The 144,179-nt window shown below is 38.3% G+C and overlaps 1 pseudogene; it reads left to right on the top strand.

Annotated features, from left to right (window-relative positions):
- The first annotated feature begins 105,626 nt into the window (after nt 1-105,626).
- LOC131821984 (small ribosomal subunit protein uS10-like) lies at nt 105,627-105,984 on the top strand (annotated as a pseudogene).
- Nucleotides 105,985-144,179: the final 38,195 nt, after the last annotated feature.

Below are 144,179 nucleotides of genomic sequence, written 5' to 3'. Positions count from 1 at the left end.
TGAAAAAGTCTGGGGGAACTTGCAAGCCAATTGCACCAGTGCAGTCTCATCTCTCTTTCTGAGGGGCCATTACCAGCTGATAGGAGACAGGAGGTCACCAAATAACAGTGTGAGGTGGTCGCTGTCATTTCCCCACTGATGTGCACAATCCCTTTGGCATGGATTACTGATCCTTGTATCTCCATTTCATATAAGGAAAGCAAGTAGTGTTGGAGTTATTAGCTTTTATGGTTCTCAGGAACTTCCCAACTATATTTTCCATGAGGCATTTGCTACAGTGATATCCTATTCTTGTGTAGTGGGCTTTCCACGAAAGCCAGTCTTTCTGGGGTGGTTGTGTTATATACATATTTTGACAGAAGCAAACTTGGAAAGGATCCACAAGAAGCCCAGAAAGATCCCTGACATTTCGGTGAAATGGATTTTGAGGACATCAACGATAAAGATAAATGAGAGGCAAGACAATGGAGGGACAGTGAAGTTAAGGTAGAATGGGAAACCAAATATGACAGTTGGTGTGTTTTGTGGCAAATTCTCTCACCACACACTCGCCAGCCTCTGTTATCATCCTTCAAACACTAATCAGGTTTGAATTGTAACAGAAAGCAGCACCTCCCTGTAATCTGTAGGAGCCAGAAGAAATCCAGGACATACTAAATCACTGTAGGAGCCCAAGGATCCTAGGAGGAAGGGGTAGTTCAAACACAGAATTTGCCTGAGGGGAGCATTGAGGTTCATGCTGGAATAGACCTGGCCTGACCTCAGAGGATCCTGGGCCAATGGAAAACTCAAATGTACCTGCTCTCTGGGGGAGGATGTAGAGCCATGGCCGTGTTTTAGAAAAACAAACAATCCTTAAGAATTACATACATTTTCAGGGCCTCAGAGGTGAAGTTGTGTCTCAGAGTGAAGGAAAGATATCTGAGCCAAGTACAGAAGGCTGTCAGGAGGATATAAGCATTCCTGGGAGCCAAAACATAGCAGCACAATGACTTCAAAAGAATAGTGAGTGATGATAATAAAATTCTCTCAGTTTTATCTTCTGTTACCTGCAAAAAAGTCTCTGCAATCTTGCCCCAACACCAGAGAATTGGCAGGGGGAGGGATTTCCTCAGGGCCAGTAGAAAAAGCCGAAACATTAGGACATGAGCATGGAAGTGGTGAGGCAATAAAGAGGGACAGAAAATACACCGTGGCTTTAAGGCTTCTGAGTAAAGCAGTGAGTACAAATGAGGGGGAAGATGGATGGTACGGTCTGGAGGCAGAACCGAGGTGCATGACGGGACTACAGGCCGGAAGTTATGAATCAAAGACAGTATAGTGGAAGTTTCATGTCAAACCTTACTACTTTGGTTCAAAATAAAAATTAGATATACCTTTGCTTACCCCTAAAGATAAAACAAATAAAGGCCATGGTTAAAAACTGAAGCAATGCAGAATGCTTACAGGAAAGAATTAACCCTGTTCCCTCTGAAACATGAAATCACCCCAAACTTAACTGCCTAGAGATGATCACTGTGAACATTTCAACAAACAGACCTTCCAACATCTCCACAGGCATGTATACAAAGCCATTCAACGGGACGCCTGGGTGGCTCAGTTGGTTAAGCAGCTGCCTTTGGCTCAGGTCATGATCCCAGCGTCCTGGGATTGAGTCCCACATCGGGCTCCTTGCTCGGCAGGGAGCCTGCTTCTCCCTCTGCCTCTGCCTGCCATTCTGTCTGCCTGTGCTCACTCTCTCTCCCTCTCTCTCTCTCTGATGAATAAATAAAATCTTAAAAAAAAAAACCAAAGCCATTCAACAAAAAGGATTACCTTATACATGCTTTTTTAATAACCTGAAGTTTTCTTCAATAATATTATGGATATTTTTTCTTGATCAGTAAATACTGGTCATTTTATTTTTATTTTTTTAAAGATTTGTATTTATTTATTTGACAGAGAGAGCAAGCGGGCGGAAAGGCAGAGGGAGAGTGAGAATCACTCTCCACTGAGTAGGGAGCCCGACCAGAGACTCAGTCCTAGGATCCTGGGATTATGATCTGAGTTGAAGGTAGACGCTTAATTGACTGAGCCACTCAGGTGCCCCAATAGTGATTATATTAAATAGATATTATTTCACTGTGAGAATGTACCATAATTGATTTAACATTAAATATTAAAGATATTAAAGAATATTTAGGATGTTTCTTGTTCCTTACATTAGAGAAAACTTCACCCTCCCACCATTCCCTATTAGAAACAAGGATCCATGAAACATCTTTTTACGCTCATCTTTGTGTACCTAATTCCTTCCTAGGACAAGTTCAGAAATGGGACTTCTGGGCCAAAGTGTATATACCTTAAATTTCTTTGTTACACTGTCAAACCATTCCCTAGCCCCACCAGAAAGGTTATACTAATTTATTCTCCTACCTTTATTTATTTGGGTCTGATGGGTTATTATATTATTTTTCGTTGGCATTCATTTTCTTTCTAATGAACTGATCATAGCTCCCTGTGTTTATTAATCATTCATCTGCACTATACTGATCGTGACAGTATAAAAGAGGGGCAGGACCAGCTCATGGGCCAAAACCAGCCAGTGGGCCAAATCTGGCCTACCACCCTTTACGGCCCGCAAGCCGAAAAGATTTTTACGTTTTTTAATGGTTGGTCAAAGTATTCACAGAAGAATAACATTTTATGACATTCAAAAATGATATGAAATTCAAATTTTATGTCCATAAGTCAAGTTTGATTGGAACATAGTCTCATGCATTCTTACACATCATGGGTCTGGACGCCTTCTCGTGATAACAGCAGAGTTGAATGGTTTCGACAGAGATGGGCCTAAAGAAAGGCCTTTAGAAATACTAGCTTTAAAGTATTTACTAACTCTGGTCCTCACAGGAAAGGCTTTGTGAACCTGTGGTACAGAGTAGTGATTAAAAGCACAGATTTCAAAAAATAAAAATAAAAATAATATAAATAAATAAATAAAGCACAGATTTCAGATCCAGCGTATCCTGGATTCGTATGTCCTCACCACCACCTGCTATTTATTTGACATTAGACAATTTACTTAGTTCTCTCTCTGCGCCTCTGTTTTTATTCATCTGTATCATGGAGAACATAATAATACTCAGCCTAAAATGTTTTGAGGATGAGGTGAATTTAGCACTAAGAATAGTGCCTACTCTGTTATATAAATAGTAGTTATTACTTATAGTCTTTCAGTACAAACTTATTTTCTATATTCTTGGCCTATCTTTCCTTTGTTGTCTATTAAATCAAAGAAGCCTTTGCATAGTAGAGATTTTAGCTTTTATCTATGATGTATTGTGATTTTCTTCCCCCAGATTGCTTATGATGGTGCAACCTTGAAGTTGACTCCGATTTACCCTGAGAAAGCATATATTCAATTTCCTACATTAATTCTAGTTGTAATTACATAAAATATTAGTAAATATTATGTAATTACATGAAATATTAGTAAAAAAATTGGTAAATGAAATCATCTCATCCTACTAACTTTTCTCAGTTATCCTCCTAAAATATTCAGAAGGAGTTGAGAATTCACAACCTCTTGGTGAACTGTGATCTTCTGTTCCCAGTTTTATTTCTTATGGCCACAAATGACAAATTGAATCCCTCTACCTTATGCAAAATCTCCAGACATCAAGGAAATAGCTATCCCTCTCACCTTTGCCCTCTTCACCTTCTTCTACCTGTATGTCCGTTCGTGTCTTCATTTTTATATGCCAAACCCATCGAAGGCCTTCCAGTGACTTTCCCGTGACCTCGATTAACCAATTCCATTTGCCATTACAGTTTTTCCTCTTACAACAATCCGATCTGTCATTATGCCTTTTGTTTTGTGCCTTATTCTGCAATGTGAAAACATCAGGTTTAACACAGTCTTGCGATTAACTTCTAATACCTCATCATATGTAATTCTCTATTAGGGCTTGGGGATTTCATAGCTCCAAATTCTAGAAGCCTGTCTCTTTTATTGATCCAAACCCTTTATATTTTAAATTGCTGGCTCCTGGGAATTATCCACACATCAGCATAGCATACATTATGTAAAATGGGATCCAGAAGCTTTGCATAGAATATTAAATAAGCACTTGTGGGACCTTTGGCCTTCATATTCGGCACTGGGGTAAAAAGCATACTTATCAGTGCCTCTAATAATCTGGGGCACAGGCACACCTTCTCACAGTCATAATGATGCTTTGGATTTTGGTGCACACACAGCTCAAAATTTAGAGCTGGAATGACATGGCATCTTCGTTTCCCATATCATCATATATATAAATAAATATATATAAATAAAACATACTGGAGCTGTGTTTATTTCCTTCCAGAATCTTCAAGCAGGCTAGCATGCATCTCCCAGTGGCCAACAAATCTAAGCCCTGACAGAGTACATTTCAGGCATAAAAATGTTATTTATCTTGACCAATCATAAATAATATTTACCTAAATATATTACTAATTTTCCCCTATCACCCAAATGGCATATGGAGTCACATTTGATTTTCATAAAGCTAGAATTTCAGGTGGAGCCGGTCCAACAGTAAACAAGTTTCTGAAAAATAAAGTGACTTGGAGTAATCGTTGGTACCCCCCCCGATTATGATAAAATAAATACTGAATGCCCAGGCAGAAATATATAATTAGATATGAGACATAAAGCAAGGTCACCTACACAGTAAGAAAATAGTCTAAACCCCAAGGAAAATGTTTTGCTTTCCTGGTTTGTAAAATTTGGACATGTTAGGCATTCAACCCTTCCTAAAGGCACATTATCATGAAGGCTCAACACAAAATAAAATAGGGGCTTTTCAAAATAAGAAATGCTGCCATATTGGGTACCTGGGTTGTTCATTCAGTTAAGCATCTGCCTTCGGCCCAGGTCACGATCCCAGGGTCCTGGGGTCGAGCCCCACATCAGGCTCCTTGCTCAGCGGGAAGTTTGCTTCGCCCTCTCCCCCTGCTTGTGCTCTCTCTCTCTCTCAAATAAATAAAATATTGAAAAAAAAACAATAAGAAATGCTGCCATTGAGTCAGTTTCATGGTTCTGTCTAAGATCAGTATGGTCCCCACACTCCATAGCCTTCTGTCTTTGGTGGTTTTCTGACATCTCTCTAAAACCAGACACCCATTTGGCATGCACTATCAGAAGTGCTTTTGCATATGTATATAAGGCTGTGCATATTTAATGGGTGCATGTCAAGGAGTCTAGGGATAGGTATACACCTGTGAAACTATCATCACCGTCAAGGCTCTAAACATACCCATCATTCCCAACATACCCAGGGGTTCTTCTTACGCCCTGTGTTATTTTTTTTCAGGAGAGCTTTTGATATTTTTCCTGTTTTACCATCAGATTAAGATAGTCTTGTGCCTGGTTCTAAAGCCTATATTTTTAAAAAGGCTTACGTTAGAGAACACTTCATGTACTCATAGTAAAAATGCACAACCACTTCCCAGGGCAGGATCTTCCTATTACCAACACGACCAGAGAGATAATAGGGAGGATTTATGACCTTCTATTATGACCTCGATCTGGATGGTTAGTCCTGAGAGGAGCTCTTTCTATCTCCTGTAAACTGTAAGCGCGTTGTTAAAAATTTGCATCCCTCCCATTTGTCAAGAATCATTAGATCAGACAAATACTCCCAGATTAAGTAGATCCTACTTATAGACTGGGAGAAAAATGAGAAACACCTTAAAGGGATAGGAGAGTGCAGTTTACGGAGAGCAGCTCAGCTTAATGAACATAGGAAAGTCTTGATGAACTATAATGTGACCCAATCTTAGGGAACAATGGGGGAGGCTTTGCTAAACCCAGCAAGTTTGTATCTAGACTTGTGCTATCTGATGGGGGCCATACCATTTCTGATTCCAAACAAAGCTGTTCTCTTTACAGTTATGGGAATGGGGTTCCAGAGCAAGCAGGGATCTTCTAGAAGATAAAAAAGCATCTTGTCTTGTGCCTATGAGTTGAAAGTTGTAAAGTTTGACATGTATGTGTAGATACACCTAAAAAAAGGTCTATACACTGACTTAAGCCAATTCCCCACACATTCATCCTCCATCTCAATAAAAGTACAAAATTTGTATCCTCCTCCTGAAGCAGGTGAAATGAATAATGTAAGAGCTGGCAGGGGGGAAAAATCTTAAAAAATATCTTGTGCAATGACGATTTGTAGGGGGGAAATGTCAACTCTTTCCTCTCAACTCTTTATACCTGTAAACCTAATTAAAGCATTAGTTTTTTTTTATTTTTTAATAAACATATAATATATTTTTATCCCTCGGGGTACAGGTTTGTGAATCGCCAGGTTTACACACTTCACAGCACTCACCATAGCACATACCCTCCCCAATGTCCATAACCCCACCCCCCTTCTCTCAGCCCCCCGCCCCCCAGCAGCCCTCAGTTTGAAAAACATTAGCTTTTAAAATTCAAAAGATTTTAGGGGTGCCTGGGTGGCTCAGTGGGTTAAGGCTCTGCCTTTGGCTCAGGTCATGATCTCAGGGTCCTGGGATCGAGTCCCGCATGGGGCTCTCTGCTCAGCAGGGAGCCTGTTTCCCTCTCTCTCTCTCTGCCTGCCTCTCTGCCTACTTGTGATCTCTCTCTCTGTCAAATAAATAAATAAAATCTTAAAAAAATAAAATTCAACAGTTTTTAAATTCAGTTTTTAAATTTGGCTTATACAAAACAGTATACAGTTGACCCTTGAACAACAAGAGTTTGAACTTTGCAGATCCACTTATACACATTTTTTAAAAATACAGAATAGTAAACGTATTTTCTCATCCTTATGATTTTCTTAATAACATTTTCCTTTGTCTAGCTTACTTTATCATAAGAAGACAGTATATCATACGTATAACATACAGAATATGTGTTCCTCAACCATTCATGTTATCGGTAAGGGTTCTGGTTAACAGTAGGCTATTAGATAAATTTGGGAGGAGCCAAATATTACACCAGGATGTTTGACTGTGTGGGAGTCATCTCCCCTAGCCCCTGCATTGTTCAGGGAGTCAACTAGCATTTTGTTTTTTACCTGAGGAGAAGTGTCAAAAAATACTTGCAGTAAAAGCCCTTATAAATTCAGGGGCACCTGGCTGCCTCAGTAGGTTGGGTGTCTGCCTCAGGCTCCAGGTGTGACCTCAGGGTCCTGGGATCTAGTCCCACATTAGGTTCCTCATTCCGTGGGAGTCTGCTTCTCCCTCTCACTCTCCTTCTGTGCTCTCCCTCTCTCTCTCTCAAATAAATAAATAAAATCTTTTTTAAAAAAGGCCCTTATAGGGACGCCTGGGTGGCTCAGTTGGTTAAGCGGCTGCCTTTGGCTCAGGTCATGATTCCAGCGTCCTGGGATTGAGTCCCACATCGGGCTCCTTGCTCGGCAGGGAGCCTGCTTCTCCCTCGGACTCTAGCCTGCCACTCTGTCTGCCTGTGCTTGCGCTCTCTCTCTCTCTAACAAATAAATAAAAAATCTTTAAAAAAAAAAAGGCCCTTACAAATTAAAAAAGAACTCCTCTGGTGATTACTTTCTGCCTTTTGCCAGTCCCTGTGTTCAGAGGAGAGTGGGTTAAAATTCTTACTCTTATTTTCTGGAAGAGATGGGCAATGTATCAACAGGAGAGGAAGGATGAGCATCTACATCCCTTTTTATTTCCCATCATGCTCATGGGGAAGAGAGCTCCGAGTGACTATTGGTTAAGTTCAAGACCACCCACACCTGATTACCCTTCAGAGTCACTTTGGAAGCTTGTATTATATGTGTTCCACAAACACACATTATGAGCCCCACCTCTACCTGCTGGATGAAACCACTGGGACCAGTTTAGTGAGTATATGGTTACCAGTTTCTTGAGCATTTTATGAAAAAAATCTCTGATATATATATTGAAGCATATATAGCATTCTATTACAAAGAGAAACAAGCTATGCATACTGTGTTGCACTTTGCTTTATCCACTTCCCATATTTTGAAAGTTTTGAAATTGTTCCAAATTATTACACAAAGAAACTGTGTGTGTGTGTGTGTGTGTATGTTTGTGTGTGTGTGTGTGTGTACATACATTACAGTTTCATGGATTTCCTCATTTGGATAAGTAACAATGTATTTTAACAGTCTCCTACTGCTGGAAATTGAGACTTTCTTTCCCACTTCTGTGATTACAAAATAATGCTAACATAATACAAATGCTACAGTGAATATTCTCATATTTATGATATTTGCATACATGCAAGTGTCTACATAGTATAAATTCCAGAAACAGAAATTTCTCCTCAAGAGATATGGGAATTTTTTAATTGTAACAAATATTGCCAAATACCTCTCTCCCCCCGACACACAAAAATGTGCCAACTCTCATTAGGGATATGCAGATTTTATAAAATCCCCGAAGTGATTCTAATTATCAGGCAGGATTGGAGACCAGTACAGAGTAGACTCTCAGCTAGTGTGATAAGTTTGGATTTGCAGACTGAATCCTTTGCCTGTTTTTCTACAAAGCCACTTCTATGAAGCTTCCCCTGTATCATCTAGCCTCATACCCCTTAAAATTTAAAGGTGCATATAAATCATCGGGAATATGGTAGATCTTGTTAAAAGGCAGAGAACTTGAGATTTAGTATTCTAACAAGCTCCTAGGTGAGGCTAAAGTTGTTGGTCCATGATCCACACTTTCAGTAGCCATGTCCTGAGGGACTCCCAGTCAGTAATGTGTAAATTAACACTCAGATTGTTTTGGTAAGTATAGTGGTACCAAACATTAGTCTCAGAGCCACCCAAAACTCTTTAAAGTAGAAAGGTCTCCCAGAAGCTTTGTTTAGGTGGGTTATCTTTTGATATTTACAATGTTTGGAATTCAAAATGGACTTTTAAATATCTATTTCATTTTAAATGATAATAATAAACCCATTATATGTGAACATAACTTATTTCATGAAAAATATTTCCAAAACAGAGAAAGTCAGCAAGAAGAGTGGCATTGTTTTATACTTTAAGAAATCTTTTTGATATCCAGTTTACTAGAACACGGCTAGATTCTTGTGTATGTTTCTGTGGGCACATCATACAGCTTCTGGAAAATTCCACAGTACACTTGTGAAAGATCAAGAGTGGAAAAGGAAAATATCTTAGTATGATAATGAAAATAGTATTGTTCTTTTCAGATCTAGTAGAGGATTCTTGGGAATCCTAATGGGTCCCTAGCGCACACTGTCAGAGCCACTAATTTAGTGCGCATTCCTGCTGTCACACCACAGACCACAAACTTAAGGATAGAGGCCTTTTCTTCTTCTTCTTTTATTTCCATAGAGCTATCTCAGATGAAGTGCTGAATCAAAGTTCTTGACCTGCTGATTATGAGGCTCTGATGGGGCCATATAGTCTCATTCTCTTTCCTTCACATGGGCAGTCGCGAACTGGAGCGTGGGGTTTATCAGTGGAGGGGGGAATGAGCCTTGTTTCACTCACCTCCTCTATAAAGGAGGGTTCACAGTCAAAGACATAAAGTTCACCTATGAAGAAAATAGATGCATCATGGTATTGTTACTGAGTACTTCTACATCAAGTCTTCTATTCGATACTAAAAATAAACCTTCTAATCGATACATTAGGTAGAATGGCTGTTTTTATCCTTATCTTACAGATAATGAAACTGGGACTCAAACCAATTTGCCCAAATTTTCACAGCTAGTAAGTGACTACTGTGTCAGGGTTGAGAAGATAGAATTCCATCTTGGATCATGAAGGAGTTGAAGGAAGAGTTTATGTATTTTATGGCATACTCTTTTTTGTGTCCTAGGATATGAATACCTTTCAGGATTGAGAATATTTACAATAAGATGTCTTTATGGTGATCAAACGTTTCCAGTTCTTTGGGGGGCATTCAATCACCTGCTACAGCTGTTTATTGCCTGATGCTTGACAATGAACACCATCCTTCAAATTGCTTTCTGCTATAGTGCTATTGCGTAAGTAGGTTTTCCAGGAAGTCTGTCTTGGTGTCATCATAATTTTCACTAGCATAGTGAATAATGACAGCTATCTTCTGTGATCAGACTGATGTGGCAATCTCTCAATAAGCCGGCTATGGTACCTTCCAAAGGAAAAGGCCAGGGTGGCAATTCAGGAGCTCAGCATCCCCAAAGAGGGCAAAGAAGATTTCTGTTTGGTAAGAAGAGGTAAGGGTAGGAAGGTCTAGAGTAACTGAAGACTCTAGAAGCATGATGTAGGGTGCTGACTGTCTCAATTCCCACTTAAGTTCCAAAAGCCTATAAATTGGAACCAGGATTCTATTGCATGATTCCTAGGTAGAGTTTGGCCTGCTTTGGCCACGTTGAATATTTTAAAAGCTACAGTAAAATATGCCAAGAGGCAGGGAGCGGAGGGCAGAATAAGATGCTCTAAATATGCGTCAAAGCTCACTCCAAGGGTCTGTCAGTTGCAAAGTCAAAATGAATACAGTTAATTGGCAAATACTGGTTCTACACAATTCAGATTTCACTTGTTCTGTGAAGAATCCAATTAGAAGATCTAATGGTTCATCTTAGACAAAGTATATAGACTCAGGCTGCGTGAGTGAGTGAGCGAGAAAAATTTAAACCTCGCCACTTGGTATCATTGAGAAATCATCCTTATTAAAAATCAGTAAGCACTCTTTCCAGTTTCAAACATACTATTTTCATTAGTTTAACCATAGTTAGGGATATAACCATCAAAAGAAATACTTGGGATGAGATCAGCAGGATATTTTTATTATATAAATCTCATCCGTTAAACATGGAGAATCATAAATGATACTGTAGTTTAAGAACCGATAATGAACTGCTGTGAGTTCGCTTGTGTTTTCTTTTACTGAGGATAAATCTGCCTTATTTGAGAGTTCACTTCGCAGCAGAATTGGTTCATACAAGGTTTTTGAACAGAGACACAGAAATTGTCCCATTTTTTTTTTTTTTGGTGATAGATATTCTCTGACTGATCTTTCTCTTAAGCTTCATATACTGAATGCTAGAAGTCTCCAATTACAAAATGGAATTTGTACTTTATCCATTATATTTTTTATTGGGGGGTGGGGGATTATGTAGTCTGTTGAGTGGCAAAACATAGATTCTTGGAAAATAATGTCTTCAGGTATGTGAAATAACTACCACTGGGGGATAATCTGCTTCATCATTTAGAATCCAGTGCATAAATAAAACTAAGAGCATTTTCTAGAGCTATTATGCAAAACAAAAAAAACTCCATAATTTGTGAACCAAGCAATAGACAAGTAAATCAATGTAGGATTTAGGTAGCCTGCCTAAAGCAGAAATCAGGGAAGAGGGAATAGAGACGATTCAACTTAACTATCATTAACAAACACAAAGAACTGCAAGAACTATGTTTTTATTTGATAGAATCTAATGAGATTCAAAGAAAATTGCCAGTTTACCTACAACACAGAAAACCAGACTTCAGAATCAAACGTCTAATATTGTCTCCGCTCTTGATTCTCACTCTTCAAAAAAACTAGGCTATCCTGCCAACAGTGCTCACCAAATATTTCTGTCACCATCAATTTTCTTGAGGTCATGGTCTTTTAGTAAGTCAGTATTTACTGAGTGCTGAGCATGAGCGGATAGATTACTACTATACAGCTCGGTATAGGTGGCTATAAAAAAGGGAAGGTTGGAGTCTTTGTCCTGATGCCTTTTATAATCAATGAGAACGACAAATGAATAGAAACAATCATGCCAGAAATACACAAATGCATGTATGATTGCCCAGAGGGAGAAACTAGCCTGCTTCTAAACAAGATAGACTCTGGGTTAATTTCCAATCAGCACCTGCTGAAATGCAAAGAAAGGTTGATTTGGGGCTCAATAGTACAAAATGCTAATTGACGTCACAATCTAAGCCACTGAATAAAGGGCTTTTATCTGCACCTGTGTAAGTCATGTTTGGTAGCAGTTTGCAAACAGGCCCCTTGTGAATGATCACATTCTCATTCCGGGTATGCCTCATTTTATTCCCCCTTCACTTTACTGCACTTTGCAGATACTGCATTTCTTTTTTTTTTTTTTTTTAAAGGTTTTTATTTATTTATTTGACACACAGATCACAGGTAGATAGAGAGGCCGGCAGAGAGAGACAGAGAGAGAGAGAGAGAGGAGGAAGCGGGTTCCCCCGCTGAGCAGAAAGCCCGATGCGGGGCTCTATCCCAGGATCTTGAGATCATGATCTGGGCCAAAGACAGAGGCTTTAACCCACTGAGCCACCCAGGTGCCCCGCAGATACTGCATTTCTCACACATCGAAGGTCCATGGCAGCCCCGCATGGGGCAAGTCTACTAGTGCCATTTTTCCAACAGCATTTGTTCACTTCATAGCTCTGTGTCACATTTTGGTAACTTCTCACCATACTTCAAACTTTATCATTATTATATTTGTTATGGTCATCAGTGGCCAGTGAGGACAACTTGGTGAAAGCTCAGATTAACATTTTTTAGCAATAAAGCATTTTTTATTTATTTTTTATTTTTTAAATTATTATTATTATTATTTTTAATGATCTTTGTGGACTTTACTGCAAATTTGTGGAGACCAAAGCAGGAATTATATCGCACAGTATATAGAATCTTGCAGAAAAATTTCTATCTGAAATTTCTCTTCTTCCTAGTTCCTTTTCTTTTCCTTTTTTTTTTCTTTTAAAGATTTTATTTATTTACTTGACAGAAAGAGACACAGTGAGAGCGAGAACACAAGCAGGGGGAGTCGGAGAGAGAGAAGCAGGCTTCCTGCTGAGCAGGGAGCTGGACATGGGGCTCTATCCCAGGACTCTGGGATCAGGACCTGAGTCCAAGGCAGATGTTTAACGACTGAGCCACCCAGGTGCCCCTCCCAGTTCCTTTTCTATAATATCACAAAGTATTTTTTAAATAAAAGATATACATTGTTTTTTAAACATAATGCTATGATACACTTAACAGGCTACAATATGGTATAAACATCACTTTGATAAGCACTGGGAAACCCAAAATTTATTTTTTGACTCACTTTAGGGCACTATTTGCTTTATTGCAGTAGTCTGGAGACAAACCTGTATGCCTGTATATAATTCAAGTACCTACTATGTAATAAGCAATAGTGTGCCCTTCCTCAGAGATGAGCAAACAAGGAAGTAGAGTGGAAGACATAAAATATTGGATAACCCTTATGGGACTCTAAATGATGTGAATATTATTTCTGTGTTTGAAAAGTTCTCAGAAAACCTACAGATCAATATCCCTCAGCACCATACAAAAAATTGGAGAGCATCGAACATGTCCAAGCTCTTTGCACATTGTTCCAGGATGTATGAAGATGAAAAATTCCCAATTCCTGGCTTTGAGGAACTCAATGATACGAAGAACTCTACTTAGAAGCCAAATGTCCTTAGTAGCATTAGCGAGGACCACCCAAGGTGCAATGGAGACCTTACAGGGAGAATCACAAGAGCACAACATCTCAAGCTCATGAGAGAAGCAGGATGGAAGACTGACTTGGAGATGAATTGGATTTTGGAGCAGAATTGGCAAACTATAGAGGCAGGCAAGCCAAGGGTGAATTCAGAGACTAACGATGAGTTTATTTTGGCTGCAAAGAAATGGGGATGGAAGAATCTAGTAAAGTACCTAGATAAACTGATGGAATTAGGACCATTACTGTGGTGTTGCACTTTTACCCCAGTGGCCCCTGCCTGAAATGTTCCCCTTTCTCCTGAACTCCCCACTCTACTCAAATTCCTCCTTTTCTTCAAAACACCAGCTTTATTTTTCAGTTCCTGAGGCTTCCTTTGACTACTCCAGCCCTTCTCTGATTAGTCATAGCATTTCATATGTATTATACAATTTAGTACTTAATGAACCACTGTCTTGCATTGTGCATAGTCACGCCTATTACACTGGCCATGAACACGCCAAGTCCCTTCTGGCCAGCTTTTACCACATCCAAGGTAAAATAAGCTTAATTGTTAAGGGCCAGGCCTACTTCTTCTAATTTGCTTCCTCTTATTAGAGACAGGGCATTCCTGATTGCTTCATTTTCCCTGGAACCAAAGCAGTATGGTCAAAGGGGATATTGGCTTAGGGCTTAACACCACCTTCAAAACTGAGTTATCCACATAGTATCTGTGCTTTTCCAGAATTTTCTGGAAGATGCTGCCCCCCCCTTTAAAAGATTTTATTTATTTATTTGAAATAGAAAGAGAGAGTGTGTGTGCAGAAGCCAGGGGGAGGGGCAGAGGGAGAGAGAGATGCAGGTTCCCTGCGGGGCAGGGAACCCAGTGTAGGGCTCCATCCAGGAACCCCGTAATCATGACCTGAACCAAAGGCAGATGTTTAACTGACTGAGCCACCCAGGCACCCCAAGATGCTGCTCTTAATGGACATCTCACCAGGTAGCCATACCAGATAACAAAAATAATGTCCTCACCATTACTGTGACTTTAATTTTAATAACAACCCCGGAGAGTCAGTGAGTGTTGGGCATGTGTCAAAAGCTATGCCAGGTGCTTCTGGAGTTTTTACTTCATCTAGTTGCTGCAACAACCCAGCGAAACAGGCGCCATTATTAACTTCATTCAGTGCTTTTTAATATGCACAATGTTTGACGACAGATTAAATAAAATATGGCAGGCATCTGATTTGCATACACAAAAACTATATATATAGCACTATAGCTGTCCCTGTGAGAATGGCAACTTCTTCAAAGTACCACGAGAGCTAACATTGTTCTTCAAATATTCTCCTTGCGAAGACTAAGCTCAGAACGGGGCCGCCCTTCAGGGAAAGCTTGCGGATCCATCAACCCCCACTAATGCTTTTGTTTGTTTGTTTTTGCTGCACACATCATCACAACTTCTTAAGATAAAACTCTAAAACTACATATGTATCTAGAGCGTGACATGGCTTGTACTAAGAGCTATAAAATGATTTCTTTGTGTAAAATAGAAACATGTATTCCCCCATTAACCTCTTGGCTATGAAGACTAAAAGGTTGCTAGCTATTTGGGAGAGATGCATCATATAAACTAAAGTTGGTATAAAATGCTGAACATCATAGTGCCCTAAGAACAACCAAGGAGCCATGGGACATGTCCATTCAGAGCAAATGACGGTATTATAGTTGACCCTTGAGTAACATGGGTTTGAACTGCATAGGTCCAATTATACGCTGATTTTTTCAATAAACACAGTATAGTATTGTAGATGTATTTTCTCTTCCTTGTGCTTTTCTTAATAACATTTTCTTTTTTCCTAGCTCACTTCATTGTAAGAAGACAGTATATAATACCTATGACATACAGAATATGTGTTAATTGACTGTTGATGTTATCAATAAGGCTTCTAGTCAATGGGAGGCTATTAGTAAAGTTTTTGGCAAGTCAAAAGTTAAAGGCAGGGGCGCCTGGGTGGCTCAGTGGGTTAAGCCGCTGCCTTCGGCTCAGGTCATGATCTCAGGGTCCTGGGATCGAGTCCCGCGTCGGGCTCTCTGCTCGGCAGGGAGCCTGCTTCCCCCCCCCCCTCTCTCTCTGCCTGCCTCTCCATCTACTTGTGATTTCTCTCTGTCAAATAAATAAATAAAATCTTTAAAAAAAAAAAAAAGTTAAAGGCAGATTTTCAGCCGTGTGTGTGGTGGGGTTGACTCCCCTAATTCTTGCATTGTTCAAAGGTCAACTGCATTTTCCTGTGGCTGCTGTAAGAAATTCCCAGAGATTTGGTAGCTTATTAAAAACAAAGAGGGGTGCATGTAGGTTAAGCATCTGCCTTCAGCTCAGGTCATGATCCCAGGGTCCTGGGAGCAAGCCCCATATTGGTGTACCTGCTCAGCGGGAAGTCTTTTTCCTCATGCTCTCTCTCTCCCTCTCTCAAACAAATAAATAAAAATATTTTTAAAAAGTATTTTAAAAACAAACAGAAATTAATTTCCTCATAGTTCCAAAGACCAGAAGTCCAAAGTCAATTGCACTGGGCTGAAATCAAGGCGAGGCAGTACCATATTCCCTCCTGAGGCTCTCAGGAAGAATCTTGCCTCCTCTAGCTTCTGGTGGCTGCTGGCATCCCTCAGTTTGTGGCCACATCACTCTACTCTCTGCCTCTGTGGTCACACTGTCTCCTTTTCTGTCACTTCCCTCTACTTCTCTCTTATAAGGACACATGTGACTTCATTTAGGGCTCACCCCCATAATCCAGGAAAATCTCTCCATCTCAAGATCCTTACTTTAATCACATTTGCAAAAACCCTATTTCTAGATCAAGTAACACAGGTTCTAGGTATTAGGGTCTCATATCTTTGGGGGTCATTTTTCAACCTTTCACAGTTAGAAAAAGAGTCAAATCGAGCAGCTTGTGGATTTAACCATGTTGATACTGATGACATGTTCCATTTGTTAGACATCTTACTATAAGATTAGTGAGATGCCTGCCTTCAGTTACTCTCTCCCTCCAGCCAAGCATTCTCCACATCACACCTTATGTAATCTTTCTGAAATACTTATTTCCATGGCTCCCCCCTGCCTAAAGGAAAATAACATACAGGCCTGTATAATGGTGTGTGGGTACAAACTCCTCCTTCACCTGGCGCCAACAGTTTCCTCTCTGGCTCATCTTTCCTCATTGCCCCTACATCTCAATCATACTGAACTGATCTTTGCTACCTAAGAAAGTCATGCTCATTCAAGCCTGGCTCTCCCTCTGCCTTTTATTTATTTTTTAAAATGATTTTATTTATTTTTAATATTTTATTTATTTGAGAGAGAGCAAGAGACAGCACGAGTCGGGGGAGTGGTGGATGGAGAGGGAGAGGCAGACTCCCCACTGAACAGGGAGCCTGATTCGGGGCTCGATCCCAGGACCCTGCTATCATGACCTGAGCCAGGCAGACGCTTAATGACTGAGCCACCCAGGCCCCCTTCCTTCTGTGTAAAGCACTTCCTCAGGGCAGAGCCTGATGTCATTTCTTCTGTGTTTCTATAGTACATTGTACAGACATTATCTTATAATTTATTGTATTTTATCACTAACATCTGTTTAATATATATCATCTTATGCTATTTTATAAACTACTTCAAGGGCAAAGGTACTGTGGTAGGCTGGAAAAGGCTCTTCCCCCCAAAGATGTCCACATCCTAATCTCCAGAACCTTTAAATATGTTGCCCGACCTGGCAAAAGGGACCTTGTAGATGTGCTTAAGGTGATGGGCCTTGAGATGGGGAGATGATCCTGGGTTAACCAAGCAAGAGCAATCTAATTACAAGCATCCTTACCAGAATGAGACAGGAGGGTCAGGTAAACAGAGAGAGATGTAAGGATAGAAGCAGAGGTCAGGTAGGGGACAAGATGCTATATGCTGCTAGCTTTGAAGATGAAGGAAGGGGCCATGAGCCAGGGAATATAGGTGGCCTCTAGAAGCTGGGAAAGGCAGGAAAACAGATTCTCCCCTAGAGCTTCCAGAAGGAACACACCCCTGCCAACACTTAGATTTTTTTTTTTTTTTTAGAACTTCTGACCTTCAGAACTGCAAGATAATAAATCTATATTGTTTGAAGTTACTAAGTTTGTAGTAATTTATTAAAGCAGCAATAGAAAATTTTGACAGAAAATCTGTCTCAATTTTATTCTGACTCCCAATCATTGTTCCTGGCACATAGTGGGTGGTCAGTTTGTTTGCTGAATCCATAAACAAAAATAGTAATTGTTACATTGGCGGGGGATTCTACAAAGATAGTCGGAATTGTAGATGCTGACACCACTGTATGGAAGAACATAATTTTACCCCCCTCCCCCCCCCAAAAAAAACCTCTCTAGCTCTTTACTCAGTGGTCTTCTAATTAGAATTCCAGAAGATTGTGGAAAATATTTCTGAAAAAGACCTGGTTGAAGTGTCACTGTTGTTTCTACCTTCCTGCATCCTCGTTCTACTACTCAAATACTCAGACCACAAAAACAGAAAAGACACCAGCCTTTTTAGATCTTACCTTTATTACTAGAAGTAAAAAGAAAAAGTAACACATGCAGGAGCAAGAGTATAAGATACTCCTATATATCCCTTTATGGTAATTTAGGGTGAAGAAAAGAATAGAAAGCAACACAAGGACCATTTCAAAAGCATCATCAGGACTTTTTCCCAGCATAAAAATCTCACAAGTGACTAAGTTCCTCTGGCCACCTCTCCCACCCAAGCAGCAGGCTGCAGAATAAGCTTCAAAGATCACATTCAATGATCCTCAGACAGAAAGCAGCAATTTTCATCTGTAACCTGGTACCATTCAAGAAATAAAGGAGCTCTGGTTTAGAATCCACAGCCTTGACCTAAACCTTGCCTTTTAGTGTCCATCTACCTCCAATAAAACACCACAGCTACACAAACTCATCTCACCAATAAGGACCAAAACTATGGCCACAAATCGAATTACAAAGATTATAGCTCCATTTGTCGAAAACTACGTTCTTGGAGGTGGATATAGCATAGGAAGTGAGAGCTTCATTTGAGGCTATCAGCTAAGGGTGTTCTACTGTAAAACTCTTATTAAAGAATTATTAAACATCAAAATGCCAGAAATATGAAATATACACCTGAGAGTCTTAGAGAAGAGGTCAAGTAAGGGATAATTGGTTTACATTCAGATGTTGCTGGGGAGGAACACACTAAGGCAGGCTACTGGTCTTAAAAGACAAGGACGAAAGGAACCCATTCCCTGCTGGGGGATGCATATTGGGACGAGGTCACAGGTGACCCTTTCCCAACTCTTCCTCTCTCCCAGTTCTCTGAAAGGACGCATTACAGAGCCAGTGGAGGAGGTAGGCCTCATGCGACTGCACGGACCGCCATTACCCAAAATGTACCTCTTCATCTGTTTGCTGAGATCTAGAATCCTTTTACGCGGAAAGACTCTATAGGTCACAAATGGAGCTAAATGCCTTACAATCTGAATGCCTGATTGAGGCAGCAAAGGAGTTACTATGTGGAATTAGCCACTCTCATCACCAAGGGTTAATTAAGTACCATCGCTGAAACCTTGGTCTGATAAGGGAGAGGGGGAGAAGAGAGGAGGAAGTCCATTGGGCAGAGAAAAGGAGGCAAGACAAGGAGGCTACAGATGCTGCAAAATTATAAGCTCCTCTATGTATATCTTCAAGGTGGGAGGGAGGAACAACAAAAAATGTTTTGACATGGCTTATTGTGAAGATAAATGTACACGGTTCTGCTCTGCATGGCGAAGAGACTGTTAGGAGTATTTTAGCACTAGTGCAGGGGAAAGGAAACGATATCCCTAAGGATTGCTCTAGCCTTGGAGCAGAAAGTCATACCTGAGAAATGTATCTAGTTCTGATGAAAGGAAAACCATCGTTTCAAATTTCCATTTGTTCCTTGGGTTGCTGAAGATAGAGGCCTGAGGTAAATGATTCTTGTATGAAAATGCTCATTATTGGGTCTTTTTGTTTATGCAAACATAGGTCTAGTCTGGGACAAAACTTGAGAGTTAAAATGGAAGAGGAATTTGAGGGTTTGGTGTGGCATCTATGAGGAAGAATGAGACAAAGATTGATTTTAGGAGAAAATCAGACCCAGGACAGAGGTTTCTTTTTTGTTCCCCCATTCACAACTGTCACACTTTACAAAGAGGATCTATTAAATGAAGGATCCCTTTTCTTTCATACATGGGTAGGTAGTCCGGGGGCCTGACACTCAGCATAGTCTCAAGGTTTCATTTCATCTAGCTAAATACACAAGCTTGAATTCCCCCCACTCTAATAGGGTTTGAAGTTCACTGTCTAATGAAAGTCAAGTAAACATGCTTTCTGAAGGCATTTGGGAAAGTCTCATTGCATCATCTTAAAAGTGAACAGACTTTGACCTAAAAACTGCATTTTGTAGCATATAATAACACAAGAATAGTAAAGTGTCTTCGTGGTGCTTGGAAAATAGAAAAAAATAAATTTTGAACAATATAAGATTGGATATGTTACACAGTAATATGTAAAATGTTAAAAATTTAAAAATATAAGCTAGTAATATTTAACTACATGGAGACATTTTAAAAATAAATTAAGTGGAGAAAACAAGATGCAATACCATGTATATGGTATGATCAAAAATGAATATACAAATATATAAAGAGAAATAGTCAACAATAAGAAAACTACATACAGAAATTCTATCAATGGGATGCCTGGGTGGCTCAGTTGGTTAAGAGTTGGCCTTGGGCTCAGGTCATGGTCCTGGGGTCCTGGAATCAGGCCCTGTGTCAGGCTCCCTGCTCAGCAGGGAGTCTGCTTCTCCCTCTCCCTCTGCCTGGCACTCTCTCTGCTTTTGCTCTCTCTCTCTCTGAAAAATAAAATCTTAAAAAAATATTCTATGAGTCTTCACACCTTTGAGTGGTAAGATTATGGGGGATGTTTTAAAAATTTTCCACTACCTGCATTTTGATATCCTTAGATTTTATAAAATTATCTGTTCTCTTAAAATCTCTTTTAAAAAACAATTCTATGCCAGATAATTGTATTCTTTAGTCTTTGTAAGCTGAGTCTTCCTAATCATTAATTTTTTTCAGAAGTAGAATATCCAACAAGTAGTAACAGGATTTTTAGGTGACCTGAGGGCTCTACAGAGACCAGCTCAATAAATAAATAAACTGAATACAGCAAAAAGCATAAAATATGGAGTCAAGATATAGTTGGGCTCCACTGCGATGAAGGATTGTTCTGAGGAAGGGATCTAGGATAATACAGGCGCCCACCAAGCAAAACTCATGCGAGGCTTTACTTAGACAATTACATGAAATGCATATGAAAATATAAAATGTTATATTGATATTATCAGTATTTTTCTTCAATCATTAGTTAAGGAGAACTGAATAAAATTCAATAAAATATCTGATGTCTAGTTTTGGAAGGTTTACTTAAGCATTATATAAAATCAACTGCTCATGATTGAAAATGTTTGCCCCAGAGCAGTATTTGCCGGAGAAAAAGGGTTAAAATCTTTACTATAAAAAAGACTTAAAAATCAATAAAATTTTAACACTTCAGAAGAGAAAGGGGCAGTTTTGCACAAGTGGTTTGTAAAAGAAATACAAATGGGGAATGACAAATGAAAAGTGATTACAAAATCATCAGGAATCCAAAAAAGGAATATTAAAAAATGAAGATTTGCTTACTAAATTGATAACATTTTAAATAAAAAGGTAAAAAAAAATTGGACATTATTAATAATGGCTGTTTTTTCTTTAGAATCTGTAGGTTTTACTCAAAGACCATTTCTTAATTTTGTAATGAGAAAATGTTTTCCTAAAAAAATCACATCAACATACAATTTGAACATAATGCAGTCATGCTCATACAACCTGAATATAATACAGTAATGCATATTTTATGTTAAAAATCCTAAAAATTTTCATATATTATACAATTTTTTCACAAATGCAATCATGCTGAAAATGATGAAACATACTTGAAGAAATCCCAAGGAACTGTATATATTAAAATCAAATATAGTATAAAGCAAGCTATAATAATTATCACTTTATCTTTTCACAAATAAGGATTATAAAAATATGTATTTGTATTATTAGTTGTACAAATAATATCTTTACTGATTGCACTTTCACATATTAATTTTCCTAAGAATAAAGTTCACTTGTAATTATTCACCGAGCCTCTTCTTGCTGTTACAGACGCCTGTCCAAGCCATTAAAATATAAATCAACCTTTCAGGGTGTTGATCTGAGAATGTATCCAGCCATATGCACTGCAAAATGCTTCTTTCCAGCTGAAATTATTTGAAAAATATTATTCTGAGACGTATTGATCATATCATTAAAGGTTTTCCAGGTTACCTAAGAATTAGCTAGTTCTTAAACATGTTGAACTGTTTCACAATATACAAATGAAAGCCGACATATCCTACACAGCATTCTTTTATTTTTTTTTTAAAGATTTTATTTATTTATTTGACAGAGAGAGAGATCACAAATAGGCAGAGAGACAGACAGAGAGAGAGATGAGGAGAAGCAGGCTCCCTGCTGAGCAGAGAGCCCTATGCGGGACTCGATCCCAGGACCCTGAGATCATGACCTGAGCCAAAGGCAGAGCCTTAACCCACTGAGCCACCCAGGCACCCCTAAAATCTTTTGAATTTTAAAAGCTATGAGTTGCCTATGAGTTGAAAGTTGTAAAGTTTGACATGTATGTGTAGATACACCTAAAAAAAGGTCTATACACTGACTTAAGCCAATTCCCCACACATTCATCCTCCATCTCAATAAAAGTACAAAATTTGTATCCTCCTCCTGAAGCAGGTGAAATGAATAATGTAAGAGCTGGCAGGGGGGAAAAATCTTAAAAAATATCTTGTGCAATGACGATTTGTAGGGGGGAAATGTCAACTCTTTCCTCTCAACTCTTTATACCTGTAAACCTAATTAAAGCATTAGTTTTTTTTTATTTTTTAATAAACATATAATATATTTTTATCCCTCGGGGTACAGGTTTGTGAATCGCCAGGTTTACACACTTCACAGCACTCACCATAGCACATACCCTCCCCAATGTCCATAACCCCACCCCCCTTCTCTCAGCCCCCCGCCCCCCAGCAGCCCTCAGTTTGAAAAACATTAGCTTTTAAAATTCAAAAGATTTTAGGGGTGCCTGGGTGGCTCAGTGGGTTAAGGCTCTGCCTTTGGCTCAGGTCATGATCTCAGGGTCCTGGGATCGAGTCCCGCATGGGGCTCTCTGCTCAGCAGGGAGCCTGTTTCCCTCTCTCTCTCTCTGCCTGCCTCTCTGCCTACTTGTGATCTCTCTCTCTGTCAAATAAATAAATAAAATCTTAAAAAAATAAAATTCAACAGTTTTTAAATTCAGTTTTTAAATTTGGCTTATACAAAACAGTATACAGTTGACCCTTGAACAACAAGAGTTTGAACTTTGCAGATCCACTTATACACATTTTTTAAAAATACAGAATAGTAAACGTATTTTCTCATCCTTATGATTTTCTTAATAACATTTTCCTTTGTCTAGCTTACTTTATCATAAGAAGACAGTATATCATACGTATAACATACAGAATATGTGTTCCTCAACCATTCATGTTATCGGTAAGGGTTCTGGTTAACAGTAGGCTATTAGATAAATTTGGGAGGAGCCAAATATTACACCAGGATGTTTGACTGTGTGGGAGTCATCTCCCCTAGCCCCTGCATTGTTCAGGGAGTCAACTAGCATTTTGTTTTTTACCTGAGGAGAAGTGTCAAAAAATACTTGCAGTAAAAGCCCTTATAAATTCAGGGGCACCTGGCTGCCTCAGTAGGTTGGGTGTCTGCCTCAGGCTCCAGGTGTGACCTCAGGGTCCTGGGATCTAGTCCCACATTAGGTTCCTCATTCCGTGGGAGTCTGCTTCTCCCTCTCACTCTCCTTCTGTGCTCTCCCTCTCTCTCTCTCAAATAAATAAATAAAATCTTTTTTAAAAAAGGCCCTTATAGGGACGCCTGGGTGGCTCAGTTGGTTAAGCGGCTGCCTTTGGCTCAGGTCATGATTCCAGCGTCCTGGGATTGAGTCCCACATCGGGCTCCTTGCTCGGCAGGGAGCCTGCTTCTCCCTCGGACTCTAGCCTGCCACTCTGTCTGCCTGTGCTTGCGCTCTCTCTCTCTCTAACAAATAAATAAAAAATCTTTAAAAAAAAAAAGGCCCTTACAAATTAAAAAAGAACTCCTCTGGTGATTACTTTCTGCCTTTTGCCAGTCCCTGTGTTCAGAGGAGAGTGGGTTAAAATTCTTACTCTTATTTTCTGGAAGAGATGGGCAATGTATCAACAGGAGAGGAAGGATGAGCATCTACATCCCTTTTTATTTCCCATCATGCTCATGGGGAAGAGAGCTCCGAGTGACTATTGGTTAAGTTCAAGACCACCCACACCTGATTACCCTTCAGAGTCACTTTGGAAGCTTGTATTATATGTGTTCCACAAACACACATTATGAGCCCCACCTCTACCTGCTGGATGAAACCACTGGGACCAGTTTAGTGAGTATATGGTTACCAGTTTCTTGAGCATTTTATGAAAAAAATCTCTGATATATATATTGAAGCATATATAGCATTCTATTACAAAGAGAAACAAGCTATGCATACTGTGTTGCACTTTGCTTTATCCACTTCCCATATTTTGAAAGTTTTGAAATTGTTCCAAATTATTACACAAAGAAACTGTGTGTGTGTGTGTGTGTGTATGTTTGTGTGTGTGTGTGTGTGTACATACATTACAGTTTCATGGATTTCCTCATTTGGATAAGTAACAATGTATTTTAACAGTCTCCTACTGCTGGAAATTGAGACTTTCTTTCCCACTTCTGTGATTACAAAATAATGCTAACATAATACAAATGCTACAGTGAATATTCTCATATTTATGATATTTGCATACATGCAAGTGTCTACATAGTATAAATTCCAGAAACAGAAATTTCTCCTCAAGAGATATGGGAATTTTTTAATTGTAACAAATATTGCCAAATACCTCTCTCCCCCCGACACACAAAAATGTGCCAACTCTCATTAGGGATATGCAGATTTTATAAAATCCCCGAAGTGATTCTAATTATCAGGCAGGATTGGAGACCAGTACAGAGTAGACTCTCAGCTAGTGTGATAAGTTTGGATTTGCAGACTGAATCCTTTGCCTGTTTTTCTACAAAGCCACTTCTATGAAGCTTCCCCTGTATCATCTAGCCTCATACCCCTTAAAATTTAAAGGTGCATATAAATCATCGGGAATATGGTAGATCTTGTTAAAAGGCAGAGAACTTGAGATTTAGTATTCTAACAAGCTCCTAGGTGAGGCTAAAGTTGTTGGTCCATGATCCACACTTTCAGTAGCCATGTCCTGAGGGACTCCCAGTCAGTAATGTGTAAATTAACACTCAGATTGTTTTGGTAAGTATAGTGGTACCAAACATTAGTCTCAGAGCCACCCAAAACTCTTTAAAGTAGAAAGGTCTCCCAGAAGCTTTGTTTAGGTGGGTTATCTTTTGATATTTACAATGTTTGGAATTCAAAATGGACTTTTAAATATCTATTTCATTTTAAATGATAATAATAAACCCATTATATGTGAACATAACTTATTTCATGAAAAATATTTCCAAAACAGAGAAAGTCAGCAAGAAGAGTGGCATTGTTTTATACTTTAAGAAATCTTTTTGATATCCAGTTTACTAGAACACGGCTAGATTCTTGTGTATGTTTCTGTGGGCACATCATACAGCTTCTGGAAAATTCCACAGTACACTTGTGAAAGATCAAGAGTGGAAAAGGAAAATATCTTAGTATGATAATGAAAATAGTATTGTTCTTTTCAGATCTAGTAGAGGATTCTTGGGAATCCTAATGGGTCCCTAGCGCACACTGTCAGAGCCACTAATTTAGTGCGCATTCCTGCTGTCACACCACAGACCACAAACTTAAGGATAGAGGCCTTTTCTTCTTCTTCTTTTATTTCCATAGAGCTATCTCAGATGAAGTGCTGAATCAAAGTTCTTGACCTGCTGATTATGAGGCTCTGATGGGGCCATATAGTCTCATTCTCTTTCCTTCACATGGGCAGTCGCGAACTGGAGCGTGGGGTTTATCAGTGGAGGGGGGAATGAGCCTTGTTTCACTCACCTCCTCTATAAAGGAGGGTTCACAGTCAAAGACATAAAGTTCACCTATGAAGAAAATAGATGCATCATGGTATTGTTACTGAGTACTTCTACATCAAGTCTTCTATTCGATACTAAAAATAAACCTTCTAATCGATACATTAGGTAGAATGGCTGTTTTTATCCTTATCTTACAGATAATGAAACTGGGACTCAAACCAATTTGCCCAAATTTTCACAGCTAGTAAGTGACTACTGTGTCAGGGTTGAGAAGATAGAATTCCATCTTGGATCATGAAGGAGTTGAAGGAAGAGTTTATGTATTTTATGGCATACTCTTTTTTGTGTCCTAGGATATGAATACCTTTCAGGATTGAGAATATTTACAATAAGATGTCTTTATGGTGATCAAACGTTTCCAGTTCTTTGGGGGGCATTCAATCACCTGCTACAGCTGTTTATTGCCTGATGCTTGACAATGAACACCATCCTTCAAATTGCTTTCTGCTATAGTGCTATTGCGTAAGTAGGTTTTCCAGGAAGTCTGTCTTGGTGTCATCATAATTTTCACTAGCATAGTGAATAATGACAGCTATCTTCTGTGATCAGACTGATGTGGCAATCTCTCAATAAGCCGGCTATGGTACCTTCCAAAGGAAAAGGCCAGGGTGGCAATTCAGGAGCTCAGCATCCCCAAAGAGGGCAAAGAAGATTTCTGTTTGGTAAGAAGAGGTAAGGGTAGGAAGGTCTAGAGTAACTGAAGACTCTAGAAGCATGATGTAGGGTGCTGACTGTCTCAATTCCCACTTAAGTTCCAAAAGCCTATAAATTGGAACCAGGATTCTATTGCATGATTCCTAGGTAGAGTTTGGCCTGCTTTGGCCACGTTGAATATTTTAAAAGCTACAGTAAAATATGCCAAGAGGCAGGGAGCGGAGGGCAGAATAAGATGCTCTAAATATGCGTCAAAGCTCACTCCAAGGGTCTGTCAGTTGCAAAGTCAAAATGAATACAGTTAATTGGCAAATACTGGTTCTACACAATTCAGATTTCACTTGTTCTGTGAAGAATCCAATTAGAAGATCTAATGGTTCATCTTAGACAAAGTATATAGACTCAGGCTGCGTGAGTGAGTGAGCGAGAAAAATTTAAACCTCGCCACTTGGTATCATTGAGAAATCATCCTTATTAAAAATCAGTAAGCACTCTTTCCAGTTTCAAACATACTATTTTCATTAGTTTAACCATAGTTAGGGATATAACCATCAAAAGAAATACTTGGGATGAGATCAGCAGGATATTTTTATTATATAAATCTCATCCGTTAAACATGGAGAATCATAAATGATACTGTAGTTTAAGAACCGATAATGAACTGCTGTGAGTTCGCTTGTGTTTTCTTTTACTGAGGATAAATCTGCCTTATTTGAGAGTTCACTTCGCAGCAGAATTGGTTCATACAAGGTTTTTGAACAGAGACACAGAAATTGTCCCATTTTTTTTTTTTTTGGTGATAGATATTCTCTGACTGATCTTTCTCTTAAGCTTCATATACTGAATGCTAGAAGTCTCCAATTACAAAATGGAATTTGTACTTTATCCATTATATTTTTTATTGGGGGGTGGGGGATTATGTAGTCTGTTGAGTGGCAAAACATAGATTCTTGGAAAATAATGTCTTCAGGTATGTGAAATAACTACCACTGGGGGATAATCTGCTTCATCATTTAGAATCCAGTGCATAAATAAAACTAAGAGCATTTTCTAGAGCTATTATGCAAAACAAAAAAAACTCCATAATTTGTGAACCAAGCAATAGACAAGTAAATCAATGTAGGATTTAGGTAGCCTGCCTAAAGCAGAAATCAGGGAAGAGGGAATAGAGACGATTCAACTTAACTATCATTAACAAACACAAAGAACTGCAAGAACTATGTTTTTATTTGATAGAATCTAATGAGATTCAAAGAAAATTGCCAGTTTACCTACAACACAGAAAACCAGACTTCAGAATCAAACGTCTAATATTGTCTCCGCTCTTGATTCTCACTCTTCAAAAAAACTAGGCTATCCTGCCAACAGTGCTCACCAAATATTTCTGTCACCATCAATTTTCTTGAGGTCATGGTCTTTTAGTAAGTCAGTATTTACTGAGTGCTGAGCATGAGCGGATAGATTACTACTATACAGCTCGGTATAGGTGGCTATAAAAAAGGGAAGGTTGGAGTCTTTGTCCTGATGCCTTTTATAATCAATGAGAACGACAAATGAATAGAAACAATCATGCCAGAAATACACAAATGCATGTATGATTGCCCAGAGGGAGAAACTAGCCTGCTTCTAAACAAGATAGACTCTGGGTTAATTTCCAATCAGCACCTGCTGAAATGCAAAGAAAGGTTGATTTGGGGCTCAATAGTACAAAATGCTAATTGACGTCACAATCTAAGCCACTGAATAAAGGGCTTTTATCTGCACCTGTGTAAGTCATGTTTGGTAGCAGTTTGCAAACAGGCCCCTTGTGAATGATCACATTCTCATTCCGGGTATGCCTCATTTTATTCCCCCTTCACTTTACTGCACTTTGCAGATACTGCATTTCTTTTTTTTTTTTTTTTAAAGGTTTTTATTTATTTATTTGACACACAGATCACAGGTAGATAGAGAGGCCGGCAGAGAGAGACAGAGAGAGAGAGAGAGAGGAGGAAGCGGGTTCCCCCGCTGAGCAGAAAGCCCGATGCGGGGCTCTATCCCAGGATCTTGAGATCATGATCTGGGCCAAAGACAGAGGCTTTAACCCACTGAGCCACCCAGGTGCCCCGCAGATACTGCATTTCTCACACATCGAAGGTCCATGGCAGCCCCGCATGGGGCAAGTCTACTAGTGCCATTTTTCCAACAGCATTTGTTCACTTCATAGCTCTGTGTCACATTTTGGTAACTTCTCACCATACTTCAAACTTTATCATTATTATATTTGTTATGGTCATCAGTGGCCAGTGAGGACAACTTGGTGAAAGCTCAGATTAACATTTTTTAGCAATAAAGCATTTTTTATTTATTTTTTATTTTTTAAATTATTATTATTATTATTTTTAATGATCTTTGTGGACTTTACTGCAAATTTGTGGAGACCAAAGCAGGAATTATATCGCACAGTATATAGAATCTTGCAGAAAAATTTCTATCTGAAATTTCTCTTCTTCCTAGTTCCTTTTCTTTTCCTTTTTTTTTTCTTTTAAAGATTTTATTTATTTACTTGACAGAAAGAGACACAGTGAGAGCGAGAACACAAGCAGGGGGAGTCGGAGAGAGAGAAGCAGGCTTCCTGCTGAGCAGGGAGCTGGACATGGGGCTCTATCCCAGGACTCTGGGATCAGGACCTGAGTCCAAGGCAGATGTTTAACGACTGAGCCACCCAGGTGCCCCTCCCAGTTCCTTTTCTATAATATCACAAAGTATTTTTTAAATAAAAGATATACATTGTTTTTTAAACATAATGCTATGATACACTTAACAGGCTACAATATGGTATAAACATCACTTTGATAAGCACTGGGAAACCCAAAATTTATTTTTTGACTCACTTTAGGGCACTATTTGCTTTATTGCAGTAGTCTGGAGACAAACCTGTATGCCTGTATATAATTCAAGTACCTACTATGTAATAAGCAATAGTGTGCCCTTCCTCAGAGATGAGCAAACAAGGAAGTAGAGTGGAAGACATAAAATATTGGATAACCCTTATGGGACTCTAAATGATGTGAATATTATTTCTGTGTTTGAAAAGTTCTCAGAAAACCTACAGATCAATATCCCTCAGCACCATACAAAAAATTGGAGAGCATCGAACATGTCCAAGCTCTTTGCACATTGTTCCAGGATGTATGAAGATGAAAAATTCCCAATTCCTGGCTTTGAGGAACTCAATGATACGAAGAACTCTACTTAGAAGCCAAATGTCCTTAGTAGCATTAGCGAGGACCACCCAAGGTGCAATGGAGACCTTACAGGGAGAATCACAAGAGCACAACATCTCAAGCTCATGAGAGAAGCAGGATGGAAGACTGACTTGGAGATGAATTGGATTTTGGAGCAGAATTGGCAAACTATAGAGGCAGGCAAGCCAAGGGTGAATTCAGAGACTAACGATGAGTTTATTTTGGCTGCAAAGAAATGGGGATGGAAGAATCTAGTAAAGTACCTAGATAAACTGATGGAATTAGGACCATTACTGTGGTGTTGCACTTTTACCCCAGTGGCCCCTGCCTGAAATGTTCCCCTTTCTCCTGAACTCCCCACTCTACTCAAATTCCTCCTTTTCTTCAAAACACCAGCTTTATTTTTCAGTTCCTGAGGCTTCCTTTGACTACTCCAGCCCTTCTCTGATTAGTCATAGCATTTCATATGTATTATACGATTTAGTACTTAATGAACCACTGTCTTGCATTGTGCATAGTCACGCCTATTACACTGGCCATGAACACGCCAAGTCCCTTCTGGCCAGCTTTTACCACATCCAAGGTAAAATAAGCTTAATTGTTAAGGGCCAGGCCTACTTCTTCTAATTTGCTTCCTCTTATTAGAGACAGGGCATTCCTGATTGCTTCATTTTCCCTGGAACCAAAGCAGTATGGTCAAAGGGGATATTGGCTTAGGGCTTAACACCACCTTCAAAACTGAGTTATCCACATAGTATCTGTGCTTTTCCAGAATTTTCTGGAAGATGCTGCCCCCCCCTTTAAAAGATTTTATTTATTTATTTGAAATAGAAAGAGAGAGTGTGTGTGCAGAAGCCAGGGGGAGGGGCAGAGGGAGAGAGAGATGCAGGTTCCCTGCGGGGCAGGGAACCCAGTGTAGGGCTCCATCCAGGAACCCCGTAATCATGACCTGAACCAAAGGCAGATGTTTAACTGACTGAGCCACCCAGGCACCCCAAGATGCTGCTCTTAATGGACATCTCACCAGGTAGCCATACCAGATAACAAAAATAATGTCCTCACCATTACTGTGACTTTAATTTTAATAACAACCCCGGAGAGTCAGTGAGTGTTGGGCATGTGTCAAAAGCTATGCCAGGTGCTTCTGGAGTTTTTACTTCATCTAGTTGCTGCAACAACCCAGCGAAACAGGCGCCATTATTAACTTCATTCAGTGCTTTTTAATATGCACAATGTTTGACGACAGATTAAATAAAATATGGCAGGCATCTGATTTGCATACACAAAAACTATATATATAGCACTATAGCTGTCCCTGTGAGAATGGCAACTTCTTCAAAGTACCACGAGAGCTAACATTGTTCTTCAAATATTCTCCTTGCGAAGACTAAGCTCAGAACGGGGCCGCCCTTCAGGGAAAGCTTGCGGATCCATCAACCCCCACTAATGCTTTTGTTTGTTTGTTTTTGCTGCACACATCATCACAACTTCTTAAGATAAAACTCTAAAACTACATATGTATCTAGAGCGTGACATGGCTTGTACTAAGAGCTATAAAATGATTTCTTTGTGTAAAATAGAAACATGTATTCCCCCATTAACCTCTTGGCTATGAAGACTAAAAGGTTGCTAGCTATTTGGGAGAGATGCATCATATAAACTAAAGTTGGTATAAAATGCTGAACATCATAGTGCCCTAAGAACAACCAAGGAGCCATGGGACATGTCCATTCAGAGCAAATGACGGTATTATAGTTGACCCTTGAGTAACATGGGTTTGAACTGCATAGGTCCAATTATACGCTGATTTTTTCAATAAACACAGTATAGTATTGTAGATGTATTTTCTCTTCCTTGTGCTTTTCTTAATAACATTTTCTTTTTTCCTAGCTCACTTCATTGTAAGAAGACAGTATATAATACCTATGACATACAGAATATGTGTTAATTGACTGTTGATGTTATCAATAAGGCTTCTAGTCAATGGGAGGCTATTAGTAAAGTTTTTGGCAAGTCAAAAGTTAAAGGCAGGGGCGCCTGGGTGGCTCAGTGGGTTAAGCCGCTGCCTTCGGCTCAGGTCATGATCTCAGGGTCCTGGGATCGAGTCCCGCGTCGGGCTCTCTGCTCGGCAGGGAGCCTGCTTCCCCCCCCCCCCTCTCTCTCTGCCTGCCTCTCCATCTACTTGTGATTTCTCTCTGTCAAATAAATAAATAAAATCTTTAAAAAAAAAAAAAAGTTAAAGGCAGATTTTCAGCCGTGTGTGTGGTGGGGTTGACTCCCCTAATTCTTGCATTGTTCAAAGGTCAACTGCATTTTCCTGTGGCTGCTGTAAGAAATTCCCAGAGATTTGGTAGCTTATTAAAAACAAAGAGGGGTGCATGTAGGTTAAGCATCTGCCTTCAGCTCAGGTCATGATCCCAGGGTCCTGGGAGCAAGCCCCATATTGGTGTACCTGCTCAGCGGGAAGTCTTTTTCCTCATGCTCTCTCTCTCCCTCTCTCAAACAAATAAATAAAAATATTTTTAAAAAGTATTTTAAAAACAAACAGAAATTAATTTCCTCATAGTTCCAAAGACCAGAAGTCCAAAGTCAATTGCACTGGGCTGAAATCAAGGCGAGGCAGTACCATATTCCCTCCTGAGGCTCTCAGGAAGAATCTTGCCTCCTCTAGCTTCTGGTGGCTGCTGGCATCCCTCAGTTTGTGGCCACATCACTCTACTCTCTGCCTCTGTGGTCACACTGTCTCCTTTTCTGTCACTTCCCTCTACTTCTCTCTTATAAGGACACATGTGACTTCATTTAGGGCTCACCCCCATAATCCAGGAAAATCTCTCCATCTCAAGATCCTTACTTTAATCACATTTGCAAAAACCCTATTTCTAGATCAAGTAACACAGGTTCTAGGTATTAGGGTCTCATATCTTTGGGGGTCATTTTTCAACCTTTCACAGTTAGAAAAAGAGTCAAATCGAGCAGCTTGTGGATTTAACCATGTTGATACTGATGACATGTTCCATTTGTTAGACATCTTACTATAAGATTAGTGAGATGCCTGCCTTCAGTTACTCTCTCCCTCCAGCCAAGCATTCTCCACATCACACCTTATGTAATCTTTCTGAAATACTTATTTCCATGGCTCCCCCCTGCCTAAAGGAAAATAACATACAGGCCTGTATAATGGTGTGTGGGTACAAACTCCTCCTTCACCTGGCGCCAACAGTTTCCTCTCTGGCTCATCTTTCCTCATTGCCCCTACATCTCAATCATACTGAACTGATCTTTGCTACCTAAGAAAGTCATGCTCATTCAAGCCTGGCTCTCCCTCTGCCTTTTATTTATTTTTTAAAATGATTTTATTTATTTTTAATATTTTATTTATTTGAGAGAGAGCAAGAGACAGCACGAGTCGGGGGAGTGGTGGATGGAGAGGGAGAGGCAGACTCCCCACTGAACAGGGAGCCTGATTCGGGGCTCGATCCCAGGACCCTGCTATCATGACCTGAGCCAGGCAGACGCTTAATGACTGAGCCACCCAGGCCCCCTTCCTTCTGTGTAAAGCACTTCCTCAGGGCAGAGCCTGATGTCATTTCTTCTGTGTTTCTATAGTACATTGTACAGACATTATCTTATAATTTATTGTATTTTATCACTAACATCTGTTTAATATATATCATCTTATGCTATTTTATAAACTACTTCAAGGGCAAAGGTACTGTGGTAGGCTGGAAAAGGCTCTTCCCCCCAAAGATGTCCACATCCTAATCTCCAGAACCTTTAAATATGTTGCCCGACCTGGCAAAAGGGACCTTGTAGATGTGCTTAAGGTGATGGGCCTTGAGATGGGGAGATGATCCTGGGTTAACCAAGCAAGAGCAATCTAATTACAAGCATCCTTACCAGAATGAGACAGGAGGGTCAGGTAAACAGAGAGAGATGTAAGGATAGAAGCAGAGGTCAGGTAGGGGACAAGATGCTATATGCTGCTAGCTTTGAAGATGAAGGAAGGGGCCATGAGCCAGGGAATATAGGTGGCCTCTAGAAGCTGGGAAAGGCAGGAAAACAGATTCTCCCCTAGAGCTTCCAGAAGGAACACACCCCTGCCAACACTTAGATTTTTTTTTTTTTTTTTAGAACTTCTGACCTTCAGAACTGCAAGATAATAAATCTATATTGTTTGAAGTTACTAAGTTTGTAGTAATTTATTAAAGCAGCAATAGAAAATTTTGACAGAAAATCTGTCTCAATTTTATTCTGACTCCCAATCATTGTTCCTGGCACATAGTGGGTGGTCAGTTTGTTTGCTGAATCCATAAACAAAAATAGTAATTGTTACATTGGCGGGGGATTCTACAAAGATAGTCGGAATTGTAGATGCTGACACCACTGTATGGAAGAACATAATTTTACCCCCCTCCCCCCCCCAAAAAAAAACCTCTCTAGCTCTTTACTCAGTGGTCTTCTAATTAGAATTCCAGAAGATTGTGGAAAATATTTCTGAAAAAGACCTGGTTGAAGTGTCACTGTTGTTTCTACCTTCCTGCATCCTCGTTCTACTACTCAAATACTCAGACCACAAAAACAGAAAAGACACCAGCCTTTTTAGATCTTACCTTTATTACTAGAAGTAAAAAGAAAAAGTAACACATGCAGGAGCAAGAGTATAAGATACTCCTATATATCCCTTTATGGTAATTTAGGGTGAAGAAAAGAATAGAAAGCAACACAAGGACCATTTCAAAAGCATCATCAGGACTTTTTCCCAGCATAAAAATCTCACAAGTGACTAAGTTCCTCTGGCCACCTCTCCCACCCAAGCAGCAGGCTGCAGAATAAGCTTCAAAGATCACATTCAATGATCCTCAGACAGAAAGCAGCAATTTTCATCTGTAACCTGGTACCATTCAAGAAATAAAGGAGCTCTGGTTTAGAATCCACAGCCTTGACCTAAACCTTGCCTTTTAGTGTCCATCTACCTCCAATAAAACACCACAGCTACACAAACTCATCTCACCAATAAGGACCAAAACTATGGCCACAAATCGAATTACAAAGATTATAGCTCCATTTGTCGAAAACTACGTTCTTGGAGGTGGATATAGCATAGGAAGTGAGAGCTTCATTTGAGGCTATCAGCTAAGGGTGTTCTACTGTAAAACTCTTATTAAAGAATTATTAAACATCAAAATGCCAGAAATATGAAATATACACCTGAGAGTCTTAGAGAAGAGGTCAAGTAAGGGATAATTGGTTTACATTCAGATGTTGCTGGGGAGGAACACACTAAGGCAGGCTACTGGTCTTAAAAGACAAGGACGAAAGGAACCCATTCCCTGCTGGGGGATGCATATTGGGACGAGGTCACAGGTGACCCTTTCCCAACTCTTCCTCTCTCCCAGTTCTCTGAAAGGACGCATTACAGAGCCAGTGGAGGAGGTAGGCCTCATGCGACTGCACGGACCGCCATTACCCAAAATGTACCTCTTCATCTGTTTGCTGAGATCTAGAATCCTTTTACGCGGAAAGACTCTATAGGTCACAAATGGAGCTAAATGCCTTACAATCTGAATGCCTGATTGAGGCAGCAAAGGAGTTACTATGTGGAATTAGCCACTCTCATCACCAAGGGTTAATTAAGTACCATCGCTGAAACCTTGGTCTGATAAGGGAGAGGGGGAGAAGAGAGGAGGAAGTCCATTGGGCAGAGAAAAGGAGGCAAGACAAGGAGGCTACAGATGCTGCAAAATTATAAGCTCCTCTATGTATATCTTCAAGGTGGGAGGGAGGAACAACAAAAAATGTTTTGACATGGCTTATTGTGAAGATAAATGTACACGGTTCTGCTCTGCATGGCGAAGAGACTGTTAGGAGTATTTTAGCACTAGTGCAGGGGAAAGGAAACGATATCCCTAAGGATTGCTCTAGCCTTGGAGCAGAAAGTCATACCTGAGAAATGTATCTAGTTCTGATGAAAGGAAAACCATCGTTTCAAATTTCCATTTGTTCCTTGGGTTGCTGAAGATAGAGGCCTGAGGTAAATGATTCTTGTATGAAAATGCTCATTATTGGGTCTTTTTGTTTATGCAAACATAGGTCTAGTCTGGGACAAAACTTGAGAGTTAAAATGGAAGAGGAATTTGAGGGTTTGGTGTGGCATCTATGAGGAAGAATGAGACAAAGATTGATTTTAGGAGAAAATCAGACCCAGGACAGAGGTTTCTTTTTTGTTCCCCCATTCACAACTGTCACACTTTACAAAGAGGATCTATTAAATGAAGGATCCCTTTTCTTTCATACATGGGTAGGTAGTCCGGGGGCCTGACACTCAGCATAGTCTCAAGGTTTCATTTCATCTAGCTAAATACACAAGCTTGAATTCCCCCCACTCTAATAGGGTTTGAAGTTCACTGTCTAATGAAAGTCAAGTAAACATGCTTTCTGAAGGCATTTGGGAAAGTCTCATTGCATCATCTTAAAAGTGAACAGACTTTGACCTAAAAACTGCATTTTGTAGCATATAATAACACAAGAATAGTAAAGTGTCTTCGTGGTGCTTGGAAAATAGAAAAAAATAAATTTTGAACAATATAAGATTGGATATGTTACACAGTAATATGTAAAATGTTAAAAATTTAAAAATATAAGCTAGTAATATTTAACTACATGGAGACATTTTAAAAATAAATTAAGTGGAGAAAACAAGATGCAATACCATGTATATGGTATGATCAAAAATGAATATACAAATATATAAAGAGAAATAGTCAACAATAAGAAAACTACATACAGAAATTCTATCAATGGGATGCCTGGGTGGCTCAGTTGGTTAAGAGTTGGCCTTGGGCTCAGGTCATGGTCCTGGGGTCCTGGAATCAGGCCCTGTGTCAGGCTCCCTGCTCAGCAGGGAGTCTGCTTCTCCCTCTCCCTCTGCCTGGCACTCTCTCTGCTTTTGCTCTCTCTCTCTCTGAAAAATAAAATCTTAAAAAAATATTCTATGAGTCTTCACACCTTTGAGTGGTAAGATTATGGGGGATGTTTTAAAAATTTTCCACTACCTGCATTTTGATATCCTTAGATTTTATAAAATTATCTGTTCTCTTAAAATCTCTTTTAAAAAACAATTCTATGCCAGATAATTGTATTCTTTAGTCTTTGTAAGCTGAGTCTTCCTAATCATTAATTTTTTTCAGAAGTAGAATATCCAACAAGTAGTAACAGGATTTTTAGGTGACCTGAGGGCTCTACAGAGACCAGCTCAATAAATAAATAAACTGAATACAGCAAAAAGCATAAAATATGGAGTCAAGATATAGTTGGGCTCCACTGCGATGAAGGATTGTTCTGAGGAAGGGATCTAGGATAATACAGGCGCCCACCAAGCAAAACTCATGCGAGGCTTTACTTAGACAATTACATGAAATGCATATGAAAATATAAAATGTTATATTGATATTATCAGTATTTTTCTTCAATCATTAGTTAAGGAGAACTGAATAAAATTCAATAAAATATCTGATGTCTAGTTTTGGAAGGTTTACTTAAGCATTATATAAAATCAACTGCTCATGATTGAAAATGTTTGCCCCAGAGCAGTATTTGCCGGAGAAAAAGGGTTAAAATCTTTACTATAAAAAAGACTTAAAAATCAATAAAATTTTAACACTTCAGAAGAGAAAGGGGCAGTTTTGCACAAGTGGTTTGTAAAAGAAATACAAATGGGGAATGACAAATGAAAAGTGATTACAAAATCATCAGGAATCCAAAAAAGGAATATTAAAAAATGAAGATTTGCTTACTAAATTGATAACATTTTAAATAAAAAGGTAAAAAAAAATTGGACATTATTAATAATGGCTGTTTTTTCTTTAGAATCTGTAGGTTTTACTCAAAGACCATTTCTTAATTTTGTAATGAGAAAATGTTTTCCTAAAAAAATCACATCAACATACAATTTGAACATAATGCAGTCATGCTCATACAACCTGAATATAATACAGTAATGCATATTTTATGTTAAAAATCCTAAAAATTTTCATATATTATACAATTTTTTCACAAATGCAATCATGCTGAAAATGATGAAACATACTTGAAGAAATCCCAAGGAACTGTATATATTAAAATCAAATATAGTATAAAGCAAGCTATAATAATTATCACTTTATCTTTTCACAAATAAGGATTATAAAAATATGTATTTGTATTATTAGTTGTACAAATAATATCTTTACTGATTGCACTTTCACATATTAATTTTCCTAAGAATAAAGTTCACTTGTAATTATTCACCGAGCCTCTTCTTGCTGTTACAGACGCCTGTCCAAGCCATTAAAATATAAATCAACCTTTCAGGGTGTTGATCTGAGAATGTATCCAGCCATATGCACTGCAAAATGCTTCTTTCCAGCTGAAATTATTTGAAAAATATTATTCTGAGACGTATTGATCATATCATTAAAGGTTTTCCAGGTTACCTAAGAATTAGCTAGTTCTTAAACATGTTGAACTGTTTCACAATATACAAATGAAAGCCGACATATCCTACACAGCATTCTTTTATTTTTTTTTTAAAGATTTTATTTATTTATTTGACAGAGAGAGAGATCACAAATAGGCAGAGAGACAGACAGAGAGAGAGATGAGGAGAAGCAGGCTCCCTGCTGAGCAGAGAGCCCTATGCGGGACTCGATCTTAGGCCCCTGGGATCATGATCTGAGCCGAAGGTAGAGGCTTAACCAACTGAGCCACCCAGACGCCCCACAGCATTCTTTTTAAATCAAATTTAATTTAATGTATTTATTTGAGAGAGAACAAGCATGAGCAGGGGCAACGGCAGGCAGAGGGAGAGGGAGACGCAGACTCTCTGCTGAGCAGGAAGCCAGATGCGGGGCTGGAGCGAGCTCCATCCCAGGACCCCGGCATCATGATCCGAATGGAAGGCAGACGCTTATATCCCACTGAGCCACCCAGGCGCCCCCCTACACAGCATTCTTAAAAGCCCCCTCAGAAGAAACTATCTCAAGACTGAGAGCTGGTACCCAGATCGGTTTCCTAATTTCTTTCCCATAGCGATAGTTATGATTTTCTAAAGATATCCAACTGGTGTCTATGATGGCTAGCTTGTTTCTCCAAACAGCGGACAGAGCAGTGGCAGGTGAGCTCTCTACACCCTGCCTCCTGCCAACGTACCTCTGCCCTCACGGAAGGCACAGCCCTCTCTGCCTGCCAGTCCTTGATCTCCCGGTTGAAACTGCCTACCAGGATCCCAATTAGTGCCAATACGGCTGCGGGTGGACGTGCGCACACAGGCTCACAGCAACAGAGTGGCGGAAAGAGCCAATGATTTGCTTTTAGGAGTACAGTCTAGATATACCGTACTGAAGCACACTTTTTATTCAAACTCCGGTTTTTAGTCAGTTTAAAACACCTCCTTCTAAATTAAAATGATTTCTTATCACAATAACATGAGATCCTACAGCCAAGAACACCCTGATTGTACCGTCAACATTGTCATCTAGTTGTTGCCAGCCTACCGGTACAATGAGTGGAGCCAGGCTTCTAACTAGGCACATGCATAAACCTCATCTATTCATGTATGTAGAGATAGAGTGCAAGGCGCAAATCAGGGATGCAAGAAATATTTGAATTATCTTACTTCGATCTTACAAACTCTCTGAGATATATATCATTGCATTTATCTGACAGCTGAGAAATAGGAGGCACAGAGGGATTAAGTAATCTGCCTGTGATCACATATTCAGTATGTGGCTGAATTCAGATTTCAAATCAGGGCCTCCATCAGAAAGGATGAATACCCAACTTTTGTAGCAACGTGGACGGGACTGGAAGAGATTATGCTGAGTGAAATAAGTCAAGCAAAGAGAGTCAGTTATCTTATGGTTTCACTTATTTGTGGAGCATAACAAATAGCATGGAGGACATGGGGTGTTAGAGAGGAGAAGGGAGTTGGGGGAAATTGGAAGGGGAGGTGAACCATGAGAGACTATGGACTCTGAAAAACAATCTGAGGGGTTTGAAGTGGCGGGGGGAGGTGGGAGGTTGGGGTACCAGGTGGTGGGTATTGGAGAGGGCACGGATTGCATGGAGCACTGGGTGTGGTGCAAAAGCAATGAATACTGTTATGCTGAAAATAAATTAATTAATTAAAAAAATCCTTCTAGGGGCGCCTGGGTGGCTCAGTGGGTTAAGCCTCTGCCTTCGGCTCAGGTCATGATCTTAGGGTCCTGGGATCGAGCCCCGCGTCAGGCTCTCTGTTCAGTGGTGAGCCTGCTTCCTCCTCTCTCTGCCTGCCTCTCTGCCTATTTGTGCTCTTTCGCTTTCTCTGTCAAATAAATGAATAAAATCTTAAAAAAAAAAAAAAAGGAATCGAATAGATGAGTTTGGGAGAGCATACAGCAAATCGGAATGCTTACCTATTGCCAGTATTAATGTAAAATGGGACAGATGCTCTGAAAAACAGTCTGTCAGTTCCTCAAATTGTTAAACAAGCAGTTACCATTTGACCCAGTGATTTCACTACCCCCCAAAATGAAGTTTCACTCAAGAGAAATGAAAACAATGTCTGCACGACTTATACATGAAGTGGAATTGCTCCAAATGTTTATCCCCTTTCATATCCACCTAGGGATGCAAAAAAAAAAAAGTCTATTCCCCAATGACTAGAGAACCAAAATATAGTATATCCATATAACAGAATACTAGTTTAGTCACCAAAAGGAATGAAGTACTGATTCATGCTACAAGATGGATTAAATCTAGAAAATATTATGGTAAGCGAAGGAAGCCAGACATAAAAAGGCAACATATAATAAGATTATATTTATAGGACATGTCCAGAAGAAGTAAATCTATGGAGACCAAAAGTAGATTAGAAGTTGTGCCTAGGGCTCGGGTTGTCCTAGTGGTGGGGGTGGGGAATGATGGGAATATTGGTGGATGAAGGCATAAGGGTACTGAGTTTCTTTTATGGGTGAGAAAAATGTTATAGAATTGACTATGGTGATGGTTGCACCTATCTGTGAATATGCCAGAACCATCCTTTTAAAATTGGTGAGTTATATGGTATGTGAATTTTATCTCAGTAAATCAGTTATTTTTTTAATAAAAAGTGTTAAAATAACGTGTATCTATGAGAACACCATGCACATACTTTGTGCATGTGTATGTACACGCGTTTTTGTGTGTATGTGTTTTGCTATGAAACAAACTTTCATTTCAAAAGTTTGCTGGGGCGCCTGGATGGCTCCGTCAGTTAAGTGGCTGCCTTCAGCTCAGGTCATGATCCCTTCAGCTCAGGTCCTGGGATGGAGCCCCACACTGGGCTCCCTGCTCAATGGGGAGTCTGTTTCTCCCTCTGTCCCTGCCGTTCCCTCTGCTTATGCTCTCTCTCTGTCAAATAAATAAAGTCTTAAAAAAAAAGTTTGCTAAAGCCATTGTATTTTTGTACATTTTAAAAAAATCTGAGGACAATAAAAAGACAACTATTTATGTGACAAGCCACCCAAAATGCATAGGTCAAAAAATTGCCCTCGAAAAGATTGATTGAGGGAAGAAATGAAAACACCATCTGCTATGGATACGGACCAATCATCATGCAGGCACTTTCCACATGGTGTTTCTCTTGATAAATGCTTGATATTGTAAAAACAAACAATGGAAAGAGAGGTGAAACTATATTCCTCTAATACCTTTCAAGTACCACATAAGATAGTGTCTTATAGTAAAGCACAGAATTTGTGATCAAATCCTAGTTTTAAAACTCAGTTCTTCCCTTAGTTAGCTGCAGAGACACAGGAAAGTTACTTGAGCCCCAGGACTCCCACCTATAAAATTAGGTACTACTTTTTTTTAAAGATTTTATTGATTTATTTTTCAGAGAGAGCACAAACAGAGGGAGCGGCAGGCAGAGGGAGAAACAGGCTCCATGCTGAGCAGAGAGCTGGATGCCGGACTCAATCCCAGGACCCCAGGATCATGACCTGAGCTGATGGTAGATGCTTAACTGACTGAGCCACCCAGGCTTCCCAGAATGCTAGTACTTTTGCTATTATCTTTACTATAAGAATTAAATGGGAGTGTGGTGGGGGATGATGGTGGTAGCTGGAATTTGATATCTCCTAATTTGATATCTCCTAATATCATTTTGCTTTTTTTTTGAAGATTTTATTTATTTATTTGATAGAGAAATCACAAGTAGACAGAGAGGCAGGCGTGGCGGGGGGGGGCGGGAAGCAGGCTCCCTGCTGAGCAGAGAGCCTGATATGGGGCCCAATTCCAGAACCCAGAGATCATGACCTGAGCCGAAGGCCACTGAACCATCCAGGCGCCCTGATGGCTTTTTGTTTGTAATGACTACCTCACCTGAGTATACTTTTTGTGCCCCCAGGCTTCTTGGGATTATAAATTAAAATAGGAATCAAATAAAAGAAGTGATTGTGTGATGAGTATCCCCCCAAAATTCATTAGTTCTTGCACTTCCATGTCATCTGTATTGCTCCACAAACTTTCTTTTCCTTTCTAAGTTACCTATTACAGGGTAGAGCTGGAAATAATGGAATATTTGCAGATATTTATTTATCCTGGCCAGTAGATTGTACTTTGGGTTATAAATATGCACAAGAGATTCTCCATATATGTCATCAAGGGACTGCCAGTTAAATCAACAATGAGATACCACTACTCACCTATAAGAGTGGCCAAATCTAGAACACAGACAACATCAAATGCTGGTGAGGATTTGGAGCAACAGGAACTTTCATTCATTGCTGGTGAGAATGAAAAATGGTATTGCAACATTGGAAGACAGTTTAATGGTTTCTTACAAAACTTTTCATATGATCCAGCCATCAGGCTCCTTGGTATTTACCCAAAGGAATAAAAATATGTTCATGCAAACTTGTATGCAGATGTTTATTGAAATGTGTTCATAATTGCTGAAACTTGGAAGAAACCAGCATATCGCTTAGTAGGTAAATGGATAAACGAACTATGGTACGTCCAGACAATGAAATACTATTCAGCAGTAAAAAGAAAGGAGCTATTAAGTTATGAGAAGACATGGAGGGAGCTTAAATGCATATTATTAAGTAAAATAAGCCCATTTGAAAAGACTATATACTATAGCATTCTAATTATATGACATTTTAGAAAAGGCATAACTCTAGAGACAGTAAAAAGATTAGTGATTGTCAGGGAAAAAGGGGAAAGAGATGGATAGGCAGAGCACAGAGGATTTTTAGGGCAGTGAAAATACAGTTGACCCTTGAGCAACAGGGGTTTGAATTATTTGGGTGCATTTATACAGATTTTTCTGTAAATATAGTGCAGTTCTACAAATGTATTTTATCTCTGTTATGATTTTCTTTTTTTCTTATAATTTTCTTAATATGTTCTTTTCTTTATCTTACTTTATTGTAAGAACACAGTATATAATACATGTGACATACAAAATATGTGGTAATCAACTATTTATGTTATCAGCAGGCTTCCATTCAACAGAGGGTCATTGGTAGTAAAGTCTGGGAGGAGTCAAATGTTCTACAGATTTTCAACTCTGTGTGGTGTCAGTGCCCCTAATCTCTGCCTTGTTCAAGGGCCAGTTGCATTCTGTGTGATATTATAAATATGGAAATATGGTCTCTATATTTGTCCAAACCCACGGAATATGAAACACCAAGAGTGAATCTTAAGGTTAACTACAGACTCTGGGTGATTACGTGTCAATATAGGTTCATCCTTGGCATAGTACCATTCTGGTGAGTGATGTTGATAATGGAGGAGGCAGGGGGCATATGAGAAATCTCCATAACTTCCTCTCAATTTTGCTGTAAACCGAAAGCTGCTCTAAAAGAGAATACTAAGGTCTAAAAGAAAAACATGTAATATGGCATCACTGAAACATTACTACTGCAAATGCTGAATAAACCAAACATTTTTCAAAAGAAAGAATAGGCAAAATTAGTTGATTTTGCAATATAATGTTTATTGTTTCCTACTTCTAAATGAAAAAAAAAATGAGAATTTGCTCAACTGCAAGTGGCTACAGTTCCCAGCCCTCCTAAGAATTATTATTATTATAATAAGATAACTGGTGTGGAAAGAAGTGAGGGTGGGCAAGAAGTGTATGTCAAGATGAAATAAATTACTAAAAATCATCCGAGAAATGAAGATAGTAGACCGATGTGTCATAGAAGTTTTCCTGAAAAAATGTAACACTTCATATTTAGTTATGAAAGTAAACATCTGCAAGAATCTTCTCAACAATCCACCAGAGCAGATGTCTGATCACAGGGTCAACCAAAGAGCAGTGACAGGGAGGTGCTGGAAGTGAGTATGACAGGTAAGGGGGAGGAGAGCCAAAAAAAAATTAAGGGATTTGTTCAAGGTTTCATAGCTACAGAATGGCAGAATTTGATTTCTAATCCTATGTCTTTTGTCATTCACTATTTTTTTTAGTTGCAAATTTGGGTTCTCCTATATATTGGAAGGACATATTCCTTTTCCTCAATCTATGTTATAACCTACATTGTCATCATTGGAATTACAAAATGTGCTACAGGGACTTTGTGGTCCCCCACTGTTGGCTTTCACACTTCCAAATATTCAAAACTACATCCATGAAATACAGGAAGCAAATACACGAAGTAAAAACTGAAAGAATGAGAGAAATAGACGTTTTCACAATAATAATTGGAGACTTTAATAACCCCATTTCCAATAATAGAACCAGACAGAAGATAGAGAAGAAAATAGAAGAATTAACACTATGAATTAACTAGACCTGAGAGACACCTATAGAACACTACATTTAACAAAAGGAGAATATACATTCTCCAGAATAGACCATTCTACTCTCTGCTTCTATGAGTTTGACTGTTTTAGATTCCACATGTGAGATCATACGATATTTGTCTTTCTCTGTCTGGCTTACTTCATTTAGGATGTCCTCTAGCTCTAACCATGTTGCACAAATGGCAGGACTTCTTTTTTTTAAGGCTGAATACACACACACCCACACAAATACACACACACACACACACACACGCACACCCCACATCTTTATCCATTCATCCATTGGTGGGCATTTATTTTGTTTCGGTATCTTGGCTATTGAGATAATGCTGCAATGAACATGGGATGGCAGATATCCCTTTGAGATAGCCGATTTCATTTTGCAGAAGTGGGACTGTTGGATCATATGGCAGTTCTATTCTCAATGTTTTGAGGTGTCTCCATACTGTTTTCCATATGGTTGTACCAATTTATATTCCCATCAACAGTATAGAAATATTCCCTTTTCTCCATATCCTCATCAGTACTTGATATCTTTTGTCTTTTTGATAATAGTCATCCTAACAGGTGTGAGATAAAATCTTTGTGGTTCTGATTAGCATTTCCCTAGTGATTAGCGATGCTGAGTACCTTTTCATATATCTGTTGGTCATTTGTGTATCTTTGGAAAAATGTATACCAAGGTTCTTTGTCCATTTTTAAATCAAGTTATTTATTTGCTTGCTATTGAGTAGTATGAATACTTTATACAGTTTGGATATGAATCCCTTATCAGATACATGGTTTACAAATGTTTTCTCCCATTATAGAGGTTGCCGTTCACTGTTGGTTGTTTCCTTTGCTGTGCAAAAGCTTTTTAATTTGATGCAGTCCCCATTGTTCATTTTTGCTTTTGTAGCCTGGGCTTCTGGTGTCCTATCCAAAGGAAAAAAAATCAATGCCCAGACAAATGCAAAGAAGTTTTTCCCCTATGTTTTCCTCAAATATTTTTCTAGTTTCAAGTTTTATGTTTAAGTCTTAAATTCCTTAAGAGTTGATTTTGTGTATGGTGTGAGATAGGATTGATAGGGTTCCAATTTCATTTTTTTTTTGTATGTGGATACCCAGTTTTCCCAACACAATTTATTAAAGAGATTATCATTTCTCTATTGTGTGCTCTTTATATTCTTGTTGAAGATCAGTTTACTGTATATATATGTGGATTTATTTCTGAGTTTTCTTCTATTTCATTGGTCTGTATGTCTGTTTTTATGACAGTACCATACTGTTTTGATTATGTAGCTTTTAATATATTTTGAAATCAGTAAATGTTATGCCTTCAGCCTTGTTTTTCTTTCTAGAGATTGCTTTGGCTATCTGTGTGTGTGTGTGTATGTGTGTGTGGGGGGGGGTTCCATATGATTTTTAGGGCTTTTTTTCTATTTCTGTAAACAATACCATTGGGATTTTGATAGGGATTGCATTGAATCTGTAGGTCACTTTGGGTAATATGGGCATTTTAACAATATTAATGTTACAGTGGTGTAGTCACTTTTGAAAATAGTTTGGCAGTTCCCTAAGTGGTTAGACCTAGAGTTACTATATTATCCAGTAATTCCATACATATGCATATACCCAAGAAAATTGAAAGCAAAGTCCCCCCAAATTGTAAAAAATGTTGATAGCAGCATTTTTATAATAGTTAAAAAAGCAAAAATAACCCAAATATTCATCAGTTAGTGAATATATTATGATACATCCGTACAATATCATATCTTCACCCATAAAAAGGAAAAAGTATTGATGTGTATTACAATATGGGTGAACCCTGAAAACATGTTAAGTGAAAGAAGCCCAACACAAAAAGATCACTTATTGTATGAATCTATCTATATGGAATTTCTAGGATAGACAAGTCCAAAAACTAGATTAATGATTCTAGAAGGCTGGTGGGGGAGCAGGGAATGGGAAATGGGTAGAGAGTCTCTGTTAATGGGTAAATGAGTCTCTTTTTGGAGTGATCCAATGTTCTGTAATTAGTGATCCAATGTTCTGGTAACAGTTGTACAACTCTGTGAATATACAGTAGAGTATTTAAAAAGAGTAGATTATAAAAATGATTTTGTAAAATCTTACATCAGTTGTCTAAAACCAAATTGTTACTGCTTTTTATGGTTTTTATGTTTTTAATAGATGAACACAGCAATGTGTACTTTAAAATGGGGACAAGAATCAGAGCCCTTGGCTGGCTCATGTGATACTTGATCTTGGGATTGTGAGAGTGAGCCCCACACTCAGCATAGAGTTTACTTTAAAAAATAATTTAATCATGTCAGTTTCCCCTTGGGGGAAAAAAAATAGTATTTGGGCCTTTTCACCCTACCAATCCTTAAAAATAATGGCATATCTTTCCTTGATAGATTCTGTCATGGTATAGAATCCTGGGAACATCTACTAGTAAAGGCTACTGAAGGACAAACAGGTAATAGACACAAAAATATGGTAATTTGACATGAATTAGCATTTCTCAAATTTATTCCTGAGAAATATTATTTTAAAATAATCCTAACAGAAAGATTCCATGGTCAAAAAGGTTTGGAAAGCACTGTTTATTCTGTTCCTTGAAGATACAGGATGCATATTAAAGGTCTGGGAAATAATGCAGTAAATTTTTAAACCCAGATTTTGATAAATATATTTGATCAATAAACTCTATTCCAGACTTTTCTGAATATCTTCCATTACTTCATTTGCACAGACTATACTTTGAGAAACACTGAGCAATTAATATTTTACAAATAACACAAGTTCTTTGATACCATGCAGACATAACCCTTAGACTATTTTTAAATTACTGATGTCTTTCCACAAGGATGGCTATGATAAACCTAGCTAGAATACTTGCCCCTGTAACTGTGAAAGTAGGAAGTAGGAGGCTGATGTGAGCTAGGGTCCAGGGTATCTCCAAAAAGGAGGAAATGCTGGATTTCATTAGGTCTCTTTATTTAAGGACTTATTCCCCAAAGAATTTTCCAGGAGAAAGTAGAGCTTTCATTAGAAGCCCTATCAAGAATATGGCTGAAGGTAATATATACTCCTCTCAGTCCAGAAATAATAATACCCCCCAAAATAGTACATTTGTAGGTATATCAAGAGTCCAGATTTGGAAATATTGAAGGAAATAGCAACTTGCAGAAAAAGGATATCTTTTTTTTTCTCCTTCTACCTTTTACCAGCCGTTAGGAAGAAAATGTCCAAAACTTGCATCTGGAGATCTCACGGATTGCACTGGGGGCAAAGGTTTCCATAGAGCCAGTAGGCCCTGGTGTATCTTACAAAACATATAACCAACTTCAGCTGAATTTGTTTTTTTGTTTTTTTTTTCAAAGATTTTATTTATTTATTTGAAACACAGAGAGAGAGATCACAAGTAGGCAGAGAAGCAGGAAGAGAGAGAGGGGGAAGCAAGCTCCTTGCCAAGCAGAGAGACCATGCAGGGCTTGCTCCCAGGACCCTGAGATCATGACCTGAGCTGAAGGCAGAGGCTTAACCCACTGAGCCACCCAGGCGCCCCTCAGCTGAATTTGTAAGAATAGATAACTAACACTGATTAGTAGGAAAAAAATATCAAACAGATGATCTCTGTACAGACTGACAAAGAATGGCCTGACTTTCAGAAAGCTGGTGACACTATTCTGATCTCATTTGTCCTTTATTTGACCAGCTACATCAGATTTCACTCTAGATCCAAGGGCTGTCTTGTTTGGTGTTTCAAAAGAGTATTCAACATATACCATTGTTTCTTCTTTTTTGGAATACTGTGAATGAGATAAACTTGACCTTGTCTAATTTTTTTCATTTATCTTTGTAAAACAGAAGAAAAATGTGATGTAAGGGAAGATCTTTAGCTTTAATAAACCATTCAGTAGAACAATAAAAACTATGTGTGCCAATATTTTATCTGCACGTATAGCCAAAAAAATCACATTTCCTTGCTTTATAACTTAGAATATCAGCTGTATTTATTACCAATATTTCTATACTTTAATTAATTTTAATTTTAATAAGTATGTTTCCATTCTGAGGACTATTCAAAAGACTTTCAACTGTGGTTTCCCTTCTAGATCATTCTCATTTTTAAGAGTTTGGCCTTAACAAGAACACAATCCTAGTTAAAGGAACTTTAGGCCTCTGGGAGGTGAGAGAAGTGCATGCCAGTGAAGACAAGGTCTTTCTCTCTAGTGTTTGATTAATCATACCAGGTAAGCAACTGCCACTCTGCCTGTGTATAAAGCTGACCCTACAAATGACATGTAAGAATAACCTTTTAACGCTGAAAGAATGTTCTGATTGGAGAAAAACACATAATTTTCTAAAGATTTTATTTATTTATTTGAGAGAGAGAGAGAGATAGTTTGAGAGAGAGAGAGAGAGAGAGAGAGAATGCACAGCTAGGGAGGAGAGGGAGAAGCAGACTCCCCACTGAGCAAGGAGCCCAAGGCAGGGCTCGATCCCAGGACCCTGCGTTCATGACCTGAGCCAAAAGCAGATGCTTAACCTACTGAGCTGCCCAGGTGCCCAGCAGCTATGTCTACTTAACAATATCTGCGTAGGGCCTAACCTCAAGACATTATAAAGATATAACTGATCCCACCATGGGCAATAAAACTATACAGTTTCCATAAGCATATACATTTGTTGTATCCTAAACATACAAAGTAAATTATAAATTTTATATCAAACTAACTTCATAAAGCATAGGTGGCCTGCAAAGCCAGGAAGTTAATATGAATAAGTGGGCCAGCTATAAAGAAACACAGGTTGTTGTCATATGGGAATGCGAATATGGGTGTGCCAGCTCTGAGAATTCAAAAGAAGATGGAAATTTGGATTTCTATTAGAATTTTTCAATTTCAAAATCACCTGGCAGGTCTAAGTCAAATGTGGCCCATCGTTGGCCAATTTGCATCCTCTCTTGTGAGCTACCAACCCTCCTCTGTAGGATATTAGTGGAAACGAAGCAATCTAAAGTGGTTAAGGCAGGGTCTCTGCCAGTTCTCATCTGGATTATCCTCTTCTGTTGACCTTACTTGGTATCTCTTTTTTGTTTGATTGTTTATTTTTTGTTTTATTGAAGTTATTAGTTTCAGGTGTATAACATAGGGATTTGACAATCAATGTGCATTATGAAATGATCCCAATAAGTGTGGTTTCCACATGTCACCATAAAAAGTTATTAGATTATTGACTATGTTCCCTATACTATACTTTTATCCCCATGACTTGTTTTATAACTGGAAGTTTCTACCTCTCAATGCCCTTTACCTACTTTGCCCACCCGTCAGCCCCCGCCCCTCCCCTCCAACAACCACCAGTTTGTTCTCTGCATTTGTCAGTTTGTGTTTTCTGTTTGTTAGGGATTTTTGGGCAGGTATTTCTATGGCCATATTCTGTGCCATATGAGAACCTATGAGATCCCATAATACAGGCCACTTCTTATATCAGTCAATATATATTACTTAATATTAATAAGTAATACTAATCTTTGGATCTGCTGTTGTTCAACAAGTTCAGCCTTAAAAACTTCAAACCTTGTCTTGTACTATAAAGAAAATCAGGTATATATCTATTGCTCTATTTCCTTTCCTATTTACTACTGTTTAGTGTGGTCACTGCTGAAATGTAGCGAGTGCCATGACCTCAGAAAAACAGTAGTTTCTGCTAATGGCCTCTGCAAAATAGCTTTTGGAACTGTAGTGAGATGAATTTTGTCACTTTCCTGACTGAAGTTATAAGAAAAGAATGTCTTCTAGGTTAGGTTCTATTTGGAAGACTTTGCTTCCTGAAACGCTTATTGTTCTGGTTATTTCCTGTTTTTCGCTATCAATAGTTGAAACTAAAAGGAGTTAGTTGATGATATTCTTATGCACTCACTATATCACTCTACCACAGTTCTTACGATCCATCTCTTGCACTAGAGTATGAACGCTTAGGGAACTTTCATTCATTTCAATATGCATAATATCAAGCATCATGCCTGGCACATAGTAAATGCTCATTGAATATTTGTTGAATGGATGGATGAATACATCCATCTTGTACAGATATTTCCCACCAGTAAATTAAATCAGAACTATCTGGTATTAATAAAATCTGAAAACCATGCCAGGCAGTATCCTTGTATGGAACCTATAGATCACCAACCAGGACTGACAGACATTTTAGTTTTGAAGATCTCAAAGTGAAGCAAATATTCCCCAGAGCACTGGTAAGCTGAATCATGAGCTCTTAAAATGGCCATGTTCTAATGCCCAAAACCTGTGACTATAAATTGTTCCTTTATATGGCAAAAGGGACTTTGCCAATATGATTAAGGTTACAAACCTTCAGATAATCCAAGATTATCTGAGTATGACTGATCTAATCACATGAGTCCTCAAACGTAAAGAAGTTTTCCCAGCTGTGTTTAGATGTGATGTGATGATGGAAGGAGGTCAGAGAGATGCAACATTGCTGGCTTGAAGATGGAGGAAGAGGATCGTGAGCCAAGGAATGTAGATGGTCTGTAGAAGCCTTCTAGAACCTTCAGAAGGAATATAGCCATGGTGACATGTTGATTTTAGTTCAGTGAGACCCATGCTAGATTTTTAATCTACAGAACTATAACATAATAAGTTTGTGTTGTTTTTTTTGTTTTTATAAGAGTAGTTTTTTTTAAAGATTTTATTTATTTATTTGACAGAGAGAAATCACAAGTAGATGGAGAGGCAGGCAGAGAGAGAGAGAGGGAAGCAGGCTCTCGCTGAGCAGAGAGCCCGATGCGGGACTCGATCCCAGGACTCTGAGATCATGACCTGAGCCGAAGGTAGCGGCTTAACCCACTGAGCCACCCAGGCGCCCAAGTTTGTGTTGTTTTAAGACACCGAGTTTGTGGTGATCTCTCTCTCTCTCTCTCTCTCTATTGTGGTGATTTTTTTTTTTTTTTTAAACAGCAGCAATACGAAACAAATACAAGAACAAAATCAGTTGTCATATTAAAAAGTTTCTGGTAATACTCACATTGCTAGGTTTAATTTTTCCTTTATTGAACATTTGTTAACTGTTAGATAAAAATGATCGTTAGGCCTTCACAGGTCAAAGTAGAATATGCTTTAATGGCAGCAACGTTCGATGGAATACTTTATAAGCATCCTGTTTCTCTTAAACAACATCCATTTCATAGAGTGCGGTGATGAACATGAAAAAATTGAGGGCTGTAACATACTCCAGCTGGCTGGGAGAACATGCCTTTCAGATGGTCCTATTAACATTTGATATTCACAAACCCTTCTAACAAAGTCCCCTACAGGAGGGGCTATGGCAGGAATTGCTAAGAGGCGAGTCCATTTTCTTTTTTTTAAAGTATGTTATGTCAAATTCTAGGACTAAAAAAAGCACAGTTGACCAGATATTTTGCCCTGTTTACAGAAGGCTCTTTCTGAGCTTCCACAATGGGGTCTCTCCTGCTGTCCTAGGGAACGGAATTGGTCATGTGGCCCTCCAAACATCCTCACCCATAATGTCTCAAGCCACAACCTGTATATGAAAAAACATTGAGACTATGAATTGTTATACACATGTGAAAGACTGTATCACTGCCAAGGTCCCTTCAGTCTCTTCATGGTCCTCTTCAAGGCTCTGGCCACACCTAGCAGCTAATTACGGCAAAGCCAGCTCATAGTTCCAGGGCTATTTTAATCTCCCCGTGTTCCTAGACTTGCATCATCTCATTCTATTCTCCCAAGATACCTATGACATAGGAGGCTCAGATTTTATTAACTCCATGGACAGAAGAGAGCACTGATGTTGAAACTAGGTAACTGCAACTTGGCAAATACACTGAAAAACCACTTTAAATTGGCAAATTAAATGGTAAATGAATGACATCTCAATTAAACTGTTACATAAAAAATGATTATCACCTGTGAATTTTTTTTTAAAAATTAAGTGATCCAGGGCACCTGGGTGGTTAAGTCAGTCAAGCATCAGCCTTCAGCTTGGGTCATGATCCTAGGATCCTGGGATGGAACCCCATGTCGGGCTCCCTGCTCAGCGGAGAGTCTGCTTCTCCCTTTCCCTCCATTGCTCTCCCTGCTTGTGCTCTCTTTTTCAAATAAATAAATACAACCTCTAAAAAAAAAAAATTAAGTGATCAGCCCGGGGTCTCAGAGTTGGGTCAGAGCTGGATCGTACTGACAGTGATGGATTCTGGGAAGTGAATGACAGAAGGAGACCAGGGAATATTGCAAACCACGAAATGTCAGATCACGAGATGGAAGAATTCCAAGCTCTGCTCAAAACAGAGTTCTCCTCACGCCTCTTCTGCTGAGGCTTTTAAATTTCTTCATGCCTTCATCAACTCCTCAGGCACAGCGTTAAGCCTGAACCTAGAGGTGAGGGCTGTCAGCAGACGCAGCTCTGCGAAGCAGGTCAGACCGAAGCAGGGCCAATGGAGCAGAATGGCCAGCGTGCTTTCCCAATGGACTGTGTGTCGTGACATTTGTTTTGTCTGTCTCAAACAGAAAGTCCAAAATGAAGGTGGATATTTCCACCTTATTTACTTTCATGTACAAATCAGATACGTGCACAACACAAAGAAGCTTTATCTGCCTAGACTGCTTTATAATACCCTCCATTCCAACTTTTAACTGAAAAAAAAAAAAAAAAGCAGCCATCACTTTGAAAGTTCCATGACAACAACTAGAGCTCAGAATAGCCATTGTTCATTTCTTTTTCCATAGAAAGAATATGGATCTGGTTATGACACAAACATTATTGAGAAGTTTCTAGACAGAATTGTGCATCTCTCTCCAACCCCATAAATGATGTATGCAGATTTTACTTCCACATAATTCCCAGTGAGCACCTGATCTACAGGTTGACATTCCTTTGTGAATATTTAAGCTAATGTCTGTTCTGGCCGCCTGTGTAGAATCAAACACAACTTTTCCCACTCAACTTTAGTCAAGTCTTATGTATTTGCTTATGAACGGTGCCTGGGAAAAAAATGGGTCACCTATTTTAAAAAGATTATTTTGTATCTGTATAAATGATGGTCCCTAAAAGGCTTTTTGGGGATTTTATTGGCAAAGAATACATTTCAAAGAAGCTTTACATTTACCCAGGCTATAGAAAGCTGTCCCAGCTGGAAAATGAAAATACCATCTCACTAATTACATCCTTTCATTATTGGAATAAAGTTCTGTTTGATGTACTGGACTATTTCAGCAAATGATAAGTTCAAATGTCTTTCTCTGAGGATGAAGGGCATTTAGTACACTTCATTGTCCTTAGAGGTAAGTCAACTGAAAAAAAAAAAAAAGTGTGGTGATGACCTGCTAACTATGTGAACACTTTGCAAGTATTTTGTGTTCCAGAATCTTAGCATTACTGCAACTTTTTACCACAGCTGATCTGCCCCCAACAATCTCATGTTTTGCCACCTGAACAACAGACCCTTAAGAATATGCGGTAAAGCCTTAGCTTCCCAAATAATAATAATTTCAATTTTGACCCCAAATTTTTACTGACTTTATATGCAACCGGATCTATGTGAGCTTTTGTTGTATCCCAATCCATTTTGGCCGCCTGTTAAATTGGTTACCTTTGCCCCGTATCTCTCACTCTTACTCACCTGACCCTTAGTTTCACCTCTGTAATCCTTTCTTGACAACTGAGGTCCCCGCATGTAAACTAACTACATTGTGCTAATGATTTGTTTGAACTCGTCCCTCACTTAATTGAGTGGGGAGAGTGAAGCCAGAATAGAGAAGAAAGCAGGAACATTCATAAAACACAAAGGATCAAAGGGGTCTTAGAAATCATAGGGCCCATTTTACATATATGGGAACTAAACATCGTTAAAAAAGAAAGGAAATTAATTACCAAAGTCACCATTAACAGTCCTGAGAAATGTGGGCATGAGAACTAAGACTTCTTAGTGTGTTTCTGTTTATGATTTTCCTAAATTTATGGCTTCCTGTGATTTACCTTTGGGCATCTCTCCAGCTTAGTTTCCTAAACACTTCTCCTCACTCTTCTAGTTTGGTTTTTCCTCCCTCCCTATTTTCTTCTTTTATATTCCCATAACACTCTGTGCATACTTTTTTTTTTTTTTTTTTTTTTTTTTTTATTTTTTATAAACATATATTTTTTATATACATATATTTTTATCCCCAGGTCTGTGAATCACCAGGTTTACACACTTCACAGCACTCACCAAATCACATACCCTCCCCAATGTCCATAATCCCACCCCCTTCTCCCCAACCCCCTCCCCCCGGCAACCCTCAGTTTGTTTTGTGAGATTAAGAGTCACTTATGGTTTGTCTCCCTCCCAATCCCATCTTGTTTCATTTATTCTTCTACCCACTTAAGCCTCCATGTTGCATCACCACTTCCTCATATCAGGGAGATCATATGATAGTTGTGCATACTTTTATTGTAGCATTTGTCATGCCGTACCGATAGAGTTGATTTTACATTTTCCCATTGGACAGTGTATTTCTCGAGAGCAATAACTGTGTCTAACTCATCGCTCAATCTTTATGTACACAGCTACACCCAGCACAGAATAGGTACACATCAACGTCCACGTCAAAGGGAATCAAGTTGCATTTTAAATTTCAGTCTCAACATTCAAACTAAAACTGTGTTAAGATACATTTTTCACCCACCGGGTTGAGAAAAATCTCCACATTTCACAGTATGCTTTTTGTTAGTGAGGCCATGGGGAAAGAAACATCTAAATCATTGCTGCTTCTAGAAGGCAAAATACTATCATCTCAGTGGAGGGAAATGGGGGAATATATAGGGAAATTATCATATGTATTTAGCTTTTGACCCAGCAATCTCCCTTGTAGGAATTGGTCTCATGATTCACTGGCAAAAATACAGAAAAATGTGTGCATAATACTATTTACTGCAGCACTATTTATAATAGCAAAAGACTGGAAAATCACCCAAATATTCCCATAGAGGACTTAATGAAAGAAAGACTATGGTACATCTACAAAATAGATACACTATACACTATATACCATGCAGTTTTAAACAGGGATGAAAAATATCTGTACATCCTTTCACCAAGTGATCATCAAGATATATTGTTAAATAAAAAGTAGTAAGGTGGAGAAAAGGCTGCATGTTATTATTTATCTAAAATGTATTTTATTGGGGCACCTGGGTGGCTCACTGGGGTAAAGCCTCTGCCTCCAGCTCAGGTCATGATCCCAGGGTCCTGGGATCAAGCCCTGCATCGGGCTCTCTGCTCAGCAGGGAGCCTGCCCCCCCCCACCTCTCTCTGCTTCCCTCTCTGTCTACTTGTGATCTCTGTCAAATAAATAAAATCTTTAAAAAAATAAAATGAATTTTATCAAAAGTGAAAGGATAAAGTATAAAATAACAAAATAATGGTTACGAATGGTGATAGACGCAAGGCTTCTTGCTTCATAGATTAAGTCAGTAGAGAATATACCTTGTTTTTAAATATATCTTATTTTGTAGCTTCAAACTCCAAAAGCATGTAAATATTTTATATGATTATAAAACGAGTTTCCATTTAGAAAAGCAATCGCTAAAAAAATAGGAAGCAACCGAAACAAATTAACCTTGCCATGTATCCGATTGATGACAAAACCATAAAAAGAGGAAAAATTCCAAGTGACTTTAAGTCATAGTAATTCAGCGGCATCGAGTGACTGGGATAGGTCCTACAGATCCAAATGACTAAAAAAAAAAAAAAAAAAAAAAAAAGCCCTAGTATTCATATCGTTATTAGTAGTTTTACTTTGTTATTCTGAGGTTGAAGCAATGAGCAATTTTATTGGGGTTATTGAGAATTATGATTTTCAATGTGGTTAAAAAGAGATACATAGGTAAAATTAATAAGGTTAATTAGGCAATAGAAGTATTGGTATAAACTTGTAATATTCCTTACCCTAAAAATAAACATAAACAGCACACATTCTCTAGCTCCGAAGGCTAAAGGCACTAGGGGATGCAGACAGCAAAACCAAACCATGGAAACTTCCACAGACAAAAAACTATTTCCTCAAAAAAAATTTACAGGGAAAAACTAGTTATCGGAGCATCTAGAAATTATATTTGGATTCCTATTTAAACAAACAATGAAAAGGTAATTATTGAGGAATAGATATTTAAAGATATTAAAGGATTATTCTCATTTATTTTTAGGAATAAAATAATATTATATCTGAAATTTGCTTTAAAATAATGCTAACTCTATGGCTGGGGTGTAGATGATGCAGGATCAGTCATGAATTGATAATTGTTAAAGCTAAATGAGGCATGAGTGAGGCATATCAGGGTTTGCTAGACTATTCTATTTTTGTGTGTGTTTGAAATTTTCAATAAAGTAGTCACAAAATTTTAGTCTGAAGCTTATAAATAATAAAATTTGATTCAATATTTTATTATCAAACCTTCCATTGTAATCATTTTAGTGACTCCTGCTTGAACCTTATTATGAAGAGAATTATAGATAGATCTAGTCTACCTATCACAAAGTCCTTCAGACAAAAAAACCCAAAAAGTTGATTTTTCTTCCTCAGTCCACACTTAGCTAGAGCTGGGAAAAAAAAAAATCCTCTGGTGTCCTGTCTTTCCTATATTCTATCAGGATAACTTATGTCAGCCAGGTTAAGAAGGATCATAATAAAGCTAACAGGATTTATCCTACTGATAGACTAGCTCCAAGGGAAAAAAAGAAGTAAATTAAGTGGTCTACTGTATAAAACTCAGTATAAAAAAGATGGGTAAAATTGGGCTTGACACAGGCTGGTGTAAGTGGCCAAGGGGACAGACCTGTGGATTTATCATAGCATAGTACAACTTCATAAGTTCTAATGATGCTCAGAATCAGATAGATGGCATGATCTTAGCTCCATTTTTATCTAATAAGAAGAGGATGATGGCTAATATAAAGGGGACAGGGTATCAAGACCTAGCTTCAAACAAAATGGAACTCTCAAGAGAGTTTAGGACCCTCCAGGAAATCTGGAACCCTCTCAATTAGTCTAGGAGTTCCAGAAGAGCCTTGGTGTACAAATTAAGGAAACAAGACAGATACAAGTCGTGTGATATGGATTTGGCCACAGATAATATTATGGGGGAAGGCTAGAGTTCAGGCATCCAGGAGTACCATAGTTGTTCATAGCCAATATTATACATCTGGGAAATGAATAGGATTATGACAACGCCTGGTTGACTGGTCATGTTTGGTATAAAAAATGGGTGGGCCTAAGCTTGCAGGCCAAAAGCTTGCAGCACTTCCAGCTAAGCAGGAATGGGAGAGGCAGGGGCTAACATACTGTGCTCCTTTCCATGCTGTCAGCCTTGCCTAGAATGAGTATTTTCCAGGTTTGAGGTGCCACTACTCATCTTTTAAAAATCAGCTCAAACATCATATCTTTGGGGAAACGTTTCCTGATTGAGATGGAGAAGACTGCTCCTCCTTTAAAGCCCAGAGTATTCTGCCTGGAATTCTTTTATGACATTTATCCTGCTTTGCCTTTTTCCTTTCCCTTGTATGCTTACCTTGCCCCAGTGAGATTATAAACTCCTCAAAGGCAGGGATCATGTCTCCTTCTTCTTATGTCCCTCACCACAGAATAAATACTTTAAAAGTATGTGTTTCTTTAATTAAAATATTTTATTTATTTGTTCATGAGAGACAGAGAGAGAGAGAGGCAGAGAGAGAGAGGCAGAGGGAGAAGCAGGCTCCCTGCTCAACAGGGAGCCTGATGCAGGACCGATCTCAGGACCCCAGGATCGCAACCTGAGCCAAAGGCAGATGTTTAACCGACTGAGCCAACCAGACGTCCCTAAAACTCTGATTGAAAGTTTAACTGTGTTCCAAGTTGAAAGGTTGATTCAGAACTTCAGGTTTAAACTGATGCTGGCTAGCACCTCCTGTTTCCCACTTGCCCACTTTCCAATAATACCTTTGAAGACAGGAAAAAGGACAAGAAAAAAATAACAAGGTCAAAAGAAAAGGAAATGACTGACAAACAAGTAATTGCCAGAGCCTGGAACAGTTTTTCTCTAATTATAGGACATACGGAATGAAACTGGCAATCACAATTAGAAGTTGGCGTACGCTTTACAAGTAGAAACCAAGAACACTTGTTGTCCGATAGCACTGGGGAGAGAGTGTTATTCCTCCCACACTGTCTGGCCCCAGGATATGTGACATTCAGAAAAACAGGCATCCCAACCAATGCAATGCAGGTATTTTTTTTAAAGGTCACCAAGATACTACTAGACTCTTGTATCAGTGCTCACCTCTACGTAATTCATTCAAGACCTGCAACTCAAGAAAACAGTGTGGCAGAAGAGTGAAGTAAAATAAGAACTGGCAGTGATCTACTACATTTGGCAAGGAATAGACCCAAGTTCACTAGTTTTGTTTGATTTTTGAAAAAACACTCTTTATTGGTAGATCCAGCCTCACACACACATATTTAGGAGAATGAAGTGCGTGCGGGATCACATCCCCTACTAAACCCGATGCCCTTGGGTAGAGTATAACCTGTACAGCCCTACTTGGAAGCTGTGAAGAGTCCCAGCAAGTAGAATGCTATAGTTGAAGGAAAAGTTGGAAAAGTAACTGTCACTGGTGGACTCTGGAACTTGGAGTTTTCCATGTTCTTCTTTAGTGCAATGTCAGAGATGAGCATGGAGACAAAATTTAAACATGAATGTGATCCCAGGTCGAAGTCTGCTTAGATAAGTGGTTCTCAATCCAGGGGCAACTTTGGACCTCGAGAGAACAACAGTCAATGACTAAAGTCATCTTTGGTGGTCACACTAGGGGAGCACACCCTCTTTGATGGTCACACTGGCATCTTGTGGGTAAAGGTCAGTATATATATATATATATATATTATAGGATACTATAATATACAGGAGAGGCCCCCACAAAAACCAAACAAACTGTCTATCCTGACATTCTATCTTGAGAATAAGATTCTATCTACCTATACATTGGAAAAGATCAGGGGCAAGGGTTGCCTACATGGGTCTCCAATTTTGGGACAGACTAGAGCTCTCCTTGTCCCAAGAGAAGGAGGCAGGATAAATTATTAATATGTGGGTCTAAGAAAGGATATTGCAGAACAAAGAAAAAGTGAGGTTTTTGAAGATTAAGTAGAAGAGCAGATTCTGACAATTATTTGTTCCAGGAAAAAGAAAAAAAAATTAAACTTCTTAGCATTCTATGTAGAATTCAACAAGACATGGTCTTTATGAAATAAGAACAGAGAAAGATGAGTGAGCATAAGAGAATGCTATGCAAAGACATGTGGATGAGCTAAAAAGGATTCTGAAGAAACTAAACTAGTGAACCATGAAAAAAACACATTCAACCAAAGCAAAACAGAACTGTAAGTAAGGGGGTGGGGTGGGGAATAATGAAATGAAGGACAAATTAAGAAATAATACCAGCAAGGAAGAGACAGACAAAAACAATAAGAAAAATTTAAAAAAAAGATTTAGGCATTCCTAAAGCAAAAGACTAGAATAAATGGAATAGATATAACAAAATCTATAATAATTGGAAACTTTTCTGAACTGAATAAATATCATTCCTAAAGCAAAAGACTAAAATAAGTGGAACAGATATAATAACTAAATCTATAATAATTGGAAAGTTTTCTGAGCTGAATAAATATCACAGAACAAAATTCTCAGCAAAAATACTTTTGTGGACTAAAAAAGACCTACAGCTACACACATTTTCACAAATATTTTATTTAAATTAATTAATAATTTAAAAATAGCATACAAAATTTGAGGCATGCATGGGTAGAGGCAAGATTTTCTACATAGAAACAAAAATCAGACATTTCAGACTTCAGAAGTCTTCCTTGATGTGCTCAAAAGACATTGTTAGTAACTGTACAATATATACTGAATTCTACAGAAGAAAAATTCTGCCCCAAGAATTTTATACCTAAATGAGTTATCATTTATTCATACAGAAAAATACACCAACCAAAAGCCCTTCTTAAAAATAAAATACTTAACTGCATAGTCTAGTCCACCCAGGAATGAAGCTAAATGAATAACTTAAACAAAAGCTAGTCCTAACTTAAGAGGACTGCCATTGCTCACTGAATTGAATGAAATTGAGCCCCCAAAAGGATATAATTATAAAATTTGAATGCAAATGGTAAAAATTTGTATTATAAGAGATCTATGATGAGAAAAACATGAGTGCATACCACAAAACTAGATCTCAAACTCTAGCGAAGGTTGGGGAGATGGGCAATTAATAAATGGCCGAGTATAGGCATAAAAAATATATAAATAAACAAAAGAAGTCATTGTAGATACTGTCAATACTATGAAGAAAGTACAGAGGATGACATGCTTGGAGAATACCTGGGAGACCTACTTTCAGAGAATAACTTTCTTAGGATGTTTCTTTGAAGCCGAGACCTGCAGGAAAAGAATGTGGCCAGTTGGGGGAGAGAGGGGTAGAGTGCACTATAGGTGAAGGTCACCAAAAGCACAGAGGTCTTGTGGAGGGAAGGAGCATGGCACACCAGAAGAACCCAGCTAGAGCCTTACTAGCTTCTTTCAGTGAGAGCCTTGGAAGAAACCTGAGGTGGGCCAGGATGTTAACCAGATATGCAGGAACAGCTACATCCTGTAGGCTCTTAATGGCTATAGCCAGACTTTGTGGGTTTATTCCAAAATCAAGAAGTTTTGAATGGAGAAGGATTATAATCTGATTTACTTTTCAAAAGGAAAGGATAACTGTTCTGTGGAAATCTACTGATGTTCTTTTAAATGACACAAAGACAAATATTTTGCAATTTACATAAATTGTTCCAAAGTACAGAAAAGTATGAACAGCTTCCCATATCATTTTGGAAGAGAACATAGCCCTGATACTGAAATCTGACAAAAATAGCTCAAAGAAGAGCAAGCAAGAGATAAATCTCACTCATCATATAGATGAGTCCTAATTAAAATAATGATAAGACAAATTTATTGGTATATTAAAAACAAAATGTACCATGACAAACCCAGGGAAATTTAGATCCCAAAGATTTGTCAACATTAGGAAATATATTAATGTAATCCATCAAATTAAAAAGCCAAGTGAGAAAAGCCAAATAAGTATCAACAAAGACGGAAAAACGAAAGTGTTTGATAAACTTAAAGGCCTATCACTGATTTTTAAATTTCTAAGTAAGCTAGGTAGATAGAGAGTTATATTTCCTTAAGATGATGTAATTTATCTATTATAAACATCCCCATAAAGGATGATCCCAATGTTTTCACTATTTTTCCTCAAGTAGCCAAAAAATATAACAACATCAATAAGAACAACAACATTTACAGAGGATTTACCATTTGTAAAATAGTGATGTTATTTGGTTTAAGTGACTTATCCCCTTTGATTTTCATGGCTATCTTAATCGTAAGTACTATTTTATCTCCATTTTACAAATGAAGAAATTGAGATCATAAAAAGAAATGACATATAAAAAAAAGGAATCAATATTATCTTTCTTTGTGAATAAGATTATATGCCTAAAAATCCAAGGAAACAAATTTCAAGTGGAATAGAGTTCAGTTAAATTGCCCAGGTTTTTTTTTTTTTTTTTTGTCAGATTTTTTTTAAAGTATGTAATTGTATAAACAACAGCAGACAAATACATTGAGACTTACAGTTTCTGTCCCCAATATTGTGAATTTGTTCATTCTCCCCAAACTAATGTATATCAATTCCAATCAAATACTAAATTCAATTATTGGGAATTGACAAAGGGAGACTGATATTCATAACAATGAATAAGAGGGCTTAATGGAACATTTGGAGAAAGAATAGTAAGGAAACCCTTGCTCTATCAGATAAACACACATCACAAATCTAAGAAATTAAAATTGTAACACTATTCTAAGTAGAATATCTGATCAATAGAACAGAGTAAAAGCCTTAACATATTTTAATAGAAAATAATATAAAGTAAATATGTTATTTCAAATAAAAATAAAATGGATTCTTTGATAAATTTACTGGTACATGTGATTATTTGGAAAACAATATTATGTTAGAACCCAATATTATTGGGGCACCTGGGCGGCTCAGTTGGTTAAGTCTGCCTTCAGCTCAGGTCACGATTTCAGGGTCCTGGAATGGAGCCCCACATTGGGCTCCCTGCTCAGTGGGCACCCTGCTTCTCCCTCTCCATTGCTTGTGCTCTCTTGCACGTTCTCACTCTCTCTCTCTCAAATAAATAAATAATATCTTTTAAAAAGAACCCAATATCATTTTATAACACTAAACTATACAACAGGTAAACTACAAAACAAAACATAAAACAACAAATACATAATAAAACCAGAAGGGAACAAGTGATTATTTCTCAAAACTTGATTTTTGTAATTGAAAACTACTATCATTTTGGAAATAAAAATACTAAAAAGTGAGTTAGAAAATAAATGTCAATGTCCCCTAGAAACAGAGCATAGCACCTAAAGAGACAGTTATTAAAAGGAAAATATAAATGGTAACCAAACATTAAATATTCAACCAAATAAATATATGACCTTGGACAAAATCATACATAACCTCTAAGTCTAGAAACCTCACATGTAAAGTGATAAAATAAGGAAGGGAAATAGTTTGTCTTTAATATCCATGAGTGGGTACAGATGACTGGTCATAAAATATCCACTGTGATTAACAGTGAGTTCCAGTCTTTGGATGGGGGCTGCCTCCTTACTGAGGGTATGCTAATTGACCATGCCAAGGAAAGGCGGGATCTAGCAGATTCCCATATGGATTTATTGGTAGAAAAATGTGGGTCACGATGCCCTTTCAGCACAGCTAAAGTGCAGCTCAGTCATCAACGTTTTGTAAAGAATCATTTTTCTACTTGACTTATATAGGCAATCCCAGCCAAGTCCATATTTCTGTGTTGCTGGGCAAAATGAAATTTGTTAGATGTTTTTGTCACTTGGAATTACACAAAATGCAATTTGACTAATCTTTTCTCTTGGAAACATAATGTCTTAGGAAAACGTTTCTACTTATATTGACCCTGCACACCCTGCAAGAAAGAAAGAAAGAAAGAAAGAAAGTAATAATAAGTACTTTGGTGGGGAAAAAATTGCTCTCACAAGAGAAAAATAACTCCAGAAATGCAGTTTAAAATCAGAGGAAAATTATTTTGTAAAAAAGATTTAAAAATATGGAGAGGAAATGCCACAAACTATAAGCCTCTTGCTACAACCTTGCAATAAATTTATAAACCATTTTTTAATGGAGAAGAAAATAGTTTAAGCATTTCACTTATATGGAGTTCAGATTTTGTGTTACCAGAATTTTTGAACAAGTGTCTTCACTTTATGAGTGGATGCAGTCCACCTCACGAAAGACTATAAGCAGCACATTAAAAGGAGAGGGGAGGACAAATTGAGGAAACTGTTGGAGACTAATTGTAATAAAAGAAATAGTGGATAGCAAAATTGTTAAAAATGCACACACACACAGTCCAGAGACATCCACTACAGGGACAAACAGTCGTACAAGCTTAATGGCCCCTGGGGTTGTCAAGACATTATAAGTCTGAGCAGTTATTATAGACATAATAACAGTTACTACTGATTGAGCATGTATTACGTAGACAGATATTAAAAGTAGGGTTTTATATGTGCTTTGTCACTTCATCCTGATAGCAATTCTAGGAGATTGGCACCATTATTATGCCAACATTATAGATGAGAAAACAGAATGATTAAGCAGTTGTCAAAGGTCACACAGACCATAAGCAACAAAACTTGGATTGAATTCCAGGCATTTCTGACTCTAAAAGCCCCTGGGGCTTTACCATTCTGCTGTGTGGTCTTCCCCAGTCAGGGTCACACACTATGTGTTGGAGAGTCTGAATCTCCATTTCTTTTTCACATCACTTGTCCATCACTCATTTAGCAAATGCATTGAGCAATTAATGGGATTACCACTAATCTAGGGATTGTCATGAAGGAACCTGTACTTTAGCGAGGGAGAATGCTAGTAAAATATTTACCAGCAATGCAATCAAGTAGCTCTAGCATTTTTCTTGGTTGATGGAGGAGATGAATTATGATTAAGTACTTGATATTCTTTGCAAAGGAATCTAATTTCAGTGCATGTTTTATTTCACTTTTTTTCATCATTATCCAAAAAAGGCTGCCTCCTAAAAGCCTGATGGCATTTCTACCAAACCTTAATGAATGATGGAAAAAGGTGAGGGAATACTAAACATAGAGAAGAGAATGCACTAATCCATGAGAGCAACAGAGAATAACAATGAATTCAGCCATGGGAGTCCTCTCAATAGGTACCGGTTGTTCTCAAACTTGAGCCATCTGGAGCACCTTCCAAAAAACAAAACAAAACAAACAAAAACAAAAACAAAATCAGATTTCTGGTTCCCATTTCAATGATTCTGACTCAGAATCTTGGGTGGGGCCCAAAAGTCTGAATTCAAAGGAAAATTCTCCTTCTCACCTAGATGATTCTGACAGGTGATACAAGGAAGAAACACTGGTCTATAGTTTTCCAAAGGCAGGGAGCAATGAAAGGCCGGACTCTGGAAGTCTATTAGTCTCGTTCATCTTTGACATCACACCTGAGGGTGGCACCTTGGGCTCCAGCTCTGACTCCTCTGTAGGGTTACTTACTACATTTGGGACTGCAGGCCACAGACCATTGAGTCATTTTGCCAGTGGGCTGCAGGCCTACTTACAAGCCTAACTATCAGTAGTGTTTTTCTTGTGGCTCGAGCTCTAGAGCTGTATTCAGAATGAAGCTAAGGCAGGTTCTGTGTACCAGGGGTGAAACATACCAACAGCTATACATTGATGTTAGTTACTGGCCAAAGCCATCCTTCAACCACCCCCCTCACACATACATACAAGCTCCCCATCCCCATTACGTTCCTTCCTCTCTTGGCAGATGTCAAGTCAGCAAGATTTTTCATGTACTACAATTAGTCCGTAAACCAAACTGGAACTATGTATCTTTCAAAAATGATTTGCAGACCCTCTCACCCCCAAGGTAGGATATGGGGCCAGCTTCGGGCTATATCTTGAAGTATGAAGCTATGGGCCTATATTTAAAACACCAATTTTAAACTCTCCCTCTGCGATATTTCAAACAAGAAGGTGCGATGTAGAAAAACAACTACTACACCACAACGAAATTTAGAGCCAGTGTAACACTTGACCAGTATTTATTAAGCAACTGACCTATTCCTGGAGCTGTGTGGAGTGTTATAGGAAAGGGAAAGGTATTACTCCTGTTCCCAGGCAGCTTAGAGTTGAAGTATGAGAAAGAAAAGGAAAGCACGTGAAAGTGTGTCTTTAGGTTATACACCCAATTCGGATTCAGACCAGGTTGGGGGCAGTTTCCCCCACACCTCCAACAAGCAACACTCTAGACACCAGCTGGCATTTTAGGATTCAACTCAACTCTGACATTGTTTACCAGAGATAGCATCAGTTCCCACAGGTTAGGGGCCCAGTCCTGCAAGACTGCCCCCCCCACACCCACTTCAGATGGCACGTGCAAGCCCCGGTTGGTTGTTACCTGTGTTTCTGACCAACTACAGATCAGAGGTTCCAATGACCCCCCTCTTTGGGCTCCATTTATTTGCTAGAGTTCCATTAATTTGCTTACAGAATGAGAGAAACATTTTTCTTACCAAATTACCAGTTTATGATAATAGGTTGTAACTCAAGAACAGCCAGATAGAAGAAATGCATTCGACCAGGTACCTGGAAGGGGCACGGAGTTTCCATTCTCTCTCCAAGAGCTCCATTCTCCCCAAATCTCCACAGGTTCACCAACCTGGAAGCTCTTCAAACCTGGGCTTTTATGAAGGCTTCATTACCTAGGCTTCATTGATTAAATCAATGGCCACTGGTGATCCATTCACCCTCCAGCCCTTCTCCCTTCCCTGAAGGTCTGCAAGTGGGACTGAAAGTTTCAATCCCCTCAATGCAAAGTTTGCTCTCTGGGAAACCAGCTGCCATACTTAGATGCTTTTCAAAAGTTGCCTCATTGACATAACAAGAATACCTTAATCTATCTCACCATTTAGTTAATTCCAAGGGTTTTAGAAACCGTGCTAAAATTTTCTTTCACGATTTTGTTTAAATTCAAGTTAGTTAACATGTAGTGTGGTATTAGTTTCAGAGGTAGAGTTTAGTGATTCATCACTTACACACAACACACCACACAGACACCACACATTACCAATACCACATAAACACCAAACACGACACTGAAACACATACACCATACCCAACAGACCCGGGCATACACAACACATATATGCACAGAGCACACACATAGAGCACACTATTCAAACCACAAAGAACAAAAAAAAGTGAATCCATTCAGTTGGTTCAGTTGGTGGAGTGCATGATTCTTGATCTCAGGGTTATAAGTTTGAGCACACATTGGGTGTAGAGATCACTTAAAGATAAAATCATTTTAAAAAAAGCCCTGCATAAGTTATTGAGAACAATAAAGTATATTGCAGATCACTACACTGTTGGCAAAGTTATATTCATATGTATTATCTCATTTAATCTTTATACCACCTAGTGAAATAGATTCTTTCATGAGTCATACTTTACAAATAGGGAAATCAGAGTTCTGGTAATCCTAAATCAGTGAAAAGACCCTCAGTCATCAAAAAAATTCATTTTACTCAGTGTATTATTTTTACTAAGACAAAAATTCACCCTACACACTTTTTAAAAAAGATTTTAAATAAGAATTGAAACAAATTGAGCACTGAATAATATATGGAAGCGTTGAATCACTATATTGTACACCTGAAACTAGTATAATACTGTATGTTAACTACACTGGAATTAAAAATAAAAATAAAATAAAACAATAAAAAATGTAAAAAACCCCAAAACAGTGACTTTATTCAGGTATAGGGAGAACAAATATGTTTTTGTATCTCTGAGAAATCAAAAACTTAAATTAAAAAAAAAGAATTGAAACAAATCACAACCTTTTATAATCTTAAAAAGAATTTTTGAGTTATTTTGAAATTTTGAACTCCAAACATTCATGTTATACAATAACCAAGCATTATGGCTAACCAAGATCTTACTGGATATAATCTTTAGGGAGTATTTCATCCTATGGAATGGTCAGGAAGAGTTTGGAGTAGGTCTAACAGTAGGGGTGAGATGTTGAAGAATAATCTCACAGACATGGAGGATGAAAGAAGGTAAAATCCAGGAGTGGGAGGTGACAGAATGTCAAATATGGGGATAAGAAAACCAAAATTAAAAGCTGATAGCTTTGTTTGGCTAAGGACAAATATGCATTAGTGGATAAGAGAGTCTATAGTCAAGTGTAATTAAGCCTGCTTAAAAATGTCTAGTCAAGTATTATCCACAAGGCCACACTTACTCTTTATTTTGGTGTAAAAAGTCCACCAATTTTTCATTTTGAGCTGTTTTATGAAGCTTTGTGCAACCTGTTCACTTTATAGGGGTAGGAACATGGGGTTTGGAACTTGACATACTTATGTAGAAAATACAGGTCTGACATCATTCAAGTGGTCTTGGCCAAGTCTCTGTACTTAATGTATACAATACAATACCTAGTACTTGTAAGAGCCCAATAAACAGCAGTGATTATTATGTAGAAAATAAAGGTCTGACACTATTCAAGTTGTGTTGGCCACTTAGTCTGAGACTGAATAGAAGTTAGTGATTGTTAGGCTAAGACTGCAGGCTGGCCTGATAAATTCAACCACTATACCTACTTTTATTGCACCACAAATCCCTCCCACGAAAGGCAAGATTCACACCACAATGTACAAATATCTCACTTCAACCTCAGTAAATAGTGTATTTTTACAAGGCCTTCTTACTGAAATTTTTTCGTGGAATAGTTGAGATTTGCTAGTACGGAACACCTCTCTCAGCCTAAAAAATGGGTCTGGCACTATCCCAGAGTTATTTGAGTTTCAAATTAACTCAAAAAGTGTGATAGCTGGGTGGCTCAGTGGGTTAAGCCTCTGCCTTTGACTCAGGTCATGGTCCCAGGGTCCTGGGATCAAGCCCCGCATCGGGCACTGTGTTCAGCAGGGAGCCTGCTTCCCCCCCTCCTTTCTCTGCCTGCTTCTCTGCCTACTTGTGATCTCTGTCAAATAAATAAATAAAATCTTAAAAAAAAGTGTGATACCAGTGAAAAGCACAGACTAAGTGAGTTTGACCTCAGCTGAACTCAGTAACTGAGAGAGGCTAGCAACCAACCAATTGCTGACAGGTTGGCCTGGCAAACTAGCACAGTAAAAAAGGTATATGATTTGGGGCCACAGAGACCTGGGTTGGAGTGTTGGCTATTGGCTTGAATAATGTCTTTGAATTTAAGATTCCTTATCTGTAAAATATGGATAATAATATCTACCATTCAGGAATTTTAGTGAAGAATAGTGATATCTAAAGCACCTAGCTAGGACCTATAGTAGATGCTCTATAAAGGAACACTTTACTATTACAAACTGTATTTAACTTCTGGTCTCCAAGTTAACTGAGGTGGTAGATTGTTTTCTTTTTCTTTCTTTTTTTAATTTAAATTTTGTTAGTTAACATACAGTGCAGTATTGGTTGCTGGAGTAGAATTCAGTGATTGATCCCCAACGTACAACACCCAGTGCTCATCACCACAAGTGCCCTCTTTAATTTCCATCCCCAATCTAGCCCATTCCCCCACCCACTTCCCTCTATCATCCCTCAGTTTGTTCTCTGTTGTTAAGAGTCACTTATGGCTTGTGTTATTTTTAATCATACTTTTTAATGTGCCCTTAATGAGAGCTGTTCCAGCAAAGGCTACCACCCAACATTCAACCACCTCTGTTTAAGACAGTGTCAGGCATAGAGAGATGGCCAAAATAAGTGAAGGGGGTTAAGAGCTTTAAATTTCCAGCTATTAAATAAATAAGTCACGGGGGTGTAATGTATAGCATAGGAAACATAGTCAATAATACTGTAATAACGTTGTACTGTGACAGATGGTAACTAGACCTATTGTGATGATCATTCTGTGATGTATAAAAAAAATCAAATCCCTGTGTTGTGTATTTGAAACTAATGTAATATTGTATGTCAATTATAATTCAGTAAAAAATAAAAAAGAATAGAAAAAGGAATTTTAGAAAACAATGCAATGTGTAATCACTTAAATAATAAAATAATAAAAGTATACATAATAGAATCTCCGATAATTCTTTAATTTGTTTTAGCCAATGCTTTCAACTTCACTAATTCTCTTGATTTTTGCAACAAGGAAACAAAAAAATTGCTCTCAGGATTTTAATTTTTTCCCCCTACAATATGAGAGTGGTGATACTAAACAAAATTATTGGGGAGTAATAGGAAAAATAAATAGGAAAATGGGAAAGAATAGAAAATGAGAAAAATAAAGGAAATGAACATTTATTGAGCTCCAGCTATGTGCCAGGCAGTGTGCTAGGCACTTACATACCTGATCTCATTTTAGCAGTACAATATCCCTAAAGCATAGGGATTCTTTTCATCGCCATTTTACAGATGGGAACCTGAGCTTAAACAACTTGCCCAAGTCACATCGCTAGTAAGTGGCTAAAAAGGAAATTGAAATGAACACATTGGTCCTTTCATTACAAGAGCCTGGATTGGGATTGCTGACCACTCTTGGATCTGCAATTATTAGCCTCAGGTTACCATGAAACAGCGTGTCAATTTCACTTCTAGAGCAAGGTACATTCTGCATTCAGCCATAGTGTTAGCAGGCCTAATGCCAAAAGAAATGGGCCCATTTCCTTTCCTAATTCCTGTTAACTTTCATAAGTCAGTTGGAGCTGTACTGCCCATTGTTCCCTTCAGCTTATTTGTCCTGAGGATTTGCTAATTCAATTATTTTATGCTTCCAATATTGATCTTCACACCGTACTCTAAGCCTTTGCTGGTGTCCTGTTCCCTGAAGCACAATGATTTCCCATCAAGCTTTAATTCTGCGGTGCACTCAACTAGATCAACATCACCTTCTCCTTGGTATTCATCTGCCCAGATTTCCTTATTAGACTTTAAAATTAGATTTCTCTACTGCCTGAAGCAGGGCCTTCTACTTCTCTGAAAAGGCGGAATGATTTCAGCACTTTCTCAAGAAAGCTGTGTATGGAGCTACAGCTCAGTTTTCAAAGAAAGGGGACTACAATGACCAAAGTTTGATGCAGTTCAGTGGTTTCAAACACAGACCTACCCCACAAAAAAAGGCATACTATAATGATTACTGATTCAAGAGTCCTCAACTTTTTGTAGAACATTATGAAATACTTTATTTTTAAAGCTTCTTAGGAGAGCATAGAGTAGATGAAGGGTGAGGAGATTGACAAGAGTGGGGGAGTGAGTTGAGAATGGTTTGAAATCAGGTCAGAAGCATTGGATTATAGTACTTCAAGAAATGACACTTGAGAAATTAAATGTCACTTTTTCTGTTGAAGACCTATCTTGTCTTTTCTGACAACCTATATAATGACAAATGGAAGATCCATCTTTTAGATCCAGATAGATCATGTGTGATTGGAAAAACATGCCAGTGGAATCAGCCAATATATTTGACACGAGGCATTATGGTGTAGGTGACTGAGCACTGGACTAGTACTAGAAAGATTCAGCCCCATCAGGAGAGCAGTGTTAGTCAAGCAGTGAGAAGAGAAAGTGGTGGTTAAATAAAGAGGGATTGGTGGGAATAGGCCACATTCTTATAGCCAGAGTTGTGATTAAAAGTAAGGGGAGATAGCAGAGAAGAGGGGAGAGTTTTTCTAGAATAAGGGAAAAATGAGCTTTTTGGTTGATATCATACTTTTTAGCATAATACCTAACAATTTAGTTCTTAACATATGGCAAGCATTCTGCTAAGCACTTTATGTAGATTATCTCACTTAATCCTTTGAAATAATCCTGTTTATTTATAGATAGGAAAATTAAGCTTAGAAAGGCTAGATGACTTGTTCAAACTCACGCAGCACTTAAGTAGTGGCATTGGGCTTGATTTGGGGTTCACATCTAAGTATTCTGTCTCCAGAGTCTGTGCTTGTAGACATTATGTTATATTGGCTTTCAGTTGTAAACAGAAGGAAAGAAACCAGAAAAGAAGAGTCTAGAACTGATTGGAGAAGGTTATAAATGATGGAGTATAGTCCCAGAAAAAGAGTGAATAGAAAGATGGGAGATATTTGCCTTGGAAATGAAAGGACAGTATCTTTCTGGGCAGCTTGTCCATGCTGAACTCAAGAGTTTCAACTAGTAAGACAGAAGCTAATCCTTTTGGAGCCCCTTCCAAATAGTTGGGCCACTAGGTGACTTAGAGCTAGGGGTTCTCTTCCCACTATTATGGTGATGCACTGAGGACACCATCTCCATGTTAAGGTGTCCTGAATCTCCCTTCGAGGAGTCTGGTTTCATGTTCTGCTGGGGAGCCGGCATCCATTGGTTTCTGATTCCTCAAGCATGGAATGTGCCTATAAATTATTGCTGAATCAATGTGTTTGTTGGGAAAAGAAGGGTTTAGGACTTCCTACTCTGCCATCTTGCTGATGCCATCTCTATGCCAACTGTTTTTTCGCTTGTTTGCTCTCTTTTACTGGTATTCTTTGTTTTGATAGAACATATCTTTCAGTAGATTTCCCAAAAAAGGTGCATGAAGTTAAATTTTTGACTCGACATATCTAAAAAAGTTTATTTTATTCTCTTGCTTGATTGATATTTTTTGATTCAATATCGAATTTTAAGTGAAAAATAATTTTCTTTCAGAATTTGGAAGGAATGGTCTTATAACTCTCGGTGCTGCTGTTGAGAAGTCAGACGTCATTTTGATTTTTGATCCTTTGTAAGTTACCTACTTTTTCCTACTTAGGAGACCTTACCACCATCTCTTTGTCCCTATTCTGAAATTTCACTGTGGTGTGCCTCTTTTTGTGGATGTTTTTCCACCTTTTGCTCTCAGTGGGCCCATTCAATCAGGAGACTCATGCCTTTTTGTTCTGGGGAATGAAAATCATCTTGAATCACTTCTTTGAATTAATTCCTCTCCCTTTCACATTTTTCTCACATTACAGAATTTATATTATTCAAATATTTCACTTCCTAAAGAGATACTCCAGTTTTCTTATATTATCTGTTTTTATATCTATTTAACCAGTTTGATTTTGAGTACAATTGCCTCAGATTTGTCTTTCATTCATTCATGAATTGCTTTATTTCTGCTAACATGCACTTAAGAGCTATTTTAAAAGATTTTATTTATTTGAGATAGAGAGCAAAAATGAGAGAGTGAGAGATCACAAGTTGCCAGGGGGAGGGACAGAGGGAGAGGGAGAAACAATAGGCTTCCCACTGAGCAGGGAGCCCAATGCAGGGCGATCCCAGGACCCCAAGATCATGACCTAAGCCCAAGGCAGATGTTTAACCAATTAAGCCACCCATGCAGCCTAAGAGCTATTTTTTATAACTTTGATGTCAAAAATCATATAAGGATGTAGTCCCAATACTTTATTTTGACTTTTATTTCCCTTTCATCAGGAGACATATCTAGAAAAATGTCTTTATGGCTGATGTCAGACACATTACTGCCTGTGCTTTCTTCTAGTGTTCTTATGGCTTCAGGTCTCACATTTAGGTCTTTAATCCATTTTGAGTTTATTTTTGTTTATGGCCTAAGAAAGTGGTCCAGTTTTAGTCTTTTGCATGTATCTGACCAATTTTCTCAATACCATTTATCAAAGAGATTCTTTTCCTCCATTGGCTATTCTTTCCTGCTTTGTTGAAGATTAATTGATTATATAATTTTGGGTTTATTTCTGGCTTTCCATTCTGTTCTATTGCTCTTATGAGTCTATTTTGGTGCGAATACCATCTTGTTTTGATTACTACAGCTTTGTAATATATTTGAAGCCTGGAATTATGATAACTTCAGTTTCATTTTTCTTCTTCAGGATTGCTTTGGCTATTAAAGGTCTTTTGTAGTTCCATACAAATTTTAGGATTATTTGTTCTAGTCCTGTGAAAAATGCTGTTGGTATTTTGATAGGGATTACATTCAATCTGTAGATTTCTTTGGGTAGTACAGACATTTTAACAGTATTTGTTGGTACAATCCATGAGCATGGAATTTGTTTCCATTTCTTTGTGTTGTCTTCAATTACTTTCAGCAGTGTTTTATAGTTTTCAGAGTACAGGTCTTTCACCTCTTTGGTTAGGTTTATTCATGAATATTTTATTCTTTTTGATGCAATTGTAAATGGGATTGTTTTCTTAATTTCATAAAAAGTAATTCTTAAGATACATGATTAGAAATAATAAATTCAGGAAGTTTGGGGGTATATTATTTATATATAAGAATAAATAGCACTCAAAATGAATTAGAAAGTATAGATGAAAAAATAATCCTATTCAGAATACATTCAAAATATTTTAATAATTTACTTTGCTACCTTAAACTAAAATGAGAAAAGCAATAGACAGCCTTTAAGAAGAAAATTACAAAATGGGGCACTTGGGTGGCTCAGTCAGTTAACTGTCTGACTCTTGATTTTAGGTCACGTCATGATCTCAGGGTTGTGAGATTGAGGCTCCGTGCTGGGTGTGGAGTCTACTTAAGATTCTTTCTCTCTCTCTCTCTCCCTCTGCTCCTCCCCACATAAATAAATAAAGAAATAAATAATAGGATAAAAAATAAGGAAAAGAATTATGAAATGACACTAAAAAAGGTAAAAGAAGACTTGATAGAGAAACACAGTGATCATGAATGGGAAGATTAAATTCTGTAAAAATGTGAGATGATCCAAAATTAAGCAATCCAGTGTACTTTGAATCCCAAATGGATTTTAGTACAAAGTGATTAGAAAACTCACATGGCAGAACAAACATAAAGAACAAAGATGATTCTTGAGGAAAAAAGAAAAAGTAAGGACTATTTCCTCTACAGAACACTAAACTTACTATTATGTTACAGTTTTAGTTATTCCACTTATGGTTATACAGTGGACTAAAAGCTGACCTACTACAAAATAACAAAATCATTCTTTAAAAAAATGGATATATTACTGGTATTATAAGAAATGTGAAAAATTATCTAAAAAATATTAGAGAAAATTTCATTTTAATAAGCACTGAAATGGTACCTATGGTAGCTATAAGGAATGAGTATGTAAGAAGGGTAGATTGCCCTGAGAGAAATGCATTTCAGCACTATTATCTGGAATTCAAAGTTTGGCCTATATATGAAATAATTGTTAGGCAAAGTGACTACCAAGTTAATTTGAAGAGTGGAAGAGGGCTGAAGTCCCTCTCGGTCCCGAGTCAGTGGTGCTCCTAAGACTAGTTACAGAAAAGAAAAATCAAAAATTTGATTTTTGAAATTTGAAAAAGAAAAAAAAATTTGAAATATCAAAAGAAAAATTTCTTATAAAAGAGAGAATTTGGTGATGGGCATTAAGGAGGGCACATGATCTGATGAGCAGTGGGTGTTATGTGCAACTAATGAACCATTGAACACTGCACCAAAAACTAATGATGTATTATATGTTGGCTAACTGAATTTAATTTAAAAAAAAAAAAGAGAGAGAGAGAGAAGCTTCAGTTTAGAACTTTAATATTTCCTGAGATTAATGTCAACTAAAGTAGTATACCATGAGAAATAGTTTAAAAAAGGAAATGAGTCAGGTGAGATAGCAAATATCAAACTTAGACAGGTTTCATCTAAGGACTTTACATCCTGAGATTATTGCTTTCAAAATATAAAATATCAATGACTTTTGGAATGAAGAAGTGTATCAGAGTTGAGCCACAGAAGTAGAACCAATGGCATATATTTCTCCCTCTCTCTTCCATCCCCTCTGTTGCCGCTGTTTCCAGAGTGTCTGCCTTATGGATTTTGGACTTTCTCAGTCAATCGATGTGATGGCAAGTCCAAAACCATAGAGCAGATACTTAGGAAGCAAAGTTCATGCACTGGCTCAAACTCCATAGACATGGGTTGAAGCTATTTTCTACAGAGAATATTTCTTTTCTTTCTCTCAAGGAAATTTTAGCCCTTTTTTTTAAAATTTTTTATTTTTTATAAACATATATTTTTATCCCCAGGGGTACAGGTCTGTGAATCACCAGGTTTACACGCTTCACAGCACTCACCAAAGCACATACCCTCCCCAATGTCCATAATCCCACCCCCTTCTCCCAAAACCCCTCACCCCAGCAACCCTCAGTTTGTTTTGTGAGATTAAGAGTCACTTATGGTTTGTCTCCCTCCCAATCCCATCTTGTTTCATTTATTCTTCTCCTACTCACTTAAGCCCTTTTTAAAAAGACTTTTCAACAAATTCCGAAGGTCCACCAAGATTATCCTAGATGAATCGCCCTTTTATAAAGTCAACTGATTAGATACTTTAATTGTATCTACAAGATACCTTTAATCCAATACCTAGATTATTGCTTTATTTTTTTTTTAAGATTTTACTTATTTATTTGACAGCAAGAGAGAGCAAGCACAAGCAGGGGGTGCAGCAGGCAGAAGGAGAGGGAGAAGCAGACTCGCTGCTGAGCAGGAATTCCCAAGACCCTGGGATCATGAACTGAGCTGAATACCCAACCAGCTGAACCACTCAGGGGCCCCTAGATTATTGTTTCAGAGAACAAGTGGGTACTGTAAATGAGCTAAATTGGCATATCAATAAAGTCATTATATAAGCTCTAGATAAAATATAAAATTCAGCCACTTAATGGCTCTGGAAAATGAACCAAAAAAAAAGCAGATTTTATACAGAAATTGAAATCTGAGGGGTGCCCGTGTGACTCAGTCATTAAGTATCTGCCTTCAGCTCAGGTTATGATCCCAGGGTCCTGGGATTGAGCCCCACAGTGGGATCCCTGCTCTGTGGGAGGCCTGCTTCTCCCTCTCCTACTCCTCCTGCTTGTGTTCCCTCTCTCACTGTGTCTCTCTCTGTCAAATAAATAAATAGAATCTTAAAAAAAAAAAGAAATTGAAATTTGAAAGACGATACCAACATGAGTGAATTTATTGTTTTTACAAATTTTGCTTAAGTTCAATCATGATAGAGGTACAACATGAGGTTGCAGAAATTGTGTTTTTAAAAAAGTACCTATTTTTTGTCCTACAGAACCGGAGAACATAGCCACTAAACAACAACAGCTACTGAGAAGTGAGGAGGGAATCCTAGACAGGAGAGAACTAATGAGCGGAAACCCTAAATTCTATGTATAAACACTGCTTAAATTTCTGTCTGATGGGTGAATCAAGCATATGTAGGACACTTTAAAAACAGTGTAATTAACATTTAAAAAAAAGACCTGGGATTAGAATTTCTCTCCACTATAGACAAGACAGAAATTTCAGCCTGAGCCTAAAGAAGGTAATCACTTACTAAATTAAAAATGTCAGTACTCTTAAGGGGCACTTGGGTGGCTCAGCTGGTTAAGCATCCAACTCTTGATTTCTACTCAGGTCGTGATCACATGGTCCGGGGATTGAGCCCCGCATCTGACTCTGTGCTCAGCAAGGAATCTGCTTGAGATTCTCTCACCCCCTCTTCCTCTGCCCCTGCCTTCTCTTACTCTTTCTCTCTCTAAGTAAATCTTCAAAAATTGTCAACACTCTTCAAAAGATGTTCAATGAGTTAACAGAAAAGATAATTGGCATTAATGAAAAGATAGAGAATATAAACAGAAAAATATGAAAAATTAAAGAAATTACACAAGTTTCACTCCTTAACCTTGAGTCAAGTCTCACATTATAAAAAAAAATAACTCAAAGTGGATCACTGACATTAAATGTAAAATGTAAAACTATAACATTTTAGAAAAAAACAGGAGAAAATATTTAGACTATAGAGCTAAACAACAAGTTCTTAGACTTGATACTAATAATATGATTCATAAAAAGAAAAATCTATATTGGAATTTCATCAAAATTGAAAAGTTTTGCTTTGCTTAAAACACTGTAGGGAAGATGAAAAAATAAGCTACAGATTGGCAGAAAATATTTGCAAAACAGATATCTAGCAAATGATTAGTATCAGGAAGATACAAGAAAATTTCAATACTTGACAGTAAGAAAGCAAATAATGCACTTAAAAAATGGGGAAAGTACATGAACAAATATTTTACCAAAGAGGACATATAAATGGCAAAGAAGCACATGAAAAGACATTCAACATCAATACCATCAGAAAAATGCAAATTAAAGCTACAAGGAAATATTGCTACACACATCAGAACAGCAAAAATACAAAATAGTAAAAATACCAAATATTGGAAAGGATGTGGCAAAGCTGTTAATCATATGTTCCTAGTGGGAGGTAAAATAACCAGTCTGGGAAACATTTGGTCATTCTTTAAAAACTAAAATGCAGCTACCATACAGAGAAGCAAATTGTACTCCTTGACAGTGATGACATAAAAGTGAAAACTTATTTTTACATAAAATCTCATACATAAAGGTTTACAGACAATTTGTTTGTAATAGCCCTAAACTGGAAACAACTGAGATGTCCTTCAATGAGTAAATGGTTTAAAAAAAAACCCATCATATATATATATATATATATATATATATATATATATATATATATATATCTGTTTGTGTAACATAAACAGATATATATATATATATATATATATATATATATATACACACACACACACACCATAGAATACTACTGAGCAATGTAAAGAACAAGCAACGAGAGTGATGTCAGCATCATGGTGGTATTATACTTCCTCCTTTCTGTCCCCCCCTTTTAACAATTAATTTGACATCCATTCACAAATAGAAGTACCACTGTGGGAGTTGTGGGATCCAGTACGACATGTCAAGGGACCTGGGAAGGCCACATCTATCTGTGCATCGAGTAATAGACCTCTGCATGGGCTATGGAATGAGCAGAAATCTGCAAAATGGCCATAGTTCCTCTTAGCCACAGTCAGGGAAAGTGAGAGTGCTAACTTGAGTAGACAACCAGTGGTTGAAACAGCCTTTGTGGAAGTCTAGCCTTCTTGAGGAGAGATTCCAGCAATCCGCTGGAGGGGCAGGGGAAGCATGGGAATTTGGCTTTACTGGAGAGAGTAGGAGGAAATTTGCCAGCAGCACCCCTCCCTCAAGGCAACAGAGGAAGAGGCAGGAGTTACCCCTGAATTAACCAGCAGTGACCTCCTTTGCTGGGGGAAAGGGAAAGCAGTGGATGAATGCCCAGCATCCCCAGAGCTGGTTTTTCAAAAAGAGAAAGAAAATTAACTGATCTTTAGCTAGACTAAGGAAAAAAAAAAAAAAAGGAATACTCAAATAAAATCAGAAATGAAAGAGGACACATTACAGCTGGGGATACTACAAAAATACATAAGATCTGTAAGATGAACAATTATATCTCAACAATTTGAATAACCTAAAAGAGATAGATAAATTCCTAGAGCTACAACCTACTGAGACTGAATCATGAAGAAATAGAAAATTTTAACAGACCAATAACGAGTAAGAAGAGTGCATAAGTAATCAAATTTTCCCGACACAGAAAATCTCAGAACCAGAAGGCTGCAATGATGAATTCCACCCAACATTTAGAGAATTAATACTAATCTTTCTCAAGTTTTTCAAAAGTATTGAAGAGGAGAGAATACTTCCAAACTCATTTTAGAAAGCCAACATTACCCTGATACCGAAGTCAGATAAGGACACTAAAGAAAACTATAGAGCAGTAGCCCTTATGAATACAGGTGCAAATATTCCCAACAAACCATTAGCAAATGGAATTCAAAAACATATTAAAAGGATTATACACCATGATCAAGTGGGATTATCCCTGGGGTAAAAGGATGGTTCAACATATGCAAACCAATAAATGTGGTAAATCACATCAATAAATATAAAAATCATATGGTCATCTCAATAGATACAGAAAAAAAAATTGAAAATATACAACACCATTTAATGATTAAAAACTCTCAACAAATTGGGTGTAGGAGGAATGTACCTCAACATAAAAAGGCATATATGGCAAATCCATAGTGAACATCATACCCAATAGTGAAAGACTGAAAGCTTTTCTGGTAAGATCAGGAACAGAATAAGGGTACCCACTCTTACTACTCTCATTCCATAGTACTTAAGTGCCAGTTAGAGCAATTAGGTAACACAAAGACATAAAAGACATCCAAATTTGAAATGAAGAAGTAAAACTGTCATTATTTATGGATGATATGATCTTATATGTAGAAAATCCTAAAGATCCAACCAAAAAACTATTGGAAATAATCAGTGAATTCAGTAAAGTTGTAGAAGGTAAAGTCAACATACAGAAGTCAGTTGCGTTTCTGTATGCTAACAATGAAATCTCTGAAAAAAAAATGCTATCCCATCCACAATAGCATCAAAACAATAAAATACCTATGAACAAATTTAACCAAGGAAGTGAAATATCTGTACAATGATAACTATAAGACTTTTATGAAAGGAATTAAAGAAGACATAAACAAGTGGAAAGATGTGCTGTTGTTAATGGATTGAAAGAATTAATACTGTGAAAATGTCCATACTACCCAAAGCCATCTATAGATTCAGTGCAATCTCTATTAAACTCTCAATGGCATTCTTCATAGAAGTAAAAAGAACAATTCTAAAATTTTAAATGTAACCACAAAAGATCCCAATAGCCAACACAATCCTGAGAAAGAATAATAAAGCTAGTGGCTTCATGTCTCCTGGTTTCAAACTGTATTACAAAGCTATAGTATTTCAACTGATATAATACTGGCATAAAAATAGACACATAAACTAATGAAACAGAATAGAGGGCCTGGATATAAACCACTCCATATATGATTGTTTAACATTTGACATGGAGCCAAGAACACTCAGTAGAGAAAGGAGAGTCTCTTCAACAAATGGTGATGGGAATACTGGATAACCGTAGACCGAAAAATAAAATTGGACCCTTATCTTCCACCACATACAAAAAATTACTTGAAATACATTAAAAGCTTAAACATAAAATCCTGACATATAAAACTGCTAGAAGTAAAGAGAGGGATGAAGCTTCTTGACATTAGTCTTGGTAATGACTTTTTTGGATATGACCCCAAATGCAGACATGACACAAAATCAAAAAGAACAAGTAGAACTCCATCAAACTAAAAGCTTCTGTACAGCAAAACAAACAATCAACAAATGAAAAGGCAACCTACAGAATGGGAAAAAAATTGAAAACCATGTATTGGATAAAGAATTAATATACAGAGTATATAAAGAATTCATACTCAATTAACAACAACAAAACCCCCCAACAATCCAACCTGAAAATGGGCAGAGGACCTTAACAGACATTTTTCCAAAGAAGACATCCAAATGGCTAACAGGGACATGAAAAGATGGCTAAAATGACTAATCATCATTAGAAATACAACTACCATATGATCCAGCAATTACACCTTTGGGTATATATTATTGTAAATAATGCTGTAGTAAACATGGAAGTGCAGATATATACCAAGTTATGGGAACAACCTTAGTGTCCACTGATGGATAAATGAATAAAGAAAATGTGGTACACACACACACACACACACACACTGGAATATTATTCAACTATGAGAAATAAGGACATCCTACTATTTATTACAACACGGTTGGACCTTGAAGTCATTATGCCTAGTGAGATAAGTAGACAGAGAAGACAAATACTGCATGATATTGGGGGCACGTTGGCTCACTAAGTCTCACTTGGAGCATGTGACTCTTGATCCTGGGGTTGAATTCAAGTCCCATGTTGGGCATAGAGCTATAGAGCTTGATTAATAAAAATGAAAATAAAAGTAAAGTCTTCAAAAAAACCTTTCAAGATGCTAGTTTAGAAAAAAGTCTATAAAAATAATAAAAAATTTTTAAAAGTCTATGTATGATATCACTTATAAGTGGAATCTAAACAAGCCAAACTCCTGGAAACAGAGTAGAATGGTGGTTTTCAGGGGCTAGCAGGTAGGAAAATTGAGGAGCTGTTGTTAAAGTGTGCAAAGTTACAACGGGATGATAAATAAGTTCTAGATATCTATAGCACAGTGTAATGATTGCAGTCAACAATATTGTATCATGTACATCAAAATTGTTAAGAGACTGAACGTTAAATGTTCTCACCAGAAAAAAAGAAATTCTAAGTATGTGATATGATAGAGGTGTTAGCTAAAGTGTTGGTGTGATCCTATTGCAGTATGTAAAATGTATCAAATCAACACGTACACCTCAAACTTACACGATGTCATATGGAAATTATATCTCAATTTTTAAAAAGGAGTGTATCTTTGCTAACTCTTTTTGGAAAGGAAAAATAGTGGTATGGTATACCAAGTTCCCTTAAGTATACTTCAAATGGTATTATCAATTTAAAGAAGTGTTTTTAGAAACCAATGCTTTTAGAAACACACAGCATTAAAAAAAAATGGGATGCTTATATAATCAACTAGTTAGGAGAAATAGGACTTTCAGGGTAAACAGGATCATTTCGTAATTAAGGAGAACACAATCCTCTAACATAAATCAGAGTCAGTTAATACAGACAACCAAGGGTCCTGTCTTGCCTGATATGTGCGCCCTTGTGGACACACACATGCAAATCCTATGGGCCTAAGAGACCATGCTGGATTAGATTTATTTCTCATTTCTTTGATTTCAAAAGTTATTTCTATTGATTTTCAAGCAAAATTACCTGCCTCTCTATAATTTAACTCTGTGGGATTCTGGGGATTTTTTTTTTTTTAAGATTTTATTTATTTATTTGACAGAGAGAAATCACAAGTAGATGGAGAGGAAGGCAGAGAGAGAGAGGGAAGCAGGCTCTCTGCTGAGCAGAGAGCTCGATGCGGGACTCGATCCCAGGACTCTGAGATCATGACCTGAGCCGAAGGCAGCGGCTTAACCCACTGAGCCACCCAGGTGCCCCGGGATTCTGGGGATTTGATGGTAAAGTCATTACTCATTAGACAGATTTGTAAGGAATAATTTTTAATTACATAGAACAGATGTAGGAATGAAAACATTGTAAGCAGAACAGTGGACAAAATGAAATTACTTCATCCAGACTAAAGGGAAAAGTTGGAGATAAGGACCTTCCTTGCAATCTCCCACCTACACTTCCTAGAAATAAACAAACAGGAATTTATGAACACAGCCACAGAATTTACAGAAATGAAAAAAAAATCTCAAACAACTAGTAGTCTTTACAGATTTGGAAATCTCAGCTGAAGGGTTGAATATATAGAATGAACTGTCCCTATAGTGGGCACGGAGTCATGTGGTGATCTTTTTTTAAAAGCTCTCTTGGATGTGAACATCAGTTTCTTAGAAGCAGGCCCAATTGCTCCAGGAAGACAAGGAGGTCTTGAAATGATTCCAGAAAATTTCCCTTTGTAATCCCGCTTCTCTTTCCCCAACACATTCTCATCAATACTCTCATATAAGAAAGCAGCCAACAGATACCACCTTTTGATTGCTTGTAGCTTAAGGAATCCAGCTGTTAAGAAGTTTAGTTTACCCTCAAACCAGATCACAGATCTCAGGCTATGTGAACAGCCAGCAGGTTCAGGGGTCTTTGCACATTTAGTTTGCCAGAAACCTGTACATCAGACCTGATGTGTCCACCTCTGAAATTTTAGATACTTTTCCAAATGGACTTCGAACCTTTCAAAGGGTCAGCATACACCTTCAGAAGCCAAAATGGCTTCTGATTACCATTTCATGAGTCCCGGAATACTTTCTGCCCAACATACCCCTACTTGAGGAATATTTTTGCCTCCTATCTCATCATTTAGAGCCCTGGGAACGGTTGACTATGCGTACTGAAATAATACCCCAGAATTATATTTTTGATACACTATAGTGTCTCTCAAAGGAACAACTTCTAACATTTTCTGAGATAAACAGAAAAAAAAAAAAAACCCACAACACTACAAAAAACCGTTCTGCACTGCTTCCTGAGCATTCTAAATGCCTAAGCTGAAGCAAAGCAGTCTTTAAGCTCTCCTCCCATCATAATAGCCTCAATTCCCTTTGTCTGTTTTAGTCTCTGTGGCTCTGAACAATCACACTTTGAGAAGAAACTGCCATTCTTTAGTGGAAACATTACTGAGTGCATTTCGAAATGAAACAGCTCTTGTTTAGAAATTGTCTTTTCACCGCAAACCACGCAATTAAGCTCTAGCTCTAAACTTATTCTTCAACACTTTTAAAATGAAGTTTGGCATAATATTAGATTTACAAAATAGTCGTGAAGGCAGAACAGAGAGTTCCAATATCTTATGTCCAGTTTCTCCTATTATTTACATTTTATATCAGATTGGTATATTTGCTATAATTACTGAAGCAATATCAATACATTATTATTACCTAAGTCCATACTTTTGATTTCCTTCATTTTTATCTAACATTCTTCTTCTGTTCCAGATTTTCCATACAGGATGACACTCAATTGTCATGTCTCCTTAGCTATTATGTTTTCTCAGATTTTTCCTTTTTAGGCCCTTGACAGTTTTGAGAAGTACTGGTCAGGTATTTTGTAGAATGCCCAATAATTGTGATTTGTCTGATGTTTTTCTCTAGATTGAACTGATATGGGTTTTGGCCAGGAAGACTACAGAAGCAATATGCTGTTTTCATCACACCATGTCAAGGGTCTACAGTATCAACATGACATCACCATTGATACCAACTTCGATCACCTAGCTTGAGTTGGTGTTAGTTTTTCCATTATAAATTTACTCTGTTCCCCCGGCCTTTCTCATACTGTTAGAATGTCACAATGCATAGTGCACACTTAAGAAGTGGAAAGTTACTCTATCTTCTTGCAGGTAAAATATCTACATAAATTACTTGGAATTCTTCATGGAGATTTCTCTCTTTTACTCTATTTACTTGTTAATTAAATCACTTAGTTATATAAGTATGGACTCTACGGCAGTATATTATAAATCACTCTAGCCTTCTTCTCTTGCTTGCTTGTCTATAAACTCTTACTCCAACCATGGGAAACTAGTTCCTGCCATGTGCCATCTGTGATGTGGTTACAACCATGAGACCATGACCTGAGCCAAACCAAGAGTCAGATGCTTAACCAACTGAGCCAAAATGAATGCTTTTAATGCTTTTTCTTCATTGACTGGCTTGATCATGTGACTATTCTTTAGCCTGTTAATATAGTGTATTACACTGAATATTTTTTAATATTGATATAGCCTTTCATCCCCAGAATAAATAATATTTGGTCATGTTATAAAATTCTTTTTGTATATAGTTGATTTATTTTTGCTAATATTATTAAGGACTCTTACTTACATCTATAATCATAAAGGACTTGGCTCGTAGTTTCCTTTTTTTGGCCTGTTTTATTCAGGTTGGCATTATGTAAATACAGTCCTCATGAAATGAGTTGGAAAGTAGTCCTTCGTTTTCTATTTCCTGGAAGAGATTGTTCACCACTGGTGTTAATTTCTCCTTTGATAGAATTCTCCAGTCAAATCATCTGGGATTACTGATGTCATTTTGGCAGTTTTTAAATTACAAAATCAACTTCTTTAATAGCTATAGGACTTCAAATTATCCTGCTCATATTCAGTGAGTTAGAGTCATTTATATTTTTTTAAAGGATTGGTCCATTTTTTCTAATCGAATGTCTATGTATAGAGCTTTTTTGTAGTGATCACATATACCGTGTTAGTTCCTGGAGGGTCTGTAGTTAAATCTTCTGTTCATCCCTAATGTTAGCAACCTGTGGGGGTCCCCCCCCCATTTTTTTGTCAGTATTGCTAGAGGTTTGCCAATTTTATTGTTTTCTAATTGAAGGACCTGCTTTTTTTTTTTTTGGAGAATTAAGAGTTTCCATTGTGTTTCTGTGATCATTCCCATTGATTTATACTTATGTTTATTATTTCCTTCCTTCTGCTTGTGTTATATTTTCCTCTCTTTTTTCTGGTTTCTTAAAAGAGGCTATTGAGTTGAGATCTATACAGTCTTCTCATTCAGGTTTGCTATCACATTGTACAACTCCTGGGAGCACCAAAGTGTTCAATGAGAAAAGTGCTCATTGAAGGGATGCTACACAGTAGCCTTACTCTGAACAGTACAAAAAAAAAAAAAAAAAAAAACACCAAATAACTGCAAATGTGTTCAACAACAGAATTGTATACCAGTAACCTAACAATGATTTGACTTTGACCTTTTCTCCTTGAAACTGAATAACTCTATTCAGAGGCAGGAGTTACCATGGTGTCACTAAAAATGTTTCAATAAAAAGTAGTACATCTTTTTGTCCTTGGTAGATATTGCTGTATCTGCCTTTTATATCTTTGTCCAATTGCTAAATAAACTAAATTTTGCCTCTTAACATTTCTCCTCCAAATTTACTGAAACCTCCAGTGTTTCATAATAAAAATGTAATTTATATATTAAAATTAGGTTGGTTAAATCCTCCTCTTGCCTGTATCTATCCCATGGCAAATTAAAAACTATTTTTTCTGGTCTTTTGAAAAGCCCTTACAAGTATTGATTTAAAAGACAAGATGAGAGGGATAATTCCTTTAATAGTTGGTTTCCAGGAAACTAAATGCTGCTAGATTAGTTACTAGGTCATTTCCTACAAATTACCTGGAGTTAGAGTTTGACCCGTTCTATGGATGTTTGGCTATGTAGGCAAGAAGGTGTGAGGGGTCAAAGATTATTTCAATTTGTAAATCTGTGCAACTGAGAAGTATTTGTGCTATTAAAAGAAATAGGAAACAGGGGGAGGAAAAAAAAAACAAAACCCTGAAGGTGTGGAGATAGAACAAAACATCCAGATAGAGATATCTAACTTTGCAGGCCTTTGTGAAGTTGGGGAGAGTTAAGGGTCAAAATTATATAATTCATACCTTTCACAAAAGTTTACTGACTCGCTATTGGGTGCCAGATTCTGTTCTCTACTGCGGGGTGCGTGTGACCAGAAAGTGGACTTGCAATCCTTAAACACTGGGTGTGTATGAAGAAAGGTGAAGAGCCAAAGCCACATGCTACTGTCACTCTTACACTTAGGATATGGGAAAAGGGAAGTGGGAGAACGGAGAATCAAAGAAATAACAGAAAAAGCAGAATACAATTAAACAGAAGTCAGGGGAAAGAATGGCAAAGCAGCAAGAAAGGGCTTAGAGAGCTTGAAGAAACTGAGAAAAAGAGGAATACTGGAGATACGTTGGAAATATAACTTGTAATAATAATTGTTAATATTTATTGAACATGAAATGCTTCACATGAATGGTATTGCTTTATCCTCACCACACTTTCGTAAGAAAGAGCTTTCTTATTTCTGTTTTACAGATAGAGGAAACTGAGGCTTATTGATGAAAACCAGAGTTTGGCAGTAGTTAATGGGGTAAAACAGGTTTTATTTGGGAACTATTGCAAAAGGGGAAAAGAGACATTAATACTGGACTGGACTCAATGCTGAATACAGCAAGAACAGTGAAGGTTTATAGATGGCGGTGTGTGGTGAGTGACTAAAGGAAGCATTAAGGGTTGGAGGATTCTTGCTAAATCAACTTAGGTAGATTACTGCTGAAGGGAGGTCAAGGTATGACCGGATATCAAGATTAATCAGATACCAAGAGTTGGGGATTCTTGGGATGCCTGAGTTGCTCAGCTGATTAAGCTTCTGCCCCTGGCTCAGGTCATGACCCTGGGGTCCTGGGATCAAGTCCCACAAGGGGCTCCTTGCTCATCAGGGAACCTGCTTCTCCCTCTACCTGCTGCTCCCCCTGCTTGTGTTCTCTCAAACTCTCTCTCTGACAAATGGATAAACAAAATCTTAAAAAAAAAAAGAAAGAAAGAAAGAAAGAAAGAAAGAAAAGAAAAAAGACTGGGGGATTCTTGGTAAATGGACCAAGCAGGATTCTTGCTACAAATGGACTAGGCAGGTCAAAGCCAAGTGTCAAACAAGGCCTAATCAAAAAGAGGGCTCAGAGGAGCCTGTCTCACATTTGATGAAAGAGAGAGTTTTTGTCAGGATCAGTTGTTAACTTTCTTGCTGAAGGGAAATAGTAGAGCAGAAGTTTAATCTCAGCTCTATTTGGCCCTAGATTCATGTACTTTTTAACCACAGGATAAAGAGTTACAGTCAGTGTAAGCCCAAGCCAGTAGTTCCCAAACTTGGCTGCACATTAGAAACAACTGGAAGTCTTTTGAAAGTTTTGATGTGCAAGTCATAATGCCCACATCAATGAAATCAGGTTGTCTGGTATTAGTTGTTTTTGAACATTCCCCAGGTGATTCCAGTGCGCAGCTAAGACTGGGAACCACTGGGCTAATGAGTAAGTGGGCCAAGAAGAAGCAGAAAGCACTGTAGATTATGTCTTCAAGCAATTTTGCTGCTAAAAAAGGGAATTATGCTAGACAAGTTAGGAGTGTTGAAGAAATATGATTAAAAAAAAAAAAACAATAGCTCCCAACCTAGAAATCCTCTCCACAGAGATAGTAAAGATAGAAAACAGTTTCATCTTCAAATAACCATGAAACCAAGATGTGAACTCACAGACACAGAAAGAAATTTCACCTTTTCATATAGCTAAACAAATAAAATCCAGTATGGCTATGTTTCAAAATAAACAATACAGTCCTTAAGTAAGAACATTGGACAGCACCTTCTGTCACACATAATTCATCCTAACTTTATCATGGAAATTGGGAAGGCCATCTATCTTACTTGAACAGCTTTATCCAGTAGGAAAACAAATTTCTCATGTCTTAGTGCCTGGTGGAAGTTTTGCAAATTGGAGCTAAGTGTCCACTGCAGTTGGGGTCTTACCTCACATGGTAATGGGGTGCTATCTCCCTTTATGTTGCACCTCAAAAAATTGGCTCCCAGGTCCTTGAGGAAATATTCCTGGGTGGTAAGACTGGAGAGCAGCTGATTTAGTCAATATTAAGATTTGTACATTTGAGAAGGGTAGAGAAAGAAATTCTGAAACAAAAGGGCAGGGAGGAAATCTCTTCCTTTATTTTTAACAGGGAGAATTACACCTTTTGTTTTTAATTTGTATCTGTCCTTACAGGGGATATCAGGATTAAGGAGTTTTTCTTTCCTTAAAAGAAGGAGACAGGAAAATAATGGCCCCTCTACCCTTCTGAGGTCGTTGGCTGAGACACCCCCCAAAAATACAGATTGGCAGGAGAAAACTGAACAGAAGGTTGATAAGATATATGCCTCCTGTGTACATGGCAGATACCCAAGAAAACAGAGTAACTGGGGCGCCTGGGTGGCTCAGTGGGTTAAAGCCTCTGCCTTTGGCTCAGGTCATGATCCCAGGGTTCTGGGATTGAGCCCCACATCGGGCTCTCTGCTCCTCAGGGAGCCTGCTTCCTCCTCTTTCTCTGCCTGCCTCTCTGTCTACTTGTGATCTCTGTCTGTCAAATAAATAAAATCTTAAAAAAAAAAAACAAAACAGAGTAACTCTCTGAAATGGCCCACACCACCACCTTAAATCCATCTTTAGCTAAAGACAAAAGAAAATGACTCACGTGGGGAGCCAATTTTCTGGGAGGTTATCAGGAAAAGCAAGAGGAAGGAGGATATGATTGTTACGCAGATTAGAGTCACTGGGTCCTCCACAGGTGAGTTTCTAGAGATCCCAGTCAGGGATCCCCCAGAAGGGATCTCGAGATCCCTTCTCTTCCTGGTACAGAGAGGGAGACATTCCTTCCTAATGAAAATTTCCTTCATAAATATAAATTTTTCTTACAAAAGGGTAACTTCTCTTGGGTTTTCAGAGCATCTCCTGTGTCTACTGTTTCGTGAAAATAATCAGCTCAAGATAATCCTTAAGTCAAAGTGGCATACTCTGGGGTGACATATTCTTCTCCCCTTTGCTATTCTTACACAGACAAATGTAAAAAGTTTGCAAGCTGAGAGTAAAAAAAAAAAAAAGTGCAAGAAGAGGACATTAAATCTGCCAGAGAACAGAGATATTGATGAAGAAAGACTCCAGAACAGGAGAGAAGCACTGACATAAAAAAAATCTATGTAAAGTGTAAACTTGGGCCAGGAGATACTTCTTCCTGTGAAATGAGAGGGTGAAGGTACAGACATGATTTTATGGAGGAAGAGGACTTACATGTCTTCCTCCTCTCGAATCTACCATGTCTCTCCATTAGCACCATCTCCAGGGATGGAAAACACTCTCAGCAGTTGCAGTCCAGGGCTGGTTCATTTCAGAAGGGCACAGTTAACAGCAGTGTTCCTCTAACTCATCATCATCCTCTGATGAAGAAGATTCTAACAGACAATGATTTTTTTTTAAATTTTCTCTGACTCAGATTACCAAAATAAACTTTAGTCTTTATCAGTGATAAGGGGAAAACTGTGCTCTAAGATGGCTGACCAAACCAGCAAGGGAATTCCAGTCCCCTCTCAAAGCCTTTTCGGGTTTTTCTTCCCTACCCCATTTCCCGCTCCCACCAAAAGCACCAAATATGCAGAAGTAGAAGGGTATAAATTACCCTCCCTGGTTGTGCTCAGGGCTCAGACCTTTGGAGATCACTCTCCTCTGAGCCCACTGGTGTTAAACCTCTAATCCTCCAAAGTGTCCTACTGCCAGTTGGATCTCATGAACCAGTCCAGGTTCCATGACATCAGAGCTCCGCCATTTCCAAGCCACCCAAGGTCCCACATAGCTAACAAAAGGAAAAGCTAAAGTCAAGGAGTTTTTGACAGAGACCTTTCTATTTTATTTAAGACTTCTTTCATAAATGTGTTAGATCAAACAGGGTTATCTCTAAAAAAACACAAAGAAGAAAATAAGTTAACTCAAGGAGGGTTTTTTTGTTTGTTTGTTTTCCTGCTGCCATTCCATGTTTTCATCAAGTGTCAGGTGCCCCACATCCAAGGTAACTTGAATCATCCATCTTTTTTTTTAAAGATTTTATTTATTTATTTGATAGATAGAGGTTACAAGTAGGCAGAGAGGCAGGCAGAGAGAGAGAGGAAGTGAAGCAGGCTCCCTGCTGAGCAGAGAGCCCAATGCAGGGTTTGATCCCAGGACACTGGGATCATGACCTGAGCCGAAGGCAGAGGCTTTAACCCACTGAGCCACCCAGGCACCCCTTGAATCATCCTCTTAAGTACTCCATGAGATATTTGTATTTTCATCTATTTAAGTTAATTGATTGAAGATAGAATAGGTAAAATCTCAGATGAAAAGACAGATTTGTATAGGATCATATGCGGATGTGGACACAGTACACTGAAGGGCAAAAGCCACATGGCCTATTGGGATTCTACAATAACAGCTCAAGGCAGGAGAAAAAGCAAAGAGCTAAAGATTCTAACTTCAGCCTTTACAGTTCTGTTAACTGGGGTACCTAGAGTAATGCCTTGAGTTAATTCCCCTGGACCTCAGCTTCCTTATTTGTGTAACAAAATGGATTTTGCTGTGTGTTGGAAGGCGAAATTATGCTCAGAGACTGAGTTTGTCTTTGCCAGCAATTTATTTAACACAGGCTCACTGTGGGAATTTCACAGGCCAGTAGCATACAGGATAATGTTTCTTAATAAGCCAGTAAAGAAATAACATACTCCAAACCAATGATAGATTAATCTCACTATTGAAAGAGGACTTTGGCTGCCTCCATTTTGACCTCAAATTTTCTAGTTGGGTTCTTCTTTCCAGCTGTCCCTTGGCTCAGGCATAAGCTCCTGAGGGCAAATTATCCCCTGATAGGACCAGAGACTGCCCCCTCAAACTAATCCCTGAGCCAGCAAGACACCACACCAAAGCAATGTTTGATTTGACCTTCACTGCCTACCTGCATATACCCACCCACATTTGCCCCACAATGTCCTTATAAACCTGGAAGCATTTTTGGCACTTTGGAGACCATCTTTTGAGACGCTAGTCTGCTGTCTTCCCAGTGTTGGCCTCACTGAAATAAATCCTTTATTTGACCATCGCCCATTTCTCTGCCTTTGGATTTTGTCAGTGGCCAGTGGCTGAACCTTGTCTGTTTGGGACCTCTGGAGTGAGATGCTCCTGCTGCCCTGTGCCCTAGCTACACTACTATTCCAGGGAAGTGGAGATGAGAGGAATAAAGCCCAAAGTTAGTTGAGGTAAACTGTGGTAGCTGGGTAGCTCAGTCAGTTAAGTGTTGGCCTTCAACTTGGGTCATGGTCTCGGAATCCTGGGATAGAGCTCTCTGCTCAGTGGAGAGTCTGCTTCTCCCTCACCCTCTGCTTCTGCTGCTCTTCTGTTTGTGCTCACTCTCTCTGTGTCAAATAAATAAATAAAATATTTAAAATTTAAAAAAATAATAAATGTGGTATCTCTCCTGATGGGATGGGGGCCTCCAAATGTGGGGTGATGATTGGGTGGAGGGTGATGGTTCAGGCGGGGAAAGAATTCACCAAAGGCAGAACAAAGGAGCTTGATGTTTACTGACTACACTGCAGGGGAGCAGGGAGCAGAACAGTGGAGGAGAGGCTGTCTGTCAGGAGGCAGTGGATGGGGGCTGTTTTTAAAAGGGGGAAGATGAGGGGGTATGGCCACAAGTGGAATTTTCTCTTTTTTTTTGGTAACTCTGCCTTGCTGGAAGTAGCCCATTGGTCAGGGCCTATGGATATCTTGAGGTGGGTTGCTGGATGGGCTTGTCTAGATTCAGCTAGGGGGTCCCCATGGGCCCTTCCCGCATTCCATGGCCCAAGCCCGTTGCCTAAGAATGTCCTCTGCATACATCTTAATACAGGCTGGTGTAAAGTTTTTTCCGGTGAGATAAACACACCACCAGGCAAAGTGGGTGCAAGATTTATTAACAACGCTCTCTGGCGAAGTTTCAGGGCTCAGGAGAAGGGGAGCCAGGAAAGTTGTGCCGGGAGGAGGTGGGCACCCTCGGGCGAGGTTCTGCGACTCTGGAAAGCAGAGTGGCGGAAGTCGCGCCCAAGGCAGGGAGGAGGGGGCCTTTAAGGGGTCTTGGGGAAAGCTCAGGGGTCTTTTGGCAAGTTTCCCTTATTTGGATATCCCACCTGCTCATCGGGATCCCATTGGTCCACAGGAGCCCGGGGCGGGGGTCTCAGATTCCTGCTTGGGCCTTTGTTCTCCTGTCCAAGCTCAGGTCTTGTGGCGGGACTTTCACCATCTTTAGTAGCCCTTCCTGCCAGCCCAACAGCTGGTACTTGGGAAAGATGGCTCAGCCACCCAAGAGTTGATGTCCAGCTCCAAGCCCAAAAGTAAAATCTCCTGTGGCTAGAGCATATTGCTAGGGACCTCTGGTATGGGTGTTGATGGGTAAGAGGATACTCTTCAACGGACCCCTGCACGGTTTTCGCCACTGTGCGGGAGCTCATCACCCCAAGGTCCTCAGAGAGCTAGTTCAGATCAGCAAAGTCTAGCCTTTCCCAGACCATAGACTCTCAACTAGTCTTACAAACTCTGGGTATGTAGAGTCACAATGTTGCCTCGCCGTAATTGGGGCTCCTGATTTATTTATTGATGTACTAATTAATTAATTAATTGTTTTCATATGTTTTTATTGATGAGTCCCCAGTGGGGCCCCATAGCAAATGAACTACTGAGCTCTTATCAATGAGAACAGATGAGCTAGTGACAGCCGGACACGATTTACCTCATTTTTAGAGCAAAACTTTTCTCTTGCAAACGATCTCATTTTTGTCATAAAACAGCTGGATATGAATGTAATAAACCAGCAGACAGGATTTGTTACATTAATGATACAAGGAGGACAGTGGACTGAGGCAGCTCTAAAGACACCTACATAACCAAAACAAAAATCTAAGCCTGTAAATGTCTCGCAGTTATAAAAATGGAAATCTGAAGAGAACCAGACACAAAGAGCCAATGTGGTTTTAAACTACAGCCAATCAGTAACTTCTTTACATTGTTTCTGCCTTTGCTCTCAAAATGTCTCCAGCTGCCTTCATGGAGCACTTCTAACCACTTCTTGTTTGGTACTGCCGGATTCAAACTGATGTTGGCTCAAATTAATTCTTAAAATTTGAATATGCCTCAGTTTAGCTTTGATCAGATTCCATGATTTAGCCCTCCAACTTCTATTGAGAAGGGAACAAGATAAAAAGGCTTTAAACTGCAGCATAAGGAGTTAAGACTTGTTGTGAGAAAAAAAAATCCTAAGTATTATAGCTATACTGAAAATCTTCCTGGGATACTTTTTTTTTTTTTTTTTTTTTTTAAATAGCAAAACTCGCTATGTATGAAACAGTGGTGAATAAAATTACAATAAAGAAAGTGTCTCAAGAAAGGTCCTTCCTGGCCATGAATATAACTGGTTCTAAAATAAGTAAATTAAATGTTCCCCCGGAAGTCAGTGTTACTGTGGAATCAGACAACTGGCCATTGGAAATGTTTGATGCTTGCACCATGGGTGAGCAGCTCCCACCGAGGTCCAAAAGCAATCCGGGCACTAGAAAGCTCTGGATTTGTCTCCAGAGCATTAGCATTTTTATTGCTTTATGATCCATTCATATCCATATAAAAGTGATTTACTCCCTCGGTATGTGCAATATAACACTAAAGAATTAGCACTGGAACAGCCTCAGGGGTCAATTAACCCAAACCTGGAATTCTAAGCAGTAGAGATTAGTTTTTGCAATGTCTCCCAGTAATTAAATCTAGCAACTGAAGGTGATTCCGCCACTTTTCTAAACACACTGTTTTCAATTCTTTTAACTATCACTGAGTCTAATCTCCTCATGTATATAAAAATCACTTAGGGATGACTATGGGTATTTATATTATAGAAGACCAGAATATGCCACCCCAAAATATGACTGCAGGAGACCAGAATATGCTACCCTGATTATGCCTCTTTGGTACAAGGATTATTTTTAGCTGCTTATTTTGAGAACCAGCAGATATGAGAGAGGCTCTGAAAATAGAGTAGAATTTACCCTTTTGTCAGGGAAATTTACATTTATAAAGGAAATCTCCATTTGTAAGAGTGTCTCTTTCGGTACCAGGAAGAGAAGAATGACTCTAAATCACAAGAGAATCTTATCAATGGAGAAGGCCCTACTTAACTGTGTCTAACAAACCTCACCCCTGTTTCCCTAGCTTTTCTGGCTCACCTCCCCATAACCAGCCTTCCCCACATCCTTCTTCTGTTTTAGCTGAAGATGTTTTTTTTTCAGAGGAGGCCTCATTCCCTTACCCTATGTTCTTTAGGGGTGATGTAGAGGTCCCCAATGAATGTGCATACAGGCATCCATGCTACTAGAATCCAGGGGGCTGAACCAGGATTATCTTTGAATCTCCTAGCATTCATTTTGGGTAGGCTACCAACCAGAGGGTGTATCAGTCAGGCCTACCTGAGGTTACTAGTAGGAGATAAAGACACATAATGTCAGAAATGGTCAGGGAAGAATCCTGAATTTTCCAAATAGTTTTATATATTTTCTCTCCCCTTTTCTCTGATTATAACCCAGGCAGAAGCCAACAGATCAACCCATTCTGGAATGGCCACTGAAGGAAAGCAGAATTTACCACCCTAAAATATGTCACTTTGGCATGGGGATTATTTTGAGCTAAAGCCAATCAAAATCCACCAGATTCAGGAAAAGCTTTTTACTGTAAGGGCCTATTTAGCCAGAGCAATTCCATCCGGTTAAACAGTGATTTTGTTGTTCATGCAGTAAAACTTAAACTGACCCTGTGTGCACCCCCACCCCAGGGGAACTTACTTAAAAGCAAGTCCCGGAAACCAGTAGAATATGGTCGACCAGTCCCTGATAACAGAGCCCAAATACAAGGGCGGGTCAGGTCAGGTGGAGGGAACAGAGCCTGAATGCAGGGATGAGTCAGGCCAGGTGGAGACATCCCATCAGTGAAGCGCGCATACTGTCTCCCTAGCTACCAAGGAGTGTGGGCCCCGCCTTTTGGGTGCCTTTTGGGTGCCAATTCTGACCAAGGTGATAGGCTAGTTCAAATGGTTACTATGGGGTGAATTGTAATTCAATTGGCCACCCGTGTGTGACCTAGCATGACTGTGCAGCTTTCTCTGTGTGTTACAATCTCATTGGCCACCTGTGTGTGGCCAGGCTCAACCACATGACCTTTGCTCTATAAAAGTTAGTCTGTAAGGCAGGGAGGGGTCACCCTCTCTGTAAGAGGTGGCCCCGAATGGTCGGTTTGATTCTCGATGCTTGGCGAGAAATAAAGCTTTGCTTGACCTTCATTTCGTATCAGTCTCGCTCCTTTGATTACAGACCTAACATTTGTGGAAGCCAAGAAAAACAGGGCTGTACCCACCTCGAGTCTAGCCCTGACATAAGTACAGCTGAAAGACCCCTCCCCGGGAAGATAGATAGGATAACTAACCGCTTGTTTGCTTTTCTGTAAATCGCTGGCTTTTAGATATAATATTAGGATCCCAGTTGTGTGATTAATTGCTCTTTTGCCTTTCTGTAACCGCTTGGCTTTTAGGGCATGACACTTGACTCCTGTTTGAACAAGATACCCTCTCCTAATAGCCGGGGCATGGTCACGTAGGCAAGGGGGCTGCATGGTCACATAGGTCACGTAGCCAGGATGCCTTTCTGCTGAGTAATAAGGTCAAACTTCCCCTCTTTGTTTCCCCTTCCCGCCTTTCTCTTCGCGCGAGGGGGTCTTCCAGGGCCAATCCACTAACACCAAGTATGCCTTTTTCAAAAGTTCAAACTGTCCACCAATCAGTTGCACCCCACCCAAAACTTGTTTGTACCTGTCTATAAAAACCCTGCACCACCCCAGCCAGGGGTGCTCAGCTAGCAGGAGCTGCTGACCACCCGCAGGCGCGCGCTGACCACCCGCAGGCGCCTGCGTAACAATAAAGAACCTCTTGCTGATTGCATCCAGTGGCAGTGTTGGATTCTTGGGTAAGGGGATCCGCGGGTCTTTCACAGCCATCTTGGCAAAGCAAAAGCTGGCACCTTGCACCCCCTCTCCACCCGCTCTCCTCCCCTCGGCAGTATGTGTGACATTCCTCAACTACCTCTAACTGCCCTAAAAGAAAAACAAATAGTTAACTTACAGAGATCACAATCCTGCAAGACAGGAGTCTCCCTAGGTTTACAAATGTCCTAGAGATCTACAAACAAAGAAGCTATCTAACAATAGCACAATTTCCAGAGGCAAATAACTCAGTTCCTCAAGCCCTAAATAAAGTTAAATTTCTTCTAAACCCAAATCTCATTAACAAGGATGCTTGATAGCAAGAATGTGAAATTCCACCAGGAAACTCCCAATTGTCTTCATGTTAGTGCCTCATTAAAGAGAAAAATGGACTTGGCTTGATAGTAACTAGGACTTCAATATCCTGACAGTCTTCTTTACCCTGATAGCCCTTCTGAACACCTACTTTGTCCTCACCCACCGCCAAGTCCACTCCTACTCTGCCTTTAAAAACTCTGACTATAATCTGGCTTGCAGTCCAAGTCCCTACTCCGCTGTGTCGGGTATACTTGGGCCCAAGCTTAAGCTTGTCAAATAAACCTTCGTGTGATTGCATCGGTGCTTGGCTCCTTGGTGGTCTCTTGGATGCGAAAACTCGGGCATAACATATTTACCTCTCCCCAGTTGCCTAAATTTACATTGGAAATGGGGGGGGGATGTGCCAGAAAGAGAGATATTACTAGAGATACCTTTTTACATGAGAAATTTACCTGCATAGCAGGGCAGCCTTTGTTTCCCAAACATCTCTTCTTGCCTTCTTGTGAATGGCCTTCCTCCCCTTTGTGTCCCCATACCTCTACTTGTTTCCTTAGCTCAGAGTGTTATAGAAGCCTCAATTGCCTGATTGCCTTTTTGGTCTCATATTTTTATGGGTCTACCATATGTATGAAATTAAGTTTGCTTTTCTCCTGCTAATCTGTTTTATATCAATATAACTACTAGACCAAAGAACCTAGAATAGAGGAAGAAAAATATTTTCTGCCCTTACACCACATTCTGTAACCAAATTGTCTTATTAAAAGGTATGGACCAGGAAGAGACAAGATAGATCAAGTCAGAAATAATTTTTAGATGATTTTTTAAAAATACATTCCAGGGCACCTGGGTGGCTTAGTGGGTTAAGCCTCTGCCTTCAGCTCAGGTCATGATCTCAGGGTCCTGGGATCCAGCCCGCATCAAGCTCTCTGCTCAGCAGGGAGCCTGCTTCCTCCTCTCTCTCTCTCTCTCTGCCTGCCTCTCTGCCTACTTGTGATCTCTGTCTGTCAAATAAATAAATAAAATCTTTAAAAAAAACCCACACACATTCCACTTTGCAGTGATGCCAACAGCCCAAGGATGCTAAGGGACATGAATGTCCATCAAATACCATGATCACTGGCCCATTTTGGGGTGACTTTTATGACAAAAAGCAAACTATTGTCAGACTGTAGATGTTTTGGAAAGTGGAACATGGTACAGTTTTGATTTAAGGGTCATAAATGGAGGGGCCAAAATTATCTGATTGGACTGAAACAGCAAAACCATGACCAGAAAAAGTGTTGACAGTAATGAAGTACCACAGATAGCCTTAAAAAAGGAATCAAGATTCCATTTAGTTGATTTGCCAGAAGGAAGGAACAATGACTCTTGCAACATGTCCTCTTGTTATGAGTCAAATGGGTCAACTTTTGGCGAGTCCCAAGTTTGGCATGAAGTGCTAACTTCTGCTCCAGAAACACATAGTGCTTTAATTTATGTCCAGTCTATAAAAGTAGACATATTTCCATATTCAGTACAATGACAAATTTAGCTAGTGATGATGGCCATCTGAGTAGGCTTGATCAGCAGCTTGATTCCCTTTGGCCTCATTAAGAATAGGCTCTTACTTTAGACATTTACATTAGTGACTTTGTCTGATTGTCAACTGAAATTTGTTTCCATAGTTCATGGCTCCAAAGAGGGGTTTATTTTCATCTACTAGTCTGTAGTCTTCTAAGCGGTAGACCAGATACCTGGGACATTGGCAGTGACCCAAAATGTAAAAAAGATTCATAAAGGGACATATTGGCCAAAGCTATTAAGACTACTTTGAGTCCTGTCCACTGAGTAGAGTAGTCACATCCACTTTTGTTTATAAGTAGCTGGAACTAAGACTGAACATCAGTAATGGCTTGATGGATGCTATAATGCTTTAATTAATTGAGCCTTCAAGAAATCAAGCCCAGAAATTTAGGAGAACATTTGTGAATCAAGAACCCCATTGAGCTAACAGTATTGCTTCACGAAGGCAGTGGAACTGAGGATAATAATTCCTCCAAGGGGGTAGCTGACTTTTTTAAAGATTTTATTTATTTATTTGGTGGAGGGAGAGAACACAAGCAGGAGGAGAGGCAGGCAGAGGGAGAGAGAGAAGCAGGCTCCCCACTGAGCAGGGAGTCTGATGCAGGGCTTGATCTGAGGAACCTGGGATCAGGACCTGAGCCAAAGGCAGATGCTCAATTGACTGAGTCACCCAGACACTCCACTGAATTTTTTTGATATAAAGTCAAATGCAGAACCAGCTACTCCACCTGTGCTCTTGACTATGTCATTTCCCTTCAACTACTGAGGCCTGTTGTGTTCTTAACTTGTTAATGAACCTGTATGTATCTTAATTTGTTTATTGGCTATTTCTATTTATTTTCTTTTTTAATTTTTCCCCACTTTTACTCTTTTTTCCCTCATTTATTTTCTGTGAATTGTTTGTTTACATTCTCTGCTCACTTTTCTATTCAGTTGTTCATACCTGTATTGCTTTGTTGAAATTCTTTTTATGTTTTCCAGTGAAGATGATATTTAAGCCCAAATTTTAAGCCATCTCTTTTTCCTGGCTGTCTCCCATGTTTATATGAGATACATGTGTTAATAAACTTTTTTCTCTAGTTGTTCTGTCTTGTGTTATAGGATCCCCATCTAAGAATTTTGAAAAGTACAAGAAAAATTATTTTTTTCCTCCCTTACAATATACATAGAAGTGTTACCAGGTACTAATTGTTTCTGTGTTTCTCTAAGATTCTTAGAAGAAAATGTCACCTACACAAAGATTATTACCTTTGATTAAGTGAAGCCCAGGTAAGCACTCTCTACCTTGCATAGAAGATAAAACATTTTAATCAGAAAAAAAGTGTTCATAGCCCAGTTTTAGCCTGTGTGTGAATGTGTGTACACTAATGATCAACAATAGGGGCTATTGTGTATGAAAATAAACACAGATGTTTCAGTCAGGCTGAGAAGAAAGAAATCAAGGGTGACAAAGGAACAGCACAGTTTTTATGAGCCCTGGAGGACCAGAGGACCTAAAATGTAGAGAGACAAGCACTGGAGACTAGAAGACAGTTTCTAACATCCCTGTCCTTTGATCATTTATTACCTAGAGTGATATGCACTTTCCCAAAGCTAATACTGTCCTGTCGTAAGCACTTGGTATTTCTGAGGAGAACTCCTTCTAAAAGCTGAAGAGACAAAGTTTCTCAAAGAAAGATGAATCATAATTAGATTGTCAATTAGGAGAGTCCCAGGATCACAGAATTGGAAAGGGAACTAAGAAATTTGACCAGACTTCTCATCCAAGGAAGCACCCCTTCTACAACATCTGGGCGGGGTGAGTATTCATGTTCTGCTTGAATACTTTGAGTGACTGGGAAGTGCTTTGGAGAAGGAAAATGTAATAATCTTCCTTTCGTTGAGCAGAAATCTGCCTTCCGTAACTCCTATGTATTGACTTTGCTTCCACCCACAGAAACTATAAAAGATATGTAATTGAACCCAAGTCCATCTGCCCAATGTGTAGCAAAGCCAATCACTGAGACATCAAGTATGCAGCAAGAAAAAGGTTTATTTGAGAGGCAGCCAAAGGAGAGGAAGGGAGGACAAGCCTCAAATATGCTTCCCTGAAGGGGGAGAGAACAATCTTTTTATAACCATAGGGGTTGAGATTACATACCCATTGATGAAAAGGGTGGGAAAATTTTTGATTATTCATGAGGAAAAATGGAGCATGCACCTTGAGCAAACATATATGTAACATATATCCCATGTCCAGTTTGGGGTGAAAGACTTAACATCAGAATGAGGAAAAATTCATCCCCTGACTTTAGGAGGTTATTTTAAGACAAGGAGAAGGGGCTATGGGCAAATTCTGAGAGCCTTTACAAACTGGATGGTTTGTTATCTCGAGTAAGGAATGCAAGACCTTGCTTGTTCATAGGCTGGAACCCTATCAGTTGACCTTGAGTCCAGGCTTCTACAGAGATAGCTAGTGAGTTTGTTAGTGAGGTCTGAAAAGACAAAATAGCTGGTGCATCTGGGTGGCTTAGTTGGTAAGCGGCCAACTCTTGATTTTGGTTCAGGTCATGAGCTCAGGGTCCTGGGATAGAGCCCCATGTTAGGCTCTACACTCAGCAGGGAAGCAGCTTGAGGATTCTCTCTCTCTCTCTCTCTATGCTCCTTCCCCTGCTCTCTCTCTCTCTCAAATAGATAAATCTTTGAAAAAAAAAAAGACATAATAGCTGATTGGAAGAAATAGTTCTGTGAAAATCAAGCTTTAAATTTTCTGCTAGTTTCTGCCTCATTAACTCTATGGGACACTGTTTCAATTTTCCCCTGAGTTATGATCTTTCCTCAATCTTGAGGAATTGAGATGATGACTGTGCTGGCTACTTCCTTATCTCCTCAGGTAAGGTAGATTTTGGTTAAAGTACAGTTTTTATAAATCTTAGCTATAAGCAAAATTCCTTCAATGATTAATATCCCTACCTGCAGGGCTAAGCAGAAGTTTCTAATCTATAGGTCACAGCAGCAAGGGAAATGGAGGCAATATAAAGTTTTTCCTTGTTACAGATATACATACATATAATTCCACTTTAATATGACAGTTCTTCAAGTATTTAGAGATAGGCCTATTTACTTTAAAAAGAGATAATGTAAGAATCATGTTTCAAATCTGTGTAAAACACAGCAACATGCATATACAGAGCTGAATGTGTTGCTCTACATGTATTTCGACCAGCACAAATGCCACAGTAGACTATTAATCCTCCCACTTGATGGACTTCTATTAATGTGATCTAAAATCCGACCCCCCCCCCATCCTGCCAAAGGCAGATGCTTAACTGACCAAACCACCCAGACACCCCAATAACTATTATTTTAGAGAGACTCAGTATCTTTTATAACTCTAAATGGGAAGAAAAGAGCACTAGACAGGTCTCTCTCATCCTTTCTCTTTCTCTTTCAAGAAAAAGGAACTGGGATTTAGAATTATGTGGGCCAAACTAATATTACTGATAAGGGCCAATTCATAAACTACCTAGAATATCTCTCACTCAGAAAAGCCTACTAGTTTAGCCTGTTTTCTCTCCAGGATTGATTCAGTCTAACAGTGAGTGTGTGACTTTTACAACCAATACCATACATCTGTCTAGGTTTTGCTAGTTTCTGATATTTGTCTTGAGTGATTCTAGCAAAATAGGCTGTCTTTATCTTTTCTTATATTTTCTTATTGAGCTAGAAGTTTATGACATAGTAGACTGTGTTGATGCTTTAAGAAAATGTTTCCTTTCAACCAAACATTTCCATAGACTTTCCTGCCTCCATTTTTTAAAAGTAAACTCTATGTCCAACATGGGGCTCAAATTCACAACCCTGAGATCAAGAGTTACATGCTCTACTGACTGAACCAGCCAGGTACCTTCCTGCCTCCATTCTTATCCCCTTGTTATATGCTTGTGTTGGAAAGAAAAATTTCTCTATTGTTCAAGGTTCTTTTGGCTAGTCTAAGAATGAAATTGACATGAGATAGATCAACAGAAAAAAAATCAAATTTAATTACTTAACTATGGGAAATCCACATAAACATGAATGGTTCCAAAAATAGGAAAAATGAGGTGTGTCATCCTGAACTAAGAAGAAGGGGTTAGGAGTCTGGGACTTCAAAGGAAACAAAAGCAATTTACAGGAAGATGAAAAATAATAAATGCTTCATAGACAAATGATTGCTAGGCCACATGAAAACAATGTAACACAGAGAGGAATTTTAACAAACAGACTTTGCTAAATACCTGTCTGCCACTCCTAGTTCATATTATAATGTAGTTTTCTATGGTGATTGCTGTCTTTCTGGAGCAAGTCTTACATCTAAATTCTTTTAGGCAGTTGGTGGGGGGAGATCAAAGTTTCTCCTGAGTTATTTGGGCCTTAATTGCTTTCAGTTTGAAATAACCTGAGGGCCAAAGTGACACATCTTGGGGCAACTCATTCTGAACCAAATGTCTACACTTGTGAGTGAATGCCTGAAAAGAGAATACAGGAATCAGATCTCTCTAGTAATGTGAACAAATATTAGTTGAGAAGAACTAAATCCTCAGCAGAACCACATACATATCTGCTTAAGAGCAGATAAGTTTTATAAATAGTAAACACATATGAATATACTTAAACAATAAAAAGAAGCATAAATTACAAATGTAGATCATAAGGATAAAATGATGAAATTCTCTTTGAGGATCCTTCTCTCCTTAGGATATCTCTTGAAAGTTGAAATGGCTGAAGAGGAAGCTAACCCTTTTGATTTTATAATTCAATTCACATATCTTTTGCCCCTTGGAAATATAAGCAGACATTTTTGAAATTAAGTCTCTCAGGAGGTATACAAGCTACACCTCAGTACATGTCTCTCAAGGAGAAAAGAGTTTTCATTGTTCTTTGTTCTATTTTAAGGTATACATTTATGTGAAATTCTGTCCAGACTTTGTAAGTCTGTCCACACTATTGTGTTACCTTATACACATTGAATGTGATCATGCTTATGTGATATTAAATTGTGTTAAATTTCTCCTTTCTCTCTTCATACAGAGGGGTCTATCTATTGCTGGCAGGATTTTTAAAAATTTCCTTACAGCTTTTAACTAGAACATATAATCCCTCCTTACTAGAGCATCAATAAAGGATTTTGTTATTTTGACTACAGTAGTCCTGAATTTCATTACTCCTGAATCACCTCCTTATTTCATGCTTTGGGCTCTATGGCTATGAGGGAGGAAGAATAATTTTCCTTCTACCCTTTTAGGTTCTGGGCTGAGGACCGCTCCTCCCCCTGTAGTAAGAGACAGATTAAATAGGAGTAAAGCAAACAGAAGATTAACAACATGTATACCTCTTGTATACATGGGAGATACCAGGAAAATTGAATAACTTCCTAATATGGCCCAAGCCACCACCTTAAAACCACCTACAGCTAAAGACCAAGGAATATGATAAGGGTGGGGAGTCAGTTATGGGAAGTTACCAGGAAAAGAACAGCAAAGGAGGCTATGGTTAGTATGCAGATTTAGTTTGTTGCCTTCTCCATTGATAAACTTTTCTAGACATGTAGTCATTCTCTTCCTGGTACAGAGAGGGAGATACCCTGACAAATGCAGATTTCCTTTATAAACATAAATTTCTCAGTCCAACCATGAAATCAAAGAAGTCAAAAACTCTCTTACCACTATCCCCAGTTTTATTCAAAATAGCGCTGGAAGTCCTAGCTACAGCCATTAGACAACATAAAGAAAGAAAAGGCATCCAAATTGGTAAAGAAGAAGTAAAACTCTCACTATTTGCAGATGATGTGATACTGATGAGGGAGCAGGAGGCTGGCTGAGGACAAAGCAAAAGGGGCGCCTGGGTGGCTCAGTGGGTTAAGCCTCTGCCTTGGGCTAAGGTCATGATCTCAGGGTCCTGGGATCGAGCCCTGCATCGGGTTCTCTGCTTGGCAGGGAGCCTGCATCCTCATCTCTCTCTCTCTCTGTCTCTGCCTGCCTCTCTGCCTACTTGTAATCTCTCTATGTCAAATAAATAAATAAAATCTTTAAAAAACAAAACAAAAAACAAAAACAAAGCAAAAGCTGGCACCTTGCACCCCCTCTCCACCCACTCCCCTCCTCTCGGTAATATATTTGACATTCCTCAGGCACCCTTGACTGCCATAAATGATTAACAAATAGTTAACTTGCAGAGATCACAATCCTGCAAGACAGGAGTCTCCCTTGGTTTACAAATGTTATAGAGATCTACAAACAAAGAAGTTACCTTATCAATAGCACAATTTCCAGAAGCAAATAACTCAGTTCCTCAAGCCCTACTGTCACCCTCCCCTCCATAAACAAAACTGGAGGAGGCTGAGGTAGAAGGAAATGTAAGTATAGTTAAATCTCTTCTGAACCTAAATCTCATTAACAAAGACCCGTGATAGCAGGATTGTGACCTCCCACCAGGAATCTCCCAACTATCTTGATGTTAATGGCTGGCCAAAAGACAACATTGAGGGGCGCCTGGGTGGCTCAGTGGGTTAAAGCCTCTGCCTTTGGCTCAGGTCATGATCCCAGGGTCCTGGGATCGAGCCCCGCATCGGGCTCTCTGCTCAGCAGGGATTCTGCTTCCTCCTCTCTCTCTGCCTGCCTCTCTGCCTACTTGTGATCTCTGTCTGTCAAATAAATAAATAAAATCTTAAAAAAAAAAAAAAAAAAAAAGACAACATTGATATCTCCGGTATCCCGGCACCTTGTAGGCCCTCTTTAGTGTATGAAAGTTCCATTGAAACCTCCCTTCCCCTCACCTTCCCCCAACTGCAAGGTACATAACATGCCATCTCTTATAACCCCGGGCAGCAGCTCTTCCTGCCCATGGGTCCTGTCCCCGTGCTTTAATAAACTACCATTTTGCACCAAAGATGTCTCAAGAATTCTTTCTTGGTCATCGGCTCCAGACCTCAGCCCACCGAACCTCACCTAGGTTCTAGAACTTCATCAATACTACATATAGAAAACCCCAAAGATTTCACCAAAAAACTATTAGAACTGATAAATGAATTCAGTAGAGTCACAGGATGCAAACTCAGTGTACAGAAATCTGTTGCATTCCTACACACTAATAACAAAGCAGCAGAAATTGGAATCAAGAAAACAATTTCATTTACAACTGCACCCAAAACAATAAAATATTCAGCTTTTTGAAGAAGACATAGCAGAGCTCTGGGAACCCCATTCTTGCTCTTGACTTACTGCTGTCTGTGCTCACTGAGGAACAAGTTGGTCAGGAAGCTATGCCACAGCCATGACTTTTAAAGACACTGGGAAGACACCCAAGGAACCAGAGATGGTGATTCGCAGAATTAGAATTATTTTAACCAGCTACAACAGAAAATCTTTGGAGGAGATATGTGCTGCCTTGAGTAGAGGTGCAAAGGAAAAGAATCTCAAAGTGAGAGGACCAGTTTGGATGCCTACCAAATCTGAGAATTGCTACAAAAAAAGCTCTTTGTGGTGAAGGTTCTAAGATTTGGGATTGTTTTCAGATGACGATCTACAGGTGACTCATTGACTTGCACATTCCTTCTGAGATTGTTAAGAAGATTACATCCATCCTTATTGAGCCAGGAAATGAGATTGAAGTCACCATTGCAGATGCTTAAATCATCCTTTTTAATAAACTGATTATCAGTTGTTAAAAAACACAATAAAATATTCAAGAATAAACTTGACCAAAGAGGTGAAAGACCTGTACCCTAAAAACTATAAAACACTGATGAAAGAAATTCAAGAGATCATGAAGAAATGGAAAAACACACCATGCTCATGGATTGGAAGAAAAAATATTATTAAAATATCTGTACTACCCAAAGAAATCTGCATATTTAATGTAATCCCTATCAAAGTACTAACAGTATTTTTCACAGAACTAGAACAAACAATCCTAAAATTTGTATGAGATCACAAAAGACCTCAAAGAGCCAAAGCAATCTTGAAAAAGAAAAACCAAACTGAAGGCACCAGAGTTCCAGATTTCAAGTTCTATTGCAAAGTGGCAATAATTAAAACAGTATGGTACTGGCATAAAAACAGACACATAGATCAATGGAATAGAACAGAAAACCTAGAAATAAATCCAATTTATATAGTCAGTAGATCTTAGACAAAGTAAGAATGGGCAAAAGGCAGTCTCTTTGACAAATGGTATTAGGAAAACAAGACAACCACATGCAAAAGAATAAAACTGGAGCACTTTGTTTCATCATACACAAAAATAAGCTTAAAATGGATTAAAGACCTAAGTGTGAGTCCTGAAACTATAAAAATCCTAGAAGAGAGCACAGGCAATAATCTCTCTGACATTGGCCATAGCAACATTTTTCTAGATAATCTTCTGAGGCAAGGAAAATAAAAACAAAAATAAACTATTGGGACTACATCAAAATGAAAAGTTTCTAATAGATTAAGGAAGCAATCAACAAAACTAAAAGGCAACCTACTGAATGGGAGAAAATATTTGCAAATCAAAACTACAATGAGATACCTCATCACTGTTAGAATGGCTAAAATCAAAAACACAGGAATCAATAAGTGTTGTCAAAGATGTGGAGAAAAAGGAACCCTCATGCAGAGTGTTGTTGCAGCTACTGTGTAAAACAGTATGGAGGTTCCTCAAAAAATTAAAACTAGAACTACCCTATAATCCAGTGATGGCACTATTGGGTGTTTACCCCCAAAATACAAACACACTAACTGAAAGGGATACAAGCATCCCTGTGTTTATTGCCACATTTTTTATAATAACAAAACTATGGAAGCAGCCCAAGAGTCCATCAATAGATGAATAGATTAAGAAGATGTGGTATAATAATATATATATATATTATTAAGACATAAAAAAGAATGAAATCTTGCTATTTGCAGCAACATGGATAGGGCTAGAAAGTATAATGCTAAGTGAAATAAGTCAGTCAGAGAATGACAAAAACCATATAATTTTACTCTTATGTGGAATTTAAGGAAAAAACAACAAAAAATGAGCAAATAGAAAAAGAGAGACAGAGAGAGAGAAACCAAAAAACAGAATCTTAGCTGACACCTTTGGCTCAGGTCATGATCTCAAGGTCCTGGGATCGAGTCCCATGTAGGGATCCCAGCTCAGTGGAGAGTCTGCTTCTCCCTCTGCCTCTCCCCCTGCTGTGCTCTGTCTCTGTCTCTGTCTCTCTCTCAAATGAATAAATAAAATATTAAACAAAAAAAATCTTAAAAAAAAAAAGGCTGGCAGACTCTTAGCTATAGAGAACAAACTGATGGTTACCAGAGGGGAGGTGGGTCAGGGGATGGGGGAAATAGGGGAATGGCGATGAAAAAGCATATTTACCATGATAAAAAAAAATTAGTAAAAAGTTGGTTAAGATGATAAAATTGGAAAAAAAACCTGAAATTGCAAAAAATAAAAATAAAAAATACATACATTTCTCTTATAAAAGGGTAACTCCTACCAGGTTTTCACAGCTTCTCCTATGTCTGTTGTTTCTTAAAAATAACCTAAAATAATCCCATGTCAGAGAGGCATATTTTTGGTAACAAATTCTGCTCCCCTTCAGGCCCTAGTTCTGTCAGTTGAATACTGATCTGATATTACTGTGTTAATGGTGAAGTATTTGCAAACCATCTGTCCCTGAAGTCACTCCCCCTCCATGTATACATGTATATGTGCACAAAGACTGTTAACTTAAAACACAGCTAAACTGTCATCAATTCCTATTTGCAAAAGAACATTTTCAAAAGTAGTATTACTATGCATTGAAGTTTTCAGATGGATTACCAAAGTAATAAATTCATTTTTCTCTGTGATTTTTAGGTCTTTGAAAATAACTCTTTGAAGCTGAACTTTCCTGTCCCCCAGGTAGTGAAAGCTACTGATTTGCGTGGGCACTAAGATGATAAGGGGAAAAAAATGCTTTGGCAATCTTTCCTTATGTGTCCCTGATTAAGACAAAACAGCATTTTCCAAAAGTAAATATAGTATCCAAGTAAAATTACATTTACTTAGCCTTATCCTGACCTTATAGTTCCTTCAATTGCTTATTCAGTTTTTGCGTTAAAAAAAAAAAAAAAAGTGCTTTGGTGTTGTGGATCAACGTCTGCAAGTATGGAGTCCATTTTTTTCAAATTAAGAGTGTAATTTATAATGAGCCATGATAGAGAAAAAAGAAATTTAACTCCAGCATAATTATAGTTAATGGAATTGAGAAGTGTTCATGGCATTAGAATATGAAAATGAAATTTTATTTTCCAAACTCAAAATGAATCATTTTATAGGATTTACATGGTATCCAGATAAGTATCCAAACAGGAATTTCCAGAACTTCAATCTCTTCTTATTAAATGTGATTAAGTGCCAGTTTTCTGCTCTGGTTGTTCCTGTGCTGGGTAAGGCCGATAATAAAATGCACATCAGATAAACAGACAAAATTCTTTGCTTCTTCCATGTCTATTTAGTAAGGAAATGAGATGCAATGTCTAATGACTCCATAAATTCCAAATTTCCACCAATTTGAAACTTGCTACCTCAAACTTTTGTGACTTTCAGCAACATGCAGGAGAGTTGGTTATCTGGATAAAAGGGTGAATGATGTCATAGTTTCAAGCAATTTAGAATGTTTGGCTATGGGGCGCCTGGGTGGCTCAGTGGGTTAAGCCTCTGCCTTGGGCTCAGGTCATGATCCCAGGGTCCTGGAATCGAGCCCCGCACTGGGCTCTCTGCTCAGCAGGGAGCCTGCTTCCCTTCCTTTCTCTCTCTGCCTGCCTCTCTGCCTACTTGTAATCTCTGTCTGTCAAGTGAATAAATAAAATCTTAAAAAAAAAAGAATGTTTGGCTACATTAGCATGGGTTTTATTTAATGGAAAAGGTCTGGAATGGTAAAGCTTAAATCAAAGGTGTGCTAAATTAATTAAACAAGGAGTCTGTTAGACTGAGGTGGTTTTAATGCCAGGGAAGCCTACTTAAGCAAACTAAAATCTAATGCCTCGGTGTTAAAAAGTCAACACGCTAAGGACAACCAATCACAAAGAGCTAACTAGCCTTTAAGCTATAGCCAATCAAGCAATTTCCTGTTTTGCTTCCTTACTTTCCCTATATAAGTCTTTCCCCTGGCCCCTGTTGGTGAGTGTCAGTTCAAATGAAAGAAGGAACACTAGAGGTCACATTGCCCCCAGGAACAGCTGGACTAGCCAGAGAACCCTGTAGATATGCAACTCCACTGGCTTATAAGTAAAGATATTTTTCAGATTCCAAGTCTCCTGAGACGGCGGAGACCTTCTGGGGACTGGACAAGGTGGCACCAGAGAACCTGCTAATGTGACCTCACAGGTCTCCAATCAATGGTATCCATCTTCTCAGGAAATCCCTGCTGGCAGGACCTGATGGGCCTCTAATCAACAATATGCATCTCCTCAAGAGACAACTGCCCCAAATTCTGCCCTTAAAAGCCCTTACTTGCAAGTCACTAGGGAGTTTGGGACTTTTGATCATTAGCCCCCCATTTTCCTGGGGGGTGCCACACACACCAAGAAATAGCCTTTCTTTCTTCACTGCAAAAGCTCAGTGGCTGTTTTTATCAGCTTGATGTGAATCTGGTGGATAAACTCTTTTTTTTTTAAGATTTTATTTATTTATTTATTTGACAGAGAGAGAAAGAGATCACAAGTAAGCAGAGAGACAGGCAGAGAGAGAGGGGGAAGCAGGCTCCCCGCTGAGCAGAAAGCTCGATGTGGGGCTCGATCCCAGGACCTTGAGATCATGACACGAGCCGAAGGCAGAGGCTTAACCCACTGAGCCACCCAGGTGCCCCTGGTGGATGAACTCTTTGGTTCAGTTACCCTCCTAACCACTGCTGGTTTGACACAGCCCTCTTTGAATGGATTTTTGCTCAAATAAACTCTTAAAAAAATTTGAATATGCCTCAGTTTATCTTTTAACAGATGTATGTATTTGGTGATGGGGGAGAGGACTGCATCATTTTGATTAAATAGAAGGAAAGAGCCTAGTTTTAAAGGCATTTAGAATTTGTATCCCATCTTATCCAACATGTTCTTGGGTATAATGTTACTATCTCCATTGAAGTACTTTTTTAAAAAAAGATTTTATTTATTTACTTGACAGAGAGACACACAGTGAGAGATGGAACACAAGCAGGGAGAGTGGGAGAGGTAGAGGCAGGCTTCTCGTTGAGCAGGGACCCTGATGTGGGGCTCGAACCTAGGACCCTGGGATCATGACCTGAGCCAAAGGCAGATGCTTAATGACTGAGCCACCTCCATTGAAGTTCTTAAGTAAATTGTTGGGATCCTGTTCTTCAGAGTGGTAGAATACAAGACATATTTATGTTCTAATGCCCGAAAGAAAGAGTTGACAGTAGAACAAAGAGCTGATTTGTATTGCTTTTCTGAGTTAAATATGGCCACAATCTTTTTTCTGTCTCTTGAGCACAGAGGCACAAATAGTGGCTACAGAAGATTGCAAATACATAAGCTCACTTTAGAAATACACAAATTGAAAGATTTAAAATAAAATCTGTTCCAACCTTTTTCATTCTTCAACTTTGTCCTTTTGTGATGTGTTATTTATAGCCAATGCTTCGGGGAAAAAAATTTCAAGTCAACTCACAGTGTAGATTAAGCTACTGAAAAATGGCGACGTGAGACGTATTCAATAGTGTTCTGTAAAAGAACTCATTTCACCACCATAACGTTGAGACACTGATATTCGGCAAAGCGATTCCATAGATTTATAGCTTCATCATCTGCTTTGCTGATTGCTAGTCTCTCAAGGACAAATGGGCTCTGAGATACAATTGTAAATATCCGGGATAAAGCAATGTTATGTCTACTCTGAACGGTTATGCCATCATTAGGAAAAGTTGCTAAATAAACTTAATTGAGCATTTAGAGGGCTATATAAAACATTTCTTTTTATTTCTTCCCTAGAGGACCATGTTGGATTTTTGTTTCAAAACATCATCCACTCTTTCTTTGATCATCTATCCTTCTTATATGGTTTTGCCTGGGTAGTGTTGGGTGAGGTGTCACTATTTTCACAGAGATGTGAGACCCCATTTCTCCAAAGCCACCCAGGGTTTGTTTATTTTTTGTTTGTTTGTTTTTTTGATTCTTCTTTTTTTAATACTGGAGGAATTTGACAATGACTAAGCCCTTCAAGTAGGAGATGAAGGACAGTCAGAGTTTAGAGAAACAACGAGGAACTTTAGAGAGAAAAATCTATTTGGAAAATAAGACATGATTCTGCTAAACCCTTAGGGTAGGAAAAATAGCCTTGAAATGAGAGTGAACAATGATTAAACACTAAAACTGGTTCCTTTCAATCACCTCTTGACATTTATATGGTATCATAACACCTCTGGTAACTCTTCTTGGGTTTATGAAAACAATAATAGACCCACTGAAATTACTCAGCGATTTATTCGAAAAGCAATATACAAGTCCATTGGGTAGAAAGCATTTTTTTTTTTTTTTAGTTACTAAAGCAGAGAAATTTAGCTGTAGGGATGCCTGCTAGGAGAGCACTGCACATATTCATAGCAGTATTGAGGGCTTGATGGACATTTAAGCTATTTCTATTTTTTTAAAAACAAATACAAACTATGCTGCAAACAGCCTTGTACGTGCATCTTCGGTCAATTGGGTAAGCATTGCTGTAAGATGTATTTCTAGGCATGGAAGAGCTGGGTTAAAGGGGATGTACATTAAAAATATTGATAGATACTGTTAAATTGTTCATCAAAGAGGTTGCAGAGTGTATGAGTGTGCTTGTAACTGGAAACTGCCACTGTTTCTGTCAGCTTCAATCTGATAGGGAAAAATGGTAGCTGGTTATTGCTTTATTTTGCATTTGTTAACTAATGAGTAAAATTGACCCATTTTATATTCCTATTGTTCTTGAAAAATATATATTTTGAAAGATTTTTAAAACATCAGCAAAAGCAAAGTTTTAAATAAAACTAAATATAACACAGGATTCTTAGTTTTCATCAATGTATTCTAAGCCTAATTTAATATGAAGCCACTGAGTAGACTGATAAGAGCATTTCTGTGACTCACCTTGGTCTGTCCCTAGTTTAGGGTTGAAGCCCTTCCTCCCAATTTTCAGACAGGCTTCATTTTTTTTCATTATATTTTATTTTATTTCTTTTCAGTGTTCCAGAATTCATTGTTTATGTACCACACCCAGTGCTCCATACAGACAGCCTTCATTTTAAAGGACTTCTGGCTACTCTCTTGGAGGTAAGTTATGGATCATATCTAATAATCTATTTTCATCCATCAGTGATGGGAAGGACAGGAATGGGAAAGACAAAAATGATAATGTTAACATAAACACCCCCACTAATAATAACAATAGTGGCTAGCATATGGAGTGCTAGCTTTGTGTCTGACTTTAAGTCCTTTGCCTGTAGCATCTTATTTAATCCTTGTAAAGATATAACTTACTATTGAAGAAACTCTGATTCAAAGAAGTTAAGTAGCCTGTCTAAATACTCATAACTGGGGCACTTGGGTGGCTCAGTGGGTTAAAGCCTCTGTCTTCGGCTCAGGTCATGATCCCAGGGTCCTGGGATCGAGCCCCGCATCGGGATCTCTGCTCAGTGGGAAGCCTGCTTCTACCTCTTTCTCTGCCTGCCTCTCTGTGTACTTGTGATCTCTGTCAAATAAATAAATAAAATCTTTAAAAAAAATTAAAAAAAGAAATACTCATAACTAATTTTTTTAAGACTCGTAACAATTAAGTAGCAGATCCAGGACCAAAATCCAGAAGAAGAAGATAGTATTAAAAATATATAATCTAGAGGCCGATTACCTAAGATTTACTGGCTGTGTAACCTTAGTTAAGTTGCCTAACTAACTTCTGTGTGCTTCTGTTTCCTAATATGAATATTGGGATAATGGTAGTATTCAACTCATGGGATTGTTATTAAGATTAAATTAGTTGAGATATGTATAAGGTGTAGATTATCCGTTTGGCACACAGTAAACATCATAGAGATGTTAGTCATTATTATCCAGAGCCCATGTCTCCCAAAGAAACATTTCTTCCTTTCCATTCTAGGACTGCTTGAACTATCTGCTATAGGCAAATGAATCTTCAGTTAGCATCTTCATATAAACTGTATATCACTCTTGCCTCTGGTTCCAAAGAACACTCTTCTCCCTTTATGGCCCAATCCTTGCTTCATTCTTTCTATCCAACTCCATGTGTCTCTAAGTATACCCATAATCAGATAAAGTGCCAAGGAATCATTTGAACATTCCTACATGACACCACACTTTTTCCCAATCATGTAATCACCATGAAGATAGAAACGCTAATATTACCACTCAGCAGGAAATCAGAAGCACAGAATCAATTGACTGCAACCCAGTTAATTTCCTGCTTAGAATTCAAGTTCTTCATCAAGATCTTTTAGGGAAGCAGTAAATGTTTTCATTCTGGGAGGTAAAACCTTTATTATATCACCATCTGCCATTAGAATTCTTGGGAATAAAACTTAGTAAAAATAACTTTCAAGGTTTTAAGAATGGAAGGTAAGGGGTCACCCGGGTGGCTCAGTTGGTTGTGTCTGCCCTTGGCTCAGGTCATGATCCTAGGGTCCTGGGATCAAGCCCTATGTCGGGCTCTCTGCTCATCAGGGAGTACACTTCTCTCTCTCCCTCTGCCTGCTGCTCTGCCTGATTGTGATTTCTCTCTCTCTCTGTCAACTAAATAAATAAAACATCTTTAAAAAAAAGAATGGAAGGTAAGTTACAGAGCCAAGACAATGAAAGACAATGATCAGTATTTTTCTCTATGTTACAAAGAAATAAGTGGCTTTTGTTGTGGTTTCTTAGTTTTTTATTCTGAAAAGGAAAGGAAGAGAAGGGAGAAGAAGGAAAAAGTGAGGTGTCATCAAAATGTTGGAATACTGGGTTCTATGGGCAGTGATGATGGGTATTATGGAGGGCACACATTGCATAGAGCACTGGGTCTTATATGCAAACAATGAATCATGGAACACTACATCAGAAACTAATGATGTACTGTGTGGTGACTTACGTAACATAATTTAAAAAAAGAACATCCATTCTAAGTGGCAACATTGTCTGGCTTTTTTTTCTTAATTTTTAAAAAAGACTTATTTATTTTTGAGAGGGTGGAGGGCCAGAGAGAGAGAGCGTGAGAGAGAGAGAGAGAGAGAATCTCAAGCAGACTCCCTGCTGTGCACAGAGCCAGACACAGGGCTTGATCTCATGACCATGAAATTATGACCTGAGCCAAAATCAGAAGTTGGATGCTCATCTGACTGAGCCACCCAGGCACCCCATTTTTTCCCTGACTTTTTAAAAAATTCAGATAATTATAAGCTCATGGGCAATTGTGAAAAGTAATACAGAGAGATCCCTTGTGTACTTTGCCCAATTTTCCCTAATGATAAAGTCTGCAAAGCTATAGTACAATATCACAACCAAGATATTGACATTGATCTTAATCAGAGTCCCCAATTTTACTTGTATTCATTTGTGTGCATGTGAAAGACTTTTAAAAACAGGGTATCTGATATTCATTTGGAAAATAGTTTCAATTCAATGTAACCCTTCTTACCAATTCTCCACATGTTTTTTATATTAATAATTTTTTGTTTTCTGTTGGAGTAAATAAAGCAAAATATATTTTTTTTCCTGGTCTGAGTCGGAACAGTATAAAAGATAGACAGCACACATAGGAATAAGAGTCCTGAAGTAAAGGGAACCATGAGACTATATAGTACATAAAATTCATAGAAATCTTTAGAAGGTATTTGAAGTTCCATATGGCCTGGGATGGGGTTCAATATTTACTTGAACTTGGCTAGAAGAATCCAGTCAATAGGGAGCTACATATGTCAGTGTCCACCTTTGAAGGAGGTGGTTGTTTATGTGATATGGTGTAAGGAATCCCATAGAGACCTTTCTCCTAAATCCTTAACCATGAACCATACTGCTTGAAGAGCCACTGTTATGAACTTATTCCTTTATATTCTGGAAGGCATTTTAACCTTAAATAATCTCTATTAAGTACAAAAACTTCTGGAAAGAGACCTCTGGTTGGGATGGTATAGTCAGGTCATGTTTTAATTACCTCTGCTCCAAACACCAAGTTATGATTTATAAAATATAAAAAGAGAAAAACCAAAAAGACATAGCAGGAATAAAAAATAATATGGCTATCACTGAGGACCAGAAATAGATTAAAGCACAGAATAATGTGTGCACCTGAAGCCTCTTCCAGGCAGAGAGAACTGGAAGTCCAGCTGCTATAAGGAAAAGAAACTAAAAGTACTTCTTGAAAGACGTGCAGCCACATCCAGGTTTGAGCCTAGGGGCTTAGGGGGGATCTCGTCCCTTTTATTATTTGCTGAAATAAAAGCTGCTCTCAGCTTGACAGAGTTGAATAAAGAATTAAGGAATTTGAAAATATTTCTGAGAAAATCAACCCAGGACATGGCACTAAGGGACAGAGATTTCAAAATATATGAAAGATAAATTCAAGGGATACAGATAAAACAAGAGTTTCTAATATTTGTCTCATCAAAGTTTAGGAAAGAGGAATGGATGGAATGGCAGACAAAACTATTTGAGGATATAATGGCTGAAAATGTTCCAGAACTGAAGACATATTTCCTCAAATTGAAAGCACACTCTGAGTACCAGATAGGCTAAATAAACATAAATTTATATCTAGGCACAGCTTATAAGACTTCAGAACATCAAGGTTAAAGAGAGAATTTTAAAAGATACCACAAATAAATGACCAATGATATACCAAAACATTGAGCTGATTTCTTGGGTAAAAAAAAAAAAAAAGAAAAGAAAAAGAAAAAAAAAGTCCATGGACAATGAAATATATACTTTCAAAGTACAGAGAGTGGGAGGATACTGTAATCCTGAAATTTTATACTCAATTAATTTATCATGTATAAGCAAGGACAAAACAAAGGCATTTTCAGATATGCAAAGACTAAGAAAGGAATTATTGAAATATATATTTTGGAAAGAAGGAAAGTAAACATAGAGGTAAGGAGTTATTCTGAAAACAGTGGTAAGTATAGAAATTAATTAAATGTATCAGAAAATTTAATTTTCCAGCATCAAAAGGAATAATAATTATTATTTAAAAAAAAGATTTTATTTATTTATTTGACAGAGAAAGAGAAAGCACAAGCAGGGAGAGTGGCAGGCAGAGGGAGAGGGAGAAGCAGGTTCCCTGCTGAGCAGGAAGCTCAATGTGGGGCTCGATCCCAGGACCCTGGGATCATGATCTGAACCGAAGGCAGATGCTTCACCAACTGAGCCACCCAGGTGCCCAAGAAATAATTTTTTAAAAATTTTATTTATTTATTTGATGGATAGAGATCACAAGTAGACAGAGAGGTAGGCAGAGACAGTGGGGGAAGCAAGCTCCCTGCTGAGCAGAGAGCCTGATGTGGGGCTCGATCCCAGGACCCTGAGATCATGACCTGAGCTGAAGGCAGAGGCTTACTTAACCCACTGAGCCAATGAGGCACCCACAAAGAATAGTTATTTTTAAGAGTAAAACCACAGTTCTAAATGAGGCATTGATTAACTTTTTCAGTGAAGGCCAGATAAAAAAGAATTTAGGTTTAAGAGTCATATGATTTCTCTTGCAACTACTTATCTCTGTCCTTGTAGAGCCAAAGCAGCCATAGACAACATAGAAATGAATGAACCTGGCTATTTGCCAATAGAAACTTATTCATAACAATATGAGGCTGGTCAGCAGGTTGTAGTTTGCCAGCTTCTTCTCTAAATAACAAGGTCATCATGTTATTATTAAAACATGTTAAGTTGCTTCTTATGGTTGAGAGAAGGATACAAAGACTGGGCAATTGTAGGCTTGTTTACAATACCTTCAAAAAAAGAAATGCCTTGAGCTTTTATTGACTACAATCATAGTGGTGCTGAGTTGAGAGCAAGGTCCTTTGGAAATAGAACGCAAGATAGAAACCTGCCAGAGACTCTAGGAAAAAGGTGGGTATAGGGAAGGCAATTTATTTATATCATCATTTTATCTAGGACTGATTCTGGGGCTTTATTACAGTAGTGATTATGCATAAACTGTTTTGGGAAGCCTGTCTCAGTTCATGAAGTATCTGCCTTCTGCTCAGGTCATTGTCCCAGGGTCCAGAATGGAGCCCCATGTGGGGCTCTCTGCTCAGCAGGAAGCCTGCTTCTCCCTCTCCCTCTGCCTGTCACTCCCCTTGCTTTTGATCTCTCTCTTTTTTTCTCTTTGTCAAATAAATAAATAAAATAAATATATTTTTAAAAAGCACAAGCTGTTTTCTACTAATTAACTGCCATTCATCTTTCAAGTTCCAGTCCTTCGGGTTCAAGTCTGGGTAAAGTGTTCTCTCTATATGCCTCCCATAGCATCTTAATACTTATACATAACGTAGCACTTAACACATTTGATCATATTTGCCAGTCTGTATTTGTTCCCCATAGAAAAGGAGTTCTGTGAGGGGAGATACCGTATTTGTTTCATTCACTGTATCTTTCATGTCAAGGTGGTGTCTGCCATATGGTAGATTTGCACAAATGGTTTTAAGTGATTGAATGAATGAATGAATGAGTAATTAGTTCTGTTGAATTAATGACATATAAGTATATGCCAAGATAGATAACTTTTATTTCTGGGGTTGCAGTGGCCTCTTGATCTTTCTCTTCCTTTCTTTCTCTTTCTTTCTTTCTTCCGTTCTTTCTTTCTTTCTTTCTTAAGGATTTTTAAAAATTTATTCATTTGAAAGAAACAGAGGGAGAAACAGAGAGAGCACAAGCAGCGGAAGGGACAGGCAGAGGGAGAGGCAGAAGCAGACACCCTGCTGAGTTGGGAGCCAGATGTAGGGTCTGATCCCAGGACCCTGAGATCATAACATGAGCCAAAGGTAGGCACTTAACTGACTGAGCCACCCAGGCACCCCACCTCTTGATCTTTCAAATTCATTCAGTCAACAAATAATTCATTGGCCATCACTGTAGGCAAGGCACCATTTTGTGTGCTGAGTCTACAGCAGTGAACAAAACGGACCCAGTCCCTGCTGCAGTTAGCTTATATCCTAACGGAGGTGGAAGAAAATAAGATACAAAAATGTTTGCTGGTGAAAACCCAAAGAAGTGCTCTTTGATAATTCAGGACTTCAGAGCTTCAGAGTTAATGTGCTAATGTGTCAGCTTAACTATTTGTTGTTAAATGCAAGATGTTCTAAACTCTCCAGGTAATGGATGCTATTTCTTTCTTTTTTTTTTTTAGATTTTATTTATTTGACAGACAGAGATCACAAGTAGGCAGAGAGGCAGGCAGAGAGAGGAAGAGAAGCAGGCTCCCCACTAAGCAGAGAGCCCGATGCGGGTCTCGATCCCAAGACCCTGGGATCATGACCTGAGCCGAAGGCAGAGGCTTAACCCACTGAGCCACCCAGGCACCCCTGGAAGCTATTTCTTAAATAGCAAAGTGGGCGGGGGGGAAGCATTGTAATGCACATTGGAAGAAGTAGGTCCTAGACTCAGGTTTTCCATTCAATTACTATGTGACCTTATATAAATTATGCCCACCCTCCCAGGCCTCAGTTCTTTCCATAAGAGAGTTGGGTTCAATCAGTGTTTCCACAACTTCAGTCATTTTCATATCAGCTCCAAGGTTTCTGCCATATTTGTATACCATCTCTGTGCTTATTACATGACAACTTTCTTTAAAACATGACTCTTGGGGCGCCTGGGTGGCTCCGTGGGTTAAGCTGCTGCCTTCGGCTCAGGTCGTGATCTCAGAGTCCTGGGATCGAGTCCCGCATCGGGCTCTCTGCTCGGCAGAGAGCCTGTTTCCCTCTCTCTCTCTGCCTGCCTCTCCATCTACTTGTGATTTCTCTCTGTCAAATAAATAAATAAAATCTTTAAAAAAAAAAAAAAGAAAAGAAAAGAAACATGACTCTTGCGTAAATTTTGTTCTTAGCAGGAAATAACATTGAAGTCATGAGTACGATGTACTAGTTACAGCATTTCTTAATGGAAATTATTACATTAGTAATTATTATTATTATTATTTTTTAGATTTTTAAAATTTATTTGACATAGAGAGATCACAAGTAGGCAGAGAGGCAGGCAGAGAGAGAGGAGGAAGCAGGCTCCCTGTTGAGCAGAAAGCCTGATGCAGGGCTCGATCCCAGAACCCTGGGATCATGAACTGAGCTGAAGGCAGAGGCTTAACTCACTGAGCATCCAGGTGCCCCTACATTAGTAATTATTAAAACGTCAAGTACCATCCAAAGGCATTCATATATCAGAGGTGGTAGGTCTATTTCATTTGGAAACCTTGGACTAGATGATTTTCAAGTCCTCTTTGAGCTCTAAATATTATTGTTTTATGAAGTTCTCCTGTATGATAATTTTTTCTCTAAGGCTCCAGATATTTTCTTCTTTCAAGATGCAAAACACCTGCATTTAAATAATGAATATATAAGACAATGCTTTCCCATTTGAAAAGGCATAAAGCCTATGCTTTGCTTGAACAATTTTTTTTTCAATCTCTCTCATTAAACAAATTAGAATATTTGCCAGGGTAAATTTCTGGTTCCTCCCCAAACACATTTGTAAAGCTTAATTTTTGTATGTTTTATCTTTTTCCATCCTTCCCCTGTCAGCTTATCTGTGTCTTTAAAGTTAAAGTACAGCTCTTGTAGATAGCATCTAGTTGGGGCTTGTTTCTTTAATCCAGTTGGACAAATCTCAGCATTTTATGTGGAATGCTTAGTTAAATTTATATTTAGATTAATTATTGATGTGGTTGGTTTTAAGTCTACCATCATTTTCATTGTGTGTGTGTGTGTGTCAGTTGCTCCTAAGCTTGCGATGTACAACCTTGACTTACTAGATATATTTCTCAGTCAAAGCTGTGTAGGTAGAATGTCATTTAACAAGCTACAGAGCACAATGAAGTTTTTGCATCACACCTAACTTTCAAAAAATCAGATCCCCAATTTTCAAAAAATACCTTTTACCCATGCTATATTGTTTATAGAAAATAGATGTTTAGTTTCACTTAAATTTGCAAGCCAAGGTAGGTCCTAGGGTTGCTTCTAGGTCGTAGGGCTGCATGAAAGAATTTATATCAATCAGGATGGTTTAAGTTATGGAGCAATAATAAAAAACCCAAATTGCAGTGACTTGAAACAATTAAGGTTTCATTCTTCCTCATGCTGCATGTTCTTCAAGGGTCAGTCTGAGGGTCTGTTCTGTGTTATCTTTTCTTAGGACCCAGGATGAGGGAACAACCACTCTGGAGCATTGCTTGTTGTCATGGAAGAGAGAAAGAGAGTTCTAATTGATACGTTCATTAAGTGCTTAGCCAGAAGTGACACATGTCTCTACTACTTGCAATTTATTAGCCAGAGCTGATCACACAGCCTTACGTAGCCGAAAGGGTCCTGACAGAGCCTTCTTTCAGAAAAGGAAGAGAACTGCTATATTTCACAAACATCATTAATGGTTACCACATGGGATTTATTTTTCAGGTTCTAGAGTCTTAGCTCCTCAAGAGTTAATGCTGCTTGGTCCTTATGTTTTCATTGGGTTCAACCTTAGCAATACATATCACTAACAAAATGAAAAGTATTTATAAAATGATGACAAATAAATGGCTTGGGGAACTGCTATTAGAAGTTGGGAAGGACAGGGGTACGTGTTGAAGGTTGGTACTACTCTCTGCCACTGGACTTGGAAATGTTCTGAGCTAGAATGGATTTCTGTCCACAAAACTGTAGTGTGAAACAGTGTATGGGTGAAACTCAGGAGTAGAGTCTATTAGATTAATGTGACATGTCAGTTTTACCCAATATTAAGGAACTGGGAGGCAAAGGTTTGAAACAATGGTGAGGAGATCCTCTGAAGCAAAAGGATGAGACAGTTTTAACCAAACTACTCATCCATTTGTAGGCTGCTTTGGATCTTGACTCTTCCTAAGGAAGACTGTGAAACCAGAGTTTTAAGCCTAGATGTATGCTCCTCACAGAGAAAGCAGGAAATAAGGAAGAAGGGCAGATAACCCTCATTAATTTGGTGCTGGTAAAACTATAAGTGCTCTTCTAGGTGTTTGAAACATCTCTATGAAGTAATGATTCAGAAATCCAGTATTAACGGAAGCATCGGCCACAGTTCCTTAGGGAAAACGGCAGAAGATAAAACTAGGTGAAGTACATACCTATGCAGGATTAGAAACAAAGCCACTGCTTTTCTCCTTGTCACATGCTCTCCATTTCACTTGCATTCACTGCTACTTTAATTTTGAGCAGATCATAACATACAGGTGGCCAACAGGGACTTGAAAAGATGCTCATCATCACTCATCATCAAGAAAATGCAAGTCAAAACCACAATGAGGTATCATCTCACACCTGTCAGAATGGCTGGTATCAAAAAGACAAGAAATAACAAGGGTTGGTGAGGATGTGGAGAAAAAGAACCCCTCGTGCACTGTTGATGGGAATGTAGATTGGTTCAGCTACTGTGGGAAATAGCACGAGGATTCCTGAAAAGATGAAAAATAGAAATACCACATGATCCATTAATTCATCTACTGGGTATTTACCCAAAGATATATGCACTCCCGTATTTATTGCAACATCATTTACAATAGTCAAGATATGGAAGAACCCATATATCCAACAGTAGGTGAATGGATAAAGAAATTGTGGTAGCTATCTATATATTTCTATCTATATCTCTATCTATCTATCTAGCTATCCAAACATTATTCAGCCATAAAAAAGAATGGGATCTTGTTATTTGTGGCAACATGGATGGACCTAGAGGGTATTATGCTAAGTAAAATAAGTCAGACAGAGAAAGATAAATACCATATGATTTCACTTATATGTGAAATCTAAAAACCAAAGCAAATGAACAAACAGTAAGTAGTAACAGATTCATCAATACAGAAAACAAACTGGAGGTTGCCAGAGGGGAGGGAAATAGTGAAATGGGCAAAATGGATGAAGGGAAATGGGAGGTACAGGCTTCCAGTTTAGGAATGAATAATTCATGGGGAAGAAAGGTACAGCATAAGGAATATAGTCAATGGTATTGTAATAGCGTTATATGGTGATAGAGGGTAGTTACACTTGTGGTGAGCATAATATAATGTACAGTGTTGTCAGATCACTATGTTGTATACCTGACAGTAATGGAATATTGTGTGTCAACTACACAATAAAAAAATATTGGGCAGATATTGAAATACAAATGGTAGTGATTAATACCACTTTAATACAGTTATAAGTAAAAATGCTATAGATTCTTTTCTGTTACAAGAGCTATTTGGCTATTATTAGAGAAAGCAAGTCAATGGAATTTTCCAGGAAGATTGAATTATATGGGTGATGTCCTGATAGGACATCTGATAGATATGGACCTATCAGACAAGTCACAAACTTTTCTGTATTAGAATATATTATTTACTCCCAAGTAAATGGAAGGACTGCTAGGTGGGTGCCATGTCTTTTAAGATAGAGCCAATAAAATTAAAGAAGGAGCATGTTGCTAGAGCATCCTAAAGTCATGGTCTAGGTCAGTGCTAATTAAAATGTGGTCTGAGGGTCAGTGCTAGTCAACAGATAAGCGCTATTCTATGAACTCTTTACTGGTCAGTCTGGAGGGCTGGAGTATTATGTCAGAATGTGATTCAATGTACCCCTTCCAACATCAAGAAAGCCTTGTTGCAAATGTATGCATATATATAATGTGTGTATATATATCCGTGTGTGTATACGTGTGTGTATGTATATGCATATATATATGCATATATCCGTGTATATATACACGTATATATGATCTACATAAAGGGATGCATATACATATATATCCATATATACACGTATATATATATATAATTTTATATATGGATATATATATATATATATAAAATCTGTGGCAATACGCATGCATTAACTTATAATGTATGAGAAATAGAAACCAAGCATAATTAGTTTAAGAACTGTGTAGAAGCAGTAGTGCTCCTTTTCTGACATCAGGTATGTCTTGAGAGACCAGATGTAGCCATGAAGGTTTTGGACTTTACATAGTGGAGTTTGGCCAATACACTGGGCCTTTTTTTTTTTTTTTTTTAAATCTCTTCTGTTGACATTTCCACTGATTATTTCCTTCCCAGCTGTTCCCAAATATCATGTATTATTCTCAACTATCTTATCAAAAAAGGCTGTCTTGATTAAACCAATTACCTTAATAGCATAATAAGAAAACACTATCAAACATTTTTGACAGCTTACTATGGGCCAGGCACTTTCTTAAGTGCTTTACATTATTTGAGGCACTTAATCCTAACAATAGAAGTGCTTTACATTATTTGAGGCACTTAATTCTAAGAATAATCCTATATATAAGCACTATTATTATTATCCACATTTTACAATGAGAAAAATGAGAATCAAAGTTTAAGTGATTTGTCCTAATGACACATCCACAAGGGGACAAAATTAGGTATCCAATTCATGTGTTTGAACTCTCAGGCCAATATTCCTCACAACCATGGGGTATTTCCTTTGTAAGGGAAGAGAGACAACACACATTTAGTGAAAAGACTCTGGGACTAAGAATCAAAAGACCTTGATTTTAATCCCAGTCCTGCCACTGGGTAGCCATGTAACCATGGGCAACTCCTTCTCCTATTTGGGCTTTGGCTTCCTAACCTAGAAATATGAGCAGGGTGGACTGGATGTTTTCTCAGATCCTTTTCAGTTTTAAGGTTTTATGAATCTGTAAACATAGATGTCTTACTAAAAGAAGGGGTCTGTAAATATATCTTTTATAGAGAATTTCTTGTTCAAATAGAATTCTTTGTTTCTAATTCAGCAAAGCAGTATTACTCCGGGCTAGCTGCCTGGATGGAGAAATAGCCTTACAGTGTAGAACTGGATGTTAGCATGAGGGTCATTGAAATAGGATCCCATCCCTTTGCTTTCTGCTAAAGACAGGATGCAACAATTACACACAAGTAATAAGCATGACATTTAATATTTTAATTTTTCTTACTGCTCTCCTCCAGGAATAAGGCTACACTACTTGTGGCTTGACTTGGCTTCAGAAGGAATGAATTTTTCTTCATGTCTAAAGTCTTGTCAGTCTGGAAATGTTTAAATATTTAGGCATTTTGTTTCTGACATACAGCAAATTTTGCCAAGTTCCATAGCTCAGCAGTCCACCATTTCTGGTAGTCAGCCATGATGGACAAAGAATACAGTGCTAACATTGTCTCCTCCTGCTCAGTGAGATGGTGTGATTCGTAATCAATGGTGGGTATTAATGCTTACAGATTTAGATCCATTTGTACCACAAATAATCAATTTGGAAAGAAAAACATCTCCGGTCTCCAATTTGCAGAAAAAACAAACTAAATATAAGCAGGAGCTATGTTCCCTCAAATATGTGTTTAAGGACACAGTGATGGCTCTGTGCTTCTGTCTGCTGAGAAGTAAATGGCAAAAGAGCAGTTTTCAAAAATATCAGAGAGTTTTTAAATGTCAGGTTTACCACCTTTCATTCTCATTTTGCTTTGTATCTTGAGTGATCTGAGACTTGAGTTCGCAGTGGTGATCTTTAACATCATCTCCCTGGCTGTCAAATACTTTTGTCCAGTAATACTGATAGTTACAGGAAGTAGAGAGTTGTTTTATTCTTTTGGCTTTTGTTTTTAGCTGATAATTAGCTTAGCTGAGCAGAATGGGTGTTTTCTAAGGTTTTTATACACATGATTGCAGATCATGGGGCTGGAGTCAGCTAAGCCAGGAAGAAAGCCTGGGCCAGGATCCCAATGGAAAACTGGAAGACACAATTCTCAGCAGTGTGACTTTTTAGTAACTACGAATGTTTCTATGTGTTAAAGGAGACGATGGGTCAACATGAGGCTATTCAGATCCTAACACTATAAATATGGATGATCACCATTATCAGGCTGTGTCCTAATGGTATTTACTTCTACAGATATCCTGATCCAGAAGGATGGTAGATCTCATCTCAGAAATAAGTGGTCATTTAGATCAGTATTCTCAAACTTGTTCTACGGCCACTAGTGCTGGAAAGTTTAAAACTGAGATTTTCTAGTAACCTAACTTTACTTATTTATTTTTAAAGATTTTATTTATTTATTTGACAGGCAGAAATCACAAGCAGGCAGAGAGGCGGGCAAAGAGAGAGAGGAAGGGAAGCAGGCTCCCTGCTGAGAAAAGAGCCCAGGACCCCGGGATCACAACCTGAGCCGAAGGCAGAGGCTTAACCCACTGAGCCACCCAGGTGTCCCCCTAGTAACCTAACTTTAAACAAAAACTCATTTACGGTCACTTTCTTATCTGCGTAGTACAATGGAAAGAATCTGAAGTATAATTCCCTTCTGCTAGTATCTACAGGACTTTAAGGAAATCTCTTAAATTATGTTGGCCTCAGTTTCTGCTTCCATAAAATGAGGTATTAGACCAGATGATTCAACTTTCTTTGATGAAATCAAATTTTGATTTCAAGGCATTAAGATATAAAGATCTAGTCCTTCTAACATATCCTAGTTTCCCCTCAAACCCTTTTCCAATGTTTTCTCAAAGCCTTTATAGACTCAAAAAGAGCCAAGATTAATAGAATAACACATTCTATTTTCCATGATGCTTGATCCAAGGGAATGTGGCAACATTTACATTAAGTTCAATGAAAGAATACTGCCTACTCATAATTACTTGAATGATTCAGAAATACCAATTATTGGTTACTTAATATATGGGGGGGGCACTTTACTAGCATTTTATTTACATAATTTAATTCTCATGTGCCTGTTTGGACACATGAAGGCAGCCGGGAAATAACATCTCTTTCGCCTGCCTTATTTGTGATCTAATTGAGAACTAAGACCATAGAGATCAACATACAGAGAACAAACTTTTACCCTTACTGATGAAACAATTAGAAATAAATTAGAAAATGTGGCTTATAGGGCACCTGGGTAACTCAGTCATTCAAGTGTCTGCCTTTGCCTCAGGTCGTGCTCTTAGGGTCCTGGGATCAAGTCCACATCAGGCTCTCTGCTCAGTGGGGATCTGCTTCTCCCTCTGCCCTACCCCGCCTACCCCCCACTTATGCTCACTCTCTCTCTTTCTCTCTCTCTCTCTCTCTCAAAAAAATAAATAAATAAAAAGTCTTTAAAAATGTGGCTTATAACTGTGGCCTAATGGGATTCATAATACTGAACAACAGAATTGAATAGGCTCAACATTCGAGCGGGGCATATGAGAAGAGCAGCCAGTCTTAGGCATCACTGGTTTGCCACAGGCTTTTCCTGCCACTTGTTAGCATGGTACCCACAGCCAACCTATTTCCCCAGATAAAGGGCAAGAGAATAAATTGGGCTATAAATACCTTGCTCTTCTTCCACACATACCAATTAGGAAATTCACTGCACCTCCATGAAAAATAATAGGTGTGGGGCATGAAGCCAAGGGTAGTAGAGGACGTTTATCCCCGGATAAAGAGCCTTTGGAAGTGGGGGGAAAGCAAATAATCCTTCAGGAAACTGAGGTTTGGAGAAATTAAGTATTTTGTCAAAGATCGTACAACTAGTAAGAGGAAGAGTTACAGTTCAGTTTCCGTTTTGTCTGACTCCAGAACCCATATCCATACCCCCATTTCTTCCCCTACATCGTCACCCTATAGTTTTCATGTTGGCTGTGTTTTACTACTAGGTGAAGACACACTCAGCAATTATTTCTTCAATTAAAAAATTCCCTATTATGCAAGGGTCATAGATCATGACTCGGTTTGCATGACTATCTCCACACACAAACCATCAGTGGTAACATTATGGGATTAGCAACCAAGACAGATTGGCTTGATTTTCATAATGACTGATAGGACGTGCTCTTCTTGTGTTAGAAACCTAGGAACTTTTTGACATTTGTTTCTCTGTTTTTATAGATTATGAGACTGACACGCTACCTACTGCGCTAACGAGGCACCTTGTTTTTATAGATTAAAACAGTCACAATAGGAATGTGATCTGCCATTTTGATCCTGCAGCTTCCTATATTAAACCATGTAAATAATGAAACAGAATGTTTCTAATGGAACATCCTTTAAGGAAAGACAATGTCTGATAGTGTTTTCCAAATTTACAGATTCTAGCCATGACTCATCAGAGGTCAAATTTCACTGTAAAAAAATAAATAAATAAATATATGTATATATATATATATATATATATATATATATATATATATATTATATATATATATTAGCCTAAGAGCAGAAGAACTGGGATAAATTCCAGTCTCTCCAGTAAAGAGAGGTGATAGTAAGGAAGGAGTTAACTCTCTCTAAAGGGCATGAGGACTATATTCCTGAGGCCAGAGTGAGAAGAAGAGTGATTGTGTATCAACAGGGGTTGGCATATTATTCCAACAGAGGCAGGAGTCCTGGGGTAGATCAGTGAGCTGCAAGAGATGGAAAACAGCACCATTATGCCAATATGGAGCTAAAATTCTCTGACCTAGGTCTCTTAAATATTGTTACCTCTGCTAGCAAAGTTTCTAACAACAAAATCTATCATTGGATGAATAGAGGTCTAGCTATTTTGAGTCAACACTTGGCCTTTGGATGCTCCTTATCTTCCAAATATGTATAACATGAAGGAGACAAAAAGGGTACCAAGTCATCTAGAAAAAATGATGGTGCAAACATCCCATCTCTCCTGATAAATAGTATGGAAAAATTTGAACATGCTGAAATGACCCAAAAGTAAATTTGTTTTTAAATCTTAAAAATATACGCAGGGAGTTCTGGAAGACACCATAATGAAAATACTCATTAAATGCATCACTAAATCATATAAAATGCAGTGGGTAGTCACAAATGCACAGGTTGCATTTTATTCTCTGATAGACAAAGCATCTCCTCATTACTAAGCAGAACTGGGAAGCTGTTGAGGATAGCATTACTCTTAATCAGGTTATTTATTTTCTTCCTGGTGGTGACAAGAGAAGGACGGGGGGTGGGAAAGAGCATCATTATCAAGTACCCATTTGTTGTTTTGAAGAAAGCCATTATATTATTTGTGTAAATTAGGAGTAATCAATGAGAAAACATCAAATAATAAGCAGCTGATTCTCCAGCCAAACTATCTAAATTTAAATTTAATTTAATTTAATTTAATTTAATTTAATTTAAATCCTGGCCTATTAAAGATGTCTATAAGGAAATATCATTCACCCATATTAAAAGCTTTTCAAGATTAAAATGAACACTGGCAATTTAGGCCTATAATATTTCCATGGTATTTATCTTCTGGGAATCTATGTGATCGTCAGGTGAAGAAATAACAAAGATGTCTTTTTGTTTGGCTCTGTTGTTTGGGTTTTGTCAGAAAAAAAGCATAGCCAAAGGTTTTGAGCCAGAACCGAATCTTTGGCTTTCTTCTCTGGTTATCACAGGTTTGCACTTTCTATTTAATAGGTATTTGACAAATGTGGAAATGAATGGATTTTCCTTTGTTAGGTATACTTGACATATAGCAGTGAACAAGAAAGACATGTTCTCCAATGACCCTATCATTTTTAAAGGGAAAAAAAAGGGACTAGCATCTCATTCACTGAATGACTATTGAAAAACCTTCTATGTGTCAAGAACTCTGATAGGCCCTGGACATACAAGAAAAAATTTAAAAAGTGGACATTATCCCTGGCTCATAAGGTACTTAAAAGCAATCAGGGAAAAAAGACATTAAATAAGCAATTAGAATATTATAGTGTTGTCTTAGTCAGCCTGGACTGTCATAAGAAAATACCACAGATTAGGTGGCTTAACCCTTAGAAATTTCTTTTCTCACCATTCCACAGACTAGAAGGCCATGATCAAGATTCTGGCAGGGTTGGTTTTTGGAGAGCGCTCACTCCTTGGCTTCTAATTCGCTGCCTTCTTGCTGTGTCTTCACATGGCCTTTTTTAATGTGCAGGTGGAGAGAGAGAGAAAGAGAGACACAGAGAGAAAGACTGATCTCTGGTGTCTCTTCCTCTTCCTATAAGGACACGAGTCCTATCAGAATATGGCCTCCCCTTTATGACCTTAATTAACCTTAATGACCTTCTTCAAGGCCTTATCTCCAAACAGAGTCACAATGCAGGTCAGAGCTCCAACAGAGGAGTTCTGGGAGGACACAATTCAGTACATAACAAGTTTTGATACATGTAACAAAAGATAGAGGTGTACATGAGACTATCACGGCATATCTATGAATGTCACGGCATATCTATGAATGTGATATCTTAGTCTAGGGGATCAGGAAAGCTTTCCCTGAAGAAGTCAAGGAAGGGGAGCTTAAGGTATGGGTAATAGCTTGGCGAAGAGCAGGAGCGGAGTAGTTAAAGTGGCCACAGCTTGTACAAAATATGGTTACAAAATATGGCACATTCAGTAAAATAACTTAAAAGAAGTAAAAAGCAGCTGGACAAAGAATGACCAGAATGATATGAGGTAGAAGAGGTAAATAAAAGACAGATGACCTTATGAGTCTCATGAATGGGTTTCACGGCGATCTTAAGGATAACAGGAAGTAGAGTAATTTTTTTTTTAATGATTTTATTTATTTATTTGACAGAGATCACAAGTAAGCAGAGAGGCAGGCAGAGAGAGAGGGGGAAGCAGGCTTCCCGTCGAGCAGAGAGCCCGATGCAGGGCTTAATCCCAGGACCCTGAGATCATGACCCGAACTGAAGGCAGACACTTTAACCCACTGAGCCACCCAGGCGCCCCTAGAGTAATGGTTTTAAATAGAGGTCAGGTTTGCTCTTTATAGAGAGGACTCTTATTACAAACAGCTTGTGAATGTGTGTGTGTGTGTGTGTGTGTACCAGTGCCTACATATTCTTATTTTAGACACAATTTTGGATGACCTTGGTACACGGTCATACATTGTCAAGAATGCCCACTTTTGCCGTTCACCACCATTTTTGCTATGTTGCTCTGTGAGATAGCAAATTCTGCCCCTCCTCTCCATGGGGGAAAATATGAAATGAAAGGGCGGGAAGATGGTGCACTTGGTTTAATACCCCTTTCCAGTTGTCCTCCTCCTTCATTGAAAATACATTTAATATTTATAATAATAATTAGAATTTATTGGTCACATACTATATGTCAAGACATTGTGGGTAAGTCGGTTACATGGGTTATTTTATTCAATCCTCAAAACAACCCTATGTATTATTATTTTTCCATTTTACAAATTATGAAACTATGGCTTTGAAAGAAATTCCATTGTGCACCACAGATAGCAAACCTGGGAAGCGAGAGGGCTGCAGTTTCAGCATTCAGTGCCACCTCCCAGGTTCTTTGCAAGTAGGCTGTTTTGCCTACCAGTGATGGGTGTCTGTCTGGTTCGGTCTTCGAAGCAGTGCCCAATGAGGGGCTACAAAGAAGTGAACCATCCCCTTCTCTGCTTAGGTCCCTGCCTTCACTCATCACTGCATTCACTTTTACTACCTCTGCCTTGAAAAGTTTCAGCGGGTTATAGAAAGGCCTGATCATAGTCGACTTAAGAAAGAATGCACAAACCCCAAAAGTAAGTTCCCTAAACTTCAGAGAAGGGAAGGGAATAGGAGATTTTCCACCAAAGGTCGATTATTTAACCTAGTGTCTCATCTCACCAGGAAGGACATCTGATCCTGTACATCACCTGCAGACTGGTTAAAAGAAAATACCAGGAAATTGGAGAGTGGCTTTGCAATGTTTACTTCCAAGTTAAAGTACAGATTGAATCTTCTAATTTCCTTAATGGGCATAATGCTAGTCTGGCAAATTATTAGCATTTTGGATTGGATTCAGAGATTTGTTTATATATTTCATTAAGCTCATATTTACTGGAGCACGAGGCAACCTACAGTAACAAGCATCAAAAGTCTGTTTTACTGCCCATATTATGAGCAGATGGAGCGTAGACATTTAAAAACGCCAAGCCTTTTGATTAAGAGCCTGATTATAGTCAGATCAGGATGAAGAATAATGGCCTTATACGAAAGTTCTCTGAATTTTAAAATACTACTGGACCTTTACTTGACTTTTTTGAAATCAGATATTGGAGTTTTATGAAATTTGGAGTTCGAAAAGCAAAAGCAAACCCCGACCTCACTAAAATGAATGCAGATAGGAAAGGGCTTGTTTTCAGCAGATCAAGGACAGACTTTGCCCCCAGTGTTGCCAGATCAATGAGTTATTATCGTTATCACACAATGGGGAGGAAACGTTTGGAAGTAACAGCTTATAAAGGTGATATAGGCTGAAAAAAGATGAGTGCATAGACTCAGAATGTGTTTTGGGTTAGTGAGATATTAAAGAAAATCAAGATGATTTGGGGGGGGGGCATGATCTATTCCAGCACAATAAAAGACCAGATGTTAAACATATAAGAGCCCCAGCTCTTAGGAACCATGTCCTTTATTCCCACAGAATAACAACGGTTAGGCTTGGGGTCTTGTTATCCACATTACTAGAGAATTAACATTGCCTTTGGATCCCTGCAATCTTTTTGAGAATGTATGGCAGTAAGAGACCCCTGAAAGAGAGCAAACCTGGTCAAAACCTAGTAAGGGTCCTTCAAATAAACACGCACTAAGGAGGTAGATCTGAAACGTTTCTGCCTAAAAGGCAGCATAAGATGGCATTGCATAGGTTCTAAAGTCTAAAAAATCTAGGCTGAAAACCCAGTTATGTGACTTCCTTAGGTTCATAATCTCAAACAAGTTAGTTATTCCTTATGGTCTCAGTTTTGTCATCTGTAAAATAGGTAAATATCACTGGCTTGGGACACCTGGGTGGTTCAGTGGGGTAAGCCTCTGGTTTCAGCTCAGGTCAAGATCCCAAGGCCCTGGGATCGAACCCCACATCGGGCTCCTTGCTCAGTGGGGAGTCTGCTTTCCCCTCTCCCTCTGCCTGCCACTCCTCCTGCTTGTGCTCTCTCTCTGTCAAAGAAATAAAATCTTAAAAAAAAAAAACAAACTTAGGGGCACCTGGGTGGCTCAGTGGGTTAAAGCCTCTGCCTCCAGCTCAGGTCATGATCTTAGGGTCCTGGGATCGAGCCCCGCATCGGGCTCTCTCTCTCTCTACCTGCCTCTCTGCCTACTTGTGATCTCTGTCAAATCTTTAAAAAAAAAATCTTTAATAAAAACAAAAAAAAAACAAAAAGAAATCACCAACCTCCTAGGGCAGTTGTGAGGATTAAGAAAAGAATGGGAAGTGTGAAGCATATTGTGAGCACTTGAGTTTTGAAGACATCAGAATCACTCCCTCAAACATTAGAACAACAATTAACAATTGTTCGCCATCGTTTTGGATCACTACAGTCACGTTTTACTACATGCTGTCCTGCATTCTTTCTTCAACTTTAGTTCCTAGTACTGCTTTGCCGATGTCTCTGACACTCCCTGGGGCTCCTGGACTCTTATCCATTACCCTACTTCAAAAATGTATTTGAAGGGGCTTAAATGGAACTCTGTCTTTTCCCTGGCCTCTGGCATCTGACCACCCATGCTTCTAAGAGGCAGTATTGGATAGCGATGAAGAGATGGGCCAGATTGCCGGAGTTCTCATCTCAACTTTTCGCACTTACTAGCTAGGTGACAGTTCCTTGAATTTTTTGTGCCTCAGTTCCCATATCTGAAAATAATGGGGATGAAAAAGAGTACTTCTCCCCTAGTGTTGTCATGAGGGTTAAGTGGGTGAGTACAGGTAAAATACCCAGCACACAATAAACACTGAATAAATGTTACCTATTATTATTTTTCCTTCTGCTTAACAATTCATGACCCAGACTCGCTACCAAATGGCTGAACAGTCTTCTGTCGGCAATACCGAGGAGCGAGCTCAGATGCAACGCATGAAACATATATGAATTCTAGTATGGCATTGGGCCCAGACCATGAACACCAGATTCCTTAGGAGGCGTGGAGTTACTGCAGGCGTTCTATAAAACCATATGTACAACCATCTTTTCTCAAAGAGCTGCAATTAAAAAAATAAGATACTGGAAGCGTAGACTTCAATTTATGTAAATGTTAAAAAGGGATCCCAGATATCTATATAATGCTTGCATTCCATCAAATTGTGAAAACAGAATACTGAAAGATTATAGCTCTAAATCACATCTTGATTTCTGCATCACCATCCCACGATCCTCGAAAATACAATTGATCAAATAATTGGAAATACATTCACAGTTGATTATATTAAATAAATAACAGCAGTGTAGTTATATTTTTTTTCAAGAAGGTTGTTAATATTGCCTCTTTTATTAAATGAGTACATTTGTCATTAATCACTTCCAAGTCTTCAGGAGACACAGAGGACCCCCCCCAAAAAAACCCCAAAACAAAAATAAACAACAACAACAACAACAACAAAATAACCTGGTAGTTACAAATGTCCTAAGTTAGATAAAATAGGAGTCTTAGTAAACTGAGAATAAAATTAACACTGAAAAACCAATCAGATAAACCTTCATTCTAATTGAAATAATTACAATAAAAAGCTTTATAATCTTTTTTTTTTATGGTTTGGGGAGAAAATGTGTCTTGGAAGCTTAGATTTAATATGTCCTTTTCAGCATCTGTGAAGCATAAAAATCTCTATAAAGGAGTTTAAATGTACTCGGCTGCATGTCAGTGTGTGAGCCTTATGGAGAATGTGAGGCTTTGTTTGTTATTTTTTGGCTATCTGTCAGGTGCCTTTCTTTTCAGAGATTCAACATTTCTATTCATAGTAGGTTAAGTCATTAATTAAGATCCTCACACCCACCAAACAAATAAAAGTGACATTAGTCAGTGTCAATTTAATGGAAACACTAGCATTATCATTCTTTTATTTCTGAGGGGAAATGCATAGAGCAAAAGAATACATTTAATAATTCCATGTGCTGTAGGTGTGACCCTAGGCGCATTTTGTGACTTTGGGAGAAGCTGTAACTTCTCTGAGCCTCCATTTGCTGCTCAATCTAATTAATGTCAGTGATGGTTTCTTGGAACTAGAGGGAATCCACCCTGAGTTTAGCAGTGTATTTTTCACAGGGTCTTAAAAAGCTTTAGCTGTGAACACATATGTAAATGAGTCAGACATGTAGTAAATACTCAACAAATTGCTAATTGAATCAGAATTTATAGCAAAAATGAAGAGTGGGTTATGGAAGAGGAGGAGGTACAAAATTTCTAGACCCCTGGACAAAAACAAGTCACTTATAAATGACAAACACATCCAGTTAAAATTACAATAAATAAATACAATGTAACTAATAAATAAATAAATAAATATACACACACACACACACATATATGTATACACACACATAGGTATGGCTTGGTAAAATGTAATGAACGTTCTTTTTAGATGTGTGGCTGATTTCACAAGTATAAAATAAGCCCAAGGTAAAAAAAGAAATAGGTCTGAAAACTATAATGGTAAGCTGACAATGGCTCTATGGGTGCCCTAGGATTATCAGAGACCTTTGTAACTAAAATGCTTGAGTTTTAATTTCTGTGAAACAATAGGAGACAAGGCTTTGGCCCCAGTAAAGCAGAAATGCAAAATGAAACTCCAGCAGTAAGCTGGGTCCTTTAAGAGTTATTTCTGTAGTAAAAGAAAAGTTTAGAAAACAATCCACCTGTTGGCAAAGGGACACCACAAAAAATGTATCCATCATAGCTTGGGCTCTGATTTAGAAAAAGTAAACAAGGGAAAAACTCTTCCCTGAGAGTTCATAGCATTGAGAATTTCAGGGCTAAGGAACCACAAGCCTGGAAATTGACACCAAGTAGTCTTAAATTTGTAGCGCTAGAGACTGATGGGTAAAAGTAAACACAGATCCTGAACATGGGACATAACCTTCACCCACCACACAGAGTATTCCCATTATAAAGACACAACAAGCAATAACCTAAAAATTTAAACAAATGAAAGAAGCAAGATGGGAGAATAACAAGAAATGGAAGGAACCAACAGAAAAACAATTAGGTTTTCAAGCACTTCAGACACATAAATGATAAAATACAGAATGTAAAATAAGTGTCTTAAAGTTTAAAGAACAAAAGATAAAAAAAAAATATCAGCAATAATAGGAAACTCAAAAAAGACCAAGAAATTTGAATATGAATCAATTAGAACTTTGAGAAATTCAGAATATAATCATTAAAAATAAAATGCAATGCAGTGACTAAATAGCACACTGCTATCAGTTGAAGAAAGAAGCAGACAGGGCAGCAGAGAAAGACAAAGAAAGAAACTCAGAGGTCCAGACACATGGAGGATAGACTGTGAGGTCCAATGTACATATAACTGAAGTGCAGCAGAAAAGTAAAGAAATGCATGTGTTGGGGGGGAGGGGACTGTAGAGAGATGATGGCTGAGAATTTTCCAGAGTGGATAAAGGACATGATCTTTGGATTCAGGAAGATAAAGATTTCCAAACAAGAGAAATATAAGGCATCTACACATAAACACATTCTGGCAAAACTGTATAACACCAAAAACAGATTTTTAAAGTATATAAAGAGAAAAAGTAGATTATCTTCAATGGAACAAAAGTAGAATTCTCAGTTGTACTAGCAGAAGGCAGATGACAGCTGGACAATAACTCTACAGGGATGGGAAAAATAACTATCCATATAGAAATTATCATTCAAGGGTAAAGCAAAAAAGGCACATTTTCAGAAAATTGAAATGGGGAGGGTTTGTCACCGACTGTCTCCAACTGATAGAAGTTTGCAAAGATGTATTACAGAGAGCAGGAAACTAAACCTAGAGACAAACACCAAGATGTAAGAGAATGGAAAACAAAGAAGGTGGTAAGTATGTGGATACATAAGAAATAGTGATTAAATAGTTAAAATAATAATGATTAATTTGGGATGGAAGCTAAGATAAAATGACTAAAGTAAAATTCTGGGCAAAAATAAAATGGAAGAAGGGACAGGTGATCAAATTTAAAGAAGTCTGAAGTCCTCAATTTTCAGGAAGATGTTAAAGATGTTGATTAACTTGAGAATTTGTGAAGTTAAGAGTGTAAGTTAAGATGTTTAAAAAGTAACCAAATAAAGATTAGAAATAGAATATGCAATTTCAAAATTAGAAAAGAAAATTATGGAGAACAAAAATAATGACCTCAGTAAATCTCCCCACTCAAAAAAAAGCAGAAAAGAGGAAAGAAAAAAACATAGAAAAATCAGGTAAAATAGCACAAAATGATAGTAGAAATATATAAAATTACAATAACAATCATAATAAATGTAAATTGGCCAAACTTTCTAGTTAAGAATTTGTAAGATTAAGGGCACCTGGGTAGCTCAGTTGGTTGTGTCTGCCTTTGGCTCAGGTCATGATCCCAGGGTCCTGAGATCAAGCCTCAGGTCTGGCTCCCTGCTCCGTGGGGAGTCTGCTTCTCCCTCTCCCTCTGCCCCTCCTCCACCCCCACTTGTGCTCTCTCTCTCTCACTCTATCTCAAATAAATAAAATCTTAAAAAAAAAGAGTTTGTAAGATTGGATGGCAATATATAATCTAGCTATACACTGTTGACAAGAGACAAATAAAATATGAATGCAAAAAAGTTAAAAGTAAAAGGATAGAAAAAGTTACATTATGAAAATAACTTCAAAAAGCAGATATAGTAGATAAGTTACTTTAAGCAAAAAGAAAAAAAATATTATGAATGAAGAGAGTCAAGAGATTAAAGATACATTGAACCTGGTGGGGGGAATAGTGGGAGTTGGGGGGTAGAAAAGATACATTGTACCAGGAAAAAGTCCCAATTCTAAACTTGTGTACATCTAATGACATAGCCTAAAAATATGCAAAACAGAGTAAACAAAATCATAAAGAAAAAATCCATCATTACAGTGGGAGATTTTACTGTATCTCTCTTTGTATGCAGAAGATTAAGGAGATCAAAAATTAATGAAACAGATTTAAAGAGCTCATTTTCTATTTTGATCTAATGTATTGAGATTTTATCTTCCTGTATCTATATCTATCTATCTAGTCTGTATATTTCTAAGTACACATCATTTTTCATAAATATTCAATGTGTGCTTATAAAAATGTCCATTGTCTATTTTTTGAGGTACAGAGTATACATACACACACATATATTTCATAAAAGTTCAATGTGTGCTTATATAAAATGTGAATTCTCTATTTGTTGAGTGCCCATTTTTTTACAAGCACACATTGAACACTACAAAATTGACAATGTACTTGGCCCCAAAGTATGACTCAACTGACTCAGAATTTATGCTAAACAGATCATGTCTTTCGTTATATGCAATTAATCTAGAAATCAATATAAAAATAAATTTTAAAAATTCTCTCCATTTGAAAATTTAAATATATTTCTAAAAAATTTAGACTTCAAAAAACCCTTAAAATGGAAATTAGAAAATAACTATAAAGGAATAAAAATTAAAATACTGTATTACATATCCAAACTTGTGAGATACAGAGATAAAGAGGTATTTAGATATAAAGTGGCTCTGTTTAGATAAAGAAATGTTGACTATTTGTGAACAAAGTGTCCAATTTAAGAAATCAGAAAAACAAAAATAGATTAAACCCAAATAAAGTTGAGGGGAAAAAATACGGATAAGCACACAAAATAATGAAATAAAAAACAAAAATACAATAGGAAGGATCAATAAGGTAAAAGGTTCTATGAAAAGAGTAATAAGATTGACAAACTTCTGTCAAAATTAAATACAAGAGAAGGAATAAACACTATTAGGAAAAATATATACACTGATGAATTCTTTAATCTCCCAAGATAATTCTAAGGAAAACTTTATGTCAATACATTTAAATGTTGAAATAAGCTAAACAATTTCCTGTATGAAAACTGATTCAAGAAGCAGCAGAAAACGCAAATAGATCCAAAATCATTGAAAACACCAAATTATTAATTAAAAATCTTTTTGCATAGAAGGCACCAGACTCAAACACTTCTAAAGAGGATTCTGTACAAGCTGGTTTTTTTTTTTTTTTTTTTTTGCATGATGACCAGGTTAGTTTTGTCTTAAAAAGTCAATTAATTTATAGATTCATTGATTAAGAGAGAAAAGTTATATTCAATGAAGCATGACTGATCAACTTTAAAACACAAATGCTTCTAGGAAGTTTAAAAACACTAAACTAATTTACACTAGGGTATTAGGAACTACTTAGAAGCCATCTTGAAGGGCACCTGAGTAGCTCAGTGGTTAAGTGGCTGCCTTTGGCTCAGGTCATGATCCCAGGATCCTGGGATGGAGCCCCACATTGCCTTCTCCCTCTCCCACTCCCTCTGCCTGAGTTCCTTCTCTCACTGTGTCTCTATCAAATAAATAAATAAAATCTTAAAAAAAAAAAAAAAAGAAGACGACGCCATCTTGAGAAGAACAACAGCAGTAGAAGCTTAAATGATGAGGTTTGGGTTGAAGAAGCAGGGCTGGAAAGCAATTCTAACCTTCCAATTCCTGGAAAGGAATGAAGGAAAAAAGGGAACAGAAAGCCACCCACCAAATGCTGCCTCCTTCCTGCTTTGGCTAAGGTACGAATTGGATCATGTGGCTCTCAGAGTCTGGCCATTCTGAAACTCCCCATCCCTGTGATACCAGCTCAGATCAAAGAGAGCTGGTGGCAAATACCTATCTTTTGGGAAAACATATGGCATGGTTCTGAGGAGAAGACATTAAGTTAATGCCTGCCTGTGGTACTTTGGCTGCCTTTGGCAACTTTGATTTGCATCCAGCAGAGATGTTTTGGCTCTCGCTAAAGTATTTCTGCATAGCCATACAGTGGTGGTACAATAATAAAGAGGAAGAATGAAAAGCAATAAAAAAAAATACTATCAAACAACTGTTGGAAGGAAGAGAGCTGGTAATCACAAAGCAGCCTGAGACATATCCTCTAATTGTTATTCCAGACAGCAGTCTTCTGGGTAGATTAAGGCCACAATAAATATTGAGGACAGGCTTCCCTGAATCTAACCTCCCCGCGCCTTTGCCAACTTGGACTTTTCTTTAAACAATGAAAGATGGGCCATAACGGAAACTTCTATAAACCCCAAATCAATGGTTGTTTCCTATCCTCATCATCATATTGCAGACCCACCCTCTCTTCTTGTACGTACTTTTGGGAAGACCTAGAACATTGTCAGAGTATTTTTCAGTTGTTGATTTATAAGGAAGTGTTGGAAAGTCTATGCTTTTTTGAATCACAACTTGGGTTCGGTTCTTGGATCTAACAGCTGCTCCGAGCTCCCTGCAGTGCATTAAGCTTCAATTACCTTATGTGTACAATATTTATGTCATGTGGTGTCAGAGTCTACCTAGTTGCTAACCTATCCTATTTCTTTTGCATGACCATAGGGGAAGAATGTTTCCCAGACTCCCTTAAAATTGGGTTGTGGCACTTGACTGGGTTCTGGCCATGCAATATGAACAGAAATTATGTATCAATCAATCACATCCAGGCCTGGCCATAAAACATCTCATGTGATCCTTCATGCTCTCTCCATTGGCTTGTTGGCTAGCAGAATGCAAAGGATCAAGCACAGAATTCTGAGGAATGCTTATCTAAGGGGGAAGCCCTAAATCTACAAACTTTATGTCTCTGAGTCACTACTTGGGGAACTCTATGGAAAGCCACCCATTAGTATCAGAATAGATGGAGACACAAATGGAAAAAATATATATATATATCATGCCAGGAAGATTATGGGATTGTTTATTATAATAGTTCATATCACTTACCCTGATTAATACATGCTTATTTCTATTATTCAATAAGATATTATTGGTAAAGCATATAGCATAGTGCCTGGCACATAGAAGGGGCTTAACACTGGTTGAGGCATTATAAACACAGTCTGACCTGAAATGTAGACTTGCAGAGAAACAAAAATTAGTTCAAAGTTTGTCTGTTGAGCAAGGACAATGAAATTGCTTTCTATAGTTCTTCCTCCTGTATCTTATTTCTCATGATTCTACGTGAAAATACGTGAAGGTTTTATTTCTCAATTATGTTGTTTTACCTTTGTATATTTAGATTTCCAGTTCCAGTGCTTAAATTGTCATTCCTCCTATTTTATATTTATGGGGATGCCCTGAAATTGGAGCAATATTTGAAGACAGAGGTTTGGTTTTTCTTGAACCTCAGATGAATTTCAACTCACTTTAGGTCACGCCAAGTATTTTTCCCTCTACCTCTTAAGCATTACCAATCATGGCTTTATCTAACCCTGGGTTGATCTCTAACCTTTAGGTATGTCTTTGTTACATGCCCTAGATTATTATCACATAGTGAAACACTGACTAGGGTGGGAATACCATTCCAACACTTCAAATCATTTGTGTGTCTGTCTTTGTTTATAGAGTGTTTTAGAAGCCAACCCCCATACATTTCAGCTCCCTTAGAGAGATTTTCCTTCTTTCTATGAGGAGGAAGGCAGAGAAAGCAAGCCAACAAGTCAGTGCTACTTTATAACTGACAATTTTCTTCATAGAACATTTGAAATTTCTGTTACTTGTGTTTTTAGCTGGAATGGATGACTGCACCTACTTAAAATTTTTCTGTATAGGCAATTCTCTTATCAGTGCCAAGGCATTGGCTCAGAAACCTTAATATTTGACAAATTGCTCCACTGAGAATGTTTTGAAAGTCTACATCTGCTCAGGTTTTCATGCACGAGAAAGGGAAGATCTTTCACCACTGGATACATATTAAAGCAACAGTAGGAGGAAAAATAAAGATGCTTTCAGGTGATATGCCATGAGTTGTGATTGTTCAATGTACACTTATATTGATATATCCCATATATAAAAGAGGTACCTTGAAACTTGCTCTGAATACCTTAGAATAGTGGTTCTTAAAGTGCAGTCCCTGGGCCAGCAGCATGAGTTGCACCTGGAAATTGGTGGAAATGTCAATTCTTAGGCTCCACTACCCACCTGCCTTCTAAGTCAAATCCCCTGTAAGTGGGGCCCAGCAAGCTGTGGTTTAGCAAAGCCTCCAAGTGATTATGAGGTAGGCTAACGTTTGAAAGTTGCTGCCTTAGAAAGTATCATGACGGTAAGGCAATGAATGTATCTAGAAGTGATGATGATGAAGATGATAATGAAAGTAATAATATCTAATAGTTATTGAGATATTAGTTACTGAGATTAGTTATTGAGATAATAGTTACTAATTAAGTGGGCCAGGCTAAACACTTCAAATGGACTAGATCATTTAATCATCACAACTGTCAAAAGTGTTGTTGTTGTTGTTATTTTTATTATTATTACTGTCCCACATTACAAATGAAGAAACCTAGGGTTGAAGTAATTTGCCCAAGTTCAGATAAGTAAGTTAAAATCTGGGTTCCAAAACTGAGTATGCCTTTCAGGTCCATCCTTCTTCTTCTTCTTTTTTTTTTTTTTAAAGAGTTTATTTATTTATTTATTTATTTATTTATTTGTGTGTGTGTGTGTGTGTGTGAGAGAGAGAGAGAGAGAGAGACATAGAGACAGAGAGAGAGAAAACACTACCAGGGGGAACAGCAGGCAGAGGGAAAGGCAGGCTCCTCTCTGAGCAAGGAGCCAAAGGCAGATGTTTAACCTACTGAGCCACCCAGGCGTCCCACAGGTCCATTCTTTCAACCAGCATGATATATATCATGAGACTGGTCTGTGCAATTCCTAAAGATGTTTAATCTCTATTCCGAGTTGTCATCCGTCATCCTGGCTTGGCAGTGCCAAAGCATTTCACCTGGACATGGGTTCTCTGTAACACAGGAGGTGAGTTTCTCAAAAGTTGTATATAAATCAGTATTTTCAAATTGAGTGTTATCTTCTGTTGACTTTATTAAATTAGCTCTCTTATGTGTTATGTTTTCTGTTCTTCAGCTAATAGTGGTTCCTAACACATTTTCAATTTTTCTATCAGTCTTTCTGTCACACATTTAATAGTCTGTAAATAAATTCAAAGATGCACTATCGAGTTCAAGAATCTTTCTATAATTCTTTAGTCAAGTGAAGAAGGCTTTTGAGACGCAAATAATGACCTCTTGTCTAATATTTGTTGTTTTTAAACCTGGGCATGGCTTTATAATATTTTTGACTAACCATATGAGGTTGAGAAACAGTATTTTGGGACAGATTAATTTTGCTCATCCCAACACAACACAACTATATGAAAGTATCTCAGAAATAAAATTTCCATTCTCCCTTTAATAGTTTATAAGCATGTAACCATTCTGGAATTGAGAAGTGTGAGGAAAACTTTGCTCTTTTAATAGCTTTAGCTTATTGAGGCTTGAGTGAGATCTTGCCTTTCAGAGGACTAGGAGCCATATGAATACCCTAATTACTCCAGGAAAAAAAAAGTACATCTATTTCTTTTTTTTTCCCCTGCCTTAATCCCATCAGTACCCTAAATGTCTATGCTGATGTAGACATCAACTTATAACACTGGGTTTATCATCATAATTATACTGCCAAGGAGTCCTCCTCTCAGGGAAGGTCATACAGGCTACAGAGCAAATGAGAAAGGGCAGGCACGGCTCCTAAGAGGTTCCATTCATAAAGCAGGAGTAAGCATGAATGAAGCATTATTCTTTTGGGGGAAGTTCTGAAAAGGTTGACCTCAGTGGAATGAGTGCAAATTTGCATAATGTTTCATTTCCTAAGAGCAACTCAAGGGTTGGTAACCATTATAGGAGGCCAGACAACATCACGGTGAAGATTAATGGGACCTGGTATCATTACTTCCAAATAGAGAGGAGTCATGCCAAGGTCACCGCAAGGTTGATCGAGGAAAAGATGTTTGCTCATTGGAATGGGTGATTTGTCTCTCAGACTGATGGGGTACAAGGAAACCAGTTGCACCTCACTAAATACTAAGCTGTCCAGTAAGCCTGCTTTGTGTTAAGCAGCATAACTGGATAAAGCATGGTATGGATGAGATTTGTACGAACTTTTGGCAAGGAACATGGTAAGAAAACACTTTAGCCAGTGAAGAGTATTTTTCTTTCTTGTCACTACAGAAAGGAAGAAAAAAGAAATGGAAGAAAAAGTTTCTAATTTTTGCTTCAGAGTCCTGGCTCCTAGGCTCTGTATGAGTAGCATATTGAGAAATTGGTTGATCTAGTTGATTTGATGCAGCATCAAAATAGCTTAGATGGGAATGAGATGGAAAACTTAGCCCAAACGGCGACAATGAAATACCGACGAGCAATTCGTTTTTCATAAGGCTCAATCCCTCAAGGATGTAAATGGTTTTCCACAGAGAGAATATTTCCTGATTATTGACTCTTCCATGTGCTGGCTTAAAACCAAAATGACAGGCAAAGCTGTAAGCTCCCAACCAAATTTATAGTCAATGGAGTTCAAGATTTACCACAGATAGGAGAAGAAACCAGAGGATAAAAACACAAAATGTTTATTTTTAAAATGTATGAAGTACTTATGAAGGATGAAGGAGCAGAAAAGGACCCACCCTTCTTAATTTAATTTAATTTAATTTATTTGACACAGAGAGAGCATACAAGCAGGGGAAGCCTCAGGTAGGAAGAGAAGCATGCTCGGGACTTGATCCCAGGACCTTGGAATCATGACCTGAGCTGAAGGCAGATGCTTAAGTGGCTGAACCACCCAGGTGCTCAGGTGAAAGAGTGCAAGTGAGTGAGAGAGTGAGAGAGAGCATGGGGTAGGGGGTACAAAGAGGCAC

The sequence above is a fragment of the Mustela lutreola genome, chromosome X (genome assembly GCF_030435805.1).
Source record: "Mustela lutreola isolate mMusLut2 chromosome X, mMusLut2.pri, whole genome shotgun sequence".
NCBI classification, from domain to species: domain Eukaryota; kingdom Metazoa; phylum Chordata; class Mammalia; order Carnivora; family Mustelidae; genus Mustela; species Mustela lutreola.
Note: the sequence above shows the minus strand (reverse complement) of the source record. Positions and strands in the feature narration are given on the sequence as shown.